The sequence below is a fragment of the Chiloscyllium plagiosum genome, unplaced genomic scaffold (genome assembly GCF_037043375.1).
Source record: "Chiloscyllium plagiosum isolate Xiang-an unplaced genomic scaffold, Cpla_swu_hap1 HiC_scaffold_7, whole genome shotgun sequence".
NCBI classification, from domain to species: domain Eukaryota; kingdom Metazoa; phylum Chordata; class Chondrichthyes; order Orectolobiformes; family Hemiscylliidae; genus Chiloscyllium; species Chiloscyllium plagiosum.
This window is the reverse complement of record NW_028270145.1, coordinates 110,921,482-111,043,377: the sequence shown is the minus strand read 5'-3', so window position 1 is coordinate 111,043,377 and position 121,896 is coordinate 110,921,482. Positions and strand designations below refer to the sequence as shown.

The 121,896-nt window shown below is 44.6% G+C and overlaps 2 protein-coding genes and 1 long non-coding RNA gene across 4 annotated transcripts; 2 read left to right on the top strand and 1 right to left on the bottom strand.

Annotated features, from left to right (window-relative positions):
- The first annotated feature begins 696 nt into the window (after window positions 1-696).
- Window positions 697-49,098, top strand: LOC122551811 (tubulin alpha chain). 2 transcript variants are annotated; one of them, XM_087989353.1, is made up of 4 exons: window positions 697-860; window positions 39,944-40,166; window positions 47,759-47,907; window positions 47,993-49,098. In XM_087989353.1, exons 1-4 carry the CDS (start codon window positions 858-860, stop codon window positions 48,968-48,970), a joined length of 1,353 nt encoding a protein of 450 aa, XP_087845479.1. In that variant the 5' UTR covers window positions 697-857; the 3' UTR covers window positions 48,971-49,098. The 2 variants fall into 2 exon arrangements, with proteins under 2 accessions (XP_087845479.1, XP_043550226.1); XM_043694291.1 differs by lacking the exon at window positions 697-860 and having other exon boundaries at window positions 39,908-40,166.
- Window positions 49,099-58,045: 8,947 nt separating this feature from the next.
- LOC148149679 (uncharacterized) lies at window positions 58,046-75,372 on the top strand. Its single transcript, XR_015757735.1, has 3 exons — window positions 58,046-58,172; window positions 65,201-65,474; window positions 75,005-75,372. It is a non-coding gene; the product is annotated as an uncharacterized LOC148149679 (long non-coding RNA).
- Window positions 59,682-90,958, bottom strand: stk16 (serine/threonine kinase 16). The gene is made up of 8 exons (XM_043694290.2): window positions 90,849-90,958; window positions 84,034-84,144; window positions 81,387-81,606; window positions 77,952-78,085; window positions 75,395-75,515; window positions 73,082-73,177; window positions 72,303-72,424; window positions 59,682-65,716 (listed from the first exon to the last, which is right to left on the bottom strand). The coding sequence occupies exons 2-8, from the start codon at window positions 84,117-84,119 to the stop codon at window positions 65,578-65,580; spliced, it is 918 nt and encodes a 305-aa protein (XP_043550225.1). The 5' UTR covers window positions 84,120-84,144; window positions 90,849-90,958; the 3' UTR covers window positions 59,682-65,577.
- Window positions 90,959-121,896: the final 30,938 nt, after the last annotated feature.

Genomic DNA, 121,896 nt, shown 5'->3' with positions numbered 1-121,896 from the left:
TCTATGAAATTGGATGTATTTGGCCAGTTGATCACTTTGAATTCTGGAATCCCCTCCCTCAGGGCATTGTGGGTCAACTCACAGCAGGTGGGCTGCGGCGGTTCAAGAAGGCAGCTCACCCCTACCTACTCAAGGGGCAACTGGGGATGGGCAATAAATACTGACCCAGCCAGCAACACCCACATCCCACAAATGAATACATGGAATTTGGACATATCTGGCCAGTAGATCCCTTTGAATTGGACATTTCCAGTGAGTGGATCTAATTGAGTTTGACATAGCTGGTGAATAGATTCCACTGGATATGCCAGTGAGTAGATGTCTTCAGCTCAGCCACATCCAGTGAATAAACAACACAACAGCGAGGGCCGAAGGGCCTGTACTGTTCTCTATTCTATGAATGAGTTGGGGACATACCCAGTGGGTAGAGCACTTCTGAACTGAACATGCCAGGTCGGTGGATCGCATGAGATAGATCCCGTGAGTGGATCCAAATGAACTGTATACTTTTGGTTCTGCTTCTTAATTTAAAGTAGAGGCGTTAATCTTTTTTTAAAAAATCATCGTCTCCCCGTCTAATTGCTGGGTGCGATCACACACTGGATCGAGTGATCTATACCTGTGGGCGGGCGAAGGGATCGAGTCCAGACTCCTCCCCCTTGCTCGGGAGGTTATATAGGAGATCGAGGAGGTTTAATTCCGATCTAGCCCTCACAGAGACTCTTCACCGGTCAGAGTGAGAGAGAGAGAGAGAGAGAGAGATCAGATCAGATCAGAGACGGGGGAAGCGCAGCTCTGATCCTGAAACACAGAAAAAAAGAGACAGTTATAACTTTGGCAACTTTTTCATCCCCACCATGGTAAGCCAGACTGAACAGGTCAATAATTATTTGTGCTTTAAAACAAAATGTGTAACCAATATTGATGAAGAAAATGTGTAAATCAACGGGTTGGACTGAAATGTGAGTGAATCGGAACCAATTTTGACTGTTTTCCAAGGCACGATGCCTTAAGATGCGTTTTATAAAAGTTTTATTTTAAAAAGCCCACATGGAGATGAGCTTGTGCGGCGGGAAGTGATGTGTACACTGTCTGGGGAGTCGGTGATGGCAGAAACCGTCATTGGGTCCTTTATCAGTCAGATATAAAAGTCAGGGTGTAATGCTACTGGGGGAGAGACTGCTACTAAGTGTGAAGGACAGGGATCAGAGAGGGACAGAGGGAGGGAGGGAGGGAGAGAGGGAGTGAGTGAGGGAGAGAGGGTAGTGGCGAAGGGATTTGGAGACGCTGGGAAACAGCGAAATTGACACGTAACCGGTTTGTAGGTCGGGAGCTGTTCCCATGTTGACACTGACACCATTCCAGCCCGCGCAACCTGAAGGCTGGGGCTGGGGGAGGGGGGGGGGGAAAGAGACAGGGGTGGGGGGGGGAGACAGGGGTGTGGGGGGAATAGACAGGGGTGTGGGGGGAGAGACAGGGGTGGGGGGGGAGACAGGGGTGTGGGGGGGAGAGCCAGGGGTGTGGGGGGGAGAGCCAGGGGTGTGGGGGGAATACACAGGGGTGTGGGGGGAATACACGGGTGTGGGGGAATAGACAGGGGTGTGGGGGTGAGGCAGGGGTGTGGGGGGGAGACAGGGGTGGGGGGGAATACACAGAGGTGTGGGGGGAATAGACAGGGGTGGGGGGGGAATAGACAGGGGGTGGGGGGAGAGACAGGGGTGTGGGGGGAGAGACAGGGGTGTGGGGGGAATAGACAGGGGTGGGGGAGAGACAGGGGTGTGGGGGGGAGAGACAGGGGTGTGGGGGGGAGAGACAGGGGTGTGGGGGGGAGACAGGGGTGTGGGGGGCATAGACAGGGGGTGGGGGGGAGACAGGGGTGTGGGGGAGAGACAGGGGTGTGGGGGGAATAGACAGGGGTGTGGGGGGAATAGACAGGGGTGTGGGGAGGGAGACAGGGGTGTGGGGGGGGAGACAGGGGTGTGAGGGGAGAGACAGGGGTGTGGGGGGGGAGACAGAGGTGTAGGGGAATAGACAGGGGTGGGGGAATAGACAGGGGTGGGGGAGAGAGACAGGGGTGGGGGGGAGAGACAGGGGTGGGGGGGAGAGACAGGGGTACGGGGGAGAGACATGGGTGCGGGGGGAATAGACAGGGGTGGGTGGGAATAGACAGGGGTGGGGGGGAATAGACGGGGTGTGGGGGGAATAGACGGGGTGTGGGGGGAATAGACGGGGTGTGGGGGGAATAGACAGGGGGTGGGGGAGACGGGTGTGGGGGGGGAGACGGGAGTGGGGGAGAGACAGGGGTGGGGGGGGAGAGACAGGAGTGGGGGAGAGACAGGGGTGGGGGGGGAGAGACAGGGGTGGGGGGGGAGAGACAGGGGTGGGGGGGAGAGACAGGGGTGGGGGGGAGAGACAGGGGTGGGGGGGAGAGACAGGGGTGCGGGGGGAATAGACAGGGGTGGGGGGGAGACGGGTGGGGGGGAATAGACAGGGGTCTGGGGGAGAGACAGGGGTGGGAGGGAATAGACAGGGGTGGGAGGGAATAGACAGGGGTGGGGGGGAGGGACAGGGGTGTGGGGGGAATAGACAGGGGTGGGGGGAGACAGGGGTGGGGGGAGACAGGGGTGGGGGGCGACAGGGGTGGGGGGGAGACAGGGGTGTGGGGGGAATAGACAGGGGTGTGGGGGGAATAGACAGGGGTGGGGGGAATAGACAGGGGTGGGGGGAATAGACAGGGGTGGGGGGGAATAGACAGGGGTCTGGGGGAGAGACAGGGGTGGGGGAGACAGGGGTGGGAGGGAATAGACAGGGGTGGGAGGGAATAGACAGGGGTGGGGGGGAGAGACAGGGGTGTGGGGGGAATAGACAGGGGTGGGGGGGGGAGACAGGGGTGGGGGGGAATAGACAGGGGTCTGGGGGAGAGACAGGGATGGGGGGAATAGACAGGGGTGGGGAGGAATAGACAGGGATGGGGGGAGAGATGGGGGGAATAGACAGGGGTGGGGGGGAAAAGACAGGGGTGTAGGGGAGAGACAGGGGTGGGGAAAAGACAGGGGTGTGGGGGAGAGAGAGGGGTGTGGGGGAGAGAGAGGGGTGTGGGGGAGTGTCAGGGGTCTGGGGGAGAGACAGGGGTGGGGGGAATAGACAGGGGTGGGGGTACTAGACAGGGGTGGGGGTACTAGACAGGGGTGGGGGGGGAGAGAGAGGGGTGGGGGTGAGAGACAGGGGTGGGGGTGAGAGACAGGGGTGTGTTAGGGATAGACTAGACTGGGGGTGGGGGTGTTTGGGGTAGACAGGGCTGGGGGAGGCCGTGCTGTTGGAGTGAGTGAGAGCAGCAGTTTCTGAAGGAGGTCTCTGGCCTGTGTAATTGGAGCTCCACATCCCGATCTCCCCTTTGCCCCCTCTCCCCAGGAATAGCCAGTTACCAAAATAGGCAATGCCTGCAGCCTGAACACTGCACATCCCCCCCAACACCGCCTCTGCCACCACCCCCCCCCAGCCCACCAATCCATGCCCACACACCTGCTGTGTCCTTTAAATATAGTCCTTGACCCTGAAGGCGGGGGGAGGGGGACGACATTGTGGCAGAGGGTAGCGCAGAATGGTGATCCCACTGAGAAGGTAATCCAGTAGCCCAGGAGAATCCACTGGGGGCATGAGTTTAAATCCCACCACAGCAGCTGCTGGAATTCAAATGTAATTAATAAAATCTGGAATTGAAAGCTTGGCTCACTCATGTCCTTGAGGGATCAGGTCTGCAGTCCTTACAAGGCCTGACACAAATGTGACTCCAGACACACTATAATTTGTTTTTGTTCATTGATTGGGCATTACTGTCTATTACCCACCACTAGTTGCCCCTTGAGAAGGTGGGGGTAAGCTGCCTTCTTGCTGTGGTCCATGTGGTGTAGGTTGACCCACAATGCCCTTAGGGAGGGAATTCCAGGATTTTGACCCAGCGACAGTGAAGGAACGGTGGTATATTTCCAAGTCAGGATGGTGAGTGACTTGGAGGGGAACTTGCAGGGGGTGGTGTTCCCATGGATCTGCTGCTCTTGTCCTTCGAGATGGAAGTGGTCATGGGTTTGAAAGGTGCTGTCTGAGGATACTTATTGAACTGCTACAGTGCAATTTGTAGATGGTACACACTGGTGCTACTGAGCGTCAGTGGTGGAGGGAGTGAATGTTTGTGGATGTGGTGCCGATTAAGCGGCTGCTTTGTCCTGGATGTTGTTGAGCTTCTTGAGTGTTGTTCGAGCTGCCCCCATCCAGGCAAGTGGGGAGTGTTCCATCACACTCCTGACTTACACCTCATAGGTGATGGATTTGCTCTTGTATTTATATAGAGTCATAGGGATGTACAGCACAGAGGCAGACCCTTCGGTCCAACTCATCCATACTGACCAGATATCCCAACCCAATCTAGTCCCACCTGCCAGCACCCAGCCCATATCCCTCCAAACCCTTCCTATTCATATACCCATCCAAATGCCTTTTAAATGCAGCAATTATACCAGCCTCCACCACATCCTCTGGCAGCTCATTCCATACACGTACCACCCTCTGCGTGAAAAAGTTGCCCGTTAGGTCTCTTTTATATCTTTCCCCACTCACCCGAAACTTATGCCCTCTAATTCTGGACTTCCCGATCCCAGGGAAAGACCTTGTCCATTTACCCTATCCATGCCCCTTATGACTTTATAAACCTCTATACAAGTCATGGAAAACAGCCCCAGCCTATTCAACCTCTCCCATAGATCAAATCCTCCAACCCTGGCAACATCCTTGTAAATCTTTTCTGAACCTTTTCAAGTTTCACAACATCTTTCTGATAGGAAGGAGACCAGAATTGCATGCAATATTCCAACAGTGATCTAACCAATGTCCTGTACAGGCACAACATGACCCCCCAACTCCTGTACTCAATACTCTGACCAATAAAGGAAAGCATACCAAACAACTTCTTCACTATCCTATCTACCTGCGACTCCACTTTCAAGGAGCTATGAACCTGCACTCCAAAGTCTCTTTGTTCAGCAACATTCCCTAGGATCTTACTATTAAGTGTATAAGTCCTGCTAAGACTTGCTTTCCCAAAATGCAGCACCTCGCATTTATCTGAATTAAAGTCCATCTGCCACTTCTCAGCCCATTGGCCCATCTGGTCAAGATCTAGTTGTAATTTGAGGTAACCTTCTTCACTGTCCTCTACACCTCCAATTTTGGTGTCATCGGCAAACTTACTAACATTCCCTCCTATGCTCACATCCAAATCATTTATGTAAATGAAAAAAAGTAGTGGACCCAGCACTGATCCTTGTGGCACTCCACTGGTCACAGGCCTCCAGTCTGAAAAACAACCCTCCACAACCACCCTCTGTCTACTACCTTTGAGCCAGTTCTGTTCCAAATGGCTAGCTCTCCCTGTATTCAGTGAGATCTAACCTTGCTAACCAGTCTCCCATGGGGAACCTTGTCAAACGCCTTACTGAAGTCCATATAGATCACATCTACCACTCAGTCCTCATTAATCCTCTTTGTTACTTCTTCAAAAAACTCAATCAAGTTTGTGAGACATGATTCCCCACGCACAAAGCCATGTTGACTATCCCTAATAAGTCCTTGCCTTTCCAAATACATGTACATCCTGTCCCTCAGGATTCCCTCCAACAACTTGCCCACTACTGACCTCAAGCTCACTGGTCTATAGTTCCCTGGCTTGTCCTTACCACCCTTCTTAAACAGTGGCACCATGTTAGCCAACCTCCAGTCTTCCGGCACCTCACCTGTGACTATCGATGATACAAATATCTCAGTAAGAGTCCGAGACTATTTCAGTTTCTGGTCAATGGTAAAGACCAGCATGTTAACAATGGGGGGTTCAGCGAAGGTAACACCTATGAATATCAAGGGGCAGTAGTTGGATTGTCTCTTGTTGCTGATGGTCATTGCCCAGCATTTGTGGGGTTTTGAATGGTGCTGAACATTGGGAAATCATTAGTGAAAGTCCCTATATTTGAGCTTTTGACGGAGGGAAGATAGTTGGTTCAAGGATTGTCCCCTGAGAAACTCCTGCTGGGATATCCTGGAGCTGAGATGACTGACCCCCAACAACCACAACCAATTTCTTTTGTGATGTAAGATTCCAACCACGGACTCTTAGCTGTTCTCTGAAATGGCTGAGCAAGATCAAGGGCCGTTAGGGTTAGGCAACAAATGCTGGTCCACTCCCATCAACAAATCAAATGGAAGGTCTGCATTGAGAATGACCCATTGGCAGATGACTGAAAGATGGTCAAAGCAGTTGGTTAGACCCCACCAAATCAAGGTTCTTGTACACTGCATGTATTTCTAGTGTCCGGTCCCCTCAGTGGGATAGGGACCCCTCTCAAGGTCAGAGTGGAAGGAAATGTCATCAGTTTGGGGTGTCTGTATTTGGGGTGGGATCAGGTATCTGTCCTTATTTTTCAGGGCAGGAACGGGAACGCTTTTCTCTTTCACCACATTTCAGAAGGAAGTCATTTTACATTTTCAATCACCAGGCAGGAAGTTGTCACAACCCCAGCAGCACTGTAACCACACTCGAGACTCCTAGCACCTCAGCATTACTCACCAGTCAAATAGCGATGATCAGTTCCCCTTTCTCGATAGGAAACATAAATTAGCTTCATGGGATGAGGATGATCTAGAATGGGAATGGACTGTCCGTTTCTCTATAGACCCAGAGAGAGACTATTTGACAAATATACATAGATACAAAGGTTAAATTGTCAGTTATTGCTTCTACACTTATTTACTTATTTTAATCATGGTGCCACGTGTTACATTTTTGGCAGTATCAATAACTTTCTTTCTGTTTAATGTAGAAATTGCTGTAAAATTGGCTGTAACAGATTGTTAGTGCGATATACAGTTAACAGGAACGGGGAACCGAAAGTCTGTGTTAACAGATGTTCGCAAAATATGTCTCTATTTGTAATTTCTCTGTATTCCGTTTCTTAGGTGCAATGTCTGTGCACTCTTTATTTTGTCTCGCATCAGTTCTGTGACAGATCCTACCTCTCCTAGGTGTCCTTTGTAATCTCCTATGTGACCCCAGGAGTTCTGTATACCCAAGGTGTCCTCCAGGATCTCTTTATACTATTCTGTGTCTCCTCCAGGAGCATATCCATCTGGGATCCTTCTGTATCTCCAAGGAGTTCTCTTTATCCTTCTGTGTGGAACCATGGTGTATCTTGCTGTGTGTTCCCCACAGAACTCTGTAGTATTCTTCATTGTGTTGACCAGCAGCACAGTGTAGCTCTGTGTTCTCCAAGAACTGTATACTCCACTGTTTGTACCCCTAGCAGCTGAAAGTACTGCCATGTGGCCTGACAAACTGTTAAACTCACAAACTCCACATTTGCTCCCTTTCACTGATACCTCAAAGCTTTACCTCCTGACAGATAGGTCACATTAGCTGCATCTCTCCACCAGTAGGAATCCGGAGGGCTCATTAATGTTTTTCATTCATCCTCGGGAAGTGAGCATCACTGGTTGTGCCAGCATTTATTGCCCATCTCCAATTGCCCTTGGTAAGGTGGTGGTGAGCTGCCTTCTTGAATCGCTGAAGTCCATGTGCTGTAGGTAGGCCCACTTAGGGAGACGATCCCAGGATTTTGACCAAGTGACATTGAAGGAACGGCGAGATATTTCCAAGTCAGGATGGTGAGTTGTTTGGAGGGGAACTTTCAGGGGGTGGTGCTCCCATGTATCTGCTGCCCTTGCCCTTGGGGATGGAAGTGGTTGTGCTGCTGCAGGATTTCAGTGGGTTATTGCAGTTCATTTTGGAGAAGGTACATGCTGTATGATTGTGGTGGAGGGAGTAAATGGTAAAGGTTTCGATGTGGTGTCAATTGCCTGGGCTGCTTGTCCTGGATAGTATCAAACTTCTTGAGTGTTATTGGAGCTGTGCCCATCTAGGCTGGTGGGGAGTATTCTGTCACAGTTTATTTCTAGATGATAGATACCTTTTGGGAAGTCAGGAGGTGAGCTACTTGCTGCAGAATTCTTAGCCTCTGACCTGCTTTTGTAGCTACTGTATTTATGTAGCTAGTCCAGTTCAGTTCTGATCAATGGTAACCTCCAGGATGTTCATAGTGGGGGATTCAGTAAAGGTAACACCATTGAATGTCAAGGGGAAATGGTTAAAATTCTCTCTCATTTGAGATGGTCATTGTCTGGAAAGTTCTGAGGAAGGATCACTCAACCTGAAATATTAACTCTAATTTCTCTCCACAGATGCTGCCAGACCTGCTGAGCTTTTCCAGCAATTTCTGTTTTCATTTGTTATTGTCTGGCACTTGTGTGGTGTGAATGGTAATTGCCACATATTGACACAAGCCTGAATGTTATTCAGATCTGCTGTATTTGGACAGATAGATTAGATTAGATTAGATTACTTACAGTGTGGAAACAGGCCCTTCGGCCCAACAAGTCCACACTGACCCGCCGAAGCGCAACCCACCCATACCCCTACCTTTACCCCTTTAACCTAATACTATGGGCAATTTAGCATGGCCAATTCACCTGACCCGCACATCTTTGGACTGTGGGAGGAAACCAGAGCACCCAGAGGAAACCCACGCAGACACGGGGAGAATGTGCAAACTCCACACAGTCAGTCGCCTGAGTCGGGAATTGAACCCGGGTCTACAGGCGCTGTGAGGCAGCAGTGCTAACCACTGGGCCACCGTGCCGCCCACAAGTGCCATGTTGTATGAGGAACACATAGGGGTATCATGTTGTGATAGAGGATCAACCATGACCATGCTGATTGATGGAGTAGACATGATGGGCTGAACTGCCAAATTCTTCTCCTATGTTTTATATTTTCAGCATCTGGGATCATAAGATGTAGGAGTAGAAATGGATCATTCAGCCCATTGAGTCTGCTCTACCATTCAGTGAAATTATGATTGAAGTGATAATCATAATTAATAATAATTTAAGAGGAGGTAATGGCCTGGGGGTATTATCACTTGACTATTAGTCCAGATACCCTGGTAATATTCTGGGGACTCTGGTTTGACTCATATCATAGCAGGTGGTGAAATTTGAATTTAATGAAAATTTGTAATTAAGAGTCCAAAGATGTCCATGAAACAAAAGTTGATTGTTGGAAAGATCCATCTGGTTCATTAATGTCCTTTAGGGAAGGAAACTGCCATCCTTATCTGGTCTGTCTGGCCTACATGTGACTCCAGACCCACATCAATCTGGTCTGCCGTCTGGGTAACTAGGGATGGGCAATAAATATTGGTCTAGCCAGTGACACAAACATTCCAATAACTATTAAAAAAACCTAAGGAATTGTAAATGGTGTTGAATGTTGTGCAATCATTGGTGAGTGTTGGTGATTATCTCACTTCTGACCTTGAGATGCAGGGAGGGTCACTGTTGAAGCAGCTGATGATGATTGGGACGAACACTCTACTGTGAGGAACTTATGGATCTTGTGGTGCAGTGGCATTTTCCTCATTCCTGGGTCAGGAAGCCCGGATTCAAGTCCCACCTATTCCAAAGATGTGTACTGACATCTCTGAGCAGGTTGATTACAAAATATCTACCCTGTGGAACTTGTACAGTGATGTCTTGGAGCTGAGATGACTGACCTCCAATAACCACAACCATCTGTCTGGGTGTTTGGTATGACTCCAATCTGTGGTGTGACTTCCCCTGACTCCAGTTTTGCTAGGGTTCCTTTGTTCAAATGCTGTCTTGATGTGTTGGCAATCACCCTCTCTTGGCTTCCTCATTACCAGATTCTAACCACCTGACGCCTGGAGGAAGAACGCCTCATCTTCTGCCTTGGGACCCTCCAACCACACGGGATCAATGTTGATTTCCCCAGTTTCCTTATCTCCCCTCTGCCCATCTTATCCCAGATCCAACCCTCCAACTTGGGACCGCCTTCTTGAACTCTCCGTCTTCCTTCCCACCTATGCGCTCTATCCTCCCCCACCTATTACCATCAACCTCCACCTCCATTTACCTATTGCATTCCCAGCCCCACTCCCCTCGCATTTATCTCTCAGTCCACTTGGCCTTCCCCCACTTTCCTGATGAAGAGCTTATGCTTAAAACCTCGATTCTTCTGCTCCTCAGATGCTGCCTCTCTGGCTGTGCTTTTCCAGCGCTACCCTTTTTGACTCTGGGCAGGTTGCTGTTGAGTATGTTCCAGTTGGTAGCACTGTCAATGACACCTCTCATCACTTCCTACATAATCAAGAGTAGACTGACGGGCAGTGATTATCCGGGCTGGATTTGTCCTGGTTTTTGTGTACAGTACATACCTGGGCAATTTTCCAGATTGTCGGGTGGATGCCAGTGTTGTTGCTGTACTGGAACAGCTTGGCTAGGGGAGCATGTTCTGAAACACACACCCTTCAGTGTTATTGCCAGAACATTGTCAGGGCCCACCTTTCAGTATCCAGTACCTTCAGTTGGGTCATGTGGAGTGAATTGAGTGAATCAAGTTGGTTGAAGATGAGCATCTTGGGACCTTGGGAGGAGCCGAGATGGATCATCTGAAGATTGGTAACATAGAATATAGAACAGTACAACACAGGAACAGACCCTTCGGCCCGCCATGTCTGTGCTGACTATGATGCCATTCTATACTAGTCCCAGCTGCCTGCACGTTGTCCATATCTGTCAATCCACTGCCTGTTCATGGGTCTGTATAAGTGGCTCTTAAATGTTGCTATTATACCTGTTTCTACTGTCTCCCCTGTCAGCACATTTCAGGCACCTACCACCCTCAGTGTAAAACAAACTTGCCACACACATCTCCCTATACTTTCCCCCCCTCACCTTAAACCAATACCCCAAGAATTTTATGTTTCTATCCTGGGAAAAAGACTCTGACTCTCCACTCTCTCCATGCTTCTCATAATGTTATGTATGTCTATCAGGTCATCCCACAGCTTCAACAATCTAGCGAAAACATTCCAAGTTTGTCCAACCTCTCCTTAACAAATATTTTATATGTCGAATACAATCTTTCTGCTTGTAAACTCTGTGCTCAAATGCCTTTATTAGTTAAGGCTGAGCTAACCTTCCTAATTCCTTGCCTTTCAGGTGTTAAACAGGAACTCCGTCTGCCCTCCTATATTAATTTTCCTGTTTTGAAGGGAAACACTTTGTGGTCCTCTCTCCACTATTTATCCCCACCTTAACAACTTGAAAGATTTTGCAAGATATTATTTACTCGCTGGCACGTTTTCAAAATTGCTTTTCCTACGTTATGGAAGTGGCTACACATTAAAAATATTGCATTGGCTGTAAAATTATTGGGGATGTCCTGAGGTTGCACAGGGTGCTATATAAATGCAAGATCTTTTATTTCTCTTCCCTCCTTGAAAGATTCCTCGCTCATGACAACACCTCATATCATTATATAGACATGGATTGAAATAGTCAAACAATTCTGTTTATAAAGAAGTTCATCACCTCACCTAGAAACCTAACTCTCACCATGGCTAGAGGTTCCTCTTTGTACATAACCCAAGTTTGTTTAGTTTACATTCAGTTTACTGATGGTACCCAACCTGTTGAGTTGTTCCAGACGTACAATGAATGGAAATCAACAAACAGATTTTCTAACAATTTGTTTGTGACATCGCCAACATCTATCGCCCCTCTGTAATTACCTTGGAATGGTTTGCGGGGACCATTTCAGAGGATAGTAAAGAGCCAACCACACATAGGCCAGGCCAAGTAAGGATGACAGAATTTCTTTCTCTAAAGGACATTAGAGAACTAGGTGGGCTTCTACTGCAAACAACTGTGACTATAGTGTCACCTTCAGGCTGGATTTTTATTGAATTAAAATTTCAACCACCTGCCACTGTGGGATTTGAACCAATGTTCCCCCTAGAATGCTAGCCGAGAGTCTCTGCAATGCTAGCTCAATGACATCTAGGCCACTACCTCCCCAGTTGTACTTCATCTAGAGATGGAATCACATGACCTTCTGGCATTGCCTCCTGTCCCCCCATTGGCCGTCCGATGTGCCCTCCCTCACAATGCCCCACTCCCCTCTCCCAGTTCCTGAGCACTGCAGGAGTTAAAGCATTTCTCTCTCAATTTTGGCCAGCAGTCATGTCCTTAAGATTAATCATTAACTTGTAGAGACTTCATGACAAACTTGGAAGGTTGACAACACTACAACCCAGGGAAACATCAAGGAAGGCCATCTACTACTTCCTTGTTTATATATTAAAGTTTAAATTCATTTTTCTTTCATGTAGGCTCATCATGCTCAGGAACCTGCAATTTGGGAATGCGTTTCAATTTCCCTTGCACTTCCATTTTTAAATATATACTTAAGGGAACTGATCTAGATAAGAAGGAAGTTTATGATAAGACTCAGAATGACAATAAAAAGACCAGGAAAATGAATGCTTGCTGCTACACTTGGTTGCAGGATAACCACCAGTGATGCACAATTGGATAATACAGACATTTGAAAATCTGAGGGCATGGTTGAACGTGTTGAGATGTGGGTTTTTCAGTCACTTGTGGGATGTGGGTCAGCATTTATTGCCCATTTCTAGCTGCTCTTGGGAAGGTGATGCCTTCTCGAACTGTTGTACGTGCTGTTGGTAGACCCACAATGCTCTTGGGGGGGGGGGGGGGGGGGGATTCCAGGGTTTTGACCCAGTGACACTGAAGGAACGGTGATATATTTCCAAGTCAGAATGGTGAGTGACTTGGAGGGGAACTTACAGAGAGTGGTGTTCCATGTATCTGTTCTCTTGTCCTTCTAATTGGAAGTGATCATGGGTTTGGAAGGTGCTGTCTGAGGAACTTTGGTGAATTTCTGCAGTGCATCTTGTAAATAGTACACACTGAGCGTCGGTGGTGGTGAAGTGTGTGTGTGTGTGTGTGTGGTGTCAGTCAAGTGGGCTGCTTTGTCAAACTTCTTGAGTGTTATTTGAGCTGCACCCATCCAGGGCAAGTGGGGAGTATTCCATCACCCTCCTGGCTTGTACCTTATAGATGGTGGGCAGGCTTTGGGGAGTCAGGAGGTGAGTTACTAACTGCAGGATTACTAGGATCTGGCTGGCTTTTGTAGACACTGTGTTCAGTAGCTGGTAACCCCAGGATGCCGAAGATGGGGGTTCAGTGATGGTAAAACATTGAATGTGGAGGGGAAGTGGTTGCACTCTATCTTGTTGGAGATAGTCATTGACTGGTACTTGAGTGGTGTGAATGTTACTTGCTATTGATCAACTCAAACCGAGATATTTTCCAGGTCTTGCTGCATTTGGACATGGACTGCTTCAGTCTGTGAGGAGTCACAAATGGCTGTGAAGACTGTGCACTTTCTACCTTAAGATGGAAGGATGGTGCATCTGATTGTCTGGTCACTATCGATTGCTGTTTGTGGGTGCAACTTACTCTTGCATTACGATAATGACTGCATTTCAAAAGTGGGGTTGGCTAGATGACTAAAGCATGATGTGAGCAAAGTCAATGACATAAGTTCAATCCTTGTACTGACTGTGGTAGCTCATGGAGGACCTGCCTTCCCTCACACTTGTGGAGAGATGCACCTCCTACTCGAAAATACTGATTGTTTGATGAAGAGGAAATGGCTGCACTCTGCCTTGATGGAGACAGTCACTGACTGGTACTTGCATGGTGTAATGGTATCATGTTCCTATTGTGGTCTATGAGAAAGTGAGAACTGCAGATGCTGGAGAGTCAGAGCTGAGAAGTGTGGTGCTGGATAAAGCACAGCCAGTCAGGCAGCATCCAAGGAGCAGCAAGATCGACCTTTTGGGCATAAACCCTTCATCACTATTTACTTTAGCCTACACTTTAAAAGTGCTTTATTTATTGCGAAGTACTTTGAGATGTCAGAACAATTCAAATGAAATCACATTTGCATAAACCCCTGGAGCACCTTTGCCCTCCCTTTTAATAATACACTCTGCCTGTGAAACTGTGTTTTGGATGGATCGTTTGTACTCTACAAAAATTGTTGCCTCAAACTAATTCAAAAATAATTGGGAAATTAGTGAGCAACAAATACATTCCATTGTGGTGTTATAACCACAAGCTCTATTCAGTTTGAACGTGCCCTGCATCTGCTTTTGTGGAGGGCCTGTGTAAACGTGTGTAGTTGTGTTTTGTGTTGATTCTGCACTCAGCTACAAAATCACTCATCATGTCATCATGGCGTGATGCAATTTTATTCTGTTTGGACTATTTTCACAATCCTTATTATTTTTCTTTACAAACATTTCCTGATTTCCATCTCTCACATCCTGCAGTAACAATATTTCTTTGGTTATCATAACTGGCTCAGAAAGATGGTATGTTGCAAAATGATCACCGGGTTATGAGGCAGCATATAGAGACCGAGTTAACACACCAGTTGTGTGCTTTTCCTTTCTGCTTTTGTGAGATGTGGGAGTTTGGTAAAAGTGGTTTGCTGAACCATTTCTGAGGGGAGTTAAGACTTGGTAAGGCCAGACTTGGTAAGGACGGCAGATTTCCTTCCCTCAAGGACATCAGTGAACCAGGTGATTTTTTAAATGATAATTGACCATAGTTTAAGGTCACCATCATTGAGACTAGCTTTATATTCTGGATTTAATCATTGCATTTGAATTTCACCAGCTGCTGTGGTGAGATTCCAAACCTTGTACCTACAGCATTAACCTGAGCCTCTGGATTGCTAGTCCAGTGATGCCACCATTACTATCTCTCCATAAAAATTATCGGCTGGGTTATAAAGTAATCATTTAAAAATTTGATGCTGGGTTGGCAAAAATGACAAGTTTATTGTCTGTCTGGGTTTTCCGCAGGCACCGATATTTGGCCTTCCTTTTCGCACCACAGGAGTCTATGAGGTGATGGAATTCCCTTCCGAGTTTATACTTGGATATTCCATAGCATTAACCCAAGGACAATGGAGTAAGGATGAGTGCAAATATCTCCCCAGTCAGGGTGGGCCGGAGTTTGGAGGGGGACCATGGAAGTGATTGTCGTCTTATGACGTTGCTGCTCTTGACCTTCTCTGTGTTGGAAATGTCCAGGCTGGAACCTGTTGCAGTTATACAGACTGAGTTACATCTTTCTAACTGAGTTACTAGGCTGTCTGAGGTCTAATACTGCTATCCTATCATTGTTCTTTGAACCACTGCCCTTCCTTTCCCCTTGCTTTTCCATTTCCTCTTCCCTTTGTTCTCACCCGCCATCCCTCTCTTCTTTTTCCTTCCCTCTCCCAAACTCAAAACCACTCTTTCTCCCTTTTCTTCCCCCTCCCTCTACCCTGCTCCCACCTCTTGCTCTCCATTTCCACCCCTGCACCTTCTCTTGCTCGATGGTATCTCTAGCCCTGCCCACTCATCTCTCTCTCACTCACTCTCTCTCTCTCTTCCTATTTGACTTCCCTATTTTCTTCCTCTCCTTCCCTTCACTCTCTTGTCTCTCTCCCTCCTCACTTACTCTGCTCTCTCTCTCTCTCTCTCTTTCTCACTCTGTAGCACCCCTGAAACTGTTCGATCTCCTTGTATCTCTCTATTGGAAGGCTGGTTAGCTTAGATGACTGGTTTGTGATCCAGGGTAACACCAACAGCACAGGTTCCATTCCCACAGCAACTAAAATAACCATGAAGGACTGTCCATCTCCCCTCACCTAAGGTGTGGTGACCCTCAGGCTAAACCACCACCAGTCGGCTCTCTCTAATGAGAGAGTAGCTCTGTAGTCACCTGATGCGAAGTTGGGTAGAGTAATTATAGATTGGGAGGCAGGAAGTAAGAATTTGGTGTTTGTAAAATTTTAACGTGGTAAGAGGGGAAAAGCATTGCATGGTCTTTTTAAAAGATGGTGTTTTTTTCTGTGCATAGAGATTTAAAATCTAATTACATAAAGAGCCCAAACTGAAATATTTGTATTGAAAGGCTGTACAATTAGCAGGCTAAGTAGCAGTTTTCACCAAGACAACAGGCTTTTGGTTTTAGCTAATCAATTTGAACCAGGCACTTAGATACCAAAAACTTATTAAATTTAAATCTGATGGTTTTGACAATATAGGACCAATCCTACCATAAGAAATATTGATGTGCCATCAAGGGTATAAAAGAGCAAGCTGCCACCTGCCAAAGCTAACAGCCCTCAGCTCTCAAGAGATAACCACTGGCTCTCATAGCCTTGTCTATGTCTTAGAGAAAGCACCCATCTAAATAATAACAGTACCAACAACAGAGAAAGTATTCCTCACAGAAGAATCGGTGGAGAAGGCACAGATCATTCTGGAAGACACGTTACCTAGCTGTAATTTTGAGAGACAAAACTCTATTTTTGTTATAAGTGGAAGTTGTATTCATTGGAACAGCTTACCATTAGGAATTTGTTTTATTCAGAAATAGTTAGTAGTTAGATGGGAATTATTATGAGTTTAGTTAATTTATTCACTGTTAGAATTAGATAAATAAATTGTTACTTGTTGATTTTGAAGTGAGTGTCGGACTTATTTTATTTAACCACTAGAAGCTGCTGAAAAGCAGGTTTCACCACTTTTCACACCCTTTTCACGGATTATAGGGTGATGTGCTCCTCTCTGGGGTGTTTTGTTTCTAGTTCTCAGAGGAGGGGTCAACCTCTGCTTTATAACATCACCTGTACCTCAATATCTGGGAATCCATAATCTATAAACTGATGTCAGCGATGCAGCCTTTGGTATTTTCTGGGCATAAATAATTTATTATGAGAAAATTACACATTTCTGCTAATTTTCACACATTCCTCCCACCAATCAGAATTCACAACAGGATGTACAAGATTCGATCAACACACGACCTGGGACCCCTGCCCTAGGGAGTGTATCTGCAATGAGAGGCAGAGGGGTTCTTTGTGAATGTGCCAATAATTATAAAAGACCTAAGCAGAGAAAGGATTGGAAATGACAAGCCCATCAGCCCGAACTTGTACATTTGATCTGTGCTGGCCTCTGCAGAATATAATCTCCCCAGTGTTCCAGCTGTCTGTGTCATTCACGATTTAGTCCCTCCTCTGAAAGTCATTCCTCTTTTATTTTACCATCTGCTCTGCTCCTTCACCGCTGCCTTGAATGATAATTGATTGATTGTTTATTTTTAAAGTGTACTGTCGCTTGGCCACAAATAACTTATTGTGCATCTGGGATCGATAATCCTTGCTTATGGAGTAAAGAAGGAACTAAACTTGCATTTATATAGCACCTTTCAGTTCCTTTTGAACAACTTCTGGAAATCTGGCCAAAGGTGAATGAATATTTCCGACTCTCTCCCTCGGGAACTGGGAGTGGGTCAGTATTTTATGATCAGATTATTTAGTTTTGTTGGGGGAGGGTTACAATGTGGTGCCCATTTTATGCCAGAGATCAATGAGCAGATGGTGTACCTGTATTCCCAGGAGGCATGAGGAGGTCCTGTAGCTGAGTGGGTAGTGTCCCTCCTTCTGTTCAGAGGCTTTGGGTTTGAAGGTCAATGAAGGGGTGCTTATAACATGACCAAACAGGTTGAGCACCAACCTGTGAATGCTCCTAGCACACACCAATGGCAAAAATAGCAGAGATTCCTGGCCAGCCATATAGTGGAACTGACATAGGAACCTCAACCATCACTATTCATGGCTCCAGCCTATGACACACTTGTAAAGGGACATGTGGTCATAGAAACACAAAACAGTAACAGGAGTAGGCCATTCAGCCCTTCGGGCCTGCTCCACCATTCAATATGATCGTGGCTGATCATCCAGTTCAATGCCCCATTCTTACTTTCCCCCCATATCTTTTGATCTTTTAGCCCTAAGAACTATATCTACTTAACATCTGACCTCAAGCACTTTCTGTGGCAAAGAATTTCCCACTCTCTGGGTGAAGACATTTCTCCTCATCTCAGGCTGAAATGGCCTACCTTAGACTGTGATACCCTGGTTCTGGATTCCCTGCTTATCAGGAACGTCCTTCCTGCATTTACCCTGTCTAATCCTGCTGGAATGTTGTAGGTTTCTGTGAGATCACCCCCCTCCCCACCCCCATTCTTCTGAACTCCAGTGAATATAGTCCTGACTGACCCAGTCTCCCTTTATACATCAGTCTGCCATGGAGGGTTCAGCCTGGTAAACCCTCGCTGCACTCCCTCCATTGCCTTCCTCAGATAAGAAGACCAATACGGCACACCACACAGTGATTTGGATTTCCCAAATAAACTGCATGATACATAAAAATTATTATTCATACTTCACCCAGTTTTGTGCCTGGAACACAGGATGCCTGTAATTGAGAATCTCTCAACCATCACCTCCTGATTTTTTTTTTTAACACCACTGTTGACCCCATTCTGTGCAAGAAGAAACTCAACCCCAACACGTTCTGGAAGTGCAGGAACAAATTACTGCAGATAGAACATAGAACATTACAGCGCAGTACAGGCCCTTCGGCCCTCGATGTTGCACTGACCTGTCGCACCAATCTGAAGCCCATCTAACCTACACTATTCCATGTACATCCATATGCTTGTCCAATGACGACTTAAATGTACTTAAAGTTGGGGAATCTACTATCATTGCATACAAAGCATTCCATACCCTTACTACTCTGAGCAAAGAAACCACCTCTGACATCTGTCCTATATCTATCACCCCTCACTTTAAAGGTATGCCCCCTCGTGCTCGCCATCACCATTCTTGGAAAAAGGCTCTCCCTGTCCACCCTATCTAACCCTCTGATTATCTTATATGTCTCTATTAAGTGTGGTGCTGGAAAAACACAGCAGGCCAGGCAGAATCCGAGCAGCAGGAGAATTGACGTTTCGGGCATAAGCACTTCTTCAGGCTTATGCCCGAAACGTCGATTCTCCTGCTCCTTGGATGCTGCCTGGCCTGCTGTGTTTTTCCAGCACCACACTTTTCAACCCTGGTCTCCAGCATCTGCAGTCCTCACTTTCTCCTATGTCTCTATTAAGTCACCTCTCAACCTTCTCCTCTCTAACGAAAACAACCTCAAGTCCCTCAGCCTTTCCTCATAACATCTTCCCTCCACACCAGGCAGATGTTGGAATCTGAACTGAAAACAAAAAGTGTTGGAGATCATAGTGGGTCAGGCAGCATCCGTGGAGAGAGAGCAAGCTAACGTTTCAAGTCTAGATGTCTCTTCACCAGAGTTGGAAGTGATTTCATTCACAAGATGTGTAGAGTCATAGAATGATACTGCACAATGGTGGCCATTCAGACCATTCTAACTGGGCTGGCTCTCTGAATCCCACTCCCCCTTGCTGTTTTCCTGTCTGCAATTTCTTTCTCCTTCAAGTAATTGCCCATTTCTTTTATTTTAGAAGTTGGTATTGAACCTGCCCGCACTGCCCCTTTCAGGCAGCGCATCTAGTCCCCAGGATGTTGGCTGTTCAGCCCATCCATGTCCACCCATCCAACAAATAGATCCTTAATCGATTTCAAAGTGATTCAGTGGTTCCCTGCGTCCTGCCTCTGGACTCAGGGTAGCAAGTGTTTTTGTTATAGCAGTCTGACTCACAGGAAGCCTTCAGGACTGACACGTTGGCATGGAAACCAATGTGGGCAGGGTAGAAAGCCTAAATATAGCTCTGTACAGAATCTTGTTTTGCAGAATGTGCTGACGTCAAACAAGGAGGGTTCAGGGCGGGGGTGGGTTGGAATAAATTAAACCTGAGGAAACTGTCTTTCGCTTCCTATATCTCTCGATCCTATTAACACTCTCTTTAATCATAAACCTCTCCATCAGATTACTCCTTAATCTTCTGCACTCGAGGGGGTACCTGCTTAGTTTGTGCATTGTCATATAGCTTTTTATCACCAGTGACCAACATTCTCTCGAAGCCCAATATCTGCTTCCTGCAATACTGTACCCAGAACTGAGCACAGTTAGTCCTCCTGAGATTGAAAGTAGAGTTTTCACAATTGTATCTTTACTTCCTCTGTCATATATTGCAACTCTCATGACCTATCAATTAATATTCCATGAGTCTCTTTCAATTTTCTTTTAAAATCATAAGCTACAGGAGCAGAAGTAGGCCATTCAGCCCATCAAGTCTGTTCCATAATTGGTGGCTGATCTGATAATCCCCAACTCCATTCTCCTGTCTTTTCCCAATCAATCTTGATTTAAAAAATCTGTCTCTCTCAGCCTTGAATATACTTAATGACCCAGCCTCGACAGCCCTCTGTGGTAAAGAATTCCACAGACTCACTACTCCCGACAGAAGAAATTCCCCCTCACCTTAACTGGATGACTCCTTACTCTGAGATGGTGCCGTCTGGTTCTGGACTCTCCCACAAGGGGGAACAAGCTTTGTGCATCTACCCTGTCAAGTCCCCTAAGAATCCTATGTGTTTCAATTAAGTCACCTTTCATTCTTCTACATTCTAACGAGTTCAGCCCCAAACTACTCAACATCTCCTCAAAAGGGGCTTCTCTATTCCTGGGATCAGTGCAGTGAACCTTTCCTGGACTGCCTCCAAAGCTGCATATCCTATCTGAGATAAAGGGCCCAAAACTGTACACAGTATTCCAGCTGGGGTCTGTATAATTTTAGTAAAAACCCTCTATTTTTATACTCCATCTGCTTTTGCATTGTCAAACATTTTACCTGTTGAAAATGATTAGTTATTTTCACTCACAGAGCCCTGAATCTGGCAAATATTACTGAGCAATTTTTTGTTGTCAGTTACAAAGGAGGTGTTTAAACTCTCTCTAAAATGTGTCAGCTTTCCTGTGCACTCCAGTCCACTAGCGATACCTCCCTGCTGTGTCTACAGGCACAGTCAAGCCTTCTCTCAACCATTGCCAGCTACTTGAGTCAGTCGGAAATTGGAGACTTCAGCTAGCTTCATTTCAGAGGGTCTCACTGTCAACGGCAATGTGCATTGCGAGAGCACCTCTTTCAGCATCATGTGGTGCCTGGCATGAATGTTACCAGATTACAGTCAGCCAAGAAATGTGAAAGTTAGTGGGCAAAGGTTCAAGCAAGAAAGGTTGATGCAGCAAAAAGAAGTAGGAAACTCTCAAGAGGTTGGAATTGATGGAAGTTGGGGACTGAAGGGTTTCAAAACTGGTCTCTTTCAAAGAAACGGAGGAACTAAATGTTTACCCACATAGAGTCATAGAGATGTACAGCACGGAAACTCGGTCCAACTTATCCATGTCGACTATATATCCTAAACTAATCTAGTCCCATTTGTCAGCACTTGGCCCATATCTCTCCAAACCCTTCCTATTCATATACCCATCCAGATGCCTTTTAAATGTTGCAATTGTACCAGCCTCCACCACTTTCTCTGGCAGCTCATTCCATACACGTACCATCCTCTGCGTAAAAACATTGCCCCTTAGGTCCCTTTTAAAACTTTCTCCTCTCACCCTAAACCTATTTCCTCTAGTACTGGACTCCCCTGCCCCAGAGAGCAAGGCCAATATGGAAAAGTTCTCTATGTAGGAGTGGAGTTCTGTTCGGGGGAGGGGGTGGCTTTGATTTCTATATGAGGTAGTCTGTGAGAAAAGCAGCTCTTGTCCAAAGTGTGTCACTACCGTCAATGCTCTGCCTGAAAAGGCAATAGACACAGATTCAGTGATGGGTCAAAAAGCGTGGTGCTGGAAAAGCACAGCTGCTCAGACAGCATCCAAGGAGCAGGAGAATCAACTATAAGCTCTTTATCAGGAATGTGGACAGGACCTAAGGGGGCTGACAGATAAATAGGAGGGGGGTGTGGCTGGGAGGAAGGTAACTGGGAATGCGATAGGTAGATGAAGGTGGGGCAGAAGGTGATATGTCAGAGAGGAGGATGGAGCAGATGGATGGGAAGGAAGATGGACAGATAAGACAGTTCAAGCGGGCAGTGCTGAGTTGGAGGGTTGGATCTGGGATAGGGTTGAGGGAGGGGAGATGAGGAAACTGGTGAAATCGACATTGATCCCATGTGGTTGGAGGGTCCCAAAGTGGAAGATGAGGCGTTCTTCATCCAGGCATTGGGTGGCTAGGATTTGATGGTGGAGGAGGCCCAAGACTTGCAAATCCTTGGTGGAGTGGGAGAAGGAGTTGAAGTATTTGGCCACAGGGCAGTGGGGTTGTTTAGTGCATGGGTCCTGGAGATGTTCTCTGAAACGCTCTGCAAGTTGGTGTCCTGTCTTCCCAGATTCAATAATGATGATTCCAAAACAAAATTGGATAAATACTTGGAAGGAAGTGAAGAGGTGAAGAGCAGAGAGTGGGATTAAGCTCTCTCAAAGAGTTAGCTCATGCACAATGGGCCAATTTGATTTGATTTATTATTGTCACATGTACCTAGATACAGTGAAAAGTTTTGTTCAGCATGCAGTACAGACAGATCATACTATCCAAAGTGCATTAGGGTACGAGAACAGAGCAAGGAAGACAATGTTCTGGCTGCAAAGAAGGTGCACAGTGAGATCAACATTAAATTTGATTGGACAGGCATATGGACAAGACTGGAACAGTGTAGGTTAGATGGGCTTCAGATTGGTTTCACAGTTCGGAACAATATCAAGGGCCTGTACTGCACTGCTCTATATTCTATGAAAGTTAAGAGGCTCGTTCAGAAGTCTCAAAACAGTGGGGAAGAAGGTGTTTGTGAATCTGTTGGTATGTATGTTTGTATCTTCTGTCTAACAGAAGAGGTTACAACTGGGGTGGTAGGGGCCGATGATTATGTTGGCTGCCAATCTTCAGTGCTATAAGGTTCTGTGAAATGGCAAACACCATGTTGACAGTGTCGTGACTGGTTTAAATTTGGGCTTGTTTCATTTCCAGCCAACATAAATTCGATACAGCCCATAAAACCTGCTTCACTAAATCAAAGAATCAGATAGTACAGAAGAAGCCCTTCATCCATCAAGTGGACACTACCAAAACTACATTAAATCTGCACTGGACCCAATTTCCAGCACATAGCCTTGAATGTTGTGACACTTCAGGTGGAGACAGTGAGGACTGCAGATGCTGGAAAGTCAGAGTTGATAAAACGTGGAGCTGGAAAAAGCGCAGCAGATCAAGCAGCATCAGAGGAGCAGGACCCCTGAGGGTCATGCCCGAAATGTTTACTCTCCTGCTCCTCTGACGCTGCTTGACCTGTTGTGCTTTTTCCAGCTCCACATTTTATTGAATGTGACACTTAGGTGCTCATCCAGGCATTTTTTAAAGGTTGTGAAGTCCTCTGCGTGGTGGCTCAGTGATTAGCACTGCTGCCTCAAAGCACCATGGGTCCCAGGTTCGATTCCACCCTCAGGCGACTGTCTGTGTGGAGTTTGCATGTTCTCCCAGTGTCTGCGTGGGTTTCCTCCCACAGTTCAAAGATGTGTGGGTTAGGTGGATTGGCCATGCTCAATTGCCCGTCGTGTACAGAGATGTGTAGGCTAGATGGATTAGCCATGGGGACTGCAGCATTACAGAAATAGGGTGGATTTGGATGAGATGCTCTCTGAAGGGTCGGTGTGGACTTGATGGACCGAATGGACTGCTTCCACACTATACGGATTCTATGATTCTCTGGTTGGGTGTGCTTCTCTCCACAGCGTTGTTCAACAGAACACCAGCGACTATCCAACCCTGCATTTGCAGTTTGATGGCAATGCAGTGAGCTTCTGCATGCCATCATAAGGCCCACCATTGTACTGGCAGCCAATTCTCGACTCCTGGAGATCAGTCCCCACTCCAATTTTCCTTGCTCCCTCCCCAGCCAATTGCTAACTCTTCTCCAAAGGATGGGGATAATCTAACAACAACTTGTATTTCTGTATCACCTCTATCATGATGAAACAGGTGCCTTATAAAACAAAGCAAGACACCGGGCCACAGATGGAAATATTAGGTCAGATGGTTTGGAAAGATGGAGAGGGAATTTCATCAATCTGCCCTGTTACCATCTGACCATATATAACCAAATAGACCATAAACAATTTCACCAGGGAGTATGACTTGGATACAGTGAGTGTTTACAATGAACACGGACTGAATGAGAGATTGTTTTTGGAATCATCTCCACAGATTTTCCTTATTCCAGTTTGTCCCCTTCTGATTAAACTCTCCTTTGTTTTCTGTTCGCTGTTGGAAATGGGAAGAGGCCATTCAGCCCCTTGAGTTTATTTTATCATTTAATTAGATCACTCCGGACCTCCGCACTTGCCTTATCAAACTCTGTAAACTTATCTGCTAGAAGTCGTCACATTTTGTTGACACCCCACTGAATGTAACAATACATTTCACACCTGCAAACCCCTACGCAAACCCCTCCCCGGCTTCCTGTGCTTTCCTCTGCACATCCGCCAACTGATGAAAAGCCACAAACTGGTTGAAACCGTCCGTGCTGCTCTCATGTGCCCACTGCACAATGAATCATCCAACCCACCCACTGCCCACCCTAACATCTCAGTCCCCCGTAGGGAGCACCATTCCTGAGTAAGATGCACCAGCCAACTTCCTCCGGATCAACTGGGCGAAAGGGAGCACTGCAGATGCTGTGGATCACAGTCAGAACAATGTAGTGCTGGAGAAGCACAGCTGGTCAGACAGCATCCGAGGAGCAGGAGAGTCGATGTTTCGGGCATAAGGTCTTCATTCCTGATGAAGAGTTTATGCTTGAAATGCTGACTCTCCTGCTCCTCAGATGCTGCCTGACCTGCCGTGCTTTTCCAGCACCACACTTCCAGACTCCATAGGATCAATACAGGACACCAAACTAGGGGCATACCCTGAAAGTAAGGGGGAGAAGATTTAGGACTGACTTGGTGGCATGGTGGCTCAGTGGTTAGCTCTGCTGCCTCACAGTGCCTGGGACCTGGGTTCAATTCCCGCCTCGGGCAACTGTCTGTGTGGAGTTTGCACATTCTCCCCGTGTCTGTGTGGGTTTCCTCTGCGTGCTCTGGTTTCCTCCCACAGTCCAAAGATGTGCAGCTTAGGTGAATTGGCCACGCTAAATTGCCCGTAGTGTTAGGTGAAGGGGTAAATGTAGGGGAATGGGCCTGGGTGGGTTGCTCTTTGGAGGGTCGGTGTGGACTTGTTGGGCCAAAGGGCCTGTTTCCACATTATAAGTAATCTAACCTTGAAGAGAAATTTCTTCACCCAGAGGGTTGTAAAACTGTGGAATTCCCTGCCCAGTGAAGCAGTTGAGGCTACCTTGCTGTTTTTAAGGCAAAGTTAGATAGATTTTTGGACAGTATAGGAATTAAGTGTTACGGTGAGAGGGTGGGTAAGTGGAGCTGAGTCCACGGAAAGATCAGCCATCATCTTATTGAATGGTGGAGCAGGCTCGAGGGGCCAGATGGCCTACTCCTGCTCCTCTTCCTTATGTTTCTTATGACACAGAATGACATGTCCCATTTATCAAATGGCAGTACTGATGATTCTTTCCAGATAGAGAGGTCCTTGCAAAAAAGCTTCAGGTAAGACCTTTGGTCATCTGACCTAACAGTTCCATCTGTGGCTCAGGGTCTCACTTTCTTTTATAAATCATCTGCGATAGGCCTTCCATCATGATAGAAGTGATACAGAAATACAAGTTGTTAGATTGTCCCCATCCTTTGGAGAAGATTTTGCAGTTGGCTGGGAAGGGAGCAAGGAAAATTGGAGTGGGAGCTGATATCCAGGAGTCTGTTGTCTCGAGAATTGGATGCCAGTACTATAGTGGAAAGGCAATCTCTACCACTGGCACTTTAGTACAAATCCCTGATGCACTTGTAGGTATTCTCAAATCTATGCAGCAGTGTTATTTGGAGCAGGTGGAACTTCATTCTAGGCCTCCTGATCCAGACGTAGGGATAATACCATTACACCCCAACAGTGCTAGTAGTCTACAAATCTGAGGTACCATTCCTGGTTCTTTTTAACCAACCGTTCAGACACGTCTTTGGAGCAGGTAGGACTTGAACACCAAGCTTTCTGGCCCAGAGGTAGGGACATTACCACCTACCATGAGAGCCTGCACTTGTAGAGAGCGTCAAACTATGCTGCACGTGACTGAGCAGTGTTGTCTCCACAGACTATGGAATGGACGAATTACCTTAGATTCAGAGAATGAGGAGGCAGTTGCTTGACTCCAGGGACACGCACTGGAGTTTATTGATAACTGATCTGCATCTGCCTATCATTTGTATCCCTTTGATACCATTCACCAACAAAGATTTATTGGTTTCAATCTTTTAAAATGTGGTCAGTTGATTTTCCACCTGCATCTGTCCACAGTTACTGTGTTGTGTGTGGGTCTGGATGTGATTTACAGATTTTGCATTCCCTTTTAAGTGCAGAAAGTGGTACTAATTGCGCAACTGACTGGCCTAATTCTAATTTTCAGATGATTCCCCTGGGATATGGGAGGGGGGGGTGACCATGACCCATTTATTCTTCTTTATTAATCAGCTCCACTTGATTGGGGTAATCACGGACCGTGTTAGTGAGAATGATTTCATGATCTCTTTTTGGACAGAGAGAATCCTGTATTAAATTTAGTGAGTGAATCATTAACACGTTTAGTTGCCGTGACCCAGTGTGACAGTGGTTCGGAGGAAGATTCAGTATGACCCACTGCACCTCCCTGTCCCATGCTTCACTTTGAAGAAATGAGCAGAGAATTTAGGCCACCTGTCTCACTGCGCAGTACTGAGGGAGTGTGGCACTGTCAGGAGAGCCCAAATCTTAGAAGAAATTTAATTTTCAAACTTTAAAACCTGAAGCCACTTTTGCTGTCTCAGCCGAACGAAAACCGTCCCAAGCGCAGTGAGCTCTCCTCTCGCGCCCTGGCCAGCAATCCATTCCCGCACAGCAAGATCCAACCAGCAATCTGAAATGGATCTGATCGGAGTGGAATATATGACCCTGTCTGTATCAATGGTGCTGAGGTGGAGTTGGCTGACAGCTTCAAGTTCCAAGGAGTAAACATCACCAACAATCTGTCCTGGTCCATACACATCAATGCTACAGTCAAGAAAGCACACCAACACCTCTACTTCCTCAGAAGGCCAAGGAAATTCAGCATGTCCACAATGACTGCTACCGGTTTATATAAATGCTCCACAGAAAGTATCCTGTCTAGATGCATCATTGCTTGGTATGTCAACTGCTCTGCCCAACACCGTAAGAATTAGAGTTGTGAACACAGCCCAGTCCATCACACAAACCAATCTTCCATCCATTTACTTCATCTGTACTGCTCACTGCCTCAGGAAAGTAGCCAACATCAACAAAGACCCCCTCCCACCCAGTTATGCTATCTTCCATCGGTGGCACGGTGGATAGCACTGCTGCCTCACAGGCCAGAGACCCGGGTTCAATTCCCGCCTCAGGCGACTGACTGTGTGGAGTTTGCACATTCTCCCCATGTCTGCGTGGGTTTCCTCTGGGTGCTCTGGTTCCTGCAATCCAAAATGTGTAGGTTAGGTGAATTGGCCATGCTAAATTGTCCATAGTGCTAGGTGAAGGGGGTAAGTGTAGGGTAATGGGTCTGGGTGGGTTGTGGGTTAGTGTGGACTTGTTGGGCTGAAGGGCCTGGTTCCACACTGTAAGCAATCTAATCTAAAGATACGAAAATTTGAAAACATGTACTAATAGATTCAAGAACAGCTTCTTCCCTTTTATCAGACTTATGAATGGACCTCTCATATATTAGAGCTGATTTTTCTCTGTAGCTCTGACACTATATTCTGCATTCCGTTCTATTTTACTCTTGTACTTATGGAAGGTATGATTTGTCTGGTTAGCACGCAAAACAATATTTTTCACTGTATCGTGGGACATGTAACAGTACTAAATAAAATCAAAAATGGACAGGTCATCCAGTTATCGGTAATGCAGTGTGAGGGATAAATATTTGTGAGGGGAAAGACCAGTTTTTTTAAATGATTGGATCTTTTACATCTACCTGAGAGGTCAGAGTGCACCTCGGTTTAGCATTTCACCCAAAAATTGGCACTTCCAACAGTGCAGCACTCCCTCCATACCAACACCAGCCTGGAAACTGTGCTCACGTTTCTGGAGAAAGGAATTTGAACTCATCACTTTATGAATCTTGGCAGAGGGCTCCTGACTGAGCCACTGTTAACATGAACAGAGCCATAAGGATGGAGTTTTTCTATTGTAATTAAAAAAACAAAATATGCACTTAACTTAAAATAAATAACTTTAGCATCACTACCTCGCCACTCTGGCCCTCTCTCCACCGAAAACCCTCCCCCATCCCCTCCTTTATCTGCATCTCCTCTCACCCCCACCCCCAGTCCTGAAGAAGGGTTACACCCAAAAACGTTGACTTCTCCACCTCCTGATGCCTCCTGGCTTGCTGTGTTCTTCCAGCCTCCTGCTTGTCCTCTTTGGATTTCTGGCCTTCCAACAGACTGAGCCAGAACATATTAAGGAGAGAAAGGGAGTCTTGCAATTCTGAAAATAGAAATTAGGAAAGTACCAGAGGGAGGGGAGGGGAGGCAGCACATCATGTGAGATTTCTGTCGGCAGAATATTTGTTTATTGCCTCGAGAGCAGCAGCTGATGAACAGGTTTTCCAACAAGATTCCTTGATCTGCTGGTGCAGCTGGCTTTGGGTCTAGTTACACTCTGTGTTTCTCTCATACTGCAATGGAATTTCCATTTTGTGTCTAGGGTGATGAAGGGTGAGGGAGTTTGAGGGGCTTGGGGAAGACTTTCAATGTGCTGTCAGCCAATAGGATAACTGTAACACCTTCTGAACTGCATGCCAGAATTCTACAGGGGCTTTCCAAATCCAAATTGCGCTCCCTAATACTGTTCCTGTGAATGTAAACTTTTCTTTTTAAAATCCCCTAACTTTTTGAAGTTCACTGGAGTTTTAACGTTAACTCACAGGATGTGGAGGTCACTGCATAAGCCCATTTCTGATTCCCTTGAGGACCTTCAGTCTGTGTGGTGTAGGGTCACTCTACAGTGCTCTTTGGGAGGTTTAGACCCAGTAAGAATGGAGGAGGTAGCTCCACGTCAGGATGGTGAGTGGCTTGGAGGGCAACTTGTCAGGTGTGGCTTTCCCATCTGTTTTCTGCCCTTGTCCCATTAGATGGCTTTTAGAAACTTTTGCAAAGGATCCTCAGTGAGTTACTGTAGTGCATCTTGTAGATAGTACACACTGCAGCCACTGCGTGTCGCTGGTGGAGGGAGTAAATTCATGGGATGAGGGTGTCAATGGCTAGGCCAGTATTTATTGCCCATCCCTAATTGCCCAGAGGGCAGTTAAAGGTTAACCATATTGCTGTGCGTCTGGAGTCACATGTAGGCCAGACCAGTTAAGGATGGCAGTTTCCTTCCCTATAGGACATTAGTGAACCAGATGGGTTTTTCCTGACAATGGACTCATGGTCCTCATTAGACTCTTAATTCCAGATATTTATTGAATTCAAATTCCACCATCTGCTGTGGCGGGATTCGAACCCAGGTCCCCAAGAATATTACCTGGGTCTCTGGGGGAGCAGTCCAGCCATACTATCACGAGGCCATTGCCTCCCCTTTTTTATGTTGAAGATGGTCAAAGTCAAAAATCACACAACACCAGGTTATAGTCCAACACAACGAAAGCTTGTGATTTCAAATAAATCTGTTGGACTATAACCTGGTGTTGTGTGACCTTTGACTTTGCCCACCCCAGTCTAACACTGGCACCCCCACATCGTTGAAGGTGGTGGGTGGGGTGCCAATCAAATGGGCTGTGTCGTCCTGAATGGTGCTGACCTTCCTCAGCATCGAGACAGCACTCACCCAGGCTGGTGATGGAGTGGGAAAGGGATTCAGGAGTTTGGTAACTCATCACGGAAGAACCAAACTTCGATTTGCTTTTGTAGCCACAATATTCATGCGTTTGCCCCGGTTGAGTCTTCAGTGTGACCTCAGCCACCCCCAATCAGCATTTTACTGTTGTGAACCTGAACGTGGTAATGCCATTGAATATCCAGGGACAGTGTAGATGTTAGCTGTGCCTCAGTGGCTAGCGTACTCAGGTTAGGAAGTTGTCGGTCTCTCTGGGCAATGTAGCACAGAATCCAACGTGCCCAATGCCAGTCGCTGGAGGTGGGGTGCAGCACTGGTGAAGGTGCCCTTTCTCAAATGTGCCGTTGAACTGAACCCTGCGGGGGTGAATGGAACGGATCCCGGTGACACCTCAAAAAAGAACCATGGAGCCCTCATGTATATTTATTTACCCCTCCGCACCGCCCACCCCCAAAACACTACAAGAAATCTGGTCATTAGCAACAAGATAAATATCATCCACATTGTATCGACAGGATGTTACTGTACTGAAGGGAGTGCAGAGGAGATTCACCAGGATGTTGCCTGTGCTGGAGAATTTTAACAATGAAGACCGATTGGACAGACTGGTGTTGTTTTCCTTGACTGTGGTTTATAAAATGATTAGGGGCAATGACTGGGTAGACAGGAAGGAACGTTTCCCCGTGGTGAATGACTGGGGCCATAGTTTTAAGGTAAGGGGCAGAGATGTAAGGAGAATCCGAGGGTGGTGTGAATCTGGAATGCACTGTCTATAAGGGTGGTTAAGTCAGAAATCCTCGTCATATTTAAGAAGTTGAGATCTTGCGAAACCAAGGTGTGAGAGGCTGTGGGCTGTGTGCTGGGAAATGGGATTGGAATGGTTAGGTGGTTATTTTGGAGTGGTGCAGACTCAATGGGCCGTAGATCCTTTTTCTTGCAATAGTCTTTGATGACTGGGATTTCACTGTGCATCAATAGATTAGATTAGATTCCCCACAGTATGGAAATAGGCCCTTCGGCCTAACAACTCCACACCGACCCTCAGTAGTGTAATCCACCCAGACCCGTTGCCCTACATTTACCCCTGACTCATGCACTTAACACTTAGCATGTCCAATCCACCCTAACCTGCACATCTTTGGACTATGGGAGGAAACCAGAGCACCCGGAGGAAGCCCACGCAGATACGGGGAGAATATGCAAGCTCCACACAGACAGTCACCCAAGGCAGGAATCGAACCCGGGTCCCTGGCGCTGTGAGGTAGCAGTGCTAACCAGTGTGCCACCGTGCCACCACTGTGCCACAGTAGGGCTGCCCAATTTCCTACATTACAACAGTGAATACATTTCAAAAGCTCATCATTGCTGTAAAATAGTTTGGGGCTTCTGTGGTTGAGGAAGGTGCCATATAAATGTAAGTCTGCCTTTCATCCACTTGGATAATAAGCTGTTAGGTGCATTTTTCAAACTCAGAAACCCTTTTGACCTTTTTATTTGGTGTGTTTTACTGAAATATTTTTTCCCTTAATTTCTGGTCCCTGAAAGCAGGTTGGTAGCAAGGGCAAGGTATGCCCAGTGGAGCTGATTTGTCTGTGAATTGCTGCAGCATTTAATCATTAAACCAATTGTGTTAGCCACAAGTTAAACAAAGTATTGGGCCTCAGGGAGTTTGTGTGCAGCTGCTGTGTGTAACTGTGGTAGAACTGCCAATTTTGGCTGGATAGATTCCAGGATGCTCCCCACCCTCCTGTTACGGATCAGGCCGGACCCACTCAAAATATTTTAGCCTAGGACCTAACCTTTCTTATTTTAAAGGTAGATGTGAAATGGATGCAACTAGTCAAATCACTCGGCTTTAAGCAAAACAGAGTTTATTTAAACACTACAGCTGAAGCATGAACAAAAGAAAGCAGAACTTAGAAAACTTAACTACCCAATACAGTAGCTATTACTAACTAACTGTTCCAATAACTGTAACATCCCATAAACATGCCCCTTAGCAAAAAGGTAAATTAAAACACAGATTCTTACAGGCAGCACGGAACAAATATCCAGAGAGAGATTTCAGAAGAAAGTCAGAGGAATTCTTTACTAAATCTTACAACTCCCCTGGACTCACACATCTTGTGACTGCTACACCTGAAAGAAAACTAGAAATAAACCTGACCTGGGAGAAATGGCCACTCTCCTTCCATCGTTAAACTAGACTCTTCGGTACTTCTGCTTTCACGATCTCTCTTCAAAAAAAACCAAGGACAAAATAACCTTTTTAAAGTGACAGCATTATCACCCTCCCAACATTCCCATTGCTGTTTGTTCAATTTATCCAAACTGTGCCCCTCTTTGCCATCCAATTACAAAAGCAAAATGATTTCTTTTTACAGATTGCCAGTCAAAAATCCTCCCATCAAATAGCCTCCCCTGTGTATCATAGATTCAAAACAATCTGTCTACCATTAGTTTGGATTGCAACTGCTGCAGAATCCTGAGTGTGCTCACGTATTCACTAACAACCAAAGTAAGATTGAGCTTGTATAACGGGGCTCATTTACACTTGCTGGAACTGACATGCATTCAGAGGCAGAGACCCATTCTCTGCAAACAAAAGGAATATGTTCAAGCCTCACTCCTTCATTGAATTTGCTGGATGCTCGGGAGCCTAGGCAATGCATTGGCCAATCAGGGTCAATTACCAGCCATATAGCATCCTTTTCTCCAGTATACATTATTGTGGTCTTTTGAAATTTGGCATTCTTGTGTTTGTCCTGATGAGAACAAAGCTTCAGCCACACGCCTCTCTTTCCCGCAAGATTCAATTAATTTTCATAACCATGGAGAGAACCTTAGAACATAGAACGTAGAATGGACAGGAACAGATCCTTTGGCCCATGATGTTGTGCTAAACATGACACCAAATTAAACTAATCTCTTCTGCCTACCCATGGTCCATATCCCTCCATTCCTTGCTTGTTCATGTACTTAACTTAAAACTCCTTAAATACTCCTATAGTATCTCCTTGTTTTAATGCTGTGAGATTTTGCTCAGTGGTTTTGCCTGCAGCAGTGATTTGGAGATTAATCTTTAAATTCTGGAGGCTCCAAAACAATTCTAGAGCATTGTGGACTCTGTGACCATAAAGCCTTCAGTGATACAGAAGATTGCTAGGTCACAGCTTAAACTTACTTTAGCCTCCACTCTTGGTCATCACTCTGGAACAGCAAAATGATCATGCAGGTAGTTGAAGAGTTCAATTACAATTCCAAGATGATAGTCATTATCTGCAGGACCCTTCTCCCGCATTGGGACATCTTTCAGCTCTTGCGTGTTCCCCACTTTGTGCTTCATTGCAGGGTTATAAAATGCATTGTTCCCAGTCAAAAGCTGATGTTCTTCTTGGGTGAGGAACCGATGGTAGGAAGGCAATCATTACTGAGCTAATGATCCAGAGGCTGAGACTAATGCTTCAGAAACATGCTTCCTAGTTCCACAATGGCGGTTTAATTCAATGAATGAGCAAGGTTGGAATAAAGTGCCAATCTTTGCAAAGTGCAAGTTTCAGCTCATCCTAAAATCTAAGCTAGCTCATATTCCAGAGGGGAATAATTTGTCTTGTGAAGAGAGATTGAGCATTTTTGGTCTGTACACATTTTTGTCATTTAAAAGAATGAGAGGAGATCTAATTGAGGTAAATAAGATGCTAAAGGGAATTGTCAATGTAGATGTAGAGAGGATGTTTCCCCTTGTGGGGTTATCCAGGACGAGAGGTCACTGTTTTAAGATAATGGGTGGAGGAAGACAAAGGGGTGGAATTACATCTCTCAGAGGAGGAGATGGATATGTTTTTAATTAATAATGCATTCAAAAGTTATGGGGAGCAGGCAGGAAAGTGGAATTGAGGCCAAAGTGAGATCAGCCTTGATCATATTAAATGATGGACCAGGCTCAAGGGGCTGAATGACCTATTCCTGCTCCTAGTTCTTATGTTCAATGCTTTTCAGAGGAGTAAATCTGAAGGAGAGACAGTGACATTGTGGTAATATTATTGGATGAGTTATCCTTAATCCTGGGTTAACGTTCTAGGGATATGGGTTTGAATACCATTGTGGAAGGTGGTGAATTTTGAATCATATGAAATCTGGAATTAAGAGCTAGCGTAATGGTGATCATGTAATGTTGATTTTTGTAAAAACCTATTGAGTTCACGAATGTACTTTAGGGAAAGAAATCTGCTGTCCTTCCCTGTAACTCCAGATCCCAATAATGGTCGGCTTTTGAGTGATGCCTGGACAACAAATGCTGGTCCAACTGGTGTCGGCCGACATGCCATCAATGCTTTTTTAATTTAATCTGCTGCCCCATGTGTGAGTTAGACCCTCCAGCGATCTGCTCAGCAAGATGCCAATCATTACAGAAATATTAAAACCGTGTGTCCACCGAAACCATATGGACTGCAGTGACTGAATAAGACAGACCATGTTAACAACATAGGAAACAGGATTCTGGATTAGTGGTGCTGGAAGAGCACAGCAGTTCAGGCAGCATCCGAGGAGCAGTAGTAGTAGACAATCAGGCCTTTGAGTCTGCTCCACCGTTCAATGTGATCATGGCTGATCATCTAACTCAGTCCCCTGTTCCCCTTTTCTCAACATAACCTTTGATCCCTTTAGCCCTAAGAACTCCTTCTTGAAAACATTCAATGTTTTGGCCTCAACTGCTTTCTGTGACAGAGAATTCCCCAGGCTCCCCAGTCTCTGGGTGAAGACATTTCTCCTCATCTCAGTCTGAAATGTGATGTGGAGGAGCCGGTGTTGGACTGGGGTGGACCAAGTTGAAAATCACACAACACCAGGTTATAATCCAACAGGTTTATTTGAAAGTACAACAGTCCTAAATGACCTACCCCACATCCTTAAACTGTGACCCCTGGTTCTGGGCTCCCCAGTCAATGGAAACATGCTTCCTGTGTTTATCCTGTAGATCATGTTAGAATTTTCTAGGTTTTTATGAGATTCTCCTTTATTGTTCTAAACTATGGTGAATATCATCATCCTAGTCAATCCATCTCTTCACCAGCAGCTTCTCAAAGGCAATTAGGAATGGCCAAGCCCAGTGCAGTGAGACTCACATCCCAAAAATGTAAAAACAGAAATAGATTATTTAAACCCTTGAACTTAATTTATCAAATAATATATTAAATCATGACTGAAATCTCCTTAATATGATTTAATTGCCCTTTTCCTCGTATAACAATCTACTGACATTGCATTTGAAGTTATTGAGTGATTGATCTAATCTCCAAATCTTTGACAATTAGGGAATTTTACAGAAATCTTAGTGAGAAATGATTGATCCAGGTTCAACAGCTGGCAATCTTGTGAAGTCTGTCATTTATGCTGAGGTGCAAACACCAAAGCTTCTGGTACCTCCCTCCCCTCTGGACACTTCCTGGGTAGATTCAGTACACAGCACACCAATGTAGCCAATTCTCTGAATAAAGGGGCACCAAGTTAAGGCTGAGATGAGGAGGAATTTCTTCTCTCAGAGGGTTGAGAGTCGGGAACTCCTTGCCACAGAGAGCTGTGGGGGCAGAGTCCTTGCGTCTATTTAAGGCTGAGATAGATTCTTGATTAGTTGGGGGAATCAAGGGTTATGGGGAAGACACAGGAAAATGGATGTGAGGAATGTTGGGTCAGCCGTGATCCTATTGAATAGTGGAGCAGATGGGCCGAATTGCCTACTCCTGTTTCCATTTCTTACGGTGGAGGAGTTGAGTCGTCGAACTGGTTGCCAAATACGATTTGATGGATATCACTCACTTCTCTGACCAGTTAATCATGGGGCTCAAGTCCCACTGCTGATGTTTCAGCATATAATCTGGACTGCTGCTCCCAATGCTAAAGGATAGTCTTCCAGGAGGTGTACTAAACCAAGGCCCCTTCCAATCCCTCAGATGTCAATATTTGAATCATAGAATCCCCACAGTGTGGGAGCAGGCTAATCGGCCCATCAAGTCCACACCGAACCTCCAAGGAGCATCCACCCAGCCTCACCCTCCACCCTATTCCTGTAATCCTGCATTTCCCATGACTAACCCACCTAGCCTGGACATCCCAGATCACTGTGGGCAATTTAGCACAGCCAATCCACCTAACCTTATCATCTTTGGACTGTGGGAGGAAACCCACGCAGACACAAGGAGAATGTGCCTACTCCACACAGACATTTACCTGAGGGTGGAATCAAACATGGGTCCCTGGCGCTGTGAGGCAGCAGTGTTAACCACTGAGTCACTGTATCGCCCAAATTTGGAAAGAGAGCAGATTAGATCTCTGTCAATAGCTGTCCTTTAGCCATTACATTAGTCACATTGCTGTTTTTGCAAGCTTGCTGTGTAATGTAGTTGCCACATTTTCCCAAATTATCATAAGAGATAGGAGCAGAAGCAGGTCATTCAGGCCATTGAGGAGAAAGTGAGGACTGCAGATGCTGGAGATCAGAGTCGAGAGTGTGGTGCTGGAAAAACACAGCAAGTCAGGCAGCATCCGAAGAGCAAATGTCGATTCTCCTTCTTCTCAGATGCTGCCTGACCTGCTGTGCTTTTCCAGCACCATGTTCAGCCCATTGAGATTGTTCTGCCACTCAATGATCATGGCTGATCTGATAATCCTCAACGTCACTTTCCTGCCTTTTCCCCAGAACCCTAGATTCCCCTTGCTGATTAAAGATCTGTCTGTCTCAGCCTTAAGTATATTAATGACCCAGCCTCAATAGCAATTGTACCTGGATTTCCAGGATTAAGTTATGAGAAGAGAGATTATACAAATTAGACTTATTTTCTCTAGAATTTAGAAGTTTAACGGATAATCTGATCTAAATCTTTAAAATATTAACAGGAAAAAACTGGGTAGATAAAGACAAAAGTATTTCCCTGATTGAAGATTATAGAATCACGGTGGCACAGTGGTTAGCACTGCTGCCTCGCAGCGCCAGAGACCCAGGTTCAATTCCCGCCTCAGGCGACTGACTGTGTGGAGTTTGCACATTCTCCCCGTGTCTGCGTCGGTTTCCTCCCACAGTCCAAAGATGTGCAGGTCAGGTGAATTGGCCATGTTAAATTGTCCGTAGTGTTAGGTAAGGGGTAAATGTAGGGGTATGGGTGGTTTGCGCTTCGGCGGGTCAGTGTGGACTTGTTGGGCCGAAGGGCCTGTTTCCACACTGTAAAGTAATCTAATCTTAAAAAAAAACCTGATATTGTAGCACTCCCTCAGTACTGCACTGTGAATCTTAGCTTACACTACATGCTGAGCTGATGCTTAAACCCCCCAGCCTTCTCACCCAGAGATGACATTGAGCCAGACGTAACACTTGGATGTGAAGGAGAAGAAACAGTTGCACCATTGAGAGATGGTCCAATGTGAAAAAACATTGCATTTGTATTGCGCCTTTCACATGGTCAGAGCTTCCTGTCTAGCTAATTCATTATTTTTGAAGTACGCTCACTGTTGTAGTATAAGGAAGTGTTATAGCCAACCCATAAAGAAACAAGGCGAAGGCCAATCCTGGACATCATTTAGGGAGAGAACATTCAAATGGGAAAATGCCACAGAGATCTGGTTAGAGGCACATGTGGGATGTGATGCTCGAGAGATGACGGAGACAGGCAGGACATGTATCTAACTTTTGAGACGTACGGTCTACCAGAATGACAGCAGAATGGACACCACCTGATGGGAAAAGAATAAAGAAGATGGGGCTGGCCAAAGAAGGCTTGGCGAAGTCCAGTTGAGGAGGATCTTCTCTGAGCTAAAGTGAAAGAGGTTGCCAATAACCAGGACTGCGGAAGAGCCTTGCTGCTCCCTAGACTCTAGGAAATAAATCCAAATGCATAAGTGTAGATGTTCATTTTCACCAGGGCATTAACAACACTCCCTGTTCTTCTTCAAACAGTGACCTTGGGTAGACTCTGGGTTGAGCCCGTCAACATGCTTTGTTTAAGAAACAGCAAGTTTAACACTCCCTTAGTAATGCACTGAACTGTTGGCCTCGATTACGTCGCTTGTATTGATAGAACACCTTACCAATGTATCAAAGCATCCTCATGAACTCTATGGGAGGGTAATACAATATAAAACAGCGGAGCTAAGGAAGAAATATTACAACAGGTGTCTTTATGTTTGGTCAAAGTTATAGGATTTAAATGGATCCCCAAAGGATAGCGAGTATTGAGGTGGAAACCCCTGAACCTGGGGTTTAGATGGCTGAAGGTACGGCCTTGGGGAGAAGAAAGTTAAGAATGGGCAAGAAGGCAGAATTAGAGCAACATAAACCTTGAGCTTTATCAGCCTGGAGAATATAGGACAAGGCAGGGGAGTGAAATAACTCGAGGAAGAGACTTTTAGAATCAGCTTAGATTGCGGAGTGTGGCATGAAGTGTGACCTTCTGTGAAAATGGCAGCAAAAGTTGGAAAGACAGTGGTTTATCTCAGTGTAAATGAACTGTCTGTAACTGGCTATTAAGCTGAGTATTTATAACGGAGTGGTGTCATATTTCCACTGCTTTGAACTTTTGTTTTCTCTCTTGGCCCAGATGCTCAGCATTCAATAATACATTGTAAGATGCTTAAAACTGTTCAGAGCCTGGGTGCATAGATCATTCGTAAAGTATGTGACCTTTTCATCAGAAAACAAGGCAAAGGATCAGAAATAGGGCATTCGTACTATCAAATCTGCTCCTCTTTTCAATACGATCATGGTCAATCCTGGGCTCCTTACCCATGCCCGAAACACCCCTGATTCAATGAGAAGTCAAATATCTGCCTATCCCAGTCTTAAACATATTCAACAATGGATTAGGAACCTTCTGGGGTACAGAATTCAATGATTCCTTTCAGTGAAGACATTTCACCTCCTCTCAGTCTGAAATGGATTGGCCATCTACTCTTTCCTTCTCATAAGTGCAGGCTTGTGTTGATTTAACTCTGTGGGATCAGTCTGTGCTCTTGCCTTCTGACCATTTCCAGATCAGATGTGGTCAGACTGTGGCCAGAACTTGTTGCTGTGGGTGGTCTGAGGTCAGCACTGAAGGTCAGGAGAAGGAAGAACAGAGAGAAGAGACTATGCAGTGCTGTAAGCTATGTGGTCGGTGGTGAGTGGATAATAGACTTTGATTTGATTTATTAATGTCGCATCTACAGTGAAAAAGTTTGTTTTGCATGCAGTACAATCATACCAGAGAAAGATCATTAGGGTAATAGGACAGAGAGACAAAGAGTGAGATCAACATTAAATTTAAAATTTGAGAGGTCCATTCAGAAGTCTAATAACAACAGGGAAGAAGCTATTCTTGAACCTGTTGGTATGTGTTTTCAAACTTTTGTATCTTCTGCTCGATGGAAGGGGTTGGAAGAGATTATAACCGGTGAGGGAGGGGTCTTTGATGTTGTCTGCTTTCCTAAGGCAGTGAGGAGTGTAGAGGGAGTCAATGGAAGGAGGGTTGGTTTGCGTGATGGACTAAACTGTGTTCACCATTCTCTGCAGTTTCTTACGGTCCTGGGCAGAACAGTTGCCATACCAAGCTGTGATGCATCCGGAAAGGGTGCTTTCTAAGGTGCATCTATAAAAATTGATATGAGTCTTTATAGACATGACAAATTTCCTCAGCTTCCTGAGGAAGTAGAGGTGGTGTTGTGCTTTCTTGACCTTTGCATCAATCAGGTTGTTGGTGATCGTCACTCCTAGGTACTTGATGCTCTTGACCATCTCCACCTCGGCATCATTGATAGAGACAGGGCACGCCCTCCACTCCACTTCCTGAAGTCAATGACCAGCTCTTACATTTTTCTGACTTGTCTTTACACCCTGCCACTAATATATTCCTGTATTTCCTGTATTCTGTCTCGTAGTTGTTTGAGATCCGGCCTACAACGGTGATGTTGTCAGTGAACTTGTAGATGGAGTTAGGGCGAAATTTGGCCACACAGTCATGAGTGTACAGGGAGTACATGGTGTATAGGGACTACCACTCTGACTAAAAGTGGCCTAACAAGATTTCTGGGGCAACATTGTTCTTTTTGTGTCCATTCTTCTTGTTCCTTAGCATTGTTTCTGAGACTCATGATGCTTTTCTTCATTCTACAGCGTGAATGTATCTCCATCCATGTTGGCCAGGCTGGTGTCCAGATGGGCAATGCCTGCTGGGAGCTGTACTGTTTGGAACATGGTATCCAGCCTGATGGGCAGATGACAGGCGACAAATCCAGTGGAGTTGCGGATGACTCCTATACAACATTCTTCAGTCACACCGGATCTGGCAAACACGTACCCAGGGCTGTGTTTGTGGATCTGGAGCCCACTGTGATCGGTTTGTATTGGCTTTTGATCCTTCTTAGAATTAGAATTAGATTTTACTGTCATGTGTATTCCAATATAGGAATAGTGAAAACTATACAATAAATAAACATAAGCCAGAAGGGAAGAAAAACGTCTAGATCTTAATGTCTTATCTCCATAAAGGTGTTGAGAACCTATGATGCAGGCACCAAGGTCTAGCCACGGCCTGGAGTCAGGCCCAAGCCTGGAGTCTTGGTTACCCTGAGAGTCTCACGTGTGTAGCCTTTCCAGATGTTCAAACCCCTTCTGGATCGCTGCTGCTATCAAGCTTGAACCCGTCACTAGGAATCGACTTGCTCCAGATACAACCTGGCTCTGAACTGAACAGACTGAGGCACCCCAAATGAATAAAGAGAAGGGTTGACCAATGACCGGGAGAGAGCTCTTCAAAGTAATGAAGCTCCTCAATAGGATGGAAATGGAGATGTTTCCACTTATGTGAGAGAACAAAACACATGGCCGTAAATAAAAGATTGTCACAAATAAATCAGGAGGGTATTCAGGAGAAAACGCCTTAGCTGGAGAATGTTTTGAACACAGAAGCTTGATAATTAGATTCTCTACAATATCAAAACAGGCTATTTGACCCAACAAATCCACACCGACCCTCTGAAGTGTAATCCACCCAGACCCATTCCCATATTTACCTAACAGGGTAAAAACAATGACTGCAGATGCTGGAAACCAGAGTTTAGATTAGAGTGGTGCTGGAAAAGCATAACAGTTCAGGCAGCATCCGAGGAGCAGTAAAATCGACGTTTCGGGCAAAAGCCCTTCATCAGGAATACTGAGTTCTTTTAGCCTGGCCAGTTCACCAACCGGCACATCTTTGAATTGTGGGAGGAAACCCACACAGACACAAGATAAATGTGCAAACTCTGCACAGACAGTCACCCAAGGCTGGAATCAAACCCGGGTCCCTGGCGCTATGAGGCAGCAGTGCTAACCACTGAGCCACCGTGCCAGCTTTGTACAAACACAGCTGCAGTACTTGCATTACTACATGAAGTAACTGAGATCAATGGGATAATTTAAGGAGAAATTGGATAAGTACATGATGAAAAGAGACCAAGTCGGTTCTGCTATAACGCGTGTTTCATCAACGCGAATTAGCTTTAACGCAATTGAAGAATTTGGACTGTTATTTGTAGAACGCGAACTTTCCCCTTACCTGTATTGACTATAACATGATCCTGGTCCCGTTGGTTTAAATACTGCGCGATTTTCTTATAACGTGAGATCCTGAACTATTGCATGTTGTAAGCATCTGAACAGACCAGTGGAGCTGAAAGGCCTAAGTGGTATTATAAATTGTAGGTAAATTCACATTAATTCATTACTTTCAGTAATACAGAGTTCTTTTGACCATCTCCTCAAGGAATTATCCCAAATGCCATGAATATTTCTTCAACTTTCAACTGCCGTCTTCAACTGACAGTTATTTGTCAAGGCATGTCCTGCCCTCAGATCAACTAATTACACTGTGGGTCTATTCCTCATTCTGGAGCCTGCTGTGTGTAGGGACAGGAAATATTTATTTCAATCCTATAAACCTGCTCAAGGTCAGGCATTTATGTATGTTTTTGTAACTCGTCCCCAGGATATAGGTTAGACCAGGTTAAGTATGACTGGTGTCCTCTCTGAAGGGTTCTAGGAAATTATTTGTGTTTTCACAATGTTACGAAGTCGAAAGCATGTATGTTCACTTTAAAATAGAAAGTGTTTTCTAAACTTTGAAGTAAACTTAAAGTGCAGGCTCAGCTGCCTGAAATGGAAAGGCTGGGAGATGAGCTGTTCCAAAATAGATACATGTAACAATTAGCTGTTAAATGGATACCTGAGTTTTGGCTGCTGTTTTGACAACAATTATAACTTAACCAATCAGTTTAATTTATGCCCAGGATACTAAAATCCAATTGAGTTTGACTTTATTGTTTTGACAATATCGAACCAATGAGACAGTACAATGTTGGCGGTACAAAAACATGGACATTTTGAAAATTGGTCAGAGAGCAACTGACACTGATCAGCTGAGCAACTGCCGCTGAGCTGGAGAGCTAACTACCCATCTAAAATCATGCTCTCAAAGAAATTAGAAGACACTCTCTATCAAAGGTACCTTTTCATGTGAAATAGACACACAGTAAAAAGAAATGATGACCCAGGGAGATCAGTAGCTGAAGATTGAAGACAACAGAGAAGACAGAGCCTGTGTGGTCTTGAGACTAAGTTAATCAGTGTGTTACTGGAACAACCTTTTTTATAGAGTTGGGGTCAGATAGTAAGTAGTTAAGAAAAGGAGGGCTTGGATTTGTGAATACTTTTTGTTTAACGTTCACTATTAGAGTTTGGGAAAATAAATTGTTATTTCTCTTTAAATAGTGGGATTTAGGAGTTCTCTGTCACTCACAGATTATAGGGCAAGGCGAGCTTTCCTGGGGGATGGGTTTTAATTAACAGAGGGGTTCGACCTCTGCGTCATAACCACCACCAGTGTAATGCTCAGTTATAGTGACAGAGCAGATTCAGATTCATATTCATATTTAGGTTTTATCGTCACATGGACTCAAGTACAGAGTACAGTGACAAGTTAATAATGTTGCCACACATGGTGCCATCTGAGGTACAAAGAACCTTGGTACAAAACTTAGTTTTATTTATGTATTTAAAACTGTTCAAAATTCACTAGTCCAGAGAACAGTCAGAGTGGGTAACGATACTCATTTGAAGAGCTGGTGCAGATATAGAGTCATAGAGATGTACAGCATGGAAACAGACCCTTCGGTCCAACCCATCCATGCCGACTAGATATCCCAACCCAATCTAGTCCCATCTGCCAGCATCTGGCCCATATCACTCCAAACCCTTCCTATTCATATATCCATCCAAATGCCTCTTAAATGTTGCAATTGTACCAGCCTCCACCACATCCTCTGGCAGCTCATTCCATACACGTACCACCCTCTGTGTGAAAAGGTTACCCCTTAGGTCTCTTTTATATCTTTCCCCTCTCACCCTAAACCTATGCCCTCTAGTTCTGGACTCCCCGACCCCAGGGAAAAAACTTTGCCTATTTACCCTATCCATGACCCTCATAATTTTGTAAACCTCTATTAGGTCACCCCTCAGCCTCTGATGCTCCAGGGAAAACAGCCCCAGCCTGTTCAGCCCCTCCCTATAGCTCAAATCCTCCAACCCTGGCAACATCCTTATAAATCTTTTCTAAACCCTTTCAAGTTTCACAACATCTTTCCGATAGGAAGGAGACCAGAATTGCACACAATATTCCAACGGTGGCCTAACCAACGTTGTGTACAGCCGCAACATGACCTCCCAACTCCTGTACTCAATACTCTGACCAATAAAAGAAAGCATATCAAACGTCATCTTCACTATCTTATCTACCTGCGACTCTACTTTCAAGGAGCTATGAACCTGTACTCCAAGGTCTCTTTGTTCAGTAACACTCCCTAGGACTCTACCATTAAGTGTATAAGTCCTGCTAAGATTTGCTTTCCCAAAATGCAGCACCTCGAATTTATCTGAATTAAACTCCATCTGCTATTTCTCAGCCCATTGGCCCATCTGGTCAAGATCCTGTTGTAATCTGAGGTAACCCTTTTTGCTGTCCACTACACCTCAAATTTTGGTGTCATCTGCAAACTTACTAACTGTACCTCATATGCTCGCATCCAAATCATTTTTGTAAATGACAAAAAGTAGAGGACCCATCACCGATCCTTGTGGCACTCCACTGGTCACAGTCCTCCAGTCTGAAAAATAACGCTCCACCACCACCCTCCGTCTTCTACTTTGAGCCAGTTCTGTATCCAAATGGCTAGTTCTCCCTGTATTCTGTGAGATCTAACCTTGCTAATTAATCTCCCATGGGGAACCTTGTCAAACACCTTACTGAAGTCCATATAGATCACATCTACTGCTCTGCCCTCATCAATCCTCTTTGTTACTTCTTCAAAAAACTCAAATTAAGTTTGTGAGGCATGATTTCCTACGCACAAAGCCATGTTGACTATCCTTAATCAGTCCTTGCCTTTCCAAATACATGTACATCCTGTCCCTCAGGATTCCCGCTAGCAACTTACCTACCACTGATGTCAGGCTCACTGGTCTATAGTTCCCTGGCTTATCCTTACCACCCTTCTTAAACAGTGGCACCATGTTAGCCAAGCTCCAGTCTTCCGGCACCTCACCTGTGACTATCGATGATACAGATATCTCAGCAAGAGGCCCAGTAATCACTTCTCTAGCTCCCCACAGAACTCGTGGGTACACCTGACCAGATCCTGGGGATTTATCCACCTTTATGCGTTTCAAGACATCCAACACTTCCTCCTATGTAATTTGGACATTTTGCAAAGTGTCACCATCTATTTCCCTGCAGTCTCTATCTTCCATATCCTTTTCCACAGTGAACACTGATGCAAAATACTTGGTTAGTATCTCCCCCATTTTCTGCGGCTCCACACAAAGGCCGTCTTGCTGATCTTTGAGGGGCCCTATTCTCTCCCTCGTTACCCTTTTGTCCTTAATGTATTTGTAAAAACCCTTTGGATTCTCCTTAACCCTATTTACCAAAGCTTTCTCATGTCCCCTTTTTGCCCTCCTGATTTCCCTCTTAAGTATACTCCTACTGCCTTTATACTCTTCTAAGGATTCACTCGATCTATCCTATCTATACCTTACATATGCTTCCTTCTTTTTCTTAACCAAACCCTCAATTTCTTTAGTCATCCAGCATTCCCTATACCTACCAGCCTTTCCTTTCACCCTGACAGGAATAGACTTTCTCTGGATTTTCGTTATCTCATTTCTGAAGGCTTCCCATTTTCCAGCCTTCCCTTTACCTGTGAACATCTGCCCCCAATCAGCTTTCAAAAGTTCTTGCCTAATATCGTCAAAATTGGCCCTTCTCTAATTTAGAACTTCAACTTTTGGATCTGGTCTATCCTTTTCCATCATTATTTAAAATCTAACAGAATTATGGTCGCTGGCCCCAAAGTGCTCCCCCACTAACACCTCAGTCACCTGCCCTGCCTTATTTCCCAAGAGTAGGTCAAGCTTTGCACCTTCTCTAGTAGGTACATCCACATACTGAATCAGAAAATTTTCTTGTACACACTTAACAAATTCCTCTCCATCTAAACCCTTACCACTATGGCAGCCCCAGTCTATGTTTGGAAAGTAAAAGTCCTCTACCATAACCACCCTATTATTCTTACAGATAGCTGAGATCTCCTTACAAGTTTGTTTCTCAATTTCCCTCTGACTATTAGGGAATCTATAATACCATCCCAATAAGGTTATCATCCCTTTCTTATTTCTCAGTTCCACCCAAATAACTTCCTTGGATGTATTTCTGGGAATATCCTCCCTCAGCACAGCTGTAATGTTATCCCTTATCAAAAACACCATTCCCCCTCCCCTCTTGCCTCCCTTTCTATCCTTCTTGTTGCATTTGTATCCTGGAACATTAAGCTGCCAGTCCTGCCCATCCCTGAGCCATGTTTGTATAATTGCTATGATATCCCAGTCCCATGTTCCTAACCATGCCCTGAGTTCATCTGCCTTCCCTGTTACGCCCCTTGCATTGAAATAAATGTAGTTTAATTTATTAGTCCTACCTTGTCCTTGCCTGCCCTGACTATTTGACTCACTTCTGTTCCCAACTGTACCAGTCTCAGATTTATCTCTTTCCTCACTATCTCCCTGGGTCCCCCCACCTTATTAGTTTAAATCCTCCTGAGCAGCTTTAGCAAATTTCCCTGCCAGTATATTTCTACCTTTCCAATTTAGGTGCAATCCATCCTTCCTGTACAGGTCACTTCTACCCCAAAGGAGATTCCAATGATCCAAAGATGTGAATCCTTCTCCCATACACCAGCTTCTCAGCCATGCATTCATCTGCCCTATCCTCCTATTCCTGCCCTCACTAGCTCGTAGCACTGGGAGTAATCCAGATATTACTACTTTCGAGGATCTCCTTTTTAAATTTCTACCTAACTCTCTGTCACCTCCCTTCAGAATCTCAATCTTTTCCCTTCCTATGTCATTGGTTCCAATGTGGACAATGTCCTCTTGCTGGCCCCTCTCCCCCGTGAGAACATTCTGCACCCTCTCTGAGACATCCTTGATTCTGGCACCAGGGAAACATCACACCATTCTGCTTTTTCGCTGCTGGCCACTGTCATCTGTCTGTACCTCGGACTAGAGAATCCCCTAACACAATTGATCTCTTGGTACCCGAAGTACCTCTCGTTGCATTAGAGCCTGTCTCAAAACCAGAAACTTGGCTGTTCGTGCTATGTTCCCCTGAGAATCCATCACCCCCTACATTTTCCAAACAGCATACCTGTTTGAAATGGGTATATCTATAAAAAGACTCCTGCAATAGCTGCCTACCTCTCTTACCTTTCCTGGAGTTAACCCATCTATGTGACTGTATCTGAGACTTTCCCCTCCTTCCTATCACTGCCATCCATCACATACCGTTGCTGTTGCAAATTCCTTATTGCTTCTAACTGTCTCTCAAACCGATCCATTCGAACTGATAAGATTTGCAGCCAACAGCATTTATAGCAGATATAATCTGCAGTAACCCTTAAACTCTCTTTAAACTCCCACATCTGACAAGAAGTACATATCACTGCAAAGGCCATTTTTGCTTCTTCACAATCTACAGACCCAGAAATTAACACCGTCTTATTCCTCTACAAACACTGCCCCAGGTTAAATTCATAGTTATGACTTATATTTTAAGTTTAATCAAGAGACATATCTCCAAAAACATATAATCAAAAAAGAACCCACTCTACTCACTACTGCAGATTCTCTGTAGGCCACACTTAAAACAACAATTAACTTATCTGATTCTGTGTTGTGAACTTCGCCCAACAGTTCCTCCAAGATTAGTTGTGAATTTCACTGTTTGTTAGTTTTCCCAGATGCATTCTGATGTCCAACGATACATGAATTCAAACAGCAAAGGCAGTAACTGTACAGGTTCTCTCTCTGTCTCTCTCTCTCCTGCACTGTCCTCACCATGTGCTTCCTTTGTCTGTTCCTCTTCCTTTTAAAACTGCTGTTGTTTTGACTTTTTTTTCCAAAGTTCCAAAACAATGCAACAGCATATAAACCAGTAATTGCTGCTCTTGGAATTCAAGGAAACCCCCTGCAGCAACTAAAAAAAAGGAGCAACTGTTACAGCCAGAAATTTTTCCCATCCTCCATCTTGGATTACCCAGACTCCTTTTGTTACATGATGGGCTGAATGGCGTCCTTCAGCACTGTAACAATTCTGTGAAAATCTCTGGATTTGTAAGTAATGTAACATAATCCCAACTTTACACCAGTGTCAGTTATCTAGCCCAAAAGTTATTGTCCAAGTTACATTGTCTATATATGTCAATCTTTTCTGTTTGTGTTTTTTTGCAGTCCCCCCATTCACTTCTCTTCGACTCAGTGCAAAAGCATTTGACTCTTAAAAGTTTATTATTGCATCCTATTGGGTTGTAAACTGACCTCCACCTGCTGTTCTGGTTCCAGATGAGATACGTACTGGTACCTATCGCCAGCTGTATCACCCTGAGCAGCTCATCACTGGGAAGGAAGATGCTGCCAATAACTATGCCCGTGGGCACTACACCATTGGCAAGGAGCTGATTGACTCAGTTTTGGACAGAATCCGTAAGCTGGTGAGTGGGCAGCTCCCATACGTTTGCCAGTAGTCAGTAATTACAGTTCCTTGCTTTGATTGATTGTTCCTGCTCTATTCCACAGGCTGACCAATGTACAGGTCTTCAGGGTTTCCTAGTGTTCCACAGCTTCGGTGGAGGCACTGGCTCTGGGTTCACATCCCTGCTGATGGAACGTCTCTCTGTCGACTTTGGCAAGAAATCCAAGCTGGAGTTTTCCATCTACCCAGCTCCTCAGGTCTCCACAGCTGTGGTGGAACCTTACAACTCTATCCTGACGACACACACCACTCTCGAACACTCAGACTGCGCCTTCATGGTGGACAATGAAGCTATCTATGATATCTGCCGCAGAAACCTGGACATTGAACGCCCAACCTACACCAATTTGAACCGACTCATTAGTCAGATTGTGTCCTCCATCACAGCCTCCCTTCGCTTTGATGGGGCTTTGAATGTTGACCTGACAGAGTTTCAGACCAATTTAGTTCCCTATCCACGTATCCATTTCCCGCTGGCTACCTACGCCCCTGTCATCTCGGCTGAGAAAGCTTACCATGAGCAGCTCTCTGTGGCTGAGATCACCAATGCCTGCTTTGAGCCAGCAAACCAGATGGTCAAGTGTGACCCTCGCCACGGCAAGTACATGGCTTGCTGCCTGCTCTACCGTGGTGATGTGGTGCCAAAAGACGTCAATGTTGCCATTGGTGCCATCAAAACCAAACGCAGCATCCAGTTTGTGGACTGGTGCCCAACTGGCTTCAAGGTTGGCATTAACTACCAGCCCCCTACTGCAGTACCTGGTGGGGACTTGGCCAAGGTGAAACGGGCTGTGTGTATGCTGAGCAACACCACAGCCATCGCTGAAGCCTGGGCTCGACTGGACCACAAGTTTGATCTGATGTACGCCAAGCGCGCCTTTGTGCATTGGTACGTGGGTGAGGGGATGGAGGAAGGGGAGTTCTCAGAGGCCCGTGAAGACATGGCTGCCTTGGAGAAAGATTATGAAGAGGTTGGCATTGACTCCTTTGAGGGGGAAGAAGAGGGGGAGGAGGAGTATTAAACAGTTTATTCTTAAATCATCTTTTTAGGAAGAGGCTCAGTTTTATAACTTGTTTAACAATGTGGTATGACCATTGAGAACTGGTGTAATTACTGAAACATTATTAAGTAAAACATATTTTGAGCCTATATTCATTGTGTATTTTCATTGTCATACTTTGAATTATTGAAGCCTTTGTGAGCTGAAGGAAATCTGAATGGAGGGAATGTTTCTAAAAATATGTTCAGGATACGTCTTCCGAAACTCGACTTAAGAATTATTGTGCAGAGATGTTCACCCTGCATTTATCGTGTAGTATGCTAAATTTGGAAAGACTTGATTCAGTTCCCCAACTACTAGCTTATTTTGTAGCAATCTGGCCTCTGAGTCTGAGGTTTGTGGATTTAAGCCAGGATTAAGTACACAGTCTGGCATTTCCAGTGTGGTACAGAGAGAGGGCTGTACTGACAGACCTGCTACATTACAGATGAGATGTTAACCTGAGGACATGCTTGCAGCATGCAGTTGGTAATGAAGATTAAATGATAGTTTTACAAAAAAAGTAGGTGAATTTTAAATGGTGTTACCATCACTGAATTCCCCACCATCAACATCCTGGGGGTTACCACTGACCAGAAACTGAACTGAACCAGCCATATACAGTGGCTACAAGAGCAGGTCAGAAGCAAGAAATCTTGCAGTACTTACCTCCTGACTCACAAAATCCTGAACACCATCTACAAGGCACAAGTCAGGAGTGTGATGGAATATTCCCCACTGGCCTGGATGGGTGCTGCTCCAACAACACTCAAGAAGCTTGACACCATCCAGGACAAAGCAGCCTGCTTCAATTGGCACAACAAGCAGGAACACTCCCTCCACCATTGACGCTCAGTAGCAGCAGTGTATACCATTTCAAGATGCACTGCAGAAATTTACCAAAGATCCTCAGACAGCACCTTCCAAACCCATAATCACTTCCATCTAGTAGGACAAAAGTAGCAAATACATGTGAACACCAGATATGTACGTAGAATAAAAATTTATTCACTCATGGGATGTGGGCGTCGTTGACCAGGCCTCTCAAATCTACACACCATCCTGACTTGGAAATATATCGCTGTTCCTTCCATTACTCTGGGTCAGAATCCTGGAATTCCCTCCCTAAGGGCATTGTGGGTCAACCTACAACAGGTGGACTGCAACGGTTGAAGGAGGCAGTTCGTCTCCACCTTCTCCTTGGCAAGTAGTACAGGAGTTGGGAGGTCATGTTGCGACTGTACAGGACATTGGTTAGGCCACTTTTGGAATACTGCATGCGATTCTGGTGGGTGGCACGGTGGCACAGTGGTTAGCACTGCTGCCTCACAGTGCCTGAGACCCGGGTTCAATTCCCGCCTCAGGCGACTGACTGTGTGGAGTTTGCACATTCTCCCCGTGTCTGCGTGGGTTTCCTCCGGGTGCTCCGGTTTCCTCCCACAATCCAAAGATGTGCAGGTCAGGTGAATTGACCATGTTAAATTGCCCGTAGTGTTAGGTAATGGGTAAATGTAGGGGTGTGGGTGGGTTGTGCTTCGGCGGGTCGGTGTGGACTTGTTGGGCCGAAGGGCCTGTTTCCACACTGTAATGTAATGTAATCTAATCTAATATCCATCAACCAACATCAAAATCTGATTATAAGTTAACAACCTTACCACTACTCTCTCAACTCCCCCACTGCTGCTCAGTTATCAGAGTGCTTACCTGAAGTTAATACTGGATGACCAAAAATTCCCTCCAATTACTGGAAAGATAAAAGACATTGCTTTTACTCCCAGCTCCAAACTCCATTCCCCAATGGTGGTCTCTGTATCTCTCATAGGGAACAATCTGAGGTCATGTCTATCCCTTTGCAATGGTGTCACAACTGAATTAAAGCTGAATTTCTAACTTCCTGTTCACTCCATCCCTAAGACCATCTGTTTCAACCCTCCATAAAATCATCCACCTTTGCCCCATCTTTGTTCAGTTGCCAAAACCTTTGTTCAGACCTTTTATTGTACAAGCCAGAATATACTGACAAGGCTTGTTTGGTCTTCTGTATTCTACGCTCCATATACATTCACGTTACCTCACAGCGATAGCGACCTGGGTTCGGTTCCACCCTCGGGTGAGGAGTTTGCACATTCTCCCAGTGTTTCCATAGTTCCCCTCCGGGTGCTTTGATTTCCTCCCACATTCTAAAGATGTGCAGATTGGGTAGGTTGGCTGTGCTAAATTGCCATAGTATCCAGGGATGTGTAGGCTAGATGGATTAGCCATGAGAAATGCAGGGTTCCAGAGATAGGATAGAGGGGTGGGGTACTCCTTAGAGGGTTGGTATGGGCTGAAAGGCCTGCTGCCATATGGTAGGGATTCTGTGAAAAATTTCAGCTCACATCAAGTCCCATTGATGTATCTTTCCTGTGCACTCTGACATCAAGTAATGCCGTGATTTTAACATGCTCATTCCTGCTTTCTAATCCCTCCATAGCATGATTCTTCCCTATTTGTATAATCTCTCAGCCCAACAACTCTCTGAGAAACCCTTGCTCCATCAATTGTGGCCTCCAGCTTTGCTGGTATATCTCCCTTTGCCTGGATCCTCAGCCCTGGAATTCCTTCCATAAAACTCTTGACACCTTGCCTGGCTCCTTTCAGGTTTATTGTGAACTACTATCTATTTATGTACTCAGTACAATGTTTTTTATTTTATAATACGTCTGTGGAGTGCTTTGGGATGTTTAATTATGCTGAAGGCACGATATAAATACATTGTTGAGTCATTTATTTTTGTGGGATCTTACTACGTGTCAATTGACTGCCAAATTTCCTTACTCTAAGACATTGACTACTTTTCAAAAATACTTCCCTGGCTATAAATCATATTGGGATGAAGTCACGGAGGTGCTGGTTCTATATATTTATATACAAGTCATATTTATAATGAACAGTGGAAATATCTATCAAAACAAAAGGGAACGTACCCTTTCAAAGTTACCTTTATATTTATTCTGTTACATCAGTGGGTGTGGCAGTCTAACTCATTTAGTGGCACTGAGTCAGAGGATTGTGGATTGAAACTTCACAAGAAAACATAAACAGATCAAACTGTATGTTGAGGCGGTTGGGGGGGGGGAGGATCTGGTGTGTGCTATTGGCTGATTGGTCCACAGTATTCCATTCCCATCGTTCTATTTCATTTTCCTATTGGCCCACAGAATGTGGGCATCACTGGCCAGGACAGCATTTACTTAAGAATCTGTTCCAAGGTAGCGAAGATGGTGCTGTAAGTGGCGACTTGGAATCTTTTCACTGTACTCATGTGACAATAACGCTAATTCTAATTCATAGAATCCCCTACAGTGTAGAAACAATCCATTTGCCCTATCAGGTCCACACCAACCCTTCAAAAGAGCATCCCACCCAGACCCTTCCCCATACCTGTAACCTTGCATTTCCCATGACCTACCTACCTAAGCCTGTTCATCCCTGGATAATATGGGCAATTCAGCATGACCAATCCACCTAACCTGCACATTTCTGCAGACACAGGGAGAATGTGCAAATGAGAGTGGAATCAAACCCGGGTCCCTGGCGCTGTGAGGCAGCAGTGCTAACCACTGAGCCACCACGCTGCCCCTTTATTCCCCATCTCTAATTATCCAGACAGCAATTAGAATCAACCATATTGCTGATGGTCTGGATTCACATGCAGGTCAGACTAGGTAAGGATGGCAGATTTCCTTCCCTAAAGGGCATTAATGAACTAGCTGAGGTTTTAATGCCATTAGAGTTGCCATTAGGCTAGATTCTTCACTGAATTCAAATTTCACCATCTGTTATTATGGAATCTGAATCCTAACCCCAGACAATTTGCCTGGATTACTAGGTCCATGGTTTTACCACTACAACCACTGCCTACCCTAAAAGTTGTGTAAGAATCCTGCAACATTATTCCAAGATATTATTCATTTGTTGCAGGAAGATAGTGTGGTTAAACGTAGTTTCTAATTGCTACTTTGCATTTGAAAGCTTTAACCAGACAGAATAGGAAAACTGGAAGGTTGAGATCAAATAAAAGGTAACTTGATTGAAACGCACAAGATCCTTCACAAGCAAGGGGTTGAAAGGTTATTGGGGTAGATGGGAATGGGGTGTGAACAGATCTTATTGAAAGTTGGAGCAGGCTTGAGGGCTGTTCCTGCTCCTAATTCACTTGCTCGTAGTTAATAGGCTAAAGGGACTTCCCACATCCCAAACAAATAAGTAAAACCCATTGTTTTGCTACATTAATTGAACTGAGGAGGTCAAGTGCAGTGATACAGTTTAGGGAGAAAGTGTGGACTGCAGATGCTGGAGATTAGAATCAGAAAGTCTAGTGCAGGAAAAGCACAGCTGGTCAGGCAGCATCTGAGGAGCAGGAGAGTCGACGTTTTGAGGAGAGGCTCTTCATCAGGAATGAAGCTCTTCATCTTTCCTGAAGAGCTTAGGCGTGAAATATCAAATTTCCTACTCCTCAGAAACTGCCTGACTGGCTGTGCTTTTATAGCACCACACTTTTTGACAGTGATGCACTATACCATGGTTTGGTTACTAGGCAGAAGCATACACTCCTTTGTGATTTGGACAACAATAGACCCTCGAAGCATTGGGTAAGTATTACCTGTGGTATCTTCACTAGATCTTCCAAAAATCAGGGGCAAGAAACACGGTCCAAGAGCAACCTCCTCTCCCAAACCAACCTACCCACCATCAAGGGAGAGGTCTAACAAAACCAGGCAGTACCTGTTGCTTATGAGCCTGACCCTGCATCCTCAATGAGTGCTTAAATCAAAGACTTTCACGGGGATGACAGGAAACACTCTGGGATATTCTCAAAGCCTTCCTGAAGAGGTCAAACATCCCCAATGATGTTTTACACTGGAACGTAGGAGGTTGAGACATAACCTTATAGAGGTTTATAAAATCATGATTCTGCAGATAGGGTTAATAGTAGGTGTGGGGGATTTCAAGATTAAGGGGCAAACTTTTAAGGTGAGAGGAGGGAGATTTTAAAAAGACAGAAGGGGAAAATCTTTTATACTGGGGGTGGTTTGTGTGTGGAATGAATTTCCCGAGGAAGTGGAGGATGTGAGCACAGTTACAACACTTAAAAGACACACAGGTAAGTATATTAGTAGAAAAGATTTGGAGGGATATGGATTATGGGCAGTCAGGTGAGACTAGTTTAGGTTAGGATTATATGGGCAGCACAGTGGTTAGCACTGCTGCCTCACAGCGCCAGAGTCCTGGGTTCAATTCCTGCCTTACGCGACTGACTGTGTGGAGTTTGCACATTCTCCCGTGTCTGCGTGGGTTTCCTCCCACAGTCCAAAAATGTACAGGTTAGGTGAATTGGCCATGGAAAATTACCCGTAGTGTTAGGTGAAGGGGTAAATGTAGGGGAATGGGTCTGGGTGGTTTGCGCTTCGGTGGGTTGGCATGGACTGGTTGGACCGAAGGGTCTGTTTCTGTTCTGTATGACTCAAGCCTGTGACCAGCCGAAACAGAGAAGGTTTGTTCAGGGAGAAATGGAGCATGAGAGGAACCTTCACTGTCAATGTGCAGCGGTGAAATTTGGGTGACAGACAGAGTACACAGACCTCCAAACAACCTGTCCGCACAACACTCCAACCACTACGTCCCCCTGTATGTCAGAGTGTGCAGACTGAACGTTGGACTTATCAGTCATCTCAAAATACATCAGGGGCTCTCAAAGAAGACAATGATATTTGTGACCTCTAGCACCCTACTCAACTAGCTGGTAGACACCACGTTCATTCACTTGGAGGAAAGTAGGATGTAAATATCACTTCCTTCTCACTCAATTATTTCCAATATTTCTGTTGGATTATTTGCCTTTGTGCAAGTCTACGAAACTACACCCTTGGTAAAATTGACTGTAAATTTACTCCAACTTTCAGTAAATATTTACTTTTCCATGGCTGACACTTCAACCTTTTAACTAATGCAGAAATGACTGCTTCTGCTCTGCTGGTTTTATGCTTTCAGTTCCTGCATTTACCTCTTTAGTACAGAGAAACTAACACTAGTCATAAACTCACACAACTACAAAGAGCTCTTTATGGTCGCAGGAATTTTTATTCATTTATAAGATGTGGGTGTCACTGGCAAGGCCAGCATTTATTGCCCATCCCAAATTGTCCTTGAGAAGGGGACAGTGAATACAACTAGCAGTTCACTTGGCCGTTTTAGAAGCCAGTTAAGAGGGAATGACATTGCTGTGGGTCTAGAGTTACATACAGGAGAAAGTGAGGACTGCAGATACTGGAGATCAGAGCTGAAAATGGTTGCTAGAAAAGCGCAGCAGGTCAGGCAGCATCCAAGGAGCAGGAGAATCGACGTTTCGGGCATGAGCCCTTCTTCATTCCTGAAGAAGGGCTCATGCCCGAAACGTTGATTCTCCTGCTCCTTGGATGCTGCCTGACCTGCTGCGCTTTTCCAGCAACACATTTTCAGCTCTAGAGTTACATACAACCACATAAGGAAGACAGGTGGCTTTTTTTAAAAATGATAATCCAGTTTTGTGGCTTCATGGGTTTTTTGTAAATCAACAATTTAACTTCCTCAGATACTATGGTTCAGGCTTTAGTTTAGTAACATCACCATGTTCGCTCTGAGTGAATGACGTGTGGTCTATCTTGAGGGTAGGCCTTTGGCACATTCTCTGCAGATACTTCATCCTGAATAGAACCGGTTTCAGGGTAGTGTTGCTTGCCTTTGCACCTTCCCTCTGGGGCAACTCCTATCTCAGGTAGAATGGGAATTGAACCCATGTCTTTAGTGTTACTTCGATGTTTGAGGCATCGAAGCCAACTGTGCCCCATTCCACCTCTTCCCCACTGCTTGGAGTTGGTAACGCAACTGGAAACTAGATTTCTGTCCATAAGTCACTGCGGATCCCCAGGTCATCATCAGCGCCCTCCATCTACACACGGCGATGGACATATACAACTATACAATGCAGTGGTGAGATAGTAAATCGAGTATTGTGTACAGCTTCCAGCTCAGCGAGCAAACCTACATCCAGAACCTCAACCTGAGCTACAAGTCTTCTCAAAACTTGCTAGTATTGTGCACAGTTTTAGTCCTCTTATTTGCGGAAAGATAGAATCAGAGATGAACAGCAGGGAAACAGAACTTTCGGTCCAACCCGACCAGATATCCCAACCCAATCTAGTCCCACCTGCCAGCACCCAGCCCATACCCCTCCAAACCCTTCCTATTCATATACCCATCCAAATGCCTCTTAAATGTTGCAATTGTACCAGCCTCCACCACATCCTCCTGAAGTGGCATTGAAGGCAGTTCAGAGGAGGTTCACTAGATTGATCCCAGAAACGAGGGGCTTGTCGTATTAAGAGAGATTGAACTGTTTAGGCCTATAGTCTCTGAAATTTAAAAGAACAAGGGGAGATTAAATTGAGATATTCAAGGTGATAAAAGACGTGGATAAAATAGACGTGGAGCAGATGCTTCCTCTTGTGGGACATTCTGGACAAGAGGTCACAGTCTTAGGGTAAGGGGTAGCAAATTTAAAACAGAGTCAAGGAGAAACTACTTGCCCCAAAAGATTGTGAATCTGTGGAACTCGCTGCTGCAAAGTGCGTTGGATGCTGGGACAGTGAATAAATTTAAGGAGGAGTTAGACAAAGTTTTTAATTGGTAATGGGTTGAAGGGTTATGGGGAGAAGATAGGAAAATGGGGGTGAGGAGCCTATCAGCCATGAGCGAATGGTGAAGCAGTCTGGATGGGGCAAGTGGCTTAATTCTGCTCCTAGATCTTATAATATGGTGTAAATCAAATTTGTGGTTTCAGCTTCACCAGTTTGGCCACCAACATAACTCTGACAGTCAGGTTACATCACAGATGCTGAACATGCCGTGGTCATCAAGAGTCATACTGGAGCTTTGGTTTCAGAGTTGGCACTCACACAGGCAGTATCACCATTTTCCTCTGCTGTCAACGAAAGCCTTTCAAACATGAAGGTCAACATTTAAAATCTTCATGTCAGTTTGCAATTAACCTTGAACTCATTCCCAGCTATCTAACCCTTTTGAAGTAGACAGTGGCTCAGTGGTTAGCACGCTGCCTCACAGCACCAGGGACTGGAGTCCGATTCTGCTCTCAGGTGACTGGCTATGTGGAGTCTGCATGGGCTTCCTACCACAGTCCAAAATGTGCAGGTTAGGTGGATTGGCCATGCTAAAGTGCCTATAGTATTCAGGGACAGTAGATTAGCCATGAGAAATGCTGGGTTACAGGGACAGGGGGTCTTCAGAGGGGGTCAGCGTGGACTTGATGGGTTGAATGGCCTACTCCAAACTGTAGGGATTCTATGATTCTAAACCACCCAAAGCCCTTGCTTGTCGGTCCATAGTCTGTGTCTTGCTCTACACCCTAAAGCTGAGAAACTTATGCTGATTTCACATTTGTTTATGGTACATTTATTTTACATTTCAGTGAACAATCAGCTTAATGAGTGTGACATGAGGTTCTGAGGAAAGCAGATAATTGAAAAATATTTACTATAATCTCCTAAACCAGCCCCCGGTTCGGGTTATGACGAGGGAGTGGGAATTGCTATCATTTCCTATTCCTCTTAAAATCAAGCCAAACTCCCTGTGGACTTTAATCTCGCTCGAAACTGTACAACAAATAAACTGTTAAAGGATCGATTCAACCTCTCTGGATTTCTATCCCACTCTGTAGCATGTTCAGGAAAGAGTGACAACAAAAAACTATAAGATAGAAAAGTGAAGCACTGTTCTTATTTCAGATTTCCAACATCTGCAAAGTGCTGGAGAAACTCAGTTCTGATTTTAAGGACGATCATTCATACTTATAAAGCATCATTAACATAGCCAAACATCCCAAGGCGTGACACAGGAGTGTTATCAAAATAAACTTGGCACAAAACATGCAAAGTTGTATTAAATGAGGCTGGAGAAACAGGTAGCTTTTAAGGAGTGGTTAATTGGAGCAGAGGGAAGTGGAGAGGTTTAGGGAGTGACGGCCAGTGCTTAGAGCACAGATATCTGAAGTCACAGCAGACAACTGTGGTTAAAAGGAAACTTGGATATGTGAGGAAGGATTCTGAGGACTGAGGGCAGGAATGCAAAGGGTGGAGAGCAGGAGTTGGTGAGTTTTTTTTAATTTGGTTTGACTTATTATTATCACACGCACGTACGTACTGTGGAAAGTTCTGTTTTACGTGCAGTATAGGCAGCTCATAGCATATAAAGTGCATTAGGGTAATAGAACAGAGCGAGGAATAGATGTTAAGGCTGCAGAGAAGTTGCACAAAGAGTAAGATCAACATCTAAATTTAAAATTTGAGAAGCCCATTTGGAAGACTAATAACAGCAGGAGAGAAACTGTTCTTGAATTTGTGTTTAAGCTTTTGTATCTTCTGCCTGATGGAAGAGATAAAACCAGGGTGGGAGGATTCTTTGATGACGTTGGCTGCCTTCCAGAGGTGGTGAGAAGTGTAGATAGAATCAACAGATGAAAGGCTGGCTTGCGTGATGGGCTGGGCTGTGTCACGACTCTCTGCAGTTTCTTATTTAAACACAAGGACATATGCCAGTCCCACCTGCCATCTCAGGAATCAGCATGGTACGTTTCTCAAGATGGCGGCAGCAGGTTAGGTAGCAAGTGCTCAGTGTGTGGCTGAAAGGCTACGTGCTCTAATTTGTCTTCTACTCTGGAATAAACCAACTAGTTTCTTTCCATATGTTCTAATCAACCTATTACACACCTCTGTCACAGTATTGGAATTAAACCCATGTCTCTTGGCTCAGTGCGAGGGACACTAAAACTACACTAGAATCCTCCAAGTTCTAGTTTCTGAATCAAATCCTTTAATCACCTTCAGCCCCTCAAACTACATTTTGCTTTTTAAAATAGTTGAAAGATCACAAAGCTAGTCTGCATTGCACTTAAAGTAGAGCATAACAGTGGCCTGTGAACAATTGTGGGAAAGGTACTGGGGCAGGAAACAGAAACAGTAAGGAAAGGCTAAGGCAGCAGTGAAGGAAATGGCCTAACCATTGGTTTCATTGCACAAGCGATGAACACATGACCTCAGAACATGGTTCTGGATTACTAGTCCAGTGACAGTAGCCTCCAAGAGGAGGCTGTGGTGTAGTGCCATTCAGCTCTTTGGCCTTGTTCAGCCAGTCAGGCCATGGCTTTGTGTGTCATAACTCAATCTTCCCAACATAGCCACAACTTTCATTCTCTCATATGCCACCCTAACCCAAAAATATATCAATTTTGGTTCCTAGTTTTCCAATGTGTGTGTGTGTGTGTGTGTGTGTGTGTGTGTGTGTGTACATAGCATGTGCTAAAAATCTGGCACTCTGAGTGTAGGAGGGCTTCTTCACATCACTCCCAAAAGCCCTGCATCTAATTTTAAAGCTATCACCCTTTGCTCTGGGCTCCTGTCACCAGAAGAATGACTTTCAACCTAGCTACCTTCCGTTTAAATCCTCGGGTCATCTTCAACGTCTTGTTTGTGCTAGCTACTGGATTTACTGTATGGCTTCCTACTCCGCAGAGATCAATCTATGAGGACTTAAAAGATGTGTTTCACTTCTAGTAATGGAACCATTTTTACAGGATGAAAAGACGACAAATACAATTGAATAAAGTGCAAAACAATATTGTGTTTTAAAATCTCCATATCTCTAGAAGGAACTATGATTAAAACAAAATTTAAACAACTACAACAGACTGAAATGATAAAAGAAAAATCCTATTCCTCTCAGGAATGTCACCCCCAACTGCACTGAGAGTTAAAGTTAAATGCCAATACTAAACCCACTCTGGTAGCTACCAGATGCAGAGCGGTTCTAAGAGTATTGAGAATTACTTGTGTTATTACATTAAAGATACACACTGCACAAGGTGAGGAAAATCCAACTTGCTCAGGAGCAAGGACTACACAATTGGTCTGCTGTGCAGCAAGGTCACCATAAAAAGGGTCAGGTAACACAAAACTGGGTATACAACCCTTGACCTAAGGCGTGGGGAGAATTACTGAATCACTTTCAAACTAGTAAGACATAAAGAGCAATTCTCACCACTCTGGCTCAGCAAAAGCTCCTTTGTAGTCTCAATTTATCGCAGGCGAGACATTTATAATCTCAGATTCAGATGGTTGTGCAAATTCACAACAGATTAATGTAAGAGATAATAGCTTATCGATAGCTTAAAAAACACAACTGTAACAGAAGAGACATGTATGAATTCAAAAAATTAACATGTTAAACTTTGGAGAGGTGATTTCCAACAATACCCAGTCTTTCATTCCCCAAGATTAGACCAATTTAACATATGCTTAACAATCCACAATAAAGCTCAAATGGTGCCAATTTATGGGAAGCACATGTTTAACATATAGCTTTTCCTCGCTGCTCGTTTATTTCAAGTGTGTTAGCAGCTGAGGAGAAAGTAACTCAGGATAAACATGGCAAGCACAGTTACACGAAGAACACCCATCAGAAATATGCCTTCATTCAATAATTTGTACAGCAAATCTAGTTAAATATGTAAACAGAGAAAGGACAGGTTAATATTTAGACCACTTAACCAGGAGATTCTGACCAAGCTAAATGCATTCCTGCGTTTCATTGCAGATCTCAAGTTCCCTTCACTGCTTCACACACTTAACAGCATGGTTTACACTTTAAAATTGCAGGGTGGAGTTGGAGGAATAAACCAAATCTCAAACATAAGGAAGAATAAAGGTTTCACATAAAGACAACAAGCCACACAGGAAGAAGGAGTTAACTGGCACACTGCATTCTATGAACACACACACACGTGATCCAATAGCTGGATTGGAGTACAACAATAACATCTACAAATACTTGGGACACAGATGAAACTATGTAATACACACACACACACACACACACAGAGAGAGAGACCAAAGTCCCATGCAGATGCTCGCTAACATCAAGTTAATCATTTCATTAATTTAATCAGTTTCAGAAAAGTCAAAGTTGAGACTATGGGATGAAATTACTTGCTAACTAACATGGGTAACCTATGATAAGCAAATGATGTTTAAAACTATGGTGATTCATATGCATCTTCATGTCTCCCTCAGTGAAATACTAGCTGTGTTGCATGGGCACGTGATGGTCATTTCATGTAGATATCAAACAAATGGGATAAGGCTGCTGGGTTGCAGACAGCATGTTTAAATAAATAATTTACTTGATAAGTAAAACTACGACATCATTTTAAATTGGACAGGCTTTTCTGGAACAGTTTGATTCTAGTTTCACAAAGATAAAGGAAAATGTTAAATGGAAAACATAAAGTTAGCTTGCTCACTCTCTTCAATCTTGGGATCTTGCAGCTTATTCTAATGTTTTGATTCATGAACAGGTTTCCACAAAAAAGAACCTCCTGTCGGAATATTGTTAAATAACTGAACATATATAGCACTTTCCAAAATTAGCAGCACTTCATGAAGTAAAAAGGTAAAGTTGCCATAGTTTTACCAGGCCATGGGCTGCTCTCCCATGAGCAAGACAGAGTGTGAGAGTGAGTAGGTAGTGGTTTAACCTGAGGATCACAATGACTCAGGCAAGAGGAGAGGTAGAGAAGGCAAGATCCTTGTGGTAACCTCAGCCAGTGCAGGAATTCAACTCACGCTGTTGGTGTCACTCTGGATTACACACCAACCCTCCAGCCAACTGAGCTAACCAATCCCCACTTCATGAAGAGAACGGGGCAATCTGACCCACTGTACCTGTGCCAACTCTCTAGTAGACTTCTCCAATTAATCCCACTCACTGCTTATTCTCCATAGTCCTGAAATGGCTATTTTAGAATGACAGATCCAATTCCTTTTCACTTGTTACTAAAAAATCAGCTCCCTTCACCATTCCAGGCAGTGCATTTCAGATCATAACAACTCACTGGGTACAAATGGAGATGAAATAACTGTTGCTATCTGGGCAACAGCCACATTGAAATTAACGCTGCCTGAACAAAAAGAGCCATGTTAAAATGATCATGTGCTTTTTTTAAACAGGTCAATTCAGATTGTGACAAAACCCTGCTTAAATAAGCAGACGGAACATTTTATACCCAGAGGACAAAATCAACAGTGACAATCTGAACTGTCAGCCTAGATTACGTGCTTAAGATTGTAGAATAGAACTGAAAGCTAGAACCCACCTCCAAAGTTGTGAGCGCTGCCAAATGAGCAAAGCTGATACAAAAGGTACAGAGGAGACCCAACAAGGGTCATCCATACAGATTAAGGGCCTCGCCAGAAAGTTCATTCCACACATCAAGTCCCTCCCTATGCAAAGAAAGAGGTAACATGTAGCTGTGTCCAATATTTATGACTTAATGTCACCTATTGACTAAGTTGAAAAATGTGGTGCTGGAAAAGCACAGCAGGTCAGGCAGCACTGAAAGAGCAGGACAGTTGACGTTTCAGACATAAGCCCTTCATCAGGAATGTTGCATCTGCACTTTCTCCCTGTTACTAATTGACTGTCTACATTGTTTTCTATACTTCTCAGAGGCGTCTTCTCAAAGTAATCTAACATCTAAGTAATCTAACATGCACCCACTAACCATTCAGCGAGACGTTATTACATAACAAAAAACATCCCTTCAGAGAATGCAACAAATCCAAAACTGCTCAGCCCCTCCCCAACTCCACAGCACAGACTAACAAAGCAGGCCAAATCTCAAATGCTGACCTACTTTTACATTCAGGTTCTATTCGGCTTGCTCTACCACTTGGCATTTTGTTTTCACTTAAATAAAACAGTGAAACCTAATTTCTAACCTTTAGAATATTGTGGAGCTGTTATTCTTCTTAGAGCAGAGAATGCTGAGAGGTGATTTGGTGGACATGTTTAACATTGTAAAGGCATTAATTAAGAAAAACTAGTCCTAATGGCTGAAAGGTGCACAACCAGAGAGCACAGATCCAAGGCAATTGGTGACCAGATTCAACAGTAGCTTTCAAAATTAAACTGGATAAAAACCTCAGCATATTTTTCCCTCCCAAGTGTAAGAACAGGACAGTGGGACAAACAGGATTACTTTTCACAGAAGTTGGCAGGGATTTGACGGGCCAAATGGCCTCCTGTATGATGATGCAGGTTAAAGGCAACATCCACTTTATGATAGCCCCATTCCCCTGAATTATCTCCTTGCCCCCTTTGTACTTGCTTAAACGCTATTCCTATTTAACTCCTTGGAGTTGGGCCGAAAGATTATCAATCTGAAATACTAACTCTGGTTTCAACATTCTAGCTGTTTTTCAAAAAAATTTAGATTTCCAGCATTGCAGTACTGTGTGTGACCACTGGCTGAATAAAGTTATCATCTGGTGAATATCACTGGTTTTATTGTATAATGCTGGGAAGGCATAATAGAAAAGTGCGGAGCCATCTAATTACCTAACGTTAGTTTTACTAAGAATGCCAGCAAAGGAGTCAGTCCCATCTCCTCATCCTTCCTAAAATTATTTCAGGTTTTTTTCTCGATTCACCATGAATATTGTGGCTTCGAATTGTTACAGTTGAGAGGGGTGGAGAAGAGGAAGGAAGACACTTGTTATCTCATACCAGTCATGCACAAGTCCAGCACTCTGAGCAGAAACTGAAGCATTAACCACAACAAAGGATTTTCATTGAAGTGGTCTTGTGACTTCACAGTTCCACTTGCAGAAGTGTGGTAAAAACCTTCTTGTGCTAAGCTGGTGATTGGATAGATGACTTCTTTATTTCCAGAAGGACTGACCATTTTGAGGTGGTGCAGTTAGGAGCTCTTCGAAAGCTGACAGGGATTATTAAATGGGCCAAACAGCTTCGTTCCATGCTGTATAATACCATTCTACAATGATGTAGATTAAAAATTATAGCCAGTCTCTCATCTCTTTCCTTCTATTATTTCCCTGCACTTGTCTGAAAAGATCGAAGGAAGCTGGCATCAAAATGAATGAGCAGAGGGATGGAAAGGGAATCACAAATCCTTTAATTGGCAATGAGACAGTGAGGAAATGACTTACTCTGTTTATTTCCGAACTGTTTTTGTTTCCTGTTTGGCTGTTAAAGATATGGGAAGGAGCAAACACGGGGATTCTAAGTAGCTCGCTGAGCGTGGGTTAACCAACTTGGTGACAATAGTTTGGCCCTCAGTAGATGCCAGGTACTCAGTTATTTCTGGGGAGGTGGAGGAGAAAAGTAAAGTGGACGAGAACTAGACCCAGTTTGCAATTCCTAAGTGTCTAATTTTGGATGCTGGTGGATAAACACTGAAAAAGATGATAAGGACGAACCACCCTGCCCAATGGTTTCCAAAAAGGATAGCTGAGATAACAAAGCATCCACAGCCCAAGCTGCAATGTTAAAAAGATATTTTAAAGAACATTGCAAGCTGGGTTGGGGGTGTGAGGGACAAGGTGTTGCAGCACCATGACAGGTTAAATAAAGGTTACTACGTGCACTGCTGACATGACTTGTGATTGTCAAGGTAGTCCTCTCAGTTACAAGCATGTAAATGGCAGTACAACAGAACAGGAATCAGCCCTGGCTCCCCTGACTGTGCAAGTACAAGGCCACCTCTGTATCTGCACTTTCTTGCCAACTCGGAAGCTCTATGCAGCTCAGTTGGAATTAGCACATCATGAAAGAGTTAGCAGACTGAATGGAAACAGCAATGCATTGGCCTTGGAGCAGGAGGGCAGGAGTTCAGTGCCTCAGGGATCCCGAGCAGTTAGCAGGTTCTCTACAATACAACCAGAACATCTGCCCAGCAAGAGGCAGTGAGTGGGGGATAGTTATACAATAAACCACTTGGGTATGATCAACGCAAGAAATTTACAATGACAGGATTGGAGTGGGTGGAGGTGTGCGTGCGCGCCTGTGGGGGGGCGGAAATGGTTAAGAGCATGCAATGCAATCCTGGATACCTGGCAATTTGCTGCCATCTGGTTACTGAGATATGGATTTAAATTTCCTTACGGAGAAAGATGATTGACAAGAGATTTCCTAACAGGTTGAAGGTATGCTAAACACAGCGTGTTTTAATGAGAGCCAAAATCACCGTTGCCTCAAATAATAAATAAATGGATGGTCAAGAAATCATTTACCAACAAGTACCCCGCCTCCTTTTTGCCACAGAAGGAGTAAAACTATCCAGGACATTCCAACGTTCTTCAACGTAAGAAAGAAGGTAGTTGTGGATTTGGTGGACAAAGATCAATACAAATGCAAGAACGTGAAAAAGCACAGGGAGAGGTATTGGAGCAAAGTGAGCAGCTGATTGCCTTTGAAAAGAAGAAAAAAACACGTGCAATTCTTTCTCCCTGCCCTTCAACGTCGAGCCAAGCACAAACGATTCAGGAACAGAATGAACACGATGTCCTGTCCTGGTCCACTGCCTCAGTTGCTGAGGGTAAGGTTTTTGCTACATTGTACAGCAGTGTCTGAGGTCCGACAGCTGAGAAACCAGAGCACTTGCAGGTTAGACAGAGCCATTCACATCTGTGCTGCTGAAATCAAGCCAATTTTGTCTCCTCGACGGCTTCTATCTGCAGTAATTGTTTGGTCTGGTTCAGGACCCAGGTAATATTTGGTCTCTCTTGTGGGTTAGTCACCATTGTAGAGGTTAGCAGATGCTGCAGGGCCTGTGAGTACCTACAATGTAAAAAGAGTAGAGGAAAATTCAGCCAAAACCAAAATTAGCACTCAGAAAAAAGCCTTCACAGCGCAGAAACAAGCCGTTCAGCACTGCAGGTCAATGCCAATGTTAAAATCTCTCACACGCCTCTTACCATTCCTTCCTCACCTAACACAATCACTATGCCCTCTAGTCCTTTGCCTTTCATGTACTCACCTAGCTTCCTCAGAGGGTTGGTCAGTTCAGTTAGCTGATTGTTGACATCACTTTGCATTGCATAGCAGCCAATGTGGGTTCAAATCTCACATTGGTTGAGGTTACCATGAAGGATTCTCCATGCCAACCTTTCCCTCACCTGAGGCATGGTGACCCTCCGACTGAACCACCACTAGTTATTTCCTTCTAAAGATAGACAATAGCTGCTCTATGGTGACTTTATCTCTTACCTAGCTTCCTCTTAAATGCATCAATGTTTTTCACCTTTTCACCTGCTTTGCGGCAGAGAGTTCCACATTATTACCATTTCCAGGTATATAACTTTCTCCAGAATTCTTTCCTGGATTTAAACAAAAGTGTTTCATATTTATGGCTCCCAGATGATGCAACTGCTCTAGATTGGAGATATCCTTTCAGTACCTATTTTATCAAGGCCCTTCAGAATATGGTTACGCTCCACTTACACCATCTTTCATTCTTCTAAACTTCAGAGAACATAGAACAAATTCTCTCAGAGGGACCAGTCTACAGTACCATCTTCAATGCAGTATAACCTTCCTTCAGCATGCACTGCAACACTGTACAGCAGTCCAGGTATTGCCTGACTAAAGACATGAACAATGGAAATGTTTTCTCCAATACTTCTCTCACCCCTTCCACGAGATAGCTTTATTTATGGATGGGGGAACAATTGATGTTTCAAAGCACTTTCCAGGCAATGTTGCACAATGTTGCAATCTGACCTTTTTTTAAAGCAAGTGATTTGGTTGAGGGATAAATGCCTCTTTAGAATAATGAGTATGGAATCATTTACATCTACCCAAGGCTCTTAGTTGGGACATCATGTGTAAGAGGAGAAAGTGAGGTCTGCAGATGCTGGAGATCAGAGCTGAAAATGTGTTGCTGGAAAAGCGCAGCAGGTCAGGCAGCATCCAGGGAACAGGAGAATCGACGTTTCGGGCATAAGCCCTTCCTGAAGAAGGGCTTATGCCCGAAACGTCGATTCTCCTGTTCCCTGGATGCTGCCTGACCTGCTGCGCTTTTCCAGCAACACATCACGTGCAAGACGTTGGTGAGGTCTCTTCTGGAGTAGTGTGTACAATTATGGTCGCCTTGTTACAGGAAAGATGCTACTAAAGTTCAGAAAATATTTACCAGGATGTTACTGCAAATGGAGGGCTTGAGATTTGGATGGGAGCATAAGAGGTACAGTTAGCAAGTTTGCAGATGACCCCAAAATTGGAGGTGTAGTGGGCAGTGAAGAGGGTTACCTCAGATTACAACAGGATCTTGACCAGATAGGCCAATGGGCTGAGAAGTGGTAGATGGAGTTTAATTCAGATAAATGGGAGGTGCTACATTTTGGGAAAGCAAATCTTATATGCTTAATGGTAAGGTCCTAGGGAGTGCTGCTGAACAAAGAGACCTTGGAGTGCAGGTTCATAGCTCCTTGAAAGTGGAGTCGCAAGTAGACAGAACAGTGAAGAAGGTGTTTGGTATGCTTTTCTTTATTGGTCAGAGTATTGTGTACAGGAGTTGGGAGGTCATGTTGCGGCTGTACAGGACATTGGTTAGGCCACTGTTGGAATATTGCATGTAATTCTGGTCTCCTTCCTATTGGAAAGATGTTGTGAAACTTAAAAGGGTTCAGAAAAGATTTACAAGGATATTGGCAGGGTTGGTGGATTTGAGCTACAGGGAGAGGCTGAACAGGCTGGGACTGTTTTCTCTGGTGCGTCGGAGGCTGAGGGGTGACCTTATAGAGGTTTACAAAATTATGAGGGACGTGGATAGGGTAAATAGGCAAACTCTTCTCCCTGGGGTTGGGGAGACTAGAACTAGAGGGCATAGGTTTAGGGTGAGAGGGGAAAGATATAAAAGAGACCTACGGGGCAACTTTTTCACGCAGAGGGTGGTACGTGTATGGAATGAGCTGCCAGAGGAAGTAGTGGAGGCTAGACAATAGGTGCAGGAGTAGGCCATTCTGCCCTTCGAGCCTGCACCACCATTCAATATGATCATGGCTGATCATCCTTAATCAGTATCCTCTTCCTGCCTTATCTCCATAACCCTTGATTCCACTATCCTTGAGAGCTCTATCCAACTCTTTCTTAAATGAATCCAGGGACTGGGCCTCCACTGCCCTCTGGGGCAGAGCATTCCACACACCCACCACTCTTTGGGTGAAGAAATTTCTCCTCATCTCTGTCCTAAACGGTCTACCCCGTATTTTTAAGCTGTGTCCTCTGGTTCGGCACTCACCCATCAGCAGAAACATGTTTCCTGCCTCCAGAGTGTCCAATCCATTAATAATCTTATTTGTCTCAATCAGATCTTCTAAACTCAAGGGTATACAAACCCAGTCACTCCAGTCTTTCAGAATAAGATAGTCTCACTATTCCAGGAATTGACCTCGTGAACCTACGCTGCACTCCCTCAATAGCCAGAATGTCTTTCCTCAAATTTGGAGACCAGAACTGCACACAATACTCCAGGTGTGGTCTCACCAGGGCCCTATACAGCTGCAGAAGAACCTCTTTGCTTCTATACTCAATCCCTCTTGTTATGAAGGCCAGCATGCTATTAGCCTTCTTCACTACCTGCTGTACCTGCATGCTTACCTTCATTGACTGGTGTACAAGAACACCCATATCTCTCTGTACTGCCCCTATACCTAAATGGATTCCATTTAGGTAGTATTCTGCCTTCCTGTTCTTGCCACCAAAGTGGATAACCATACATTTATCCACATTAAACGGCACCTGCCATGCATCTGACCACTCACCTAACTTTGAGGAGAAAGTGAGGTCTGCAGATGCTGGAGATCAGAGCTGGAAATGTGTTGCTGGAAAAGCGCAGCAGGTCAGGCAGCATCCAGGGAACAGAAGAATCAACGTTTCGGGCATAAGCCTGAAGAAGGGCTTATGCCCGAAACGTCGATTCTCCTGTTCCCTGGATGCTGCCTGACCTGCTGCGCTTTTCCAGCAACACATTTCCAGCACTCACCTAACTTGTCCAGGTCACCCTGTAATCTCCTAACATCCTCATCACATTTCATCCTGCCACACAGCTTAGTATCATCAGCAAATTTGCTAATGTTATTGCTAATACCATCTTCTATATCATTAACATATATTGTAAAAAGCTGCAGTCCCAGTACTGATCCCTGCTGTACCCCACTGGTCACTGCCTGCCATTCCGAAATGGAGCCGTTTATCACTACTCTTTGTTTCCTGTCAGCCAACCAACTTTCAATCCAAGTTAGTACTTTGCCCCCAATACCATGCGCCCTAATTTTGCTCACTAACCTCCTATGTGGGACTTTATCAAAAGCTTTCTGAAAGTCCAGGTACACTACATCTACTGGATCTCCCTCGTCCATCTTCAAAGTTACATCCTCAAAAAATTCCAGGAGATTAGTCAAGCATGATTTCCCCTTCATAAATCCATGCTGACTCTGACCAATCCTGTTACTACTATCCAGATGTGTCGTAATTTCATCCTTTATAATAGACTCCAGCATCTTTCCCACCACTGAGGTCAGACTAACTGGTCTATAATTTCCTGTTTTCTCTCTCCCACCTTTCTTAAAAAGTGGTACAACATTAGCCACCCTCCAATCCGCAGGAACTGATCCCGAATCTATCGAACTCTGGAAAATAATCACCAACACATCCACGATTTCTCGAGCCACCTCCTTCAGTACCCTGGGATGTAGACCATCAGGCCCCGGGGTCTTATCAACCTTCAGACCTAACAGTCTCTCCAACACCAAATCCTGGCAAATATAAATTCCCTTAAGTTCAGGTTCTTCAGCCACTGTTACCTCAGGGAGATTGCTTGTGTCTTCCCCAGTGAACACAGATCTGAAGTACCAATTTTAGTCTTAACCATTTTTTTGCCTTTCACATACCTAAAAAAACTTTTACTATCCTCCTTTATATTATTGGCCAGTTTACCTTCGTACCTCATTTTTCTCTGCGTTATTTCCTTCTTAGTAATCCTCTGTTGTTCTTTAAAAGTTTCCCAGTCCTCCGTTTTCCCACTTACCTTTGCTATGTTATACTTTTTCTCTTTTAACGTTATATGTTTCTTAACGTCCCTCGTCAGCCACGACCACCTCTGCTTTCTCCTAGGATCTTTCTTCCTTTTTGGAATGAACTGATCCTGCAACTTCTGCACTATACACAGAAATATCTGCTATTGTTCCTCCACTGTCATCCCTGCTAAGGTATTGCACCATTGAACTTTGGCCAGCTCCTCCCTCATAGCTCCATAGTTCCCTTTATTCAACAGAAATATTGTCACTTCCGATTCTACCCTCTCCCTCTCAAATTGCAGATTGAAGCTTATTGTATTATGGTCACTACTTCCCAATGGCTCCTTCACTTCGAAGTCCCTGACCAATTCTGGTTCGTTGCACAATACCAGATCCAGAATTGCCTTCTCCTTGGTCGGCTCCAGCACCAGCTGCTCTAAGAATCCATCTCTGAGGCACTCCACAAAGTCTCTTTCTTGAAGTCCAATACCATCCTGATTCTCCGAGTCTACCTGCATGTTGAAATCCCCCATAACAACAGTAGTAACATCTTTGCGACTGGCCAATTTCAGCTCCTGATTTAACTTACATCCGACATCCAGACTACTGTTTGGGGGCTTGTAGATAACTCCCAAGAGGGTCTTTTTACCCTCAATATTTCTCACCTCTATCCACACTGACTCTACATGCCCTGATTCTAGTTCCCCCTGCGCAAGGGGTTGAATATCATCCCTTACCAACATGGCCACCCCACCCCCTCTGCCTGTCAGTCTGTCCTTACGATAGCATGTGTAGCCTTGAATATTCATTTCCCAGGCCCTGTCCACTTGAAGCCACGTCTCAGTTATCCCCACAATATCGTATCTGCCAATTTCCAAAAGAGCCTCAAGCTCATTCATCTTATTTCTAATGCTTCGTGCATTCATGTATAGTATTTTTAATTTGTTACTGCCCTCACCCTTCCCATCAACTCCTATAACACTCAACCTTACAGCATGATTCCTTTCTGAGTTTTCTGCCTCATTGATACAGTTGTCTTTCTTGACTTCCCTTGTTCTAATCTTCCCTCCAATTTCCTTCTTAAACATCCAGTTTGTCCCCTCCCCCGCTAGTACAATTGCAACATTTAAGAGGCATTTGGATGAATATATGAATAGGAAGGGTTTGGAGGGATATGGGCCGGGTACTAGCAGGTGGGACTAAATTGGCTTGGGATATTTGGTAGGCATGGATAGGTTGGACCGAAGGATCTGTTTTCATGCTGTACATCTCTATGACTGGGACTTTTTTCAGTGGAGCACAGGAGATTGAGGGGTCACCTTATTGAGGTTTATAAAATCACCAGGGGCATTGATAACAGGATTGAGAAGGATCTTTTCCCTAGGGTGGGGAAGGAGTCCAAAACTAGGGGGCATATTTTTAAGGTGAGAGGAGAAACATTTAAAAAAGGACAAGAGGCAATTTGTTTTTAAAAAACACACAGGGTCGTTTGTGCGTGCAACGAACTGCCAGAGAAAATGGTGAATGTAGGTACAGTTACAACTTTTAAAATACATTTGAATAACTTCATAAATAGAAAAGGTTTGGAGGGATATGTGCCAAGTGCAGGCAGGTGGGTCTAGTTTAGTTTGGGAACATGGTTGGCTTGGATTGGTGAGACCAAAGGGTCTGATTCCATGTAACCACTCTAATCTAGACTCTGATTCCATGCTGTATGATTTTGTAACTAACTGCTGCCCCCTCCCACACTGCTCCCAGTCTAGATATTGTGCTCAAGTCTCCAGAATCGGACTCTGGTCAAATACCTGCCGATTTAGAAGAGCTCTATTGAGGGAATTTCAGAAAGATACTGTAACTGTGCAGGCCAGATCTTGCCTTCCTATTTGCTTGACATCCTGACATCTCTCTCTTGACACAACCATGATCCAAGTTGTCAGATCCACAGTCATATTTCTGTGCAAGTCCAAATGATCATACTGGAAATGGCAGCAGCAAAATTCAGTCACGGGCTTTGATAACAGACACTGGAGCATTATGCCTTGGTTCCACATCGTGGGAGACAGTTGGAACTGTGCTGCTCCAATCTTCAGCTCGGTCCTATGGCAAAAGGCAATCCTTAACTTACACACATTTTCAGTAACGGTTTTGCAAGTACAGTGTCCATTTCATGAACGTTAGGAGAAGTATGTGAATAAGACTAAGAGAGGGAGAACTCAAGACTGTTAAATCTTTGGCCTTTCAAACTGTACTTTCAAAATCTTCATAAGCGTAATAACTTCTGTTATATTTTCTCCCACTAAAGCAAACCCTTACAAAAACCAAACAGCAACTTTCAAAATGGTCCTTACCTGCAGCCTTCTGGAATGGTTATTTCATTCTGTACAGCCAAGGCAACAGAGTCCCCCTTGTGAAAGATGCCATCATACGGTCCTTCTAGGAACATCATAGCATACAACACGCAGCCTAGGGACTGAAAATGAAATCAGTCACTGCAAGAGACCAGGAACTAAAAGCAACTTATGTATATCATGGCACGGTCACACAATTCATGGACATTAAGAAAAAACACAGTAAATAGCAACAAGTGAGTTGGAGACCGAATCCAGTCTCTTGGAACCAATAAATGATTCAGCACAACAGGCCATTTGGCAAATCAAGCTTTTCAAAGAGTAATCCAGTTAGTCCCATTCCCCATACTCTTCCCCATACCCCGGAAATTTTACTCCCCCAGCAGTTATTCTCTTCTTTTTCAAGGCAGTATTATTTCAAACCAGACTGTCAAACTTATGTTACAATTTGGCTAGGGACCAATAATTCTTATTAGTAAGGGTAGATAAAGTGTTAGGTCTAGGGACTAAGAACAAGCCGCAAGGTTCCACAGTTTTGAACAAACAACCATAAACTTTACCACACAAAGTAGCACGACCATGAATTCATTGTCTATTGTCAGAAAAACCCACCTGGTTCACTGATTTCCTTTAGAAATGGGAACTGCCATCCTCATCTGGTCTGGCCTCTATGTGACTTCACAGCCACAGCAATGTGGTTGCAATTAGGCATGGGGAATATTGGCCTAGCTACTGACTCCCTTGCCCCTCAAATGAATCAAAGACAGCCTCCTACCTACCCAAATGTCTGTGCGTTCGTCTATGATACAGTGACTTGCCACGTTGAAGAGTTCAGGAGCTCGGTACGATATGGTGCAACGCTGGGCTGCCCAGTCCTGGAAAATAGCAACTAAATATCAACATAGCAGTGAGTAACATGGAATATCCAGTACAGAAATAGGCCAACTGGTTCAAGACAGTGTACCGCAGCTCCCACCTTTCTTCATCACATTTCTATCCCTTCTTCCCCTTGTGTTTATCTAGTTTCCCAGCAAATGCACCTATGATAGACACCCTGACCATCTATGTCAGAGAATTTCACAATTTCATGATTCTCTGGTGAAAGATGTCTCTCCTCAATTCCCTACTGGATATATTCGTGACTTTCTACTTTTGGTCACTAGTTCTGGTTTCTCACAGAAGGGGAAGTATCTTCTCCTCTGTTGCGCTTCACAATCTATCAGGCTAACCCCTCAATTTTCACTTTTCTACTGATATGAATCCAGTTCAGTCTTTCCATAGGTCTAGTCTCATCCTTGATGTTTTATGCACCTAATCCATTGCCTCTATGCCTCTTCACTGCACAGAAATCAGAGCTGTACACTGGGTAGAACACACTTACCAGTATAAAATTTTGTCCAAGCTTAACATTAACTTCTGCTTTCCAATTCTAATTTGCTAGAAACGCTATATCAGAATAAACTCTGATCTCTCTTTTCTTCCCACCAGTTGCTTTGTTTGTTGTTTATGGTCTTTAGAATTAGAATCCCTACAGTGTGGGAACAGGTCATTTGGCCCAACATGTCCACTCTGACCTTCCGAAGAGTATCCCAGCCAGAGCCATTCCCCAACTCCTATTACTTTTCATTTATCCTGACTAATGCATCTAGCCTACACATGCCTGAACACTGTGGGCAATTTAGCATGGCCAATTCACCCTAACCTGAACATCTTTGGATTGTGGGAGGAAACCGGAGCACCCGGAGGAAACCCACGTAGACATGGGGAGAATGTGCAAACTCCACACTTTGGTCGCCCAAGACTGGAATTGAACCCAGATCCCTGGCGCAGTGAGGCACCAGTGCTAACCACTGAGCCACCTGTGTTATTATTTTGTGTGACTGATGTATCTATAAGCCTAGATCGCTGCTCTAACATCAAATTTAGACTCTCATTTTTGAAGCAGTACAGTCAGGTCTGCTATAACGCACGTTTCTGCAGTTTTAATTGGTATAACGTCATTGAAGAATCTAGCCCATTATTAGTAGAATGCGAACTTTCCTTACCCGTATTCGCTAAAACGCAATTCCAATCCTATTGCTTTAGGTGGTGCTGCTATTACATGATTTCCTTATAATGCTGGATTGCACAGGAATGAAACTATCACGTTATATTAGAACAGACAGCATGTGGTCTCCATTTTTTCCCCTAACAAAGTGCACCATCCTACCCTTAACCATGTTGACACTAATGCACATTAATTCTGCAGTTTATTAATGTTGTGTCTCACATTTTGCCCTCTAATTTAATACGCAGGTACACTTTTAGAAGAGAAAATGGCTGTTGTGTTAGGGCAATGCTTTACATCAGTGATCCTATGAAATCTGCAAAGGTTCGATGAATTTGGTTCTGCTCAGGGTAGCAGAGTTCCCTCACCTTAAATCCTGGCAGCTTCCATTCAATCATTCACCGATTGTTAGCTCAGTTGGCTGGATGGTTGGTCTGCGATGCAGTGACACCAACAATTCTGTAAAGGCTGAGCTCACTGTGTATGGCCCACCATCTCATTCTCACCCCTCACCTGAGATGTGGTGACCTTTAGGTTAAATTCACCACCTGTTCTCTCTCTCCCTTTCTAATGAGTGTGTTATGGTCCTCTGGGATTATGGTGATTTTCACTTCATGTCCATTGAAAGTGAATGAAATAATTTTTACATATTCAGATGCGACAAGACCGCTGGGACTCATGTGAGAGTGCCTCAAAACGGTCACAGACTCGGCTTTGGACACACTAGGATTCCAACGATGGAAAAGAGGGGTCAGCAAGGCCTCACTCTCTGCTCATTCCTGAAGAAGGGCATGTGCCCGAAACGTCGAATCTTCTGTTCCCTAGATGCTGACTGACCTGCTGTGCTGTTCCAGCAATAAAGTTTCAGCTTTGATCTCCAGCGTCTGCAGACCTCACTTTCTCCTCACAAATATGGGGACATGAATCCTCATTCAACATTCTCAGCTACAAAGCTTCAAACTATTATTAGATAAAATACAAATAATTACAACAAAATTACAATAAAATATAACATATGAATTCTCTTCACTCCAGTCAGCTTTACCTGGATTGTCATAGCTTCCCGTGATCCTTTCACTTCAATTCTTGCCTTGTTCATTGATCCCAGATCCATCAGCAGAGGTTGCCCATTGTCATCTAAGAGAACATTGGTGGGCTTCAAGTCCCTGAGAGAAAGTAAACACTTAATGATATTAAATATCTGCATTCCTATAGCGCAGATGTGTCCCACAGCTGCTCCCCAGCCAGGACGTGGAGTACAACTCGGGAAAGTGTGGGATCATGCACTTTGGTAGGAAGAATAGAGGCATGGAATATTTTCTAAATGGGAAGTAAATTCAGGAGTCTGAAGTGCAAAAAGACTTGGGAGTTCTAGTCCAGGATTCACTCAAGGTAAACTTGCAGGCTGGGTCAGTAGTTAGGAAGGCAAATGCAACGATGGCATTTATTTTGAGGACTTGAATATAAAAGCAGAGATGCACGTCTGAAGCTCCATGAGGCTCTGGTCAGACCACATTTGGAGTTCCGTGTGCAGTTTTGGGCCCCATATCTCAGGAAGAATGTACTAGCGCTGGAGAGCGTTCAGAGGAGGTTCACGAGAATGGTCTCAGGAATGAAAAGCTTAACATATGAGGACTCTGGTTTTATACTCGATGGAATTTAGAAGGATGGGGGGGGGATTTAATTGAAACTTTCAGAATACTGAATGACCTGGACAGAGTAGATGTTGGAAAGATGTTTCCATTGATGGGAGAGACTAGGACCCGAGGGCACAGCCTTAAAGTAAAGGGAAGACCTTTTAGAATGGAGATAAGGAGAAACCTCTTCAGCCAGAGAGTGGGGGATCTATGGAATTCATTGTCACAGAAGGCTATGGGGGACCAGGTTATTGAGTAAATTTAAGACTGAGATAGATAGGTTCTTGAGAATCAAGGTGATCAAGGGTTACTGGGAGAAAGTTGGAGAATGGGGATGAGAATCTTATCAGCCATGATTGAATGGTGGAGCAGACTCGATGGGCTGAATGGCCTAATATCTGCTCCAATATCTCATGGCCTTATGCGGCTTGCCAAGGGTGACCTATCCTGCTGGCAACCAGGGTTCCAGCTCCAAGTGGAAGAGGAAGATTCTCTGAGGAGATGCTTGTCCAACCAGAGGCCGGTTATTCCCATATTCTGTGCAGAGAGGCTCCCTAATGAACTTACCAACAGCAAAAGAAGGAGAGAAGCAGCCTCTAATTGGAAAAGCTATTAGCTACACATATGTAGGTCACCTCATCTGGCCCGATTCCAGTGCATCACAAATGGTGACAGCGATATCAGCAAGACTGTGATCGACAGTCAGCGGGAAAAGGAGCTGTGCATTGCTTAGCGCTTGTCCCTATCTGCTTCCCAACCGGCCAGAATTTGGTGTTTTGTCATTCCCTCACCACCTCTAATCCTTAACCGAAAAGGCACAAAAACAAAGCTTTTATTTATTAACACAGCTACTTGACACTTTTAATGTCTCTTTAAAAAATAATTACTCATTTAGATAAATTAACAATTTATTGTGATGTGGAGGTGCCAGTGTTGCACTCGGGTGGACACGATCAGAAGTCACATGACATCAGGTCATAGTCCAAAAGATTATTTGAAATCACAAACATTTAGAGCACTGCTCCTTTTTCAGGTGAAGTGGTTCATCACCTGGCGTAGTATGACTTCTGACTTTAACAATTTATCACTTTAGAATGGTTTTATTTCTGAAACCAATTATTTTTGTCTCAAATCTACTCTTTTTGGAATCTGCTCACTTTCCCCAAAGAGAGACAAAGATGGATATGTGGCCCTCATACAAAAGGGTTGGACAACTCTGCTATAGAGGAGAAAGTGAGGTCTGCAGATGCTGGAGATCAGAGCTGGAAATGTGTTGCTGGAAAAGCGCAGCACGTCAGGCAGCATCCAGGGAACAGGAGAATCGACGTTTCGGGCATAAGCCCTTCTTCAGGAAGCTTTCCTGAAGAAGGGCTTATGCCCGAAACGTCGATTCTCCTGTTCCCTGGATGCTGCCTGACCTGCTGCGCTTTTCCAGCAACACACTTCCAACCCTGCTATAGAGCACAGGACACCCCAAAACACTTTGCAAACAATCAAATACTTTTAATATTTAGTCACTGTAACATCGGAATACTGCAGTCAGAGTCAGACAGCACAGAAACAGAGCTTTCGGTCCAACCAGTCCATGCTGGCTATAATCTAAACTAAACTAGTCCCACTTGCCTTTGCCTAGCCCATATCCCCCCAAACACTTCGGATTCCCACTTCTGAACACCTCTATAAAGTAATTTTCCAAATACCTTTATATATACACAAACCACACTGTAAAAAAAATTTGCCCCTCAAATCTTTCTCCTCTCACCTTAAAAATATGCCCCCACCCTTGAAATCTCCCATCCTAGAGAAAAGATAACTGCCATTCACCTTATCTATGCCCCTCATGATTTTATAAACTTCGAAAAGGTCACCCCTAAACCTCCTACGCTCCAGTAGGATGCCATTGGCTGTGAAATGGCTGGCTTGCACCCAATGCACAAATGCCACCAACACAAAGAGGAGATTTACCTGTGGGCATAACCCTTCTCATGGATGGCTTTGAGTCCCCCGCAGATTCCATGGAAAATCTTCAATATGCGTTCTTCAGGCATAAAACAATTGGTATTCCTGAGCTTCTCCAGCTCTGTCCACAACGAGCCGTTCTGTGAAGGGAAAATCAAAAACAATGTTACTCTTGTTTTTTAATTAATTCTATTTAATTCGGTGTGTAATCCAGAATGACTCTCTATTGCATTGCTGTTTTGTCAACATTGCTCAGTGGATAGCACATCCTCACCAACGCTGTACTGAGGGAATGTTACACCATTAAGAGGTGCCACTCTTCAGATCAGAAGTTAAATCAAGGGCACATAAACGATCCCATGTTACCATTCTGAAGAGCTGGGAGGTTTGTCAATATTTGTTCTCTAATCAACATCATAGAAGGAGGAATGTCACATTGCCGGTTTTTGGATCTTGATCACTTCCCACAACGATTACACTTCCCAAATACTTAATTGGTTGTCAGTACTTTGGGATGTGTGATGCATTTATATAGCACATTTCATGATGAGTTATTTCTTTAGCCAGAGGGAGCCGTATTTCGGATGAGATATTAAATTACTGCTATCTGCCTATCCGTTCTGAAGCAAGGTCACTGGATCTGAAACATTAACTCTGCTTTCTATCCATAGATATTGCCACTCCTGCTGAATTTTTCTAGCAATTTCTGTTTTTGGGCCTGTCTATCTGTTCAGATAGTTATAGAAAATCCAATGGCATTACCGAAACCAGAGTACGATGCTCCCCCAGGAGTCTTTTAAGCCCTAACTAATCAGATGCTCATTAATTTTATTTTCTCCTTCTGGGATATGTGTGTGCAATTGATTACTGTGTGTCCACATACAAAGGCAAATCATTTTGGGATGAACCGTGGACAGATCGGGCAAAGTAAAAATTACATATTACATAGAATTTACAAGATAAAGCTGCACATGCAGCATGTGCTGATGTCCACACTTGAAAACCTATCTTCTTCCATTCTAACTTGTCAGTCTTTCAGCATATCTTACCAATCCTTTTTGTCTCATGTAGTAGTTTCCTTAATTATCATGCCAAGATCCCAAGTTATTTTCCCTCTAAACATCTCTCTTCTTTTATACTGAGAAAAGTTTAACTTTCTGATCAAGCTTTCAAATTACATCCTTAACTGTCTGTTCTCACTTTATGCCACTGCATATCTAATTGTACTTAATTATGAAAACGTGCATTCCCAATGCAGTGCCATTGAAAGTGACTGCTGGGTGCTCTGCATCTAAATCAGAATGTAGACACTCCACAGAAAGTCTGATCAGTAATTCAGAAAAGGATCATATGCAGAATCTTTTAACATATTGACAGCAAATCACTCACTAAGTGAGCTCATGCTTACACTGAAAATTGGTCATTTAATTTGTATAATTCCTTGTCACTATCCGCCATCCCCCCACCCTGCCAGTTGGGCCCCTGGCTAGCAATTACATTATAAAACACTAATTCTGCTCAACCAGTCCTCCACTTAATGATGCATCAGCCTTCAGCACAAGTGTTTTATAACATGTGTTGTTATGATGTTGAAGGGCCATCTACACTTTTTATTGGTTTTAAACCAAAGCTATCTGCTTCTTTTTTAAGTGTTTATTTTCAATCATTTATTTATTGTAAGTCTTGTTTATCTCTGCTTTGCTAATTTTAAAAGCATTCTATTGCAATATTGTACTGTAGCAGGTGGCAATGTGCAATAACTGCACAGCTCCACCAAGTGTTTGAAGCCAGTCACTTCAAAATTGATTGGATGGGGAATATTCAAGAGAGAAATATTGAAATCTGAAACAAAACTAAAAATAAAAGCCTGCATATTTCTCAAGAAGAGACTTAGTTGTGGGCGGCACGGTGGCACAGTGGTTAGCACTGCTGCCTCACAGCGCCAGAGACCCGGGTTCAATTCCCGACTCAGGCGACTGACTGTGTGGAGTTTGCACATTCTCCCCGTGTCTGTGTGGGTTTCCTCCGGGTGCTCCGGTTTCCTCCCACAGTCCAAAGATGTGCAGGTCAGGTGAATTGGCCGTGCTAAATTGCCCGTAGTGTTAGGTAAAAAGGGGTACATGTAGGGGTATGGGTGGGTTGCGCTTCGGCGGGTCGGTGTGGACTTGTTGGGCTGAAGGGCCTGTTTCCACACTGTAAGTAATCTAATCTAATCTGTAAGTAATCTAATCTTGATACCCACCTGAGATGTTAATCCATCTTTTCCCAGCTCCTAACTGAGGTGCTGCATAACTGCGTTGCTGAGATTGAGTTCACTATCATGGGCAGCAGGTGAACATGCCTTCTAAACCTCACAGCAAGTCCATAAAAATCAAATTTCAAATTTGATGATCTGCGTACATTCTCTCTGACATTTCAGTGTTGTACCATTTCTCTGATGCTAAAATTGCTGCTATCTACCTTTTTCGTGTGGGTGTAAAGATCTCATACAACATCATGAAGAACAGTAAGGTAGTACTCTTGGTATCTTGATCAATATGTGTCCTTCATCCAACATTATTTGGCAAATAGCAACCCCAATAATAAAAGCAGGCAGTTTCGGCTATTTCAGGAAATGAATATGAAAGGCGCATAGGAGGTTGACAGCAGTTTATAAAATCATGAGGGGCTATAGGTAAGGTGAATAGCAAAAGTCCTTTCCCTAAGATGGGAAGCTTAAAGTATGGGGGAATATTTTTAAAGTGAGAGGACAAAGATTTTTAAAAAAAAAAAGGATATGAAGGGAAACATTTTTTAAAAACAAACCACAAAGCATGGTTGATGTGTGCAATAAACTGCCAGAGGAAGTGGTGGATGCGGGTACAGTTATAATGCTTAAAAGACATTTGGAAAAGAATGAATAGAAAAGGTTTCGAAGAATATGTTGCAAACGCAGGGAGGTTGGACTTGTTTAGTTTGGGAACATGGTCAGCACGGAAAGGTCTGTTTCCATGCTGTATGGCTCTATGCTCTCCATGCGAATTTCTCGCAGGGGAGAACTGATGTAGACCTGCATAGAATTCCTACAGTATGGAAACATGCTATTTGGTCCAATAAGTCCACACTGAACCTCCGAAGAGTAACCTACCCGATTTATTCCCCTACCTGATTACACTATATTTACCCCTGAGTAATGCACCCAACCCATACATCCATGAACACTATGGGCAATCTATCATGGCTAATTTACCTGACCTGCACATCTTTGGACTGTGGGAGGAAACCGGAGCACCCGGAGGAAACCCGTGCAGACACGGGGAGAATGTGCAAACTCCACACAGACGGTCACCCGAAGCTGGAATCGAACCCGGGTCCCTGGTGCTATGAGGCAGTAATGCTAACCACTGAGCCACCATGCCACCCATATAAAGGGATTCTAAATGGAGAAGCTGCCAGACCCACCTTAATATAAGGCAGCAGCAGCCAGCCCTCACACTTTGGACCTTTGTCCATGATGCAGTGAGCTTCTAAATGCAGGATGTTTGGGTGGTTGAACATCCGATGCATTTCCATCTCATTAAGCACATTTTTGCGATCTTCTTTGTCATGGCAGATGATACGCTTCAGGGCGTAGAACTTTCCATTCTGAACACTCTCCACCAGATCCACATAGCTGAACCCCCTGAAACAAAAAAGGGAGAAGGGACTGTGAACAGAGAAGGGAGATATTATCTCCACATTACTCATACTAATAACTGCCACATCTGCTGAGGACCAGGCAGGTGGGCTACCGAGACATGTGCCAAACTCAGAGATAACCAAGGAACATCCCAGAATTAGAATATGGCATACAACTTCCATCCTCACATTCAAATCACTCAAATGGTAACAAAAGCACTTCACAGAAGTGTAACCAGATAAAATTTTTTAAGAGTCTTATACGAACAAGACAGGTGATGAGAAGCTCTGTAACCAGCTCCAATCCCACAAATCTCAGACAGCTGTACATCTCCAATTCTGGCTTCTTATACATTATTATGACCAACTGTTCATAAATGGCATGCGTGCCTCCAACAGCAGAAACCCCAAGAGCAGGTCAAAGACTAAGAATCCTGCAAGGAGCAACTCACCTCCTGACTCCCTAAAGCCTATTCACCATCTACAAGGCATGAGTCAGGAGCTTAATGGAATGCTTCCCACTTGCCTGAAAGTGTGCAGTTCCAATAATACTCAAGAAGCTTGAAACCATCCAGGAACAAAGCAGCCCACTTGATTGGCACCATATCCACAAATAACCACTCCCTTGATTACCAATGCTAGTAGCTGCAGTGTGAGCCATCTACAAGATATTTTGTAGAAATTCACCAAAGATCCTTAGATAGCACCTTCAAAACCCATGACCACTATCTAGTAGCATAACAGCAGCAGATGCATGGGAACACCATCACCTGCAAGTTCCCTTCTCAGCCACTCACCATCCTGACTTGGAAATATATTATCATTTCTTCATTGTCACTGGGTCAAAATCCTGGAATTCCCACCAGCCTCCACCTAACCAAGGGCATTGCAGGTCAAACTACTACTACATGGTCTGCAGCAGTTCAAGAAGTAGCACCTTTCCAAAAGCTACTAGAGATGGGCAATAAATGCTGGCCAGCCACGTCCATACCCATGAGTGATTTAAAACAAAAAAAAAATGCTGTGCACTCAAGTTTGGAATTCTCTTCCTGAACTTCTCCATTCTCAATTAAGGTACTCCTTTAACCCGCTCTCTTTAACCAAGCTTTTGCTCACGTGATGCACTAAATCCCTGTATGTCTCAGGGTCAAATCTTGTTTTGATAACTATTCCTGCAAAGTGGTTTTGGATGTTGAGCCAAATTAAAAGTGGCAATTAAATGCAAAACTGCTTTCACCAAAAACTTAGAGGGTTTTACACTTCATAATCAGCAGCAAAGCACATAGATAGTCTAACTTATTGTACAATTACACTGTATGATATCTCATGCAAAGGTTTCTACAGGTCTAGAAACTTCTTTCAGCGTTTGTGTTGAAGATCTGGAGATGGGGTATGATATAACTGAAACTGAATCTGCCCTGATCAAATACCGTTCAGCAGGCATCACAGGATAGTGAGCAGGAACTGAAACCATGTCATACATAACATCCTGAATGCTTATCTGTGTGATTCATTGCTGAGCTGGGATTCAACCTTCAGAACAACTGGTCTGCATGACTGATATTTCCAATAGAATTAGCGATGTAGAGGAGAGACACAATTCGAAAATCTTTTTACGAGAACATACATAGGAACCCAGAGCAGGAATACCTGACCTCATCTTGATCACAACTCCACTTTCCTGCCAATTCTCCATAAGTTTTAACTTAATTCTAATTAAAGATCTGTCTGTCTTCTAAAATATATTCAGTGTACTGACAACCACTGATCTTTGCAGTAGTGAATTCCACAGATTCACAACCTTTTGAGGGAAGCAATTCCTCCTCATTTCTGCTTAAATCTGACACCCTTTAAGGCAATTTTGGATTTATAATTTAAAAAACAAAATCATGCTAATCTTTCACAAATCATTTGTGAGACCTCAGCTGGAGTACTGCGTTTATTTCTGAGAGGCATACAATAGGATGGATTGTAGGCCTTGGAGAGAGGAAGAGGGGCTTATCAGAATATATAGAGATAGATCTAATCAGTGTATCGAAAATTAAGAGGGAATTTCATACGGTAAGTAGAAACAAAATATTTATACTTGTCATAGATTTAAAATAAGTAACTGTTACAAGAGTTAGAAGGGAATGGAGGAGAAATCTCTTCATGCAAGAGACTGTTAAGATCTGGGCCACCACATAGAAATGTGATTGAATTTGACCCCACTGGAACTCTGAGAAGCTAAATTAGACATGTTCTCAACTGGGACTCATTTGAGAGCTAACAGGCAAGAAAACTGTCAGTGCAACTAAACTAAAGGCTGCATGGTCTTTACAGATTCCTCCAGTGGTGAATGAGGCAATTCGCTGATTCTCATCATTTACAGAGAATGAGACATAATCCATACATAAGGAAACAAGACATAAAAGTAGCTTCAGTCACATACCCTTCGTCCAGCTTCTGGATAAAGAAATATCGCTTATTATCAATGGTGATTGTCCCACGAGAGCAGATGCAAACGGTCTGGCCCATGATCCAAGAAGCATCCTTCAGATTGCTAAAGAAATGTAAGAAGAATCAATTTCAAAGTGTACTATAATCCAAAAATTACAGATTAAATTTCCTGACTGATCTTAGCCAAGGATTCTGAACTACCTGAATGAACTCAGAGTGTTGCAGGCAAATTGATAAACATGGATGAAAATGGATTAGTGTAGGATAGATGGGCCTCAAATTTATTCCACAGGTCAGTGTAACATCAAGGGCAGAAGGGCCTGTACTGCGCTCTAATGTTCTATAAATTGCTGACTGGCAATTAGATGAAGGAGTTTGCATAGGGGGGTAATCTTGGTAATAGGGGGTGAGCTTCTTGTATTGGTCAAGTGTAACATGAAACAAGGAGGATGTTGGATAATCTTGTGGCAACTTTCTAACCACAAGATTGTCCAACCTGTCCTCCTAACTCAGCCTTGACTTCAGTATCATGAGTCAGTTGCTTCCCAGGTCCTTGCTTCCACCAACTGTACAGTTCAAATTCAGCTGCTACAGATTTATAAACACTGCAAGTTGCTGACACAAAAATATTTTAGTGTACGTTTTAGGATTTATCCACCAGACATTAAAAACACCCTTTTCCAAAGCCTAGGCCTCACATAATTCAATGACGAACACTCAAGCAAATAAGGAGTGAGGTGAAATTACTTAAGACCATTATTTTAAAATCTATCTATAAAGAGGACTTTATGCTTCAGATGGTAAAGTGAGCTTTAAAACATTCTGAAGTGAAATAAAACATGAACATAAACAATATCTTATCTGGTAGCAAGTTTATGATTTGAACTGTGGTGTAGTACATAATTCCTCAGAATGGTTTGTGTGGGGAATGAATTTCCAGAAGTCGTGGCTGTGGGGACAGTTACAACATTTAAAAGACATTTTGACAAGTACATGAATCAGAAATGTTTGGACAGATATGGGCCAAGGGCAGACAGTTGGGACTAGTTTAGTATGGGATGATGGTTGTCAGCTTTCATGCTGTATGACTATGACTCTTAAGAAAGTTCATTCTAAGGCCCTCTGACCTCGCAGTGGACACATCAGTTTGACAGCAGCACTGGCACGAAAACCAGGAATGGCATTTTGCCTGCTCTGTAGAAAGCTACGTAGATCTCGAAAGAGGGTTGCCAGCCACATCAGAAACAGTCAGTCAGTCACTTTCAATAATAAAGGGAAACCAGCAACACGTTTTTTGAATATTCAAGACAGGTTAGTGGTTATGTTTAAAATAGACTTAAAAACAGAAAATGCTGGAGAGACTCAGCAGGTCTAGTGTCTGTGGAGAGGGAAACAGAGTTAATGTTCTGAGCGCAAAGTAGAATTTTTAGAAGTTCAGAGTCATCATATTGGACTTTGACCATGAGACATCGGAGCAGAAATTAGGCCATTCCATCATGACTGATAAGTTTTTCAACCCCGTTCTCCCACTTCCTCCCGTAACCTTTGATAATCAAGAATGTCTTATTCCTAAATATGCTCAATAACCTGGTCTCCACAGCCTTCTGTGGCAATGAATTCCATAGATTTACCACACTCTGACAGAAGAAGTTTTTCCTTATCTCAGTTCTAAAGGGTCTTCCATTTTACTCTAATGCTATGCCCTTGGATCCTAATCTCTCCCATCAACGGTAACATCTTCCCAACACCTACGCTGTCCAGGCCATTCAGTATTCTGTAAGTTTCAATTAGATCCCCCCCTCATCCTTCTAAACTCCATCGAGTATAGAACCAGAGTTCTCAAATGTTCCTCACATGTTAAGTTTTTCATTCCTGGGACTATTCTGAACATGCTCCAAGGCCAGTACATCCTTCCTGAGATATGGGGCCCAAAACAGCACACGATACTCCAAATGTGGTCTGACCAGAGCATTACAGAGCCTCAGAAATACATCCTGCTTTTATATTCATGTCTTCAAAATAAATGCCAACATTGTATTTGCCTTCCTAACTACTGAGTGCGGCGGTGGAAAAACACAGCTGATCAGGCAGCATCCGTGGAGCAGGACAGTTGACATTTCGAACATAAGCTTTTCATCAGGAATTCCTGATCCTCCTGCTCTTCGGATGCTGCCTGATCAGCTGTGTTTTTCCAGTGCCACACTTTTTGACTCTCATCTCCAGAATCTGCAGTCCTCACTTTCTCCTCCTTCCTAACTATTGATTCAATGCGCAAAATTACCTTGACAGAATCCTGGACTAGAACTCCCAAGTCGCTTTGCACTTCAGACTTCTGAATTTTCTCCCCATTTCGAAAATAGTCCATGCCCATGCCTCTATTCTTCCTCACAAAGTGCATGACCACACACTTTCCCACATTGTACTCAATCTGCTGTTTTGTCCACTCTCTTAACCTGTCCAAATCCTCAGTGCTACCTGTCCCTCTCCCTATCTTTGTATCATCTGCAACCTTAGCCAGAATGTCCTCAGTTCCTTCATCTAAACTGTTAATGTATAAAGTGAAAAGTTGGGACTTCAACAGTGTTGCAAAACACGACTTGAAACATTAACTGAGTTCTCTTTCCACAGATGCTGCCAGTCCTATATTCTCCAGCAGTTTCTGTTAATTTTAGATTTTCAACATCTACTGTATTTTGCTTTTATTTAAAAAAAATAAGTTAACTTGATGTAAATGTCAGAATAAAGACATTTTAAGTGCCCCACATGAACTGTCGGGTTCAAGACAGCAGCTCACCATCCATTTCTCAAGGGCAATTAGGAATGGATGATGAATGCTGGCCTAGTCAGCAATGTCCATGTTTTGGCAAAGAACTTTAAATAAGAAAACTGTTCTGTCATTTGGGGGCTTATTAGCTGAGCTGGCTAGACAGCTGGTTTGTGACACCAACTTGGGTTCAATTCCCACGATGGCTAAGGTTACTAGGAAGGACTCTCCATCTCAGCCTCCTCTCTCACCTGAGGGGTGGTGACCTACAAGTTAAACCACCACCAGTTGTCTCTCTCTCTCTCTTATGGGCGAGCAGTCCCATGGTCTGTTAAGACATTGTGACTTTACCTTTAAGTTGTGAAAATGGACACCAATACAGGACACTTAAAAAATGAACTTAAATGCGACTGATGGAAAATAATCTGATGGAAAGCTATTTAATCAGTTAAACTAATAATTCTGAAAAACACATGGATGCATCAGAAAATCTAGTAAAACCATGTTAATGGTTATGTTGTCCTAGCGTACACTGTAATAATCAGGATCAGCTAGAAGTAGAAGTTAATTTCCAACTGTTCCACATTTATTCTATCTTGAAGCAGAGGCCTTGCTGCTCCTTGCAGTAGCATTTCCATTCAGATGACTATAATGGGATATGATTAAAGTTTAATTTGTGCCCTAGTTTTCTGCAGTGTCCTGAAATCAAATGGTTCTGTGATGAGTACTACATCACATTGTAACAGACACCATGTTGTTTTGTAAATTTGCCTCCGAAAAAAAAATCTTTTCAAGGACTTCCCGTAGTTAAGATTGTTAAACGCATTAAACAAAGCTCTGCCCTGTTTGTATTAAAGAATTTCAATTTTGATCTTCTCAATCATAATATTTAATAATAATATTGCAAAAGACAGTGTGGATTCAGATCAATCTTTATTCATTAATAAAACATCTTTTCATCACAAATAGTGAACTATAAAAATTGTGTTTATACAGCAGCTTTCATAACCAAGATGCCCCAAAGTGTGATACAGCCAATGGAATACTTTTGAATTACAGTAACTATTATGACATTAGAAATAATAATACTTACCCAACCAGGTTAAGAGTGCTTTGGAGTGACAAGCCAGACAAGGTAAAGACAGGTTTCCCTTCTTGAAAGGGCACTCACAGAGAAGCTTTTGTGGCAACTAGCTATGGTTTTATGGTTTCTCATAGGCTACCCTTTAGGGCAGCACTGTGGCTCTGTGATTAGCACTGCTACCTCACAGCACATGGGACCCAGGTTTGATTCCAGCCTTGGGTGACTGCATGGATTTCCTCCCACAGTCTAAAGATGTGCAGGTTAGGTGAATTGGCTATGCTACATTGCTCATAGTGTTCAGGGATGTGTAGATTAGGTGCATTGGTCAGGGGTAAACAGAATTCAAAGTTTGGGTGAAGATTTGTAGCTCGGGTGCTCGTTGTTGTGGTTCTGTTCGCCGAGCTGGAAATTTTTGTTGCAAACGTTTCGTCCCCTGTCTAGGTGACATCCTCAGTGCTTGGGAGCCTCCTGTGAAGCGCTTCTGTGGTGTTTCCTCCGGCATTTATAGTGGCCTGTCCCTGCTGCTTCCAGTTGTCAAATATGACAGTTAACTTGTGCACAGCAAACTCAATGAGCAATTCATAACGAGGAGATAAACAGTTTCAATAAGGTTGATGGAGGGACAAATAGCAGCCCAAGCCACAGGGAGAACTCCCTGCTCTTCAAAACAGTGCCAGAGCATCAGAGACAATACTGAGGTCTCATGTCATTAATGTCCCATCTCAATGTAGCACTCAAGCAAAGACAAAAGGAGAGAGTACATCCAACAGGTGGATACTTTCAAACATAGTCAACATTGGGGAAAATAGGCATTAGAGAAATTGTCCTCATAAGTCAATACATTTTCTATTCTGTTAACCTCTGAGAAGCAGTAAAGTACAAATAAATGAGATTAATAAAATTCAACAAGTCCACACACATATATACAGGTCATTCTGTTATAATGTGTGTTTCATCACCATGAATTCACTGTAACACGATTGATGAAATGGTAACACTTTCTACAGAGCCCGAACTTTTAAATTTGTGTTGGCTGTAACACAATTGTATCACCAACACTGTGAGCACTGTTTCGAAGCCGGATTTTTCTATAATGTGGGGTTGCACAAGAACACAACCATCACATTATAAAAGAACGGACTCTACTCACAATTCTAGAATATGAAATTATTCAAATTCATGGCAAAGAAGGAGACTGCTTATCATATAGCTAAAAGAGCCACACACCTTACACACTTTCAGCTCTGGGTCCATATCACTGCAAAAGGTTAAAGCAGGCAGTGAGTTCCTCTCTCATGGTCTTCTGTGCAGTCGGGACACGTCAGCCTTTCAAAGGTTAGACCAGTTGGAAAGCTGAATAATCTACTTCTACTTATTGTGCAAAGTACTTTCAGGCAGTGAGTTCCAGTTTACCAAATCCCCATCTATTCTTACCAATTACTTTAAAACTATGCAAGGGAAATTGGTCATTCCTTTCCACATAATCAAGGCTCCTCACATTTTAGTCACATCAATTAAATCTCCCCTCAACCTTGTCCGTTGCAAAGAAACACAAATCCAATTTGTCCTAAAATAAAATTCTTCAACCAGGGAACATTTTCAAATATCATCAGCACTCCCTTTATTAGGATCCATCCTATAATGCAGTGACTAGAACTATAAGCAGTACTCTAGATGAGGCCAAATATACAGCAGCTTTAATATAGAAAAGTGAGATTAAATATCATTTACATAACTTTAAGTAGAGAAAAACAGTACTGTGGCAGATAAATTCTAGTGTGATGTTATCTATAGATCCAACAACTGGTGGATTATATTAAACAGCACAGTCCTTCAAACATTTACAACTCACCCATATTTGTAAATCTCAGAACACAGGGGCCAACATTAGACATGGTGCCTCGATGTACAAAACTTTTCACCGCCAATCAATTTAAGATAATTAACTGGGCTAAGAGTATGGCTCATGTATGTTTGATATAAACTATACATCTCTCTCTCTCACACACACACACAGACACAAGACTCTGTCCTCTGCTGAAAAGATGGATGTGTCCAGGCACTACACTCATTATAATGAAACAAAAACAAGGGAGATAAGTATTCCCAGGTTTATTTCTCCATTACAATACGTTGACCAGTCTGTAAACTTGACGAAAGTGAGGACGGCAAATGCTGGAACTTAAGAGTCGAGTGTACTGCTGGGAAAGCACAGCAGGTCAGGCAGCATTTGAGGAGCAGGAGAATCGACGCTTTCTCCTGCTCCTCGGATGCTGTCTGACCTGCTGTGCTTTTACAGCAGTCAGTAAACTCCCCAACCAATTTAGTTTGTTTGCTCTTGTAGTATAAATTGTTGCCCTCTTTGAAATGGGTGCAAAACAAAAATGAAAGACCCCAACAGCCTGTCGCCCCTCATCAGGGAGAAAATAAAGCACAATAGGTAGGAGCAGATTATTCAGCTTTCCAACTTGGTCTAACCTTTGAAAGGCTGACGTGTCCTGGCTGCACAGAGGACCATGAGAGAGACATGAACAGGAGCAGGCCATTCTACGGGATCCTACTATTTATCTTTGCTTTAAACCCTTGGATAACAATTTTTAAACACAGGGGAGCGATGGGTGAATGAGGATGCTCACAACAAGTCACTGAGCATGCGTGAGCCAGACGACGAGACGCGAGCATGCTCAAAACGATGCTCCCGGGCTGGCGACAAGACACGCGCATGCTCAGAACAACGCCCCCGTCAACACACAAACCAGGTCGCAATGGTGCGCATGCGCCAAACCCCACCGCCCCATGGGTATTGTAGTTCCACGCCCAGGGTCTCATGGGTATTACAGTTCCCTTCCCCTACCCAACCTATTTTAACCTGACGAAGCATCGCCAACCCCTCACGCGATAAGACGGCGTTTGCTGTCTCTATTTTTTAAAAAAATATATCACACACAAAAACCATTACCTGTACCGATGATTTTCCTCATTATCGGTCAGTTTACGGAGAGGACAGCATCGCAAAACGTCTCCCCTGCTGCTACCGGCGGCTCAAAGAAGTGCCGCCGCCGCTCGCCACTGTCAGGTCTCGCGAGGTTTCCCTCGCACCGCCGCATCCGACTGGAGCTCGCGAGAGTTGGGGCCCGGGAGATGACACGCCACGTGCTGGGCTTCACAGTTCTGCAACCTGAGCTGCTGCAAGCAGGGAGCAAGACTCGAAAGTGTAACCCAAGGAGATGCGAATGCATTCACTGTTATTTTATTCTTTAAATTGTATTTAATCCATAGAATTCCCTACATCCATTTCACACTGCTACTAAAACAGAGTTAAAGATCACACAACACCAGGTTTTAGTCCAACAGGTTTATTTGGAAGTAGAAGCTTTCGGAACAATGCTCCTTCATCAGGTAGCAACGCAAGTTGGTGTTCTGTCTCCCTGATTTAGAGGAAACCGCATAGAGATCAACTCTATGACAAATGCACCAAACAAGCCCGCCGCCCTGTGGCCAACCACTTCAGTTACACCTCCCATTCTCCCAAGGACATGCAAGTCCTAGACCACATCCACCACCAAATCCAAGCCACCTGACGACTGGAGGAAGAACATCTCATCTTCCACCTTGGGACCCTACCACCACACAGCATCAACATCGATTTCACTAGTTTTCAAATCTCTCCTCTCCCTACCTAACTCCAGATCTAATCCTCCAACTCAGCATTACCCTGTTGACCTGTCCTACCTGTCCCATCTTCCTTCCTACCCACCCGCTCTGCTCCCCTCCCCATCAACCTATTGCAATAACCCACCCACCCGCATCCACTTAATCTCATCCCAGCTAACACCCTCCCTCAGCCTTACTCCCATCCTGCTATTTACCTCTCAGCACCACACCCGGCGCTGTCCACCTGCAACGCCCCCACCCATTCCCAACATTCCTGATGAAGGGTTTATGGCAGAAATTTCAACTGTCCTGCTCCTCAAATACTGCCAGACCTGCTGTACTTTTCCAGTGCTCCACCTTTTGACTCTGACTCTCCAGCATTTGCAGTCCTCACTTTCTCTCAATTACACCAGAGACTCTGGTAATGTTCTGGATTCCTAGGTTTGAATCCTGCCCCAGCAGATAGTGAAATGTGAAATGTGAAATTGAAATGAGCATTGTGACGATGCTGTGGCTTTCAATATGTTATTTCGTTCTGTTCTTTTTGAACGAGTGTTTGTAAGGCAGAGGTGTCAAGCTGCCTACCGAAGACCACTTGAGTAAACAGCTTCTGAGGCCTTTGGTTTTTTTAAAAGTTAGAACACGAAGAAGTTTGGGCGTGGCCATCTTTCACAGACCGGGCTTGCTAGGCTTTTTTTAGTTTTTAGGTTTAGATTAAAGCAGAAGCTAACAGGGTCTCAAAAGAATTGGAAGCTTCAGTCAATGTCTCCTAGCTGCTGCTCTCCCTGAATTTTCTCTTGATGTTCTCCTGAATTGGAGAGCTGCATGTGAGAATCTGTATCTGAATTTGTCTTTTTTGGCCAAGGGGTGTGTTTATGGGATGTTTCTATATTGGAGCAGTTAATTAATAATAGGCACTATGTTAACTTGTTAAGTTTTTCCCACAGAGTTGTTATTCCAAATTCCTTTTTCTTTGGTTGTATTTTAAATACAGTATTTTGTTATGAAGGTGTGGAGGCAATGTACCTTTAAGAGAGTTGAAATGCTGGCAAAATTGCCTGACACAGCACGAAGTGTTCTGAGCAAGGTAAAAATGTAACACATGGTCCACACAAATACAGTGGTTGCGTTGCCATGAGATAAAAACAAATTCAAATTCGGCAAATCAGTTTAAGTTATGCCCCAAGATACCAAACTCAGATCAAGTTTGAATTTTGTATCTTCATAATATTAAAGCCAATGAAACGATCTGATGTTTTAGGATATAAAACCAGATATTTTTGAACAGTTTAGAGAGAACTGCCAAAAGGCCAATACACGTAGGCTGGTAGCTCAAGAGCTGTCTGAGAGGTACCAGTCTGTGGGGAGACTGTGCCGTAGAACATAGAAACTGACCTGGAGAGAGAATCTACATCAGCAAAGCTGACTGGTTTTTAAATGTGATTTTTTTTTGACAGTGAATACCCTTGCCAACTTTTATAGGTGCGCCATCAAGAGTCATAGAGATGTACAGCACGGAAACAGACCCTTCGGTCCAACCCGTCCATGCCGACCAGATATCCCAACCCAATCTAGTCCCACCTGCCAGCACCCGGCCCATATCCCTCCAAACCCTTCCTATTCATATATCCATCCAGATGCCTCTTAAATGTTGCAACTGTACCAGCCTCCACCACATTCTCTGGCAGCTCATTCCATACACGTACCACCCTCTGCATGAAAAAGTTGCCCCTTAGGTCTCTTTTATATCTTTCCCCTCTCACCCTAAACCTATGCCCTCTAGTTCTGGACTCCCCGATTCCAGGAAAAAGACTTTGTCTATTTATCTTATCCATGCTCTTCATAATTTTGTAAACCTCTATAAGGTCACCCCTCAACCTCCGAGGCTCCAGGGAAAACAGCCCCAGCCTGTTCAGCCTCTCCCTGTAGCTCAGATCCTCCAACCCTGGCAACATCCTTGTAAATCTTTTCTGAACCCTTTCAAGTTTTACATCATCTTTCCGATAGGAAGGAGACCAGAATTGCATGCAATATTCCAACAGTGGCCTAACCAATTACCTGTACAGCCACAATATGACCTCCCAACTCCTGTACTCAATACTCTGACCGATAAAGGAAAGCATACCAAACGCCTTCTTCACTATCCTATCTACCTGCGACTCCACTTTCAAGGAGCTATGAACCTGCACTCCAAGGTCTCTTTGTTCAGCAACCCTCCCTAGGACCTTACCATTAAGTGTATAACTCCTGCTAAGATTTGCTTTCCCAAAATGCAGCACCTCGAATTTATCTGAATTAAACTCCATCTGCCACTTCTCAGCCCAATGGCCCATCTGATCAAGATCCTGTTGTAATCTGAGGTAGCCCTCTTCGCTGTCCACTCCACCTCCAATTTTGGTGTCATCTGCAAACTTACTAACTGTACCTCTTATGCTCGCATCCAAATCATTTATGTAAATGACAAAAAGTAGAGGGCCCAGCACCGATCCTTGTGGCACTTCACTGGTCACAAGCCTCCAGTCTGAAAAACAACCCTCCACCACCACCCTCTGTCTTCGACCTTTGATCCAGTTCTGTTCCAAATGGCTAGCTCTCCCTGTATTCCATGAGCTCTAACCTTGCTAATCAGTCTCCCATGGGGACCCTTGTCGAAAGCCTTACTGAAGTCCATATAGATCACATCTACTGCTCTGCCCTCATCAATCTTATTTGTTACTTCTTCAAAAAACTCAATCAAGTTTGTGAGACATGATTTCCCACATACAAAGCCATGTTGACTATCCCGAATCAGTCCTTGCCTTTCCAAATACATGTACATCCTGCCCCTCAGGATTCCCTCCAACAACTTGCCACCACCGTGGTTAGGCTCACCGGTCTATAGTTCCTTGGCTTCTCTTTACAGCCCTTCTTAAACAGTGGCACCACGTTTGCCAACTTCCAGTCTTCCGGCACCTCACCTGTGACTATCGATGATACAAACATCTCAGCAAGAGGCCCACCAATCACTTCTCTAGCTTCCCACAGAGAGCACTCTGTCTGGATGTATCACTACCTGGTATGGCAATTGTACCATTCAAGATTGGAGACGGTTACAGAGAGTGGTGAACTCAGCCCGGACAATCACAAAGGCCAACCTCCCATCTATAGAATCCATCTACCAGGCCCAATGTCAAGGAAAGGCCGGCAGCATTCTCAAAGATCCATCCTACCCTGGCAATGTTTTTCTACAACCTCTACCATCAGGGAGAAGGTACAGAAGCCTGAACACACGCACCAGCCGGTTTCGCAATAGTTTCTCCAGTACTGTTGTTAGAATACTGAATGGATTCTCCACATTCGCCTGTACCTGTGTTTTGTTTTTGCCGCTGTTTACCTATTATTTACTTTAGTTAACTCTGTGATCCGCCTGTATTGCTCGCAAGACAAAGCTTTTCATTGTGCCTTGGTACATGTGAAAATCAATTCAATTCAATTGGTATAAAGGGAATGAAACAGCGATTCACCTGATTAATTCCTAGGATGGCAGGATTCTCTTATAAAGGAGATTAAGGAGAACGTGTCTGGATTCTCTCAAGTTTTAAAGAATGAGGAGTGATCTGATTGAAACTGACGAAGGTCTGATATCCAGCCTACCACAGTCACGTTGCTAGCAAACTTGTAGATGGAGTTTGGACGTGATTTGGCCACACAATCATGAGTGTGCGGGGAGTACAGTGAGGGGCGGGGAGTACAGTGAGGGGCGGAGAGTACAGTGAGGGGCAGAGTACACAGCCTTGCGGGGCAGTGTTGAGGATTGTTGTGGAGGAGGTTTTATTGCCTATCCTCACTGATTGCGGTCTGTGGGTCAGGAAGTCGAGGATCCAGTTGCAGGGGGTGGAATAGAGAGTTAGGTTTTTTTTGATTAGATTAGATTCCCTACAGAGTGGAAACAGGCCCTTTGTCCCAACAAGTCCACACCGACCCTCCGAAGAATAACCCACCCAGACCCATTTCCAAGACCATTAGGTCTTGGAGTTTGGCGATTTGTTTAGCTGGGATTAGCATTGAAGGCAGAGCTGTAGTTAATAAGTAGAAGCCTGACATAGATATCTTTATTATTTAGGTGTTTCAGGGATGAGGGTAGGACTAAGGAGATTGCATCTGCTGTGGACTTGCTGCACCGATAGGCAAATTGCAAAGGGATCAAGGGAGGCCAGGAGGCTAGAGTTGATACAAACCATGTCTAACATCACAAATGTTATGACACAGAGGTAAACACTTCTGCTAATTAAAACAAACACACAGAAAAGCCCACCTCACCTCATAATCTGTTAGAGTATGAGTGACAGAGAACTCCCCAAATTTTATTCTTTAATTCCAAAAGTGAACATTAAGCAACAACTATTTGCAACTCTAAGCCTCCTTTGTCTTAAAGATTTGTTATCTATCTCCCACTCTATAACAATATACCAATCCGATAAAGCCCCTGTTAATTTGCAGCAACTCGATTTTCAAAACCAGACAGCGGTTGTAGTCTTCCTCTGTTTGTAGATCGCCCTGGGTCATCTTCAGTCTTCTATTGCAAAGGTGTTTCATATGAAAAAGGTACCTTTTATAGAGAGAGGTTTCAAGCAGTCTGGCTGACAATGGCAGATGGTGCTCTTTCTATCGTAATTGTTCAAAATGCCTGCTTTTTATACCCCAAAACATCGGTTCAATGCCGACAAAACATTAAAATTCAAATTCAATTGGGTTTTAGTATCATGGGGTATAATTGGTTAAATTCAAACTGCTGTGAAGCCAACTCATATATCTAGGTTACACCAATACGTTACATCTTTCAATTTTCCAGCACACTCTATGACTGCGAGTCAGTCACATGACAGTTGCCTGCAAACTCCGACTGCCAGTACAGCATTTACTCTCTCTAAAAGGTACAGTGGACGTCTTCAACTTCATAACACAAAGAACTTCATAATTATGGAGGTCAGAGCAACCAGGCAGTAGTCATTGAAGCTCATTGCATGTGTTAAACATCCCAGCCTTGACAACTCTCTGTGGTGAAGATTTCCTCACATTCGCTCCATTCTGAGAGAAGAAATTCCTCATCTTTGTATTAAACGTGTGACACCTATAATGCCCTCTGGTCCTTGACTCTGTCATAAGAGGAAACAACCTTTCAGCATCTCTGTCAAGTCCCCAAAGAATCTTGTATGTGGCAATGAGGTCGCCTCTCATGCTTCTAAACTCCAAAGAGTACAGACCAAATCTACTCAAACTGTCCTCATAAGACAGCCCCTCCATACCTGGGAACAATTTAATGACCCTTCTCTGGACTGCCTCCAAAGTCAGTGTAGATAGGCAGGAGGCTGGAGGAACACAGCAGGCCAGGCAGCATCAGGAGGTGGAGAAGTCGATGTTTCGGATGTAAACCTTCTTCAATGACAGTACCTCCTCTTTCCTTAGATAAGGGATCCAAAACTGTTCACAATATTCCAGCTGTGGTCTGCCCCGAGACTTGTACAGATTTCGTAAAATCTCATCGAACAGCAGAGCAGATTCGATGGGCTGAATGACTTACATTCCCCAATGTCTTTTGGTCTTGATCTGGTTTGAATTTCCCTTCCCTCAAAATTGCAATCAAGCGCTGCTCTGCTGAGATGGACCACATGATGGCAGTCTTGTACTGCCTTCTGACAGCCTTGTACATTGTTTAATGAAAAAAATGAAAGAACTGTATATGCTGGAATTCTACAACAAAAACTGAAATTGCTGGGAAAACTCCGCAGGTCTGGCAGCAACTGTGGAGAAAAAGCAGAGTTAACATTTCGGGTCCAGCGATCCTTCTTCAGAACTGATGAAGCAGTTTTTAGCAGAGAATTTGTGAAGATAACAACAAATTTCAGGATTGAGAATCTAATGAATAACTACTTGTCAATTGTCAGGAAGAAGCCATCTAGTTCACCATGGCCCTTTCAGGAAGAAAACTGTGGGTCTGGCCTACACGTGACTCCAGACCCACAATAATGTGGGTGACTCATAACTCCCCTCTGGGCAATTAGGGGTGGGCAGTAAATGCTGGCTTAGCCAGTGACGAGATGAAAAATCAGGACGGTGAAAACTCAGAGGGGAAGCTGCAGGGTGGTGGTGCTCCCATGTACCTGCTCTCCTTGTCCTTCTAGATAGAAGTGGTTTTCAGTTTGGAAGGTGCTGTCTGAGGATTTTTGGTGATTTTCTGCAGTGCATCTTGTAGATGGTACACACTGCTGTTACTGAACATCGATGGTGGAGGGAGTGGATGTGGTGTCAATCAAGCGGGCTGCTTTGTCCTGGATGGTGTTAAGCTTCTTGAGTGTTGTTGGAGCAGCACCCATCCAGGCAAGTTGGGAGTATTCCATCACCCTCCTAACTTGTGCCTTGTAGATGGCTTTGGGGAGTCAGGAGGTGAGTTAATTGCTGTGGGATTCCCAGTCTCTGATCTGTTCTTGTAGCTGCTGAGTTTATACAGTGAGCTTCTTTACAATGATCTCACCAGGATTCAGTGACGGTAAAGGCATTGAACGTCATGGGGCGAAGGTTAGATTCTCTTTTATTCGAGGTGGTCATTGCTGGCATTTGTGTGAGGTGAATGTTAATTGCCACTTGTCAGCCCAAGCCTGGATTTAATAGAGCGAAGAGATCCACACCACAGCAAACGGCCCATCAGCCCATCCTGTCAAAAACAACCACTTAAATATTCTAATCCCATTTGCCCCATAGCCATGTATGCCTTGACTTCACTAGTACACATGTAAGCACTTCGCAAACGTTTCTATCTGCACAGGCAAGTATTATCTTGTTACATTTGGATATCAGGTCATAAGAAGTAGGAGCAGGAGGAAGCCATTTAACCCCTCGAGCTAGCTCTGCCATTTAATAATGACCTCATCTCATCCTCAACTCCATCTTCCTGTCCCCACTCCCCAGAACCCTTCAACCCATTACTCACTAAATATCTGCCCTTTCCTCCTTAAATGTACTCATTGTCCCAGCATCTCGGATGGTGAATTCCACAGATTCCACACAAATAAGTAATTCCTTATTACCTCTGTTTTAAATCTGTTACCCTTTATCCTAAAGTTATGACCACTTGTTCCAGATTTCCCCAGTAGGGGAAACATCCTCTCTACATCTACTTTGTCAATCCCCTTTAGCGTCTTATTGCCCTCAATTAGATCTTCTCTCATTCTTCTAAACTCCAGAGAGTATCAGCCTAAACTGCTCAATCTCTCTTTCCAAGACAAACCCCTCATCTTTGGTGGACTGCCTCAATTTCTGGGGAGCCACGAATATTACAATCATCAGCGAACATCTGCACTCCTGACCTGAGTATTGAACACGTCATTCCAGTTGAGTCAGGAACAGTGTTTGTGATGTAAATGTTGTGTAATTCACAGAGTAAGAAGAGGTCAAATTTACTCACTCGCGAATGAACCATGTGGGGCATTACAACTGAGCTACAGTCACAAACCATTGGCTGATTTCTTTACCCCAGTGCGTGGTGAATCCAATTCAACCTCACCCACCACCTCACACACACACACACACACACACAGTCTAACACAACCACACACACACACACACACAGTCTCACACAACCACACACACACATTCTCTCACAGGCACACATACTCTCACACACACACACACACAAACAGTCACATACACACACACACACACATTCTCACACACGTTCTCTCACAGGCACACATACTCTCTCACACACACACACACTCTCACACACAGACACACAAATACACAATCTCAGACCCACATCCACACACACACTCTCTGTCACATACACACACACACACATACACACACATGGACAAAGTGGACTCCAATAACTTGCTGAGATTTTAATGAATCTCATCAGTAATTAAAGAGAGTGCTTTCTCACTTCTTCTGTCGCGGTAACAGATGAATTAAACAGCTACCAGGTGTCCTATAAACATTTTTCAATAATTGGATAACAGCTTCACACTGTTTAAAAGAGCTTAGTTGGATTTAAAAATCGCTTTCACACAATCAGGCTGGTTCTGTTTCCTTTGGAGAGATCTAACAACTTCTCTCTCGCAAGGACAGGACACACGACAGGATCTGCCCAAATGGTCAGTTTCCCATCTTCTGTCCTTCGCAAACTGGAGCCATTCTAAACTCTCCTGGCCCATGTTCTGAGGGGGATCAAATTCTGTTCACCTGTCTCCCCCTGTGCTGCGGACCTGCACTCACTCCCAGTCCCAACGTTTAACATGTAGTCTCTTCCTTCTCTGTAATCTCCAGTCCCATAACATGCTGGGAGCCCACCACTCCTTCGAGGAGAAAGTGAGGTCTGCAGATGCTGGAGATCAGAGCTGAAAATGTGTTGCTGGAACAGCGCAGCAGGTCAGGCAGCATCCAGGGAACAGGAGAATCAACGTTTCGGGCATAAGCCCTTCTTCAGGAATTCCTGAAGAAGGGCTTATGCCCGAAACGTCGATTCTCCTGTTCCCTGGATGCTGCCTGACCTGCTGCACTGTTCCAGCAACACATTTTCAGCCCACCACTCCTTCCCCAATTTTAATAGCTCCATGATTAGAGACCGTGGCTTCCCTGAACCCCTTCATCTCTCTCTCTCTCTCTCTCTCTGTCTCTCCTGTCTTCACCTGTCCTAACCCTGTCCAGTCTTAACCATGTCCTCACCTAAGCCTGTCCTGTCCGAACCCTGTCTTTCCATCTTCAAGGCACCATTTACAATGCTAGGTCAAAACAATGACTGCAGATGCTGGAAACCAGATTCTGGATTAGAGTGGTGCTGGAAAAGCACAGCAGTTCAGGCAGCATCCGAGGAACAGTAAAATCGACGTTTCAGGGAAAAGCCCTTCCTGATGAAGGGCTTTTGCCTGAAACGTCGATTTTACTGCTCCTCGAATGCTGCCTGAACTGCTGTGCTTTTCCAGCACGTCTAATCCAGAGCCATTTAGAATGCTGTAATTGTATCAGCCCCATCAGCAGCTCATTTTATACACGCACCACCCTCTGTGTGAAAAAGCTACCCCTTAGGTCCCTTTTAAATCTTTCCCCTCTCACCTTAAACTTATGCCTTCTATTTGGAAAGAGCAATAAGAAGATTTACGAGGTTGTTGCCAGGACTAGTAGGCCTGAGTTTTAGGGCGAGGTTGGCCAGGATAGGACTTTAATCATTAGAACGTAGGAGAATAAGGGGGGGGGGGGCTTATTGCGTTGTATAAAATCATGTGGGGCATAGAAAGGATGAACACATGCAGTCTTTTTCCCAGGGATGGGAATTGAAAACTAGAGAGCATATGTTTAAGGTGAGAGAGGAAAGATTTAAGAAGGGCCTGAGGGGCAACTTCTTCACACAGAGAGTGGCGAGTACATGGAATGGGCTGCCAGAGAAAGTGGTTAAGGCAGGTACAATAGCAGCATTTAAAAAAAAAATAGATATGAACATGGATGGGAAGGGTTCAGAAGGATGTGGACTAAACGCTGGCAGTTGGAACTAGCTGAGTGTACACAAGGGTCAGCATGAACCAGTTTGGGCCGAAGGGCCTGTATCATCCCGCAGCATGACCTCCCAATTCCTACTCTCAATGTACTTACCAATAAAGGAAAACATACCAAACACCTTTTTCACTATCTTCCCTACCTGTGATTCCACTAGGTCTCTTTGTTCAGCAACATTCCCCATGACCTTATCATTAGATGTGTAAATGTCCTGTCCTGATTTGCCTTTCCTCACATTTGTCTAAATTAAGCTCCATTTGCCACTTCACGACCCATTGGCCTGTCTGATCATGGTTCCATTGTGCTGTGAGGTGACCTTCTTCGCTGTCCACCACACCTCCAATCTTAGTGTCATCTGCAAACTTACTAACCATATCTCCTATGCTCACATCCAAATCATTTATGTAAATGATGAAAAGCAGTGGACCCAGCACCGATCCTTGTGGCATACCACTGGTCGCAGGCCTCCAGTCTGAAAAGCAACCCTCCACCACCACCCTCTGTCTTCTACCTTCAAGCTAGAGCTGTATCCAAATGGCTATTTCTCCCTTTATTCCGTGAGATCTAACCTTGCTAACCAGTCTCCCATGGGGAACCTTGTGGAACGCCTTACTGAAGTCCATATAGATCACATCTACCGCTCGGTCCTCATCAATCCTCTTTGTTACTTCTTCAAAAAACTCAATCAAGTTTGTGAGACATAATTTCACACACACGAAGTCAGATTGACTATCCCTAATCAGTCCTTGCCTTTCCAAAAACATGTAAATCCTGTCCTCAGGATTCCCTCCAACAACTTGCTCACCACCGACGTCAGGCTCACTGGTCTATAGTTTCCTGGCTTGTCCTTACCACCCTTCTTAAACAGTGACACCACGTTAGCCAACCTCCAGTCTTCCAGCACCTCACCTGTGACAATCGATAATACAAATATCTCAGCAAGAGGCCCAGCAATCACTTCCCTAGCTCCCCACAGACTTCTAGGGTACACCTGATGCATTTTAAGACATCCAGAACCTCCTCCTCTGTATTGTGGACATTTTTCAAGATGTCACCATCTATTTCCTTACATTCTATATCTTCCATGTCCTTTTCCACATTAAACACTGATGCAACATATTCGTTTAGTATCTCCCTCATCTCCTGTGGCTCCACACAATGGCTGCCTTGCTGATCTTTGAGGGGCACTATTCTCTCCCTAGTCACCCTTTTGTCCTTAATGTTTTGTAAAAACCCTTTGGATTCTCCTTAACCCTATTTGCCAAAGCTATCTCATGTCCCCTTTTTGCCCTCCTGATTTCCCTCTTAAGTATACTCCTACTGCCTTTATACTCTAAGGATTCACTCGCTCTCTGCTGATGTTTGCTTCCTTTTCTTTTCACCAAACCCTCAAATTTCTTTAGTCATCCAGCTTTCCCTTCAACTACCAGCCTTGCCTTTCACCCTAACAGGAATATACTGTCTCTGGACTGTTATTATTTCATTTTTGAAGGCTTCCCATTTTCCATTTGTCCCTTTACCTGCAAACATCTGCCCCCAACCAACGTTTGAAAGTTCTTGCCTAATACCGTCAAAATTAGCCTTCCTCCAATTTGGAACTTCAACGTTTAGATCTGGTCTATCCTTTTCCATCACTGTTTAAAACTAACAGAATTATGGTCGCTGGCCCCAAAGTGCTCCCCCACTGACACCTCAGTCACCTGCCCTGCCTTATTTCCCAACAGTAGGTCAAGCTTTGCACCTTCTCTTGTAAGTACATCCACATACTGAATCAGGAAATTTTCTTGTACACACTTAACCCATCCATGCCCCTAACCCTATGTCAGTCACAGTCTATGTTTGGAAAGTTAAAATGCCCCACCATAGCCACCCTATTATTCTCACAGGTAACTGAAATCTCCTTACAAATTTGTTTCTCAATTTCCCACAGACTATTGGGGGATTAGATTAGATTACTTACAGTGTGGAAACAGGCCCTTCGGCCCAACAAGTCCACACCGACCCGCCGAAGCGCACCCACCCAGACCCATTCCCCTACATTTACCCCTGCACCTAACACTACAGGCAATTTAGCGTGGCCAATTCACCTGACCTGCACATTTTTGGAGTGTGGGAGGAAACCGGAGCACCCGGAGGAAACCCACGCAGACACGGGGAGAATGTGCAAACTCCACACAGTCGGTCGCCTGAGGCGGGAATTGAACCCGGATCTCTGGCGCTGTGAGGCAGCAGTGCTAACCACTGTGCCACCGTGCCGCCACAGTGGGGGAGGGGGAGGGGGTTCTATAGTATAATCCCAATCAGGTGATTGTCTTTTCTTAATTCTCAGTTCCAACCAAATAACTTCCCTGGGTGTATTCCCAGGAAAACATCTTTCATTATCTGGTCTGACCTGTACATGTGGTTGGCCCACAACAATATGTGAGGTGCTTTGGGAAAGCAAATCTTAGCAGGATGTATACACTTAATGGTAATGTCCTGGGGAGTGTTGCTGAACAAAGTGCAGGTTTATAGCTCCTTGAAAGTGGAGTCGCAGGTAGATAGGATAGTGAAGAAGGCGTTTGGTATGCTTTCCTTTATTGGTCAGAGTATTGAGTACAGGAGTTGGGAGGTCATGTTGTGGCTGTACAGGACATTGATTAGGCCACTGTTGAAATATTGCGTGCAATTCTGGTCTCCTTCCTATCGGAAAGATGTTGTGAAACTTGAAACGGTTCAGAAAAGATTTACAAGGATGTTGCCAGGGTTGGAGGATTTGAGCTAGAGGGAGAGGTTGAACAGGCTGGGGCTGTTTTCCCTGGAGCGTCAGAGGCTGAGGGGTGACCTTATAGAAGCTTACAAAATTATGAGGGTCATGGATAGGGTAAATAGGCAAAGTCTTTTCCCTGGGGTCAGGGAGTCCAGAATTAGAGGGCATAGGTTTAGGGTGAGAGGGGAAAGATATAAAAGAGATCCTAGGGGCAACGTTTTCACACAGAGGGTGGTACGTGTATGGAATGAGGTGCCAGAGGATGTGGTGGAGGCTGGTACAATTGCAACATTTAAGAGGCATTTGGATGGGTATATGAATAGGAAGGGTTTGGAGGGCTGGCAGGTGGGACTAGATTGGGTTGGGATATCTGGTCAGCATGCACGGGTTGGACTGAAGGGTCTGTTTCCATGCTGTACATCTCTATGACCCTATGACTCTTACCTACCCTCTGGACAATTAGGGACAGGCATTAAATTGGTGTTCGCCAGTAACACTAAAATGCCATTAAAAAACACAGAAACACCTTGACTTGGTGGGCATTGAGGGAAATCCTGTCTCTACCGAAACAATTTGTTGTGATGTACCTTCATGGCCTCTCATAACTGTCTGAGTGAACAAAGAGGGGTGGTGACTCGTAGACATTGCACTGGAACACCCTCATCACTCCCTGAGGATGGACAACTTTCTCGAGGTTGCACTGGAGGAAGGATCAATCGAGGCTTTCGAAAGGGAATTGGATAGGAAATTCCAAAGGGAAACATTTTCATGGTTACAGGAGGAAAAGACAGGAATTTGGACCAGCGGATTTGTTTTTGCAGAGAGCCAACATGACCTGGGTGGGGGTGGGCAGCACGGTGACTCAGTGGTTAGCTCTGCTGCCTCACAGCATCAGGGATCTGGTTTCGATTCTACCCTCGGGCGACTGTCGGTGTGGAGTTTGTACATTCTCCCCGTGTCTGCATGCGTTCCCTCTGAATGCTCCGGTTTCCTCCCACTGTCCAAAGATACGCAGGTTCAGTGGATTGTCCATGGGAAACGGGGATAGGGTAGAGGGGTGGGTCTGTGTGGGATGCTCTTCAGAAGGTTGGTGCAGACCCGATGGGCCGAATGGCCTCTCTCTGCACTATCGGGATTTTATGATCAAATAACCTGCACACACCTGCAAGGAGGCTGTAACCATTCCGTGAGTCCGGGGGTGTTCAGGTTAGGCAGGTTAGCCATGAGGAATGTAGGGTTACAGGGATTAGGTGGGATGCTCTTCAGAGGTTGGTGTGGACTCAATGGCCTGAATGGCCTGATTCCACACTGTTCTATGATTTGGCTATTTGTGCCTTTCCAGCATTCAGCAGCTAAAAACCATAGAAGATTTCCATCATCCACTGCTCCCTGTCCACCGGGTAACCATTTCACCAAGTTAATTGGAACGATTTAAAACCATTCCTTATTTCAGTACAGTGTTTTTCTGTAATGGTCCTTTTGTCCTCTGATGTCAGTGAGGTGCCAGCCTACTGCGCGGGCTGCTCTGGAGCGAGCCGTGACGCAGTTCAGTGTGTTTAATAACACATACTGCCTTTTGCTGGGATCGACATCTCCGGATTAATTCAATCTGGGGACATTTGTTGTTAATTGAAACCTGTTTGGGGAGTGACTAGGTATAAATTATCCCAGCCTCTCACCTCGCCAGTCAGAATGAAGAATTAGTTTCAATTTCTGAGCTCGGTTTAATTTGCGAAGAGTCTCTCGGCTAATTTGGGTACCCTGGAGACTGGGAGCAGCAATAACCCTTGTATTAAACCTGACATAACTTCACTCCTTATAAATTTCACTTTAATTAACAGTTTACAAATCAAACCTGCCAGTGATTAAACTATGGAAATCAGCGAATCCCTTTCTCTACCTCCTGGTTACATTGAGGCTGAAACATATATAAACTTTCAGAAACCTATGCCCTCTTTACAACAACCCATTGTTGTAACTTACACCAAACCCCATCCCTCCAGCACATTGCTCACACAGATCTACACCGGCTTCTAGTCTGACATTGATTGGAGTGGTGCTGGAAAAGCACAGCAGGTCAGGCAGCATCCGAGGAGGAGGAAAATCGACATTTCTGGCAAAAGCCCTAAGGGTTTTCCTGCTTCTTGGATGCTGCCTGACCTGCTGTGCTTTTCCAGCATGACTCTAATCTTGACTCCAACTTCCAGCATCTGCAGTACTCACTTCCGCCTCACCCGAACTGCGATTTTTTTGTTAGATTAGATTCCCTACAGTGTTGAAACAGGCCATTCAGCCCAACCAGTCCATACCGACCCTCCAAAGAGCAACCCACCAGACCCATCTCCCTCTGACTAATGCACCTATCACTATGGACAATTTCCCATGGCCAATTCACCTGACTTGCACATCTTTGGACTATGGGAGGAAACCGGAGCACCCGGAGGAAACCCACGCAGACACGGGGAGAATGTGCAAACTCCACACAGACCAAGGCTGGAATCGAACCTGGGACCATGCCTTCAGTTGACAGACAGAATCATCGAAGCATGGAATCCCTAAAATCTGGAATTCTGTCCTTAGACTTTGCTGCCTCTCTGTCCCACATTGAGCACCCCTTGGATCAACATCTTTGAGCTTTTCGTCACCTTGTCTAATTTGGCTTGGTGTTTAATTTCTTGTCTTGTGGACATTTCACAACAATAAAAGTGCTCCAAAAATGCAAGTTATTGTTGCACAATATTAAGCTAGTTCTGGATGTAGGTTTGCTTGTTGAGCTGGAAGGTTCATTTCCAAATGTTTCGTCACCCTACTAGATAACATCTTCAGTGTGCCTCCTGGTGAAGCACTGTTGATAATTCTTGCTTTCTATTTATATGTTTGGGTTTCTTTGGGTTGGTAATGTCATTTCCTGTGGTGACATCATTTCCTTTGGTGATGTCATTTCCTGTTCTTTTTCTCAGGGGGAGGTAGATGGGGTCTAACTTGATGTGTTTGTTGATAGAGTTCCGGTTGGAACTAACTACAAACACATTGAGTTAGACCCCATCTACCACCCCCTGAGAAAAAGAACAGGACATGACATTACCGCAGGAAATGACATCACCAACCCAGAGAAACCCAAACACATAAATAGAAAGCAGGAATTATCAACAGTACTTTGGCTGGAGGCCCACTGAATATGTTACTTAGGAGGGTGACGAAACATCTGGAAATGAACCTTTCAACTCAGCAAGCAAACCTACATCCAAAACCTCAACCTGAGCTACAAATCTTCTCAAAACTCGCCAAGCTAGTTCTTTCACTTCACACACGGAAAAACTCCAGTCATCAATTCGCCATGACCACATTGAAAGATGAAACAGGCTCAAAGGGCCAAATAGCCTTATTTTCTATGTTTCATTCCTGAATAGGATAGGATTGAATCCCGACATTGTGTAAATAGGCTGTTCAACCCAGAAGTCCACACCGACCCTCTGGGCAGCCAACCCACCCAGACTCATCCTACCGACCCTATATTTCCCACGGCCAATTTACTTCACCTGCACATCTGTGAAAGGAAACCAGAGCACCCGATGAAAACCCATGCAGACACAGGGAGAATGTGCAAACTCCACACAGACAGTCACCTGAGGCTGGAATCGAACCTGAGTCCCTGGCACTGTGAGGCAGCAGTGCTAACCACTGAGCCACCGTGCTGCTGGAGGCATTTCAGATTCCTCCTGAGGTATCGCTATGCAATGACCGCAACCCCCCCCCAACCTTCCCTGGGACCTCCCTCCGACACTATTTGACAGGTTTGTCTGCTGCACTGTGTGTGTGTGAGTGAGAGAGAGAGACCTCGGATGCTGTTCTTTGACGGTGAGGACCACTGAACAAGAAGACCTTGGCTTGATGGGAATCATCAACTTGCGAATCAGGCTGATTTCCACCATGGGGCACATTCTCCTGGGAAAATCCAGACCAGGGAAGAGGGAGGGGAGGCCAGTTTTTTTTCAGGCACTGCCAGTTGTTGCTAGACCATTGCAGAGAAACTGCATCAATCACAGTCCAGTGTGAAACATTCATTCCCCAGAAAAAAGATTGTAGCTCTCCAGGCCTGGTGCTGAGGGAGTGCTGCACTGGCAAAAATGCCATCGTTTGGATGAGATACTATCTACTACCTCACTGTGCCAGAGACCCAGGTTCGATTCCACCCCCGATTGACTGTCTGTGTGGAGTTTGTACAGTCTCCCCGTGTCTGCGTGCGTTTCCTCCAGGTGCTCCGGTTTCCTCCCACAATCCAAAATATGTGCAGGGTGGATTGGCCATGGGGAATTGCCCATAGTGTTCAGAGATGTGCAGACTAGGTGGGTTAGCCCTGGAAAATGCAGGGTTACGGGACAGGGTAGGTGGGTAGGTCTGGGGATGGATGCTTTTCAGAGGGTTGGTGTGGACTTGCTGGGTTTAATGGCCTGTTTCCACACTGTAGAGATTCTATGAATGTAGGGGCCATTATGGGCCGAGCAGTATTATCGCTAGACTACTAATCCAGAAGACCAGAACACTGGATACAAAAACAAAAATTGCTGGATAAGCTCAGCAGGTCTGGCAGCATCTCAGAGCCATACAGATGTACAGCACAGAAACAGACCCTTCGGTCCAACTCATCCATGCTGACCAGATATCCTAAATAAATCTTGTGCCATTTGCCAGCACCCGACCCATTTCCCTCGAAATCCTTCCTATTCGTATAACCAACCAGATGCCTTTTAAATGTTGTAATTGTACCAGTTTTCACCACGTCCAAATCTTTTCCCTCTCACCCTAAATCTATGCTCTCTAGTTCTGGACTCCCCCACTTCAGGGAAAAAGACTTTGCCTATTTACTCTATCCTTGCCCCTCATGATTTTATAAACCTCTATAAGGTCACCCCCTCAGCCTCCGACGCTTCAGGGCAAACAGCTCCAGCCTATTCAGCCTCTCCCAATAGATAAACCCTCCAACTCTGGCAACATCCTTGTAAACCTTTTCTGAACTCTTTCAAATTTAACAACATTCTTCTGATAGCAGGGAGACCAGAACTGCACGCAATGTCTCAAAGTGGCCGAACCAATGCCCTGTACAGCTGCAACATGACCTCCCAACTCTTATACGCAATGCACCGACCAATAAAGGAAAGCAGACCAAATGCCTTCTAAACTATCCTATCTACCTGCAACTCCACTTTCAAGAATCAATGAACTTGCACTTCAAGGTCTCTTTGTTATAGAGTCATAGAGTCATAAAGATGTACAGCATGGAAACAGACCCTTCAGTCCAACCCAACCCAACCCAATCTAGTCCCACCTGCCAGCACCCGACCCATATCCCTCCAAAACCCTTTCTATTCATATACCCATCCAAATGCCTCTTAAATGTTGCAATTGTACCAGCCTCCATCACTTCCTCTGGCAACTCATTCCATACACGTACCACCCTCTGCGTGAAAAAAATTGCCCCTTGGGTCTCTTTTATATCTTTCCCCTCTCACCCTAAACCTATGTCCTCTAGTTCTGGACTCCCCAACTCCAGGGAAAAGACTTTGCCTATTTATCCTATCCATGCCCCTCATAATTTTGTAAACCTCTATAAGGTCACCCCTCAGCCTCTGACCCTCCAGGGAAAACAGCCCCAGCCTGTTCAGCCTCTCCCTGTAGCTCAGATCCTCCAACCCTGGCAACATCCTTGTAAATCTTTTCTGAACCGTTTCAAGTTTCACAACATCTTTCCGATAGGAAGGAGACCAGAATTGCATGCAATATTCCAACAGTGGCCTAACCAATGTCCTGTACAGCCGCAACATGACCTCCCAACTCCTGTACTCAATACTCTGACCAATAAAGGAAAGCATACCAAACGTCTTTACTATCCTATCTACCTGGTACTCCACTTTCAAGGAGCTATGAACCTGCACTCCAAGGTCTCTTTGTTCAGCAACCCTCCCTAGGACCTTACCATTAAGTGTATAAGTCCTGCTAAGATTAGCTTTCCCAAAATGCAGCCCCTCGCATTTGTCTGAATTAAACTCCATCTGCCACTTCTCAGCCCATTGGCCCATCTGGTCCAGATCCTGTTGTAATCTGTGGTAACCCTCTTCGCTGTCCACTACACCTCCAATTTTGGTGTCATCTGCAAACTTACTAACTGTACCTCTTATGCTGTCATCCAAATCATTTATGTAAATGACAAAAAGTAGAGGGCCCAGCACCGATCCTTGTGGCACTCCACTGGTCACAGGCCTCCAGTCTGAAAAACAACCCTCCACCACCAGCCTCTGTCTTCTACCTTTGAGCCAGTTCTGTATCAAAATGGCTAGTTCTCCCTGTATTCCATGTGATCTAACCTTGCTAATCAGTCTCCTTCTCCAGGATCTTACCATTAAGTGTATAAGTCCTGCCCTGATTTGGCTTTCCACAAAGCAGCCCCTCATATTTATCTAAAATAAACTCCATCTGCCACTCCTCGGTCCATTGGCCTATATGATCAAGATCCTGTTGTAATCTGAGGTAACCTTCTTCACTGTCCACAGCACCTCCGATTTTGGTGTCATCTGCAAACTTATTAACCATACCTCTAATGTCCACTGAGGAGAGAAATCAGACTTAACACTTTGGGTGCTGCCAAACCTGCTGAGCTTTCCTCGCAACTTATGTTTTTGCTTCTGTTTTACATCATCTGGAGTTCTTGCAGCTTACGTTTTATATTCTGGGGACTTTGGCTCATATTCTGCTCAGGGCAGGTGGTGGAACTTGAATTCAGTTTAAAAATCTGGATTGAAGTATCTAATGATGATCGTGGAACTGTGGACATTGTCGTTTGGTTGTGAAGCAGTAAGAGATATTTAGGAGCTAGTGGCTTTCCCTTTTGACTGGTTTCTCTTCCTTTTTGATAGTACCCTGGGGCTCAGTTGCCTGGAAGGCTAGCTCACAATGCAGAGTGGGTCCTGACTTCCACTCTGGCTCAGTTCACCATGAAGGTCCAGTCTCCTCTGTCTCACCCCTTGCCTGAGCTAGCAACCAGCAGACTCTTTTAGAACTGAATTGAGATGAAGAGGACTTTCTTCAGCCCGAGGGTGGCGAATCTGTGGAACCCATTGCCGCAGGGGCACTTAAGACATTGCGAGTATGTAGGACAGTGATGGATGGGTTGTTGATTGGTAAGGGGATCGACGGTTTTGGGGAGTGGGCAAGAGAATGGGGTTGAGAAACATTTCAGCTCTGATTTTTAAGAGGCATATGGATGGATATATGAATAGGAAAGGTTTAGAGGGCTATGGGCCAAATGCTGGCATGTGGGATCAGGTCAGATTGGCACATCTGGTAGGCATAGATGAGTTGGACCAAAGGGTGTGAGCTTAGCACAGTGGCTCAGTGGTTAGCACTGCTGCCTCACAGCACCAGGGACCCAGGTTCGATTCCACCATTGGGTGACTGTCTGTGTGGAATTTGCACATTCCTGCCCCCCCCCCCCCCATCCCCCCCCATGTCTATGTGGGTCCCCTCCAGGTTCTCCAGTTTCTTCCTACAGTCCAAAGATGTGCAGGTTAGGGTGGATTGGCTATGGGAAATTACCCCCATTGTCCATGGACGTGTAGACAAGTTGGGTTGGTCATGGGAAATGCTGTACTCTGGTATCGTGTAACTTGTCCAACACGGGCACCTGCACATCATGGGAGATGCAGGGTGATAGGATAGGCAGGTATGGGTCTGAGAGGGATCCTCTTTAGAGGATATAGCTTTAAATTGAGGGGTGATAGATATAGGATAGATGTCAGAGGTAGTTTCTTCACTCAGAGAGTAGTAGGGGCTCAGGTTAGGGGAACTGGCTAGGCTAAATTGCCCATAGTGATAGGTGCATTAGTCAGAGGGAAATGGTTCTGGGTGGGTTACTCTTTGGAGGGCTGGTATGGACCTGTTGGGCCGAAGGGCCTGTTTCAACACTGCAGGGAATCTAATCTAAAACGGCCTTCCTGCAACAGAAGTAGACTTGCCAACTTTAAGGGCATTTAAATGTATAAACATGTGAATGATAATGGTATAGTGTAGGTTAGATGGGCTTCAGATTAGCTTCACAGGTTGGCGCAACATTGAGGGCCAAAGGGTCTGTACTGCACTTTAATGTTCTATGAGGGTCAATATGGTCTCAACGGGCCATCCACACTGTAAGGATTCTGTGTGATTGAATGGTGGAGCAGACTGGATGGGCTGAATGGCCTAATTCTGCTCCTGTGTGTTATGGTCTTAGTGGTTATTCCTTTCCCTGTCTATCTCTCGGCAGCCTGTGGTTCTCTGGGATTGTGGTGCTTTTCACTTTGAAGTATTTTGTAGTGTCGGTGGATGATAACAGTGAGGACTGGAAATAGGAGAACGGGTAATTGAGGAGGAGGAGGAGGAGGAGAAGGAGGGACAGGGATCTTGATTGGAAGGCGGACTTTAATTGAAGAGGTGACCTAACGCTGTGCAAAGTTTCAATCTCTGATAACCCAAAGTGGGCTTCGGTAAAGTGTGATTTATGGCTCGATATTTCTATCAGCCACCCCCATCAAATTCTCCAGTGCTGCTTTTCCTCATTACGCTGGGGTGGGTTAACAGGTTTCAACAATGAAGTGAGAATGTTATTGGTTTTCCCTCTGGGGTATGACCCCACGGAACAGGGAGATCTGACTGATTTCTCCACCCCACCCCCCATTTTATTTACACAGCCAGGTGGCACTAATCCAAACGACCTCGTAAACCCAGACATGAATGTGCCGACAGCAGTAAAAGATAAACACACGTTGTACATTGCAGAGATAAAGTGGGTCTGAAGATTGTCCTCAGCAACAGAAATGAGGCTCTCTGGGCGGTGGATGTGGGGAGGGGAGGGGGGTGAGATTGGAGCTTTCGCACCCTGACTGACATATCACTGACTGTGCACTGGGTAACCTTTGCACATTCCTGAAAGCCTTTGCATCTTCCTCCTGTGTAATGCGTACCTGCCCACAGTAGTATCCCCTCGGCACATGAATCACATCTTACCCTCTTTTCATTCAAGGGATTTGTGCATCTTGGGCCAGACCAAAATTTTACTGCCCATCACTTATTGCTGTGGAGGAGATGATGGTGAGCTACTTACTCAACGCACCCAGAGATTGTCTTACGCCCTCTATCCACAAGAGACCTTTCAATGCCCTGAAATTGTCTCTTTGCTCTTAAGACGCATTTAAAACCTATCTCCGTGATGGAGCTTTTGGGCACTTGTCCTAGTAACCCACCCCCTCCACCTCGCCTGTCACTCAGATTTTGTTTGAAGATCGCTAGGAGTTGGGACCGTCATGTTGAGGTTGTACGGGTCATTGGTGAGGCCTCTTAGAGTCATAGAGATGTACAGCACAGAAACAGACCCCTTCGGTCCAACTCGTCCATGCCGACCAGCTATCCTAAATTAATCTAGCCCCACCTGCCAGCACCTGGCCAATGTTCCTCCAAACCCTTCCCATTCATATAACCATCCTGGTGCCTTTTAAATGTTGCAAATGTACCAGCGTCCACCAGTTTCTCTGGCAGCTCATTCCATACACGTACCACCCTCTGTGTGAAAAAGTTGCCCCTTAGGTCCCTTTTAAATCTTTCCCCTCTCACCCTAAACCTATGCCCTCTAGTTCTGGACTCTCCAACCCAGTCTGTTTACCCTGTCCATGTCCCTCATGATTTTATAAACCTCTATAAGGCCACCTCTCAGCCTTCTGGAGTTCTGCACATAGGAAGGACATTATTAAACTGGAGAGGGTTCAGAAAACATTTACCGAAAGGTTGCCGAGAATGGGAGGGTTTAGAGTTATAAGGAGAGTCTGGATAGGATGGGACTTTTCTCACTGGAGTGTAGGAGGTTGAGGGGTGACTTTATAGAGGTTTATAAAATCATGAGGAGCATGGATAAGGAGAATGACAATGGTCTTTTCTTTAGTGCAGGGGAATCCAAAACTCGGGGACATATTTTTAAGATGAGAGGAGAAAGATTTAAGAAGGACATGAGGGGCAACTTTTTTACACTGAGAGTGGTTTGTGTGTAGAATGAACTTCCAGAGGAAGTGGTGGGTGCGGGTATGGTTACAATGTTAAAAGGCATTTGGATAAGTTCATAAATAGGAAAGGTTTGGAGGGATATGGGAAAATGCAGGCAGGTGAAATTGGTTTAGATTGATGACATGGTCAACATGGGCTAGTTGGACCAAAGGATCTGTCGCCATTCTGTGAATATATGGCTTGAAATGTGTGCTGTGTTAATGGTGCTATTTAAATGTAGGTAGTTGTTACTGTTTCCATCTTCAGACTGGTTAAGGGGACAGCATTGGGATACTGGGTTATTGCTGTCTACTTGCCAGTTCATGGAATCTTGCTGTGCTGAGATTAGTTAAAACCTCTGGCTGCTTTGACACAATGTCTAGACTTTGAAATACATTGAAATATTTAAGAAAGTCCTAAGCCAGAGAAAGTGAAAAAATTTATATTAAAGCGCTGTACAAATGCAGTTGTTGTTGCATTTGGACCTATTGTATTGTTCTGATGTTAGTGAATAGTGGGTCACACAGAAGGAGTGCTGCACTGTCAGAAGCACTGACCTTCATTAGACAGGATGAACTGAGACCCCTGGTTATACTGAAATGTCACTGTACACGTGACTGATTGGCATAACAAGTAATTTTTAACAAATATAAGTAGGTGATTTGCTCACCCATTGCTGTTTGTGGGATCATGCTGTGCACACATTGGCCATCATGGTTCCTGCACGGTGTTAGTGACTACACATAGATATTTCATTGGCCACAAAGCACTTTGGTCTGTTCAGAGGTCGGGCAGGATGTTTAATACAATTACAACGCTGTCCTTTCCACATCTTAGTCGATTGCATTGTATATAATTTATCTGCAGCTTTCCAAGATACAGTGATAGCTGCTGGAATAATACTCCTTTCCCCCTCTATAAAGAGGCTCTGCTTCAGAAAAGCTTTGATCAGATTGATCCTTCGAGGTTAGTTGGTGGAGGCCGTGCTAATGAGAGCACTCAGAAACCTTGTTTGCTAAATTAGACTTATTTTTATTTTGCGGTGATGTTAATGGGATAGAGCAAGACATGACAGGTCCCAGATGCCTCCCTGACTCTCTCCCAGGGATCACAAACTGACAGATGCAATGGACCTGGGAACATCAGTCCAGCCCAGCTCTAAATGAACACATTGTGACAATCTGACAGGCAGTAAAGGTGCAGTCAGTCATTGAGAGAAGCTGACACCCTGAGTAAAAGCAACCCTGAATTTAACACTCTTCCGACAACTAAAATAAAATCAATTTTCTTTCTTTTACTCAAATTTGCCTTGCTTTGCAATTTAAAAAAAATGTATTCATTCGTGGAATGTCGTGTCACTTGCTAGACCAACGTTTATAGCCCAGAGGGCAATTAAGAGTCAACCACATTGAGGTGGGTCTGGAGTCACATGTGGGCCAGACCAGGTAAGGACGGCAGTTTCCTTCCCGAAAGGGCATTAGTAAGCCAGGTGAGTATTTATGATAATTGAAAATGGTTTTTCATTATTAGACTCCTAATCTAGATTTTTTAAAAAATTGAACTCAAATTCTACCATCTGCCGTGGCGGAATTCAAACCTAAATCCCCCCAACGTCAGCTAGGTCTCCTCTACATCGGGGAGACAGGATGCCAATTTGCGGAACGTGCCAGAGAACATTTCTGGGACACCCGCATCAACTAACCCCACATCTCCATGGCCGAATGCTTCAATTCCCCCCCTCCCACTCCACTGAGGACTTGCAAGTTCTGGGCCTCCTCCATCGCCAAACCCTAACTACCCAACGCCTGAAGGAAGAACGCCTCATCTTCCTCCTTGGGACCTCCAACCACACGGAATTAATGTGGACTTCTCCAGTTTCCTCATTTCCCCTCCTCTCATCTTATCCCAGATCCAACCATCCAACTCAGCACCGCCCTGTTGAACTGTCCTACCTGTCCATCTTCCTTCCCATCTATCCACTCCAACCTCCCCTCCGACCTATCACCTTCACTCCCATCTTCAACTACCTATTGCATTCCCAGCAACCTTCCCCCCAACCCCCTCTCTCCCCCTCACATTTATCTCTCAGCCCCTTGGCCCACAAACTTCATTCCTGATGAAGGGCTTATCCTTGAAACATCAATTCTCCCGCTCCTCAGATGCTGCCTAACCAGCTGTGCTTTTCCAGCACCACACTGGATTAATAGTCCGGCAATAATACCACTAAGCCATTGCTTCCTGCACAAATCACATGTACAGTTCCAGGGATGAGGAATTTCAGTTATTGGAGGGGGTTGGAGCTATCGTTCTCAGGGAGGAGAATACTAAGAGGGGATTTGAAGGAGGTTCTAAAAACCATGAATGGGTCAGATAGAATAGCTAGGGACAAACTATTACTGTTCGTAAAAGGATTGTGAACAAGAGAACACACATTTTGAGTAAAAAGTGAAAGAACTGCAGGTGCTGGAAATCAGAAACAAAAACAGAAATTGCTGGAAAAGCTCAACAGGTCTGGCAGCATCTGTGCAGAGAAATCAGATTACCAGGGACCCTTCCTCAGAACAGATGCTGCCAGACCTGCTGAGCCTTTCCAGCAGTTTCTGTTTCTGTTACACATTTAGAGTAATGTTCTAAGAAATTAAAGATGATGTGGGTAAAAATGTTTTCACAGGCTGTTAAGTTAGGTTCTGGAATGAACTCCCTGGAAATCTGGTGGAGGCCGGTTCAACTGAGGCATTCAAGGCGGGGGCATGGGATGGTTGTGTGGATAGAAATGGTGAGCAGGGACATGGAGTAGTTAGGGAATTGGCACTAGGTACTGACATTCACTTGGACAATATGCAGGCAGGATGGGCTGAAGGACCTCATTCTGCACTGTAACAATTCGATGATTAGATTAGATTAGATTCCCTACAGTGTGGGAATAGGCCCTTCAGCCCAACCAGTCCACACCGACCCTCCAAAGAGTAACCCACCCAGACCCATTTCCCTCTGACTAATGCACCTAACACTATGAGCAATTTAGCATGGCTAATTCACCTGACCTGCACATCTTTGTGACTGTGGGAGGAAACCGGGGCAAACACACACAGACACAGAGAGAATGTGCAAACTGCATACAGACAGTTGTCCAAGGCTGAAATCGAATCTAGGACCCTGATGCTGTGAGGCAGCAGTGCTAACCACTAAGCCACCATGCCTTGCAATCATACAGCACACAGCAGGAGGCCATTCAGCCCCGTACACCTGTGCTACTCTGAAAGAACTGACAAGTTAGTCCCACTCCCCTGTTCTTCGTCCAAAATCTTGCAAATATTTATTTTGCGATAATGTATCTAGTTCACTTTTTGCGTTTAAGATCCAACCCACTGCCACCTCCCCTTCAGATCAGTGTTTTACAAAGATCTGTTGCTCCCCTTCAAGTTCTGTCCATGACCTTACATCCATGTCCTCTGGCTACCAGCGCTTCTGTCAATGGAACTACTTTCTCCTCCTAGTCCTTTGAACTCCCCTTCCTGGTTTTGGAGCACCTATATTTAATCTCCCCCTTTGCCATTATCTGTAGCTCCACCTTCCCCCACATCTTGTCCTGAAGAAAGGTTAATACCTGAAACATTGGATTCTCTACTTCCTGATGCTGACTGTCTTTCTTCTAGCCTCTTGCTTGTCTACGTTGGATTCCAAAATCAGCGTTTTTTTTGTCTCTTCCTCTTCATTTTCTCTGTTCTAAGGACCCCTGCTTCTACGCTCTCCCTGTTTCCCATTTATTTAAAATCAGCTTTTGGAACGCAATAATCACTGCCAAGTCAGTACCCTGGATTCACTGCTCGTCTCTAGTTAATGAGGACACATTCAAAAAAATTATTTCTCCCCACAGAATGAAGTGTTGTTATGTTGTGGGTGACAAATTAACATTTCAGAGCCCCAAATATGATCAGAACCCAACCTCAAATGATTCTCTTCTGGAGGAGCAATGAGCTTGGGGGAACACACTGGATATTTAACAATGTAATTATTCTGAAAACCAAGGAGCTGCAGATGCTGGACATCAGAAACAACATCAGAAATCACTGGAAAAACTCAACGGGTCTGGCAGTTTCTGTGGAGAGAGAAGCAGAGGTAACATTTCAGATCCAGTAAACCTTCTTCAAGACTGGTCAGCAGGGTAACAGGACCTGAAACGTTTCTCTCCACGGGTGCTGCCAGACCTGTTAAGTTTTTCCAGCAATTTCTGATTTTGTTTCTGATTCACAGTTCTTTCTGTTTTAATATTGATTCTCCATTGTTTACTGTGTGCAACTCTGGTCTCCACACGATCACAAGGGTATGATTTCACTGGAGGGCGTTACATAGGAGATTTATTAGGACATTGCCTGGGCTGGAGCAATCCAGCTCTGTGATTGGACAGGTTGGGGTTGTTTTCTTTGTAGACTGAGGGAGGAGGGGGACCTGATTGAGGTCTCTGAAGCTTTAAGGGGCGTAGTTGGGTAGATAGGAATAAACATTTCCCCTTGCCCACTTTGGGTAGCATGGTGGCTCAGTGCTGCCTTACAGTGCGAGAGACTTGGGTTCAATTCACAGCCTTGGGTGGAATGACCCTCAGAGGCTGAATGGCCTCTTTCTGCACCACAGGGATTCTATGTTTCTTCGTCGAAGGGGCACAGTTTTAGGGGAAGAAGCAGGAGGATTTTAGGAAAGGTTTTTTTTTTCCCACCCAGTGGTTCTGTGTATCTGGAATTCACTGTCTAAAGGTATGGTAGAGGCAGGAGAGTTCAAGACATGTCAGAATTATTTAGACGGGCACTTGAAATGCTCTAGCAAACAAGGGTATGAGAGAGCAGTAGAAGATGGAATTGGAACAGATGGATATTTGATAACCATGGCAGACACATTGGGCTGAAGGCCCTATCGATGTGATGTATAACTCTACGACTCCTTTTCTTTTATTTAATGTGTTTCTCTTGTCTTTGTTTTGCTGCAGCTCTCTGTAACACCATTAAACCACTTGTATACCACAAAACTGGACATTTATTTTTCATCTTCGCTTCAATTTGCTCTTAAATATCCTTTAATAAACAGAGCTGCCGCTTTGACAGTTCAGTCCACCTGTACTCCTGCAATAAAAAAAAACCCACCAAGCTGTAAAGTGGACATAATGAATCAATTAGTTAATTGATTAAATGAACAAATAGCTGTACAGTTTGATGGATGGGCCAGTTCCTGGGTGGCTGTTGTTAGCTTCTTGCATTCGGCATTTTACACAGAAGAAATTTTCATCAATTTGTTCAAATTTGCATCTCAATAGATCCGAACAAAAGGAACATCTGTACTGACGTGACTAGTCCCCTTCAACACAGGCCTCCCCCCTCAACCGCCCCCCCACTCCTTCAACCCCCAATGTCTCCTCCTTTCTGACTTCTCTCACGGTTCACATCTGCAGCTCAATCTGGGAACGTTTGTCACTGCCCCAATTCATTGGACCCACTGCTGTCTCCTTCCACGTAAGGAAATGCAGGACAAAGGAAAAGACAAGGATTCTCCTTCCCATTCCCAAACCGGCTTACAAACAGGCAGCATTGGATGAGGCCATTCAGCCTGCAGTGGCAGTGCTGGAACTTTGAGAGAGCTTCCCAGTCCATGACAGTGACCCTGCTTTGTACCGATATTTCATTTAGAGTCATAGAGATGTACAGCATGGAAACTGACCCTTCGGTCCAACCCATCCATGCTGACCAGATATCCCAACCCAATCTAGTCCCACCTGCCAGCACCCGGCCCATATCCCTCCAAACCGTTCCTATTCATATATCCATCCAAATGCCTCTTAAATGTTGCAATTGTACCAGCCTCCACCACATCCTCTGGCAGCTCATTCCGTACATGTACCATTCTCTGCATGAAAAAGTTGCCCGTTAAGTCTCTTTTATATCTTTCCCCTCTCACCCTAAACCTATGCCCTCTAGTTCTGGACTCCCCGACCCCAGGGAAAAGACTTTGCCTATTTATCCTATCCATGCCCCTCATAATTTTGTAAATCTCTATAAGGTCACCCCTCAGCCTCCGACGCTCCAGGGAAAACAGCCCCAGCCTGTTTAGCCTCTCCCTGTAGCTCAGATCCTCCAATCCTGGCAACATCCTTGTAAATCTTTTCTGAACCCTTTCAAGTTTCACAACATCTTTCCGATAGGAAGGAGACCAGAATTGCACTCAATATTGCAACAGTGGCCTAACCAATGTCCTGTACAGCCGCAACAAGACCTCCCAACTCCTGTACTCAATACTCTGACCAATAAAGGAAAGCATACCAAACACCTTCTTCACTATCCTATCTACCTGTGATTTCTTTAATTGTAAATAAAATAGCATTTTGTTAAGATTTTCACAGTGTTTGGATGCTGCTGGCAATGCAACCTCGAAAATGAGTTGCTGAGTCTCTGTCTTGAACCACTGCAGTCCTTGGGGAGTGGCTACTTGTACAGTGCTGTTCGGGAGGCAGTTCCTTCACCCAGTGGCAATGAAGGGTTGGTGATAGTTCCAAGTCAGGATGGTGTGTGAGCTGGAAGTTGGTGGTGTGGTTTACTTATTCACTCTTAGGCAGTGGGTATCGTGGGCTGGCCAGCATTTATTGCCCATGCATAGTTGCCCTTGAAAAGGTGGGGGTGAGCTGCCTTCTTGAATTGCTGCAGTTCACATGCTGTAGGTAGACACACAATGATGTGAGGGAGGGAATTCCAGGATTTTGATCCAGCAACAGTGAGGAAACTATGATACATTTTCAAGTCAGGATGATGAGTGGCTGGGAGGGGAACTTGCAGGGGGTGGTGTTTTCATGTATCTGCTGCCCTTGTCTTTCTAGATGGAAGTGGTTGTGGGTTTGGAAGGTGCTGTCTGAGGATCTTTGGTGAATTTTTGCAGTGCGTCTTTTGGATGGTACACACTGCTGCTACTGAGCGTTGGTGGTGACACTTGATCGAATATGGTCTTGATGTCAAGGGCTGTCACTCCCCCCTCCCCTCTGGGATTCTGCTCTTTTGTCCATGTTTGACCCAAGGCTGTAATGAGGTCAGGAGCTGAGTGGCCCTGGGAATACCCAAACTGACCGTCACTGAGCAGGTTATTGCTGAGCAGGTGCTGCTTGATGGCACCGTTGATGACACCTTCCATCACTTTACTGATGATCGAGAGAAGTCTGATGGAGCAGTCATTGGCTGGGTTGGATTTGCCCTGCTTTTTATGTACAGGGCATACCTGGGCAATTTTTCACATTGTCGGGTAGATGCCAGTGTTGTAGCTGTACTACAACAGCTTGGCTAGGGGAGCAACAAGTTTTGGAGGGCGGCACGGTGGCACAGTGGTTAGCACTGCTGCCTCGCAGCGCCAGAGACCCGGGTTCAATTCCCGACTCAGGCGACTGACTGTGTGGAGTTTGCACGTTCTCCCCGTGTCTGCGTGGGTTTCCTCCGGGTGCTCCGGTTTCCTCCCACAGTCCAAAGATGTGCAGGTTAGGTGAATTGGCCATACTAAATTGCCCGTAGTGTTAGGTAAAGGGGTAAATGTAGGGGTATGGGTGGGTTTCGCTTCGGCGGGTCGATGTGGACTTGTTGGGCCGAAGGGCCTGTTTCCACACTGTAATCTAATCTAATCTAATCTAAAGTCTTTAGCACTGTTGTCGGAATGTTGTCAGGGCCCATAGCCTTTGCATTATTCTTTCTCTGGTTATGTGGTCTCACTTTCTCCTTTTTAAAGTGTCTTTGCCAGGGATGGAGGTTTTGATCTACAGGGAGAGGCTGAATAAGCTGGGGGCTGTTTTCCCTGGAGGGGTGACCTTATAAAATCATGAGAGGCATGGATAGGATAAATAGACAAGGTCTTTTCCCTGGAGTGGAGGAGTCCAGAACTAGAGGGCATAGGTTTAGGGTGAAAGAGGAATGATTTAAAAGGGACATAAGGGACAACTTTTTCACGCAGAGGATGATGCGTATATGGAATAAGCTGTCAGAGGAAGTGGTGGAGGCTG

Excerpts from the sequence above, each read along its gene's own strand:
- LOC122551811 (XM_043694291.1), top strand. The coding sequence starts at position 39,920 with ATGATGCTTTTCTTCATTCTACAGCGTGAATGTATCTCCATCCATGTT. Across the intron at positions 40,167-47,758 it reads TCTGGAGCCCACTGTGATCG|ATGAGATACGTACTGGTACC; the intron begins GTTTGTATTGGC and ends TTCTGGTTCCAG. Across the intron at positions 47,908-47,992 it reads TGGACAGAATCCGTAAGCTG|GCTGACCAATGTACAGGTCT; the intron begins GTGAGTGGGCAG and ends TCTATTCCACAG.
- stk16 (XM_043694290.2), bottom strand. The coding sequence starts at position 84,119 with ATGGGCCAGACCGTTTGCATCTGCTCTCGTGGGACAATCACCATTGAT. Across the intron at positions 81,607-84,033 it reads ATCCAGAAGCTGGACGAAGG|GGGGTTCAGCTATGTGGATC; the intron begins GTATGTGACTGA and ends TTTTTGTTTCAG. Across the intron at positions 73,178-75,394 it reads GGGAAGCTATGACAATCCAG|GACTGGGCAGCCCAGCGTTG; the intron begins GTAAAGCTGACT and ends GCTATTTTCCAG.